The following is a 144,179-nucleotide window of genomic DNA, read 5'->3' as shown; positions in this document are numbered from 1 at the left end:
TGTCTGTGCATGGAGCATACGTAGAGGAGGATGCAGTTCAGGGGTTTGGGTCGGCTAGTGTCCAGTGGATTGGTGGTGGGGGTCCGGAGGTGGGTACAAGTGTGGCGGCAGTGTCGGCAGGAGAACTGGCCTTAGGTGATGTTCGTCGTTGACAACTGGCAGTTGTTGTTTCTCCTGGGGTTGAGTGCAGGTCCCTGGCGCTGGTTGCGGTCGGGTCACGGATGGGCGCATATGGGCTTGCTGATGGGGCACAAGCGGTGCACCCGCTGCGACCGCCATTAAGTAGGGGTCGGGGTCGGGAGAGCCGCTGGGAGGCAGGAGCAAGAACAGGCAGGGGGAGGGGCCACGGGGCAGCAGTTGAAGGTAAGGAAATACAAAAGGGCAACAGGAAGGTGGAAAAGGGCACAAAAACGAGACAAGTATACAAAAAAAGGTAAAAAGAGAACAAATAGACAAAAAGGCACAACAAAGGCCAAAATGTATGAACGGGGCACAGAAACAGGGGACAGACAGAAAAAGGCAGAGCTCAGAGAAAACTACAGAAGGCTGGCAGAGTGGACCAGCAGATTAGCAAGGCTCTCCCATTGGACCACCAGGGATGAGGCACAGGCCGGAGCCTGCGGGTGGATGAGGCCCCTGAACACCTACCTGCAAGAAGAGAGGTGTAGGGTCAGCGGCGCAAGGATGGAGCTGTGCGAGGGAAGAGCAGTTTCTCTGAGCAGGAGGTCAGAGGTCTTGCTCTGAAGACAAACAATCTTCTATGGGAAGACCTGGGCAATCTAACGGAATTAGGTACCTTATTAGGGGATTTAAATGAGCAGTTTTGGTCAAAGACTTCACTACAACCTCAATTTGTAGTTTATTGTTCAGAAACAGGAAGCTCAATGATGAACACCACTGATAGATAGATTCAGGGTTGACTGGGTCTCGGCATACATTAAACTAGATCACTGGGTTTACTGTGAGGTGTTTTTGGTCTGGCACAGGTGACACAATGATTTATGTGTTCCTTCAAGTCTTGATCCACTCTTTCCTACCAAAAATGTCATTTAAGAAGTGCTGCTGCCTTTCTACATACTGAAAACCCTGCTTTTGGAGTGTCAGACAATAGGAATTAAGATGTGGTTGAAGGTTTTTTCCAGGTATGTACAGACAATTTGCATGCCATTACAGAACATTCAACCTTTCCTATTTAAAGATCCTTCTTTATCCACTCCTGTTTATTGAGAACAGCATGTTGATCTCTAAGTGATGTCAGGAATGAATGAGTTTTCTTTTCTTCCATGGAATGAAGAGCCAAGGGCCATATTAGCAACAAACTACGATAAATGTTGCAGTGCGAGCTTAGAACAAATTTTCTTATCGCCAGCTATCGCAGGAATATAGCGCCACGCTGTATTAGCAACAATTAGCGCTATGGCTATAAATATTCCAGCAATAGCGGGAGGGAAGGGCCAACATCGCAACAAAACCAGCGATGTTGCATGGGGAAGGGGAAAAACCTTGTTGATACAACCCTGTGGTCGTATCAGCATAATCCACCTCCCATGTTAAGTAGTGCAGTTGCAGCCTCCATCATAGAGGTTAACAGAATTCAACCTTGATGGGTCACTGATCAAGAAGTCATTGCATTTGATAAGGATGCTTTCCCCGTGGACCAACCAGCATATGCTTCTGACACCTTCATACTGTAATGCCTTAACATGGTAGTACAATAATACTAACATGAATACCTTTGATGTGGTGAAAAATGGAAACTGCACAGTAAAACAGGTGTTGATGGAGTGTCCTCATAAGTGAACAATCAAAATACTAGTATGCTGGTCTGTCAGAGTACCACAGTGCTGACAATCAGGTGAAATAAATAGTGCTGGTTTATTGATGAACTGCAAAAATGCTTATGTTGGTGTTTTACCAGAGTACATACCAGTCAAAAAAATTGACCAAAAGATTTCTTTCACTAATAAGACGTGGTGTACCCGTCATCAGTAAGTGCAGACAATATGGGGCACATGTAATTGCTATCACTCACACAAGAAAATATACTCAAATATTATGCATAGATTTCTTGGTTGACATTTTATTTGACCTTTATATAGCCTGTTTCATGTATTTTATAAATTTCTGTTTTATGTCAATTGGGTATGCCTCACATATGTTGGACACTTAGATTTCCTTTCTGTGGCTCTTGTTGTTTAGCAATATAGATGTGTTTAATGTGACTTCTTCCATTACTTGCAAATAATTATTATTTTTGAGGTTATGTTGCTTATAAGAATCTAGGGCAATGCTGAGATGCTATTAGCTATGTTTGAGGTTTGCATTTGGCTGTTATGGCCTACTTGCTTTGGAATATGCTGTTGGGAAGTATTGTTTTGAGACAAGAAAAATATTTTGAAGATATGAAATCCCATGCACTGGAATTTGAAAGATCTGAATAGCATGGTTAAGAGAAGCAAAATATTACCAAGAATAGTAAAAACATGTATATATTGTTTTTAATTTTATGGATGAAGATAAGATACATTTTGAATAAAAAATATATGTGGTACTAATTCAAAATCAGGTCGAGAGTCTATATTAGTTGCTACATATCGTAAATACAATGCTGGATGTACTGTTAAGCACAAGACTGGACTACAGCAACGCATTCTACGCAGGAATCCCAGCCAAACACCTACGACGATTACAACGCATCCAAAACGCCTCCGCCCGACTGATCGTCAACATCCCCCGCCCTAGCCACATCAACCCCCACCTGAGAGACCTACACTGGCTCCCCGTCGACAAGAGGATCACCTTCAAGCTCCTCACCCACGCACACAAAGCACTCCACAACGCCAGCCTACCTGAACAGCAGACTCAGCTTCTACACCCCCACCAGCCAGCTCCGCTCCGCCAGCCTCGCCCTCGCCGCTGTCCCCCGCATCCAATGAACGACCTCCGGTGGCAGTTCCTTCTCCTACCTCACCGCCAAGACCTGGAACACCCTCCCTACCCACCTATCGGCAGACCCAAGACCTACTCGCCTTCAGAAGACTCCTCAAGACCTGGCACTTCTAGCAGTAGCAGCACCCCACTCCCCATAGCGCCTTGAGACTCTCATGGGTAAGTAGCGCGCTTTACAAGTACTCTGATTGATTGATTAATGATAAATAAGTGAAAATAATAGTGGAGGAAGGTGTGAAGTAGAATGTTCTGCTAGAGCCTTCTAAGTTTATCCTCCTTGCTTTGGCTCAATACATTTCTTCATTAGATTGATATTACAAATGTTATTTTAATTCCTAGATTAATCTAGCCTTGTAAGCATGGATTTAATATGATATGTGAGGGACAAGTAGACAGATCTACCACTTGTTGGAAATAGTTGCACTTCACACCTTCGTAGATAAGAATTAGTTAGCAGCTATGTGGTGTAAATAACATGCAAGAGTTAGATTACGTTTTTTTTCTCCCAAGTACATAATAACAATTCCTCAATTAAATTCTTCTTGGATTCTAAAAAGTGCTGGATTGAATTGCTGATTTTAGAATTGGTAAAATAGTCACCTCACATCATAATAACGTTATCTTGATGGTTTCCACAGTTGATTATTAACCCATGTGGAAGCTATAGCGAGTTTACTCTAGATGATCACATAAGCAATTGTTTAAGGATAAAACTAGAACAGAAATTTGGGATTACCTGTCTGCAAAGGTAGATTCTGTTGTAGATACTTTTGCATTATGGGTGGCCTAAATAACAAATATGAGAGTATCAGCAATCATCCAAAATGCTGCAGCACGACTATAATGAAGGCTCCGGTGCACCTATCGGTTTCTACCTACCTGCATCATCTTCAATGGCTGCCCATCACCAGCCTTAGCAAATTTGAAGCATTCATTTACGCCTACAGAGCCTTTCACCTGAAAGGTCCTCTGTATCTAAGGAGAAGGCTGAAAGTGTACTGCTAGGGGGGAGCCTTGCGATCCAATGCATTGATGATTTTGCGAGTTCCGAGGGTGTGCATGGCGAGAAGAGGACGGAGATCCTTTGCGTTCTTGACAGCTGAACTATGGAATTCCCTTCTTATTGCTTTGCATTCTGCCCCTCTGAATCGATTTTCCAACAAACATTTGAAGACTTTCCTCTTTGCTGCTTAGGCTTCAGGCTCCGAGGTTCTGGAGGGTTCTGGTTGTTCTGGCACTCTGCCTCTAGCGCCGGGAGGCTTCCTTGGAAGTAGCTGGCACTTAATACATTTTATTGTATTGTATTGCATTGTATCAGTTCTTTATCTCATAACAATAAATGTCAACAAACAGATACAAATACATTGGAGAAATTGTTGGAGCTAATCTAACCATAACAGACTTGAATCATTCCTTGGAGAAACGGGTAGTGAGCCTATATTTTCTTCTGGGAACAAGTAGAAAAAGTAGAAAAACTTTAGCATTCAGGTTAAAGAAACTGGAAACTCTGAAAAAGGTTTTTTAAATTGTTTTCAAGTTTATGGAATTTGATGGCAAAAGAAAAGTTGTGAAATATGTGTAAATTATCATTGGCAAATGTATTCTGAGAGAGTGGCATTACCAAATTAGGTGGGTACTTCTTTTGGCAATTGTGACTTTCCTAAGTTTAGTTAAAAAGGGAAATACTTATTTTGAGAAATTTTACTTTTCTAAACCAAGGATCTGTTGCATGCTCTGTTTCTCCTTTCCAAGAGTTAAAGTCCAATAGTGATGCATCTGATTCCCTTTTCAAGGGAACGAAGTACAATAGCTATTTTAGAGCTAGAAATTGGAAAGTCATGAAAATTACACCTCAGAATGTTAACAAATATTTCTTTAGATGTATTATAATCATTGTAATTCTCTATATTTAATTACATCTTTTAATTCAATTTGTATTTATCAATAATGGTTTGATTACACTGATTAATTAACTTGGCAAGGATTTGATTAATTGTGTGAAATATAGGCTGATAACTTTATTGATTAAAGATTTGGCGGTTTTAGTGCTTTATATTGTACAAAACTCTTAATATCAAACAACGTTATCATTCTATACAGTTTCAGGAAAATTCAATGCATCATTTCCAGCCTCTGTTCCAAATATGAGGAGGGAGCCGAGATTTGTTTTTTCACAAAATAACATCTTTTGTTCATTACCATCAATACTGTAAGCTTCAAACAGTCCAATAGATGTATCTCATCCTGTCAAGGACTTTATCAGGGTTGTAAATTAAAAAAAATGCATAAAATACCTAGAATAGAATGATAAATGTGTTAATGATCAAGTGGTTTGATATTAAGGGGCCGATTAGGATCAAGGGCGGATCGCCACCGCCCGCATGGCGGTGGCGATCCGCCCGTGATCCGACCCCGCCCGCCACCCATTTCCCCCGCCATATTACTATGGCGGGGGGACCGTGGTGGACGGAAAGACCGCCCACCGCTTTTCCGCCCGGTCAACTCGTTGACCGGGCGGAAAAGGGTTTAATATGGTGGCGGTGTCTGTTAGACACCGCCAGCCATATTACCATGGGTGGGGTAACATGCCTTTCCATGGCGGCATTTCCGCCACGGAAAGGCATGTGGGAAAAGACTGCGGTGCCCGTTGCAGGCCCCCCGCCCTTATGGTGGGGGGGTCCCATTTCCCAATAGGATGGCGGGCCGATAAAGTCCGCACACCATCCTAATGACCCCCTGAGTGTTCACTCTTAAAATAAGGTTTTGTTGGACTTCTGACAGTTTCCACGCAGTGAACTGTAGGAGGTTAAGCACTACTGAGTAATACTATTGAAATAGACAGTAGTGCGGTTGTTCTTAGGCCAACACTGCTCCCTTGTTGGTTTGGGTTGCTCTGACTTGTACCTTGTATGAAAGGTATAATGAATAAGTCATAATGTTCACTCTTTCATGGTTGGTATGGTAGAATTAGAGTTGGAGATTTTTTTTAATATTGTGCAGTTCAATAAGAAATTGAATGGCAGCCATAAATACTGATGCAGAAAAAGCCTTCAGGTAGGTTAGTTGATTATATTTGTATTTCTAACTTGTGAATCTTGGTTTTGCAGAAAATTGAAGAGGACTAGTTAAATATTTTTTGGTCAAGCCAGAATGATGGCAGAATTGAATTGAGTAAAGTCAAGGTTGAGATATAAGGCATATTACTTGTTCGTCACTGCCAATGAATATCTACTTTTGGATGGAGGAATTATTTTATTATTATCATATAGCTATGATGTCCTGTTACTGTTTAAGGATCCAAAAATACTTGTCACTCAATGGTTATTTTATTTTGAACAATTGCCACAATTCAGGTCATAACGTTAATTGAGGCATTACTGAATACTTCAACTTACAGGATCTTGTGCCCCAAGAAAGACTCCAAATTAGTGTTTCACAAAAGTGACGCAACTCCAGCAATGCGTCCTTTCACATGGGGCAAGCCCCATGTGAAAGGGCCTGCGTCAGTCTTACGCCTGCTGTGAGGCAGGCGCAAGATTTTGACGCAACGGTGTCCTAAAAGTGACGCAGTGAAATCTCATAGATTTCACTGCGTCACTTCTATGACCCTTCCTTGCGTCAATACGCCCTCCTTGCATACATTATACCTGGCGCAGGTATAATGTGGCTCAGGGGTTTACAAAGTGACGCATCTACCTAGATGTGACGCACGGCCTCATAAATGAGGCCCCATGTATTTTTAAGTTAGGACAGATGTATAAGAATAATAAAGTGATGGATTTAAATGTAAATTTATGCTAACAAGCAACCAGATATGCAAATATAGACAATTATCTGACCTGTCCCCAAGATTTTTAACTATTAATTTCTGGTGTTGGTCTGCAAATCATGTGTAGCATAATTATGATAATTAGAATACATTTCTTGGAGGATAATATAGAGATCAAGGTGATTGTTAGATGATGGTGGTGAAGTGTAACCCCCCCTGTGATCTTTGGCCTAATGGATGTCCCTTGGCCATGTGGGTAGCCACTAATAAAAGGAGCCACGGCCAGAAGTGACGCAGAGGAATTCCAGAGGCCGGGGCTGTGTAAACCAGTGTTGGTCTCATTATTTGTTAGCTGCGCACTAAAGGCTTTCAGTGCAGTAGCCTGAGCATGTTAGCTCCAAAAGCAGCATCACGACGCAACATGACCTACGGTGTGCCCAGAGGTTGATCCCTTGGCATCTGTGCCATGGGACTTACACTTTACTTCAGTGATGAGACCCAACAAATCTAGACCTGCATGGGGTTGCTTGTGTTCCAATTCAATGGGGATGGGGGCCAACAGTTGCATCTGGCCTGGCTGTACATACTGGAGCAGGACCAATGGTTATTTCCGTGTGGTTGATCCCAATCTGTAATGCCGCAGAAAGCTAAACATTGTTGGTCTGGACTGTGTTGCAGCATATTTTAAAGTGGCTAAGATGAATTCAAGCATGCCACCCAATACATGTTTAATAATTATGTCTATTTTTAGCAGATATAATCATCAACCAGCCCCTCTACTCAATATAAAATGTAAGTTTGAATATTGTGAACAGGCTCTACTTTTGATTGTCTGGAAATGATAAAACTGGACAGACTATATAGAGAGTTGAATGATAATAGTTCACCAGCCTCACCAGCATTGAAATTATGTTAACATTAGAGATGGTAAAGTATATATTAGCACACTGGCTTTACAAATGTCATCCTTCTAAACCATAAAAAGCTCCAAAGTAAGAAACTCATATTTTTCAAGATAATTATACAACCTGTTCTCTGTTAATATCTGTGACACCATTGTCACATGTTGTTTATGTACTTTGTATATTTTGGGGGGTGAGTTGAGGGGGGGTTAAGTTAGGTTGGATCTGGTGGACCCACAAAAAATAAAAAAAGAGTTTTAAGAAAACAACATATCCAGAGCTACAGTGGGCTCCCCACACTGCCATTTAAAACAAAAAAGTAGAATAGGGTGGCAGGAGTGAGTTTGGGGCCCAAATATATAGATAAATAAATCAGCCTGGCTACTTCACTATTGAAGCGGCCTAGTCGCTCATAAAATATTTACTGCTCTCTCCAGGGGGAGCCCCATAATGCCTTGCATATTCGTTATTTTTACACGTAATAGTTGTTATGGGGCTACATGGAGAAGCAGGGGCATCACCAACAATTTTTTTAATATCTGGCTTGCCAGTTCCAAGGAAGCCTCCAGATCCGTACCCTCCCATGCTAACGTCCTATCCCATCCAGTATTCTGGGAGGCTAAGTGATCAGGGAGTATTGACAAAATGTTTGATACATTTTCCCTATCCTAGACCTAGCTGCTATCATACCACCCAATGGTATCTTTACGAAGTTTCCCCTGCCCTGCGCAATAGCTTCAGTCAGATAGCGTCTAATCTGCAAATACTTAAAAAAATGTCTAGTAGGGAGCCTATATTTAAGTTATAATTCGGAAAATGACATGATTTGACCATCACTGAAGAAATCCCCCAAAACATTTATTCCAAGAGCCCCCCAATTTGTAGTTATCTGATCATAAAAAAATGGTGGTAGCAACCCAACTGAGAACACAGCAGTATAAGCATTAATTTTCGCAAACCCAAACCGTTGCTGCATTTTTTTCCAAATAGAAAATGCGGACTGAATAACCTTGAACTTGTCTTTCTTGTAATAACTGGGCTTTATTACTCTAGTAAGGCAGTGTGACGCTTCCTCCCCTAACAAGAGTTCATAGATTGTAGGTCTGACAGGTACTGGGATTACAGACTTACTCCCAACCAACAGTATTCCCATTTGTTGTAGTAAGGTTACCCAATGATACAACCTTAAAGAGGATATACCCAAGCCGCCCCTTAATCTTGGAAGGATTAGCCATTTAGCTGCCCTTCTGGCTTTATGGTAACCCCATAAAAATCTATTACTGACACCTTCTTCTCTAGTGATACAAAAAGCAGGAAATTCTATGGGTATTGTCCTGAACAGATATAGGAACTTGGGGAAGATTAGCATTTTAATTATATTGCACCGACCATACAAAGAGAAATGAAAATGATCAAGTCTTGTAAGAGTCTGATCAATGCTGTTTATGATCGGCATAATGTTCATCTCAGGGATCTGCTCACCCGCAGCTGTGATTTTGATACCCAGATATGTTGCTGATGATACTATCGGAATATCAAGCGGTCTTAATGTATCTGAGTGTATGACCTGGGTTTTATCGACATTCAATTTATAGCCTGAAAAAGAACCAAATTTTGTCGCCAGGTCATATACTGCCGGAAAGAGCAAATCTTACATTAGATGTAAAAATTGCGTCATCGTCAGCATATGCCAGTGTTTTGTAAGTAACACCATTTACTTTCACAGCTGTGATCTGTGAGTTGGCGTCGATCTTACTAAGTAGAGGATCGATATAGATTGAAAATAATAGCGGCGAGCAGGGACACCCCCGCCGGGTTCCTCTGCCAATAGACAGTGAGTTGGGTTCTTGCCCTGAGATCCGGACACTGGCCTCCGGTGAAATATACAGGGCCTGTATAGCTGTTATAAATTCATGCGAGAAATCCTTAGTCTTCAACATCAGCCAAAGAAACCCAAAGGAGACCCTGTAAATTGCTTTTTTGGCATCCAACAGGATCAGTCCCAGGGGTGACTTGGAGACCTGAGCTTAGTCTAGCAGGGCTATTGCCTACCTAACATGGTCAGGTGTTTCACGACCAGGAATATACCCATGCTGGCGAATAGACACTAAGGCCTAAATGTAGGTAATTTTATTTTACCACTTCTTAAATACCGAATTTTACCGATTCGGTATTTAAGAAGTGGTAAAATAGAGGGGGGGAATGTAGGTATTACAGAATCGTTAAATACCGAATCGTTGAGATTCGGTATTTACCGATTCTGTAAATACCGATTCGGTAATGCCCATTGATTCCTATGGGCATTGAAGCCCATAGGAATCAATGGACATTACCGAATCCGAATTTACCGAATCGGTAAATACCGATTCCGGCAAGGGTGCAGGGGGTGTCACTTTGAAACCCTCTAGCACCCCAAATACAGGCATGTGTGCCATGTGGCACACAGATATGCCCTAAGGGCATGTCTGTCTGTCACATGGCATAGGTGTGCATGCACACATGTGCATGCACACCTGGATTCGGTATTTTACCACCCAATTGGATTGGGTGGTAAAATACAGATTCTGAAAGGCCTTTGGGACTCAGAAGAGTCCCACCTACATCTAGAAGTTACCGAAATGGTAAAAATACTGATTCGGTATTTTACCGAATCGGTAAATTTACCCATTCGGTAAATTTACAGATTCGGTAAAATTGGCCCCCTACATCCCAAAAACCCATTTACCGGTCGATAACGGCCGAAATCGGCCGTTACCGGCCGGTAAATGGCCTTCTACATCTGGCCCTAAGGGAGCAATAACCTTTCCCAGCCTCATTTCTATTGTTTTGGTGTAGATCTTACTGTCCGCACAAATTGAGGAAATAGGACGGAAAGATGAAGGATTAAACTCTGGTTTATCCTTTATTTTGATTACTACAATTGTTGTTTTGTTCCAGGAGTCAGGAGTTGGCCTTTCTGTGCACTTAAAAGTAGGGATTGAAGTTCACCTTTAAGAGTTTGTCTGAAAGTGCGAAAAAATTCCAACGGAATTGCATCAGGGCCTGCAGCCTTGCCAGCTGCCAACGAAGTGATTTCCGATTCAATTTCTACTATTGAGATCGGGGCAAGAAGCATATCCTTCTGTGCTGCAGTAATCTGAGAATTTACATAATCAGAAATAAAGTTCTCTCCTGATATTACTGGACCATCTTTCTCAGTAGAATATAGCCCCTGATAAAACTCCTGAAATACTTCCAGGACCTTGACCGGGATATCCTGAATCTGTCCCCTTTGATCTTTTATTCAACAAACTCTGTTTTTAGCCGCTTTTTGCTGAATACGCTTGGCTAATAATCTGCCCGTGTTCTCTCCAAATTCATCGGTGTCTGCCCGATGTTGCTGATATTTGGTAGCCAAGTCCTCCCCATAATATTGAGGTATCTTGGTTCGCATGACTGCAATCTTTTTCTGACATACCTCACTTTTCTGCTGATCAAAAATTACCCATATAAGTTCTTCCTCAGCCTTCCACAGCTGGCTTACCCAATCACTGATCTTGCCTTTTATATTCCTTTGTTGATGTAAATAGAAACTAAGGGTCTCTCCCCTCACTGCAGCCTTAAACATATGGCAGACTATTAGCTCAGATGCAGAATCCTTATTCCTCTCAAAAAACTTGACCATCCACTTCACCATATATGTATAATATTCCAGATCTAATAATAGCTTCCTATCAAATGACGAAGTCGGCACTAAGTGAGACAGGTTCCCAGGTGGCAGTTGAATTACTAACGGATTATGATCAGATATTAATCTGGGAAAGAGCTCACAGTTAGTCTTCCCAGTTATTAAATTAGACAAGAAAAAATAATCTAAACATACACATTTTCTATGGGTTGTGGAAAAATGCGTATATTCGGGCTCTGTCTGGTGTTGAATTTGCCAGATATCAACCAGCCCATGCTCCTGATACAACCCCCGCAAAGCCTTGAAAGTCTGAACCTTTCTGCCAAAGTAATTAGTATTACTATGAAGATTAAAGTTGGCGTTTAAATGAATGTTAAAATCTCCACAGAACACTATCATGGAAGGCCATAAGGCCAGCTCAATATTTAGAAACTCAAGGCTGTCGGGATCATCTAGGTTTGGCCCATAAAGAGAATATATGGTTTATATAGTACCATTAATGCCTGCTTCTAAAATTACTCATCTCCCTAATTTGTCCTCCTTAACACGATTACAGGTTAGGATACCTTGCCTTGCCATTATTGCTACGCCTCAAGTATTTGTACCTTGCCAAGTGCATGCCAAGAGGTCAAGACCCAGATCTTTTAACCAACTACGATTATTCCAACAGATGTGGGTTTCCTGAAGGCAGAGTACATCTATCCACATATATCTGATAAGTTTAGCAAGCACTCCCCTTTTTTCCTCTCATTCAGGCCACAGCAATTTAGTGAGCAAACTCTGATATATTTATTCTGCCATACCACTCAATTCCTATTGACAGCCCAGAGTAACCCAATGACTTTGCCCCCAACTTCCATAGAAGGATTACAGAAAAAACATACCAGACTATTAAATAGTATTGAGTTTGCTGCATTTGTCGTAACTGAAAAAATAAATGACTGGTTGAGTCCCCCCCAACTCTGTCCCCCCTCCCTGGACCCCCCTCTGCGGAAGGCCCACCTTCCATCAACCCCACCCCCCCTGAGGTTCCGTGACAATCGTAAGTGGTGTTTTCGACTCGCACGAACATGGTCGAGTCTGGTATCTATGAACCGCAAATGACGAGTTTAGTAAGTGTGCGCAGTTTCGCTGTGCTAACTTAAACCGTTCGTTTGTTATGTGGGTTTTTCATCTATACCCACGGGTTCCATCTTAGATACGGCATCCATTTTGTCTCTTGCCCTCAAGTAGCCAGCGAACGGACGTTGTCCGCTTCGCGACCCTGGGACTCCCAAGATATTTGCGGAAGACACATGTTCTTTGTAAGTGTCTTTATGACGAGGGGGTTGCTACTGTAAGGCAGATGGCGCCGCTCGAGGCTCATCTTGCCGCACGGACTTATTGTCTCAGCCGTGCATCTCATTAGGCACGTCCCTTTGATGCCTGTATCTCGTGTTTCCCGATACCTCCCCTTTTACACCCTTTCCGATCTCCCCACTGTCTCCGTCTTCCTCTACACCTGTCCTTGTTCCTATTTCGATCTGTTTTACTGCCGATTGGAATTTGCTAATGGTGGGAAGATGGGTTTTTACAGTTGGGAACCGCCAAATGTTTCCGCACTTATGTTCCAGACCTCATGTGTTTCAAAGTGACCAAAACGACCCCTCTGGGGGATAATGGTGAGAACCAGGTTGTAAACTTTTGTGTATCATGTTGTCTTATGGGTAAAAACTGTATAAAAGGAGCGATCCACAGAAGCAATTTGAAGCAGTCTCCCCAAGTGGCACGTGGTGTACTTGTCGTGACTTCTGTGTTCCCTGCAGTAAATAAACCTTGAATCTTTGACGTCGAAGGAAGTGTCCCGTGTCTCTGTGATTCGTACGCCGGAGCAGGTTACCCACGAAGGTTTCAGGTGTTGTGCCCTGGCACCGCTGGGTCTTAAAGAACCCAGTCCTTCAGTTGGCACCCAACGTGGGGCTGCATCAGTGGTACCGGTCCAAGCCCGACGATCGTGAGGAACTTCGTGTGAAATCTCCGAGGGAAGGTGCACTCCGCTTCATCGATCCTGTTGTCGAAACAAGTGGCCCGAAGACTTTTCCCGCGAAGATTCCCGCCTCCGGACGGCTGCGACGGACTGCTGCCCTGACTGTAGACCTGTTTTGGCGCCTGGCGTAGACCTTGGTAGAGCGAGACGATTGACGGGCCTTCCTGGTAACGCCATCGATTTTTGAGTTAAGTATTTGTGGGTCGCTCCCAGAATTCTTGGTTGTTGACACTTTAGCGAGTGTTTTTTGTTGTTAACGCTGTGTGAGTGTTTTTGTCGGTGACACTTTGCTAGCGTACTTTGTTGTGTTGTTTGACGACTGCAGCCGCCAAAAACCGAGGGTTTTGTTCCTTGCTGGGACTTGGTAAATCCCGTAACCCTTGAAGTTTGTGAAACTCGGCTAGTGTGCAAGATGCCTGGTCGCAGTACTTTGTTTAGTTGTTTCAGACCTTGTGGTACGGATTCCCGACTGGAGGACTCGTGTCCGATACCTCCGGTTGGAACTCCCACTTATGAGCTCTATAGTAAACATGGGCTAGGCCCAATTACCTTTAACGATTACTGGATTAAATACACGAAAAAGGACGGCGACCTTCGTTGGCCACCTCATGGTAGCTTCGAGGCCCCGATCTTAGATAATCTAGAGATTAAATTGTTCGAAAGAAAGTCAAGGCCGGCCATGTTTGATGCCTTTCGGTTGTGGCGCAAAGAAGCCCGACAGAAAGAAATCAGACAGACTAAACGTAATCAGCGAGATAATGTTGCTACCATAGTGAAGAAAGCAGAGCAATTTCAGCGAGATAAGGAGGTTAAGGATAAGGAAGTGTTTGATAGACTACAGCGTATGACCGTAGATAAATGTTATCCCGCTTTGCCTACGGAGTCGGAAAAGAAGGAAGAGCCAGTTGAGGATCCCTTAATGTCTTATCTTATGAAGTCGCCACCTCCGTACGTACAGGGTACCGCAGTTCCTGTAGTCCCTGCCGTACCTATTCTTCCGCCTATTTTTCCTCCGCCTGTTCCTCAACCTGCACCCGTTCTTCCGACTGTTCCTGCTCCTTTGCCTGTTTCTATCCCTACTGCTCCTCCGCTTCCTCATACTCCTGCTCCCGCTGCTGCTCCCGCTACTGCTCCTGTTTTGTTAACCCCTGCTGTTGCTACTGTTCCTACCCCTTCTCTTGTCAGTCCTGTGTCTTATGCTTCTCCCTCTACTCGTAGTCGCAATTCTCCTCTTGCGGCTAGCTTCTTTCATTCGCTCGGACCTGTTCATGGGTCCGCTGGTTCCGATGGTCCTCAGAGACGTAGCCAGCTTCCTGGAAACAGAGAGCGCGTTGCGCTATATAATATGGCGATGGGTTGGATGGTAAATCCTCTTAGAAGTCCACCCCGTGTTGTCCTCGAAACATTTTGTCAATTCAATATACCAACCCAGAGATATGTGTTTAATGAAATGTGCAAGTTCCTTTATGATCAAATAGCGGCCGATGCGCCTGACGAGGTGCTGACCGCCCTGTCTGATCTTCAGCTTCAGTTCGCAAATGGACTGATAGTGGATACCAACGTTCGTCGTGCTGTTGAACGATTGCTATCTTTTCGTCCCGCTCCGATACCTCATGCATTGTTTGTTGAAGATATTGAAAAACAGCCAGATGAGTCTGGCCAATACCCCATGCGTGAAGTTCCACCAGTGTGGATGCCAGGCGATGCTACTGCTATTCCTATTATTCCGCCGCACTTCCAGAGAGTATGGATACATCTCCCATGGAAAAGATCAGAAGTGTTGCAGGTGAAGCAATCTTTGCCTGACCCTCGCAAAAATCCTGCAGGGTATTACAAAGAATTATCACAGCTCGTAGATGCTACAATCATGAATCTTGCCGATATCGACATGTTGTTTGGCAATGTCGTACCGCAACCTGTATGGGCTAAGATTCGTCAGGAAAATCACGCAAACGAACTAGGTGGTGATTGGGCGGCCATTGTAGCGGCGGATGGGTTGCAAGTTGGTGGTGCTAAGCCTGAACAGTTGATTGCTGCTCTCCCTCAAAGAATAATAACATTAATGAAAACTCTTATGCCTGCTATGAGGGTAAACTGGGACAAATTGTCAGCTTGCAAGCAGAAGAAAGATGAGAGTGTTTCCGACTTCTTTACGAGGTTTGAGGAAGCGTTCATTGACCATAGTGGACAGGATATGGGTACTGAGGGTGGTCAGAGATTGTTTGTGGATAAATTTGTTTCGAATTTATTGCCCGATTTGAGCAATAAGTTAAAGAATTCGGAAAGTGCATGGGCCGTTTCTACTTCGGCTCAGATATTGGCTACGGCACAATACTATGAGAATAGGGAGAAAGAAGAGAATGACCGTGCTGATAAAAAGACGAAAGAGTTAAAAACTAAAGTGTTGCTTCAGCAAGCGTATCCTCCGCGTTCAAATCAGAATGCGTCCCAACAGAATAGATCGCAGTCGCAATCGAACAGATCCCAAATTCGTAATGACTCCTCCTCCCAAAGATCCTCGTTAGGGTACAATCAATGTGCTTATTGTAGACAGGAGGGACACATTAAATTCAATTGCCCTGTTTTGAATGAACGTAACAATGGTAACTCATCGAGGGGAGGTCGCGGTGGTTCGCAGCAAACATCACGTGGTAGAGGTCGTGGTGCTCAGAATGATCGCTCGGATAACTCATCCAATTCTAATAATTGTTTCGATCAACGTGGATCATCGCAAGGACGATCTGCGCAGTACAATGTAGACGATTATTACGTCGATCAGGGAACTGACGACAGTAATTACTAGGACAGCCAAAGACAAGGAGAGGGAGTGGTATCAGTTCCGGTTGATCAGAGAGGGCCTTACGTCGCAGTTGCTACATCGGGCGTCGTTGAGCCTTTTCTGTTGGACACTGGTGCAGCGAAAAGTTCTATCATGCATTCGAAACTCCCTGGCGCACCTTTGTCTGGCTTAACAAATGTTTCCATTGGATTCTCTGGCGCCCCTGTTAGCAATCCAGTTTCACGCCCTTTGCCCCTATAAATTGGGCCACGTGAGCTAGAAGCTCAGTTGATTTTGACTACGGGTTGTGGTGAAAATCTTTTGGGCCTGGATTTGCTTAAACGTTTGTACGCGACTTTGTATTGTTCTCCTGCGGGTGTAAAGCTTACGTTAGGAGAGAGGGTTGTCTCTCCTATGTATTTGTCCCTCGATAAGCTTCCACCGGAATTGAGTTCTCTTCCTGCGTCTTTGTGGGCAACGGGTCCAAATGACGTGGGCCTACTTGATATCTCCCCTTATGTTGTTCAGTTGAAATCTAATGTGCGACTGCCACGTATTCCCCAATATCGTATCTCCCTTGATGGTGAGCGAGCACTGTTAGCGATCATCTATGATCTGATTGAGAAAGATGTTATTGAAGAGACTCGGGGAAACGTGTGCAACAGCCCTGTGCTGCCCATTCTTAAACGTACTGATCCTTCTAAACCGCCTGTTTATCGCTTTGTTATCGATTTACGGGAGGTGAATAAAATTGTGGTTCCTCAATTTCCCGTTGTGCCTGACATCACGGCGCTACTGACTCTGATTCCAGCTTCTGCATCGTGGTTTTCGGTGATTGACTTGAAAAATGCGTTTTTCAGCATCCCGATTGCCGAGGAGAGCAGGGACCTTTTCGGTTTCTCTCTCGGTGGACGCAGTTTCCGGTTCAAACGCGCTCCTCAGGGCTACTGTGAAAGTCCATCGATTTACAGTCAAGCCTTGAAGGGTCAACTGGATGTGTTTAGGTTGCCGGTCGGTGCGGCCTTGATCCAATACGTCGACGACTTATTGGTGGCTGCTGATACTCAGGACATTTGCAAAATTGCTACGGTGTCGTTGCTGCAACATCTCTGTGAGTTGAATCATAAGGTGTCCCCTTCTAAACTCCAATATTGTTGTCAAGAAGTAACCTATCTAGGTCACTTATTGTCAAAGGAGGGAAGGAAGTTGACCCCAGAGAGAATTGCAGCAATTGCGCGAATGGCTGTGCCACAAACCCAAAGAGATGTGCGTGCCTTTCTAGGTATCACGTCGTACTGCAGGCAATGGATTCCTAATTTTTCATTGCTAGCGAAACCATTGGTGGCTCTTACGTGCAAGGATGTTTCAACTCCTTTACCATGGACGGAAGAATGTCAGAAAAGTTTTTCTGAATTGCGTGATTCATTGTGTTCGGCTCCTGTGTTAGGTACTCCTGACTACAGTAAGCCGTTTACGTTATATGTTCACGAGAGGGAAGGTTGTGCTTTGAGTGTCTTAACGCAACCTTTTGGTGGTAAGCAACGTCCATGTGCATATTTTTCCTCGACCTTGGACCCAGTAGCTAGAGCATTGCCGAGTTGTTTACGAGCAACAGCGGCAGCTGCGGTCTCCATCCGACAATCAGCAGGATTGGTCATGGATAATATGCTTACGGTGATGGTTCCGCATGCAGTCGATACTCTTTTGAATCGAACGAAAACTCAGCACTTGACGAGTGCGAGGTTGTCTGGGTACGAGTTGACGTTATTGGCAAGCCACATTCAAATAAAACGTTGTAATGTTTTGAACCCGGCAACTTTGTTACCAATTAGCACAGAGTCAGATGAAGTAGCAGAACATGATTGCTACTTGAGGACTGAAGAGGAAACAAAAGGTCGAGTGGACCTTAAAAACACCCCATTGGAAGATCCGGATGGCACATTGTATGTGGATGGGTCATGTTTTAAATTGCCGAATGGCGATGTGACTACTGCTTATGCTGTTGTAACATTGAATACTGTTGTAGAGACTGCAAGGTTGAATCAGAATTCTGCCCAAGCTGCAGAATTGATTGCTCTTACTAGAGCATGTGTGAATGTGTTTACCGACAGCCAATATGCGTTTGGTGTCGCTCACAGTTTTGGACGATTGTGGAGAGAGAGAGGTTTCTTGACGTCGCACGGTACGAAGATTCAGCATGGCCAGCTTGTGAATGATCTTTTGGATGCATTGACTTTGCCTACGCAAGTTGCGATTGTTAAATGTAGTGCGCATCGTAAGGTAACGGATGATGTTGGTCGTGGTAATGCGTTTGCGGATGAGACTGCTAAGGAGACTGCCCGGAACCTTAGCACTCGAATGTATGTGACGAGTTCGGTTAGGTGGCCTACAGAATCGAGTATGTGTGAAGACACTATCGAGAGTGTGAAAGCAATTCAGAATGAGGCCACCGAGACTGAAAAGATGAAGTGGAAAGAAAGTACGGGAAAGTTGGATGCGAGTGGTTGTTGGATTGATTTGACTGATCAGAAAAGATGGATGTTGCCGGATGCGTATGTGCTGGCCGTTGTGACAATGGCGCATGGGTTAGCACATATTAGCGCGAAAGGTATTTGCAAGTTGCTGTCTCCGGTGTGGAAGAATGATGGTATTACGAAATGTGCTGAACGTCTGGTGAAGAATTGTATGGTGTGTATGACGTATAATCCTGGCAAAGGAACCCCAACTCCTCCTGGCAGTTTTGCTCCCCCTTCATGTCCCTTTGAGGTGATTCAATTGGACTTCATCCATATGGAGCGATGCAATAACCTGAAATATGTTTTAGTTGTGGTTTGCGCATTCTCCCGATGGATCGAGGCTTATCCCCTCAAAGACAATACTGCTTTGTCTACTGCGAAAATCCTACTGAAGGAATATTTTCCTCGGTATGGAATGCCTAGAGTCGTGTGGTCAGATAACGGAAGTGAGTTTGTTGGAAGTGTGATGAAGAGTGTGTGTAAGGGCCTTGGAATTAATCAGAAATTCCACAGCGCCAATCATCCCCAGTCAGCTGGATTGGTTGAAGGGTACAACGGCACCCTTAAACTAAAGTTAGCGAAGATTCAGGCTACGACTGGTCTTTCGTGGCCTGACGCTTTACCATTGGCATTACTGTCAACTAGGGCGACTGTACACTCCCGAGTAGGGCTTAGTCCCTATGAAATAGTTTTCGGCCGTCCTGCGAATGTGTGGGGGGTTCCTAGGCCAGGAATGTTTTCTGATCTTGAGTACCCAATGTTGATCGATTATTTACATGACTTGACTGCTAAACTGAGGTTAATTCACCAACAGGTTTACGACGCATTGCCGACGCAGACGGAGGGTCCAGGCCACCAGCTCCAGCCCGGAGACTGGGTGGTGACAAGAAATTTTTCACGCAAGAATAACCTGGACCCGAGGTTTACCGGACCCTATCAAGTGCTCCTGGCCACGAGGACTGCCGTTCGTCTTGAGGGACGTAAGAATTGGGTGCATGCCACCCACACCAAAAGAGTCCCCATCCCTTTGCCGGCAGACCCGTGGGTAAGGAGAGGCATTGCGTCATCTGAAACAGAAACATTGCCGGCGTTTGTGCCTTTTAGCGACGCACAGCCTGTTGGAGAATCCTCAGCGCAGCAGAAAGACACTGTTGAACAATTAGCATCAAAAGACTCAAGACCAGAACACTCAACTGATCAGCAGGACGCCGTCTCTTCAACGGATCCTTTGTTTGACGAGCAGACACGTCCTGGGAAAACCCGATACTCTTTGCGATCTCACACTAAGGACAAATAAAAGATCTTGCTTTGCTGTATTGACAACTGCATTATCCCGTTTTCCGTGATCAGTTTTGAACCTTCGTATTACTGTAATTATTCATTGTATATATATTGAGCTTTATTCCTTGTACCTTTTTGCCTCCACAGCTGAGAGACTTTGTTTTTGCATACATACATATTGTCCATTAAAGGCCGTAGGGCCGCGCGCGTACTTCCTTCTGGATAGTAGGTCTTGACGCTAGGTTAAAGGCCGTCGGTTCCTGGGAACTCCTAGGGATTGACTATTGCTACACAGAACGAAGTGCGTCAAGAAACGTTGCGGACGGTCGTAGGGAATGGCATTCTCGAAGCTGAATGATTTGGAGGGAGCTCAGGTTCACAGATTCAAGTTGCAGCAACTCAGTCGTACCAAATGTTTTATGTTCCAACTGTTTGTATTATTCTTGACTGCTTCTGCATTGTTGGCGGGTGGGGTGTATTACACGATGTCTTATTTCTTACCTTCTGCTACACCTACACCTACTCCTACTCCTGACCCTAAACTTACCTCTACTGTTTCTCCCCATTCCTTTCATATGTTACCGGAACACGAACAGGCTAGACGTGTAGAATTCCGCAACAATTCCTTTATTCAGCTCCTTCATCAGCATCAGTTAGTGGTTAACACTACTAATTGTTGGGTGTGTGGGTTGATGCCACATACTACGGATAAGGGAATTCCATATCTGGTGTTACCGTATAGCTCCCAAGGGTCAGCTCGAGCATTTCAAACAATATTTCGAAGCGCACTGGGTTTCCACCCCATTCGAGAACCACGTTCCCCCTACTCTGGTCCTACCTCGTATCAAAAACCTTTGTCGATAGCAATAGAGGATTTAGATAGCGATATCTATGATCCCTCGCTTATTCCCGAAGAAGAGATACAAGCCTATAGGGTCCTAAGTAGAGGTGAATATAGTGTGTTCACTAGCGAAAAGCAGCTTAAAAGCTCGCCTCCGATATGGGTCGTACCCCACACTGGTAATTTCTGTCTCATGGGTCGTGGCCGAAGATCGCAAGCCCGACTTGGAGCAAGTGCTTGCACTGAAAATTACATTCTGCCGATGTTCTCGTCCCCTGTGTTTCTGGCTGCCAAGGGTACATACTTTATCTGTTATGATCGTGCATACACATGGTTGCCCGCTGACTTCATGGGCTCATGTTTCATTGCAAATTTGTTGCCTCCGACGTTTACTGTAGATGCCGATTATCATAAGACTAGAGTTGTACGAGGCGTAGTTAGCGAAGAGGATACTGCCGGTCAAGAGGCAGGAGACTTTTTCAAGGGTTTCCTCCCGTTTTGGGGACCTATGGTCAATAGTAGGAACCTGAGACAGTTGACTCGAGTGGTAGAATCGACAGCTAATATTACTGCCAGTGCCCTTGGTAATATCACCACAGAACTTCAGGCGGAGAGACTTATGACGTTACAAAACCGTATGGTTTTAGATGTCATCTTAGCAGATCGAGGTGGGGTATGTAAGGTGATCCATTCGAGCTGCTGCATTTTCATTCCAGATAATGCTCCTACTGTCTATCAAGCCATCTCGAGGTTGCATAAGATCTCCGAATCCATACACGTGGATGTAGGGGATTGGACGCTACTTGGATGGTTTTGGGGCCTGATGTCGACTTGGGGTTGGAAGATTCTGATGATCATCGGAGTCGTTGTAGTGTTCCTGTTCACGTGTTGCCTTTGTGTGCAGTGTGGTCCTGCCTTATGTGGCCTCTGTGCTACAACGTGTATAAGACAACCACCTGTTACCAAGGGGACTCGGTTGGACAGAGCTATGCTACAGCAACATCTCGATGGTCTGATGAATATCGAATATGATTCCGACTAGTGCTTGCCTACATGAGGGCAAAAGGAGCGTCTGAGGTTCCGTGACAATCGTAAGTGGTGTTTTCGACTCGCACGAACATGGTCGAGTCTGGTATCTATGAACCGCAAATGACGAGTTTAGTAAGTGTGCGCAGTTTCGCTGTGCTAACTTAAACCGTTCGTTTGTTATGTGGGTTTTTCATCTATACCCACGGGTTCCATCTTAGATACGGCATCCATTTTGTCTCTTGCCCTCAAGTAGCCAGCGAACGGACGTTGTCCGCTTCGCGACCCTGGGACTCCCAAGATATTTGCGGAAGACACATGTTCTTTGTAAGTGTCTTTATGACGAGGGGGTTGCTACTGTAAGGCAGATGGCGCCGCTCGAGGCTCATCTTGCCGCACGGACTTATTGTCTCAGCCGTGCATCTCATTAGGCACGTCCCTTTGATGCCTGTATCTCGTGTTTCCCGATACCTCCCCTTTTACACCCTTTCCGATCTCCCCACTGTCTCCGTCTTCCTCTACACCTGTCCTTGTTCCTATTTCGATCTGTTTTACTGCCGATTGGAATTTGCTAATGGTGGGAAGATGGGTTTTTACAGTTGGGAACCGCCAAATGTTTCCGCACTTATGTTCCAGACCTCATGTGTTTCAAAGTGACCAAAACGACCCCTCTGGGGGATAATGGTGAGAACCAGGTTGTAAACTTTTGTGTATCATGTTGTCTTATGGGTAAAAACTGTATAAAAGGAGCGATCCACAGAAGCAATTTGAAGCAGTCTCCCCAAGTGGCACGTGGTGTACTTGTCGTGACTTCTGTGTTCCCTGCAGTAAATAAACCTTGAATCTTTGACGTCGAAGGAAGTGTCCCGTGTCTCTGTGATTCGTACGCCGGAGCAGGTTACCCACGAAGGTTTCAGGTGTTGTGCCCTGGCACCGCTGGGTCTTAAAGAACCCAGTCCTTCACCCCATATCCCTTACCCCCAACACATGAGGCATGAGGACCTACTGTCCCAGGTGATGTCGAGCTTGCACACCAACCCATACGCCCTGCTAGGACTTTTCCCAAAACACTTCATGACAGTAAAGAAACAGCAATCATGAACACCCTACAGAAGAGAAAAAGCTAACTTGGGGCGGAAAAAAAGAGAAAAGAAAAAAAAGGGGTAGTCAATCCTAACATGAAAAGGCTATAAAGTCCTTGAGAATCAAGATACAAAGAGATCCATTATCCAGTGGAATCAACCCCATTGTTCAGACCCAACAAGTTTATGATAAATTCAGTGATAGTAGGAGCTCCTTGGCATGGATTTCTGATTGAAAATACTGTGTACGGCCTTGAGAGATCACCTTCAGTTTTGCAGGATTTAAAAGAAAGGCCTGAGTCCCCTTGGCCTGGAATTCCGGAATCAATTAGCCGAGAAGCCAGTGATTTTCAACGGTTTTTTGACAGAAATCGGGGCGGACAGAAAAATCACAGCCCTTGAGAACCGTTTTGCGATCTGGTCTGGCAAGGTCATATAAAGATTTCCTAGCCAAGAAATTATTCAATGAAATCAGTATAGCCCGTGGGTGAGAATCAGACTGACCTTCTGATCTCCACTAAGTAAAAGGAAAGCGATGAGCTCGTTGGATTTGAATTTTCCAGTCCCATTGGGGTAGGTCGGGGAAAGCTTCACAAAAAAGATCAATGACAAACTGACAAATATCGGACCCTTCCTTCCCCTCAAGAATTCACAGGACTCACAAATTGTTGTATCTGCCGCGATTTTCAAAATCAGTCAGTTTTGTAAGAGTGTCATCTCTCAAGGACTACAGTGCTTCAGTTTTTTCCTTCTGTGTGCTCGAGTTGAGAAATCCGTGTCTCAGCCTCTCCAATTCTGGTTGAAAAATCCGCACAGGTCTTAGCGATTCTTCTAAATGAATTTTGGATTTTTCAACATGCGCCTTGTGTGCGAGAGCTCTCTGCCCTGGTTTCTGCTCGATGTGCCTTGACCCCCTGATAATTGTTGACAATGTAATTTCTTCAGTGCTGGTGGACACGGTACCAGACTCTGCCAGCAACTCTCCCTTTCATTATTTGCTGCTTTTCCCAGAACATGCTGCCCATAGCTGCTAGCAGAGGAAGAGCAGAGATTTTTTTAACCGTAGCAAGATTGAGCAGCGATCGATCACTCTACTCCTCCCATTGGAGACTACTCGTATCACTCACTTCTTCGGCCCAATCTTTGTCCGGACCCTCATCTCCAGAGGAGTTTGAGTGATCTGAAAGTGAAAAGAACCTATCAGTGGCATCGTCCTCTCTACAGACAAGATCATCCCCCTTTATTAAAACAGCCACATTACTATGCTGCGTAACATCCACTGCACTGTCTGCCAGGTCACCAGTATGGTCTTCATTTCCCACAATGCACTGGGACTGCTGCCGTTGAGTCAGAGGAGCAATTGTACCCAGTTGAGAAGGACTCACAGTGACATCAGCATGAGCCAAATTAGCTAACACTGCATTAGAAGAAGCAGGGAAAGTTGGCAAGATAAATTCAGGAGTCTTTACTACCTTCGGCTCTTCCTTCTCCTGGCCCCTCCTGTATTTGCCCCCTCTCACACAATCAGGGCCGACAATGCAGCCGTTCCCCCCCTGCACCAGGATACCGGAAGATCTTGTTTTCCCCGTGGGAGATATTCCAGCATTGCCAGAAGAATAGCTAGTGCCTTTAGCTTTCACCGCTTGGGCTTTAAACATCGCTGGCACGGATTGCTTGCTGCGTGTAACAGCCCTGTTTTTTGCAGGCTTCTGTTGTTCACCTGTTTCTTGCATCTACACTCCGGAACGGCGGTTTACTACTGCAGCACTTCCTCCACCTTCCGCAGGGCCAGCAGGGGCAGGTCTACCAGCGCTATCCAAGCCAGTCTGTGCGTTGTGTCCCCTGACTCCCTTACTGACAGTCTTCGGAGCCATCACTTCAGCCACCTCAACGGCCGCAAACGAGGGAGATATAGGAGCCACCAGATGAAAGAGTCTTCTTGACGCCAATCGGCAGGGTAACGGGACCCCTCACAGCCACAGCCAGGACCTCCAGAGCATCAAAACTGTCCGACACCAAGATCCAAAGCGTGAGTAAAGTTTTGACCTTCGACTAGTCCATCAAACATACCAACTTCGTTAGAAGCAGTGTCCAGGATCGCTGCTTATACAGGTCGGAGCAGGAGAGGAATGGGTGGTTAGCTCACTTGACCGGTATGCCGGCTGCCATCTTGCCAAAGCCTCAGACATTCACTGAAAAAAACAAAGTTTAAAGTGACATTACAGTTAGGTCTGATAATAACATCTTACTTTACAAAAAAAACATAAATTCATAAAAACAAAAAAAACAAAGGTTCAAGTGATATTATAATTAGGTCATAATGTCAGTTAAACTGCATTCTACTGCCATGTTTTTTCAGTAAAATATATATATATATAGTTACTTAACACAATAAAAATAAAAATAAACTAATCTTAAGGTAATTTTAGTTGATAAAATATATATAGTGAATAAGTAAACAAAGTATTTGCTTAAATATAGGAATTTAATATTCTTACACGTGATATATTTGCATATTTTCCAAATTAAGTTTAATTTATGGGTATATGATTTTTAGTACTTTTTAAGTTTTATAAGTTTTGCAAGGAATGTAGTGGAGTTTTAGAGCTCAGAGATGGAATGTGTATAGGTGTAGTAAAGGGTTTTTAGGGTTCCGTGATGAAGAGTGTTTAGAAGTAGTAAAGTATTGTAAGTGTTTAGGAATAGATAGTGTATAGTGGTAGCAAGGGTATTTTAGGGTTGAGGGTTGTGTAGTGTATTTGGGTAGTAAGGGTCTTTAGGGTTAAGGAATGGGTAGGAACTCACACCCAAAACTATAACTCGGCCCCCCACCATGCACAGTTTTTTCATCAATAATCTTATAGCAAATGTTGCAGTGATATTATCAATGATGTTAAAGTGATGTAATATGAGTGGAAATTAGCATTGCATGGCAAGGGCACGAGTTATAGTTACCTTAGGGCACAAGTTATAGTTACTTGAGATAACTCTAACTTTAACTGCTAAATTTCTATGATTTTCTGTGTGTAAAATCTAAATCTAACTATAACGCCCCTGTAACTTACAGTATTTTAGTGAATTGCTAAGGTTTTTTAAATTTTATTTCCTAGCTATAACGCCCCTGTAACCTTTGTTTTTTTTTCAGTGATTTTGTCTTTTTTATGCTATTTCCTAACTATAAGCTCCCGTAAAATTTGTTTTTTTCTGTCATTTTCTAGGTTTTTTAAACGTAAAGTAATATTTCATTACCATATACTAATCCAACTGCTACCACACACGGCGAGGGGTGGTTGGCCACAAGGCCTGGCTATGGCCTAGCCCCTAAAGGCAGTCACTCAATGAGCCCCTTCCAGGCCACTTTTGGTCCTGGGGCATTTATATGGGGAAGGGGGCATGGGGAACCCTCCCCGAGCCACTTTTGGCCAGAGAGACTGCAACATATTTCAGGGTAAGTTGGGTATAAGGCTCTCCTCCCAAGCCAGATTTTTCCCAGGGACCCCATTCCCTGGGGCCCAGCACAATATTTAATGGGGAGGGGAACATGCAGCCCCCCTACAAAGGCCGATTTTGGCTCCAGGGACCCCATTGCCGGGGGCCCGTTGCATTTTTTTAGGGAAGTAGTACATGGCCCCCCAGGCTGTGTCTGGCCCCAGGGACCCCATCCCCTGGGACCCACTACTTCGTTTATGAGGGAGGAGGGGCTACAGCCCTGGGGACCCCAGGGCCCAGCACCTTTCTAAATGTGAAGGGCACACACAATCCCACCTCCCTGGTCTGATATGAACCCCTGGGACTCCATCCTTCAGGACCCGGGCAATTACTAAAGGGGAAGGGAGGCTGTGTGGCCCCACTCCCTGGTCCAATTTCAGCTTCTAGGAGCCTATACTCTGGGTCCCAGCCAGCAAAGTATGAGTGCCCTGGTGCCCGCCCAGCGCACCCACCATATCCTCATTGGTGGCTCCGGGGAGAGCCCCAATGCTGCTCCCTGTGGCCAGGAGCAATATTTACTTCTGTCTCCCTGCCTGCATCTCTGCAGGCAAGGAAACAGATCTGAAGGTGGCTCACATATGGTAGGAGCATGTTTGAAGCTCCCACCAACAGAGAGTGGACTTTGTATTTGCTCTTGCTTGCCAGGAGCTTTGAAATTGCTCCTGCCAAATGTCAGAATTCACGGGTCTCCCTGCCCACGCCAGTGTGGGCAGGGAAAACACTATGTCTCGGGGTGGGCACCCCGGGACATAGCAGGAGCTGGCCTTGGGGATGGGTCCCCAGGGCTATTAATGACTCTAGAAGGGGGGCCACGTGGTCCACACCCCATTACTATAACAGCCAGGCCATGGGGGATGGTGTCCCTGGGGCCAAAATTGGCCTACAGAGGGGTTGTTGCGAGCTCCCCTCCCTCTTTTAACTTCAGCCAGGCCATGGGGCTTTGGGACCGAATTTGTCCTGGGCGGGAGCGTGCCCCCTCCTAGTTTTAATAAGGTTGGGCCTCGGTGATGGGGTCCCATGGGCCAAAATAAGCCCAGGAAGGGTAACCCAGAGGCGCCCTCCCCTTCCTAAAATTGGCCTGGTCCCAGGGGATGGTGTCTACAGGTCCAGAATCGGCTGGAGGAGGAAGGCTTGTGCACCTCCCTTCCATATATTACATTTAATAATTTCCCTCATGACCTGGCCCATCCTGGGGGTATAAAAATGCATCTTGGCTCTTGCAAGTGTCTTGTGAGAGTCAGCAAGAAGAAAAAAAGGGTAACATAGTACAAGCAACATACATAATGAAAGTATAGGGTAGCTCTGTGAAGAGCTTAAGTTACATTTTCGAACAACTGTATTTTTCTGATTTTTAAAATGTTGTACTTTTTGTGTATTTTTTTAAAAAAAGGATACAACAAAAACTAAAATCTGGGAGTAAAAAACAACATCTTCAAAAGAAGGTGGAGTGAAAACCAGAAAAATACGTTTTTTAAAAACTGTTTGCATAAGCAGCAACAATTGGCTTTGTTATCTGTTTTAGTGTTGAGTACCTGAGCAGGCACAGTATCACCAGGTTGAAAAGATGTGAAGAGCTATCAAGTTCTGCAGCATGGGCTAACACAGCCCGAGCATGGCATTGAGGGCGAATAACCCTCAAATGTCATTACATCCCAGTGGTACGTATGCTGTATTGCTTGTTCCTGCTGTCCCTACTGAACTCCTGTTTGCATATTTTACAAATGACACGTTTCCCAGATACGTTATTCCCCCTAGGCCCCATTTCAAAAAATTGCCACACCATGGACTCCTTGGGTGGCTGAGATGGCTGAGTTGTAAGAACAGCAGCATGCTTTTCATTTGAGGATAACTTTCTGATGTCAGAAAACTAGCAATGCCAGTGAGCTAGCCATAAAGGTCAAACCATAGCAAAACCCAACAGATAAATGAAGCAACAAGGAAGGAATATTTCTTTGCTAAATAAAGACATCCATATGAACCAATCACAATCCTTCCTTGTGATGGTTTTCCTTTCCCAGGTGCCTCACAGGTATCTCGCGAGAGGCTTGCGAAATTGTAAGAAGAGAGAACTTTAATTATATCTGAAATGCAGCAATAGATCTACTGTCTTTCTACTTTAAACAACACTTCTCATGTTTTACTTTCTCCAAAATTGCAAAAATTCTCGGGTATGAACTTAAATCTAAATGTATGAGTTGTGAGCAAATTGTTAGAGCTGTACAGGAAGTACAATCCCCTTTCAGTTAAGCATGGGCTGAAAATCTGTTCCTCTCGCGGAATTTGCGAATTTTTGACAATTTGCCGGTCCGTGAATCGCGCGAAATTGTCAAAGAATTCGCAATTCGCGAGTTTGCAGATTTTTTTTGCTTAGTCGCGCTTCAAAAATACAGTCTCGCGCGTGCGGTGTTGACTTACCGTGATTCTGAGTTCGCTGAGTTGTTTTCCTCCCGGTTTGCGTGCGTTGCGCCATTTTCGATCTTGCTGCGTGATCGCGCTAGACTTTTCGACCGCGACTACGTCATAGCGTCCTGCCATCTTGCACTGAGAGACTTGTTGAACGCAAATACGTCATAAGGGCCCGCGATCACGCACCGCAAGAGAAAACAATTGTGAAGACAAAGATGAGACGCGCAGCTGACATCCGGCAGGAGATTTGAACAGCTCGCTTTCCCGAAATTGCACAAATTGCAACTCTGCACAAGAAATCTATCGCTGGCAGCATAAACTTCCTAAAAATGATGATTTGGATCAGAATAACTCCTCAGATTGACATTTGGCTGCATTTTTTGTGCAAGGAGTTCATTTTTGTGGGGGTGGGAGGGAGGAAGTGCCCAACAGTCTCCAACTTCCTGTTCCTGTCCTGCAGGCTCCTCCCAGTGCTTTGTCCATGTCGTGGTCACTTTTCATTTGGATCTGGAGCTGGAAGGATTACTCTTTGTGGCTGCTGTGCTGGATATTTGTATTTGAGGTCTTTTTTTGGGATCACTTTTGTATTTGAGATGTTACAAGTAAGTTGGTGTTGTTTGTTTGGGGCATTGCAGTTGCTGCAACTACAATTTATAAACGTTATCACAACTTTAAAAAAGATATATTGTGGGTACCCACAGTATCCATTAGGCCCAGGGTTAGTCATGGGTGCATGACAAACTGTTTCTGTGAGTTTTGTTGAACTTAAATATAATTTATGGCATGTTATTGAGTAGCTCACTGTTATATGTGGAAGTTTTTTTTAAATTTGGGGTGCGTGTTAAAGCTACACTCGCCAGTAGGCCCATGGGTAGTCAGTGGTGCATGGGCCATGTCTTTCTGTGGGGTCTCTTGAATTTAAACATCATTTAGGGCATGGATGGCATTGGATTGGGGTGATTTTTTGGGGGTATTTCTATTTTTTGGGTGTTGTTGGGGCCTGGTCCGGGCATGGCCATATGGGTGGGGGCCATTTTGAGGCCTGGTCTAGGGCCTTGCCATGTGGGAGGGGATCCAGGGGCCATTTTGAAGCCAGGCAGTGTGCTTTGTGCCATAGGCCAGCACCCAGTCTGCCATGCTTTCATCCATTATGCCCAGGGGTACTCAGTGGTGCATGGGCCATGTCCTTCTGTGGGGTCTCTTGAATTTAAACATCATTTAGGGCATGGATGGCATTGGATTGGGGGGATTTTTGTGTGTATTTCGATTTTTTGGGTGTTGTTGGGGCCTGGTCCAGGGCCTGGCCATGTGGGTGGGGACCATTTTGAGGCCTGGTCCAGGGCCTGGCCATGTGGGTGGGGGTCTAGGGGCCATTTTGATGCCAGGTAGTGTGTTTTGTGCCATAGGCCTGCACCCAGTCTGCCTTGCTTCCATCCATTATGCCTAGGGGTACTCAGTGGTGCATGGGCCATGTCTTTCTGTGGGGTCTCTTGAATTTAAACATCATTTAGGGCATGGATGGCATTGGATTGGGGTGATTTTTTTGTGCATTTCGATTTTGTGGGTGTTGTTGGGGCCTGGTCCAGGGCCTGGCCATGTGGGTAGGGGCCATTTTGCGGCCTGGTCCAGGGCCTGGCCATGTGAATGGGGGTCTAGGGGCCATTTTGAAGCCAGGCAGTGTGCTTTGTACCATAGGCCTGCTCCCAGTCTGCCTTGCTTTCATCCATTATGCCCAGGGGTACTCAGTGGTGCATGAAACAACTCTCTCTGTGTGGTCTCTCTTCTATTAATTTAAACATCCATTTTGAATAGAATTGCAACTTTCCATTTTTGGGTGTGTTGTGTTAATAAAAATAAATACCTAGTTGCAAATATTAATTGAAGCACGACATATGCAACATTTATTTAACTGATGTTCCTCTGGCTTCCTTTGCTTTTAGGTGCACAAAGACTGAGAAGAACCAGGAATCATCCTCTTCATCATCAATTGTTGTAGTGCCAGGAAGAAGTCCTTCTGCGGTGTGTGCACAACGTCACGTGTGGCCACAGACAACTCTGCAACTCGTGCAACTGCGTCCTGCTGTTCTAACATCTGAAGAAGGTGGGCCCAAAGAAAGGTGGCTGTAGCTCTTTTACCAAGAAAGTTGCCAGTGCCACTGCCAGTAAGAAGGAGCAGAAAAAGCAAGTGGCGCTACTTACCACAGAGACTGGTGTGCCGACAGACACTTTTTTGGAGAAAAAAAACTACGCCTGCAGCAGCGGTGTCCGCCGGGGACCAAGCTGGGAGCAGCACCTCCGCTTCATTGGTCTCAGTGACACCACGCCAAGTTAGTCCCAAGCCGATGAGGCAGCCACAACAATTGCTCTTTCACTATCGACCAGGGATATTGACGTTGACTCATCGCAAAGTAGCATCCAATCAATGCAGGGTGTAACTCATCTGACGAGTGTTCAACCACAGCTGCAATGACAACCACAGGTGCAACAAGGAGAGGCGCAAGGAGAGGCGCAAGCAGAAGCCCAAGTAGAGGCGCAAATAGAGGCACAAGTAGAGGCGCAAGTAGAGGAGCACGTAGAGGTGCATGGAGAGGCGCATGGAGAGGTGCATGGAGAGGCGCATGGAGAGGCACAACTGCCCACAATGCTTGTTCCTCCAGAAGGAGCGGCACATGAGGAAATCGAGATTCATGCGTAGGTATCAGCCGAGCAAGCCACTCTGAGTCCTGATGATCCATTGTCTTCCAGATCGGCAGAAAGGAAAAGGAGGGCTAGTACAACTTCTTCTTCAAGCCCCCGTCCTTCTGATGATCTAGATCTTGATTGGCAGCCACCAATTCAGTCTGAGAGGGAAGCACGCCATGAGCCGACAAAGCTAGGTAAAAGGAAGATTCCAGCAAGGCTTCCACTTATGGGTGATGACGAAGAAGCAGTAGAAGTAGTGTATTCTGCTGCTGATGAAGAGTCTGATGATGATGACCCAGTCATCACAGTCATATTTTCAGCCCCAGTGGGCATGCAGCAGACAGACATTTTTACCCTATCCTGAAATGCTGCTGTGCGGGATGTGGGCGACGTGGCACTGGTACCACCACCAACACAGATAACTACTACACCAACACGACCTACAGCTGCCATATTTTCTCTTCAGAAGGGCCGGCAGGGACCTCCATCCAGCTGGACCTCCGTTACCTCAAGTAGTGGTGCTGTAACTGTAAGTGCACAACAGAGTCAAATTCGGCCACGCCCATTCTCCACTTCATCTGGCATTGAAAGTAGCACCTCCACCACCAGAAATCTCAACTCCCCAGCTTGGGACTTCTTTAGTATTAGCAAAAAGGCAGAAAACCTAGTTATTTGTTCAATTTATAAGCAAGTAGTTGATCAGGGTAAGCTTGGTACCAACTATGGTGCCGGAGGCCAGAGAGGTCATCTCAAAAAACACCACATTATCCAGTGGGAGGCACACCTAAGTAAGATCCGGGAAGCCAAAAGTACAACACATCCAAAAGTATCCATTGATATTGCATCTGATGATGACGAGGGGCTGATCGTGCAGGGGGAGGTGAAGAAGCAACAGACATTTTTTCTGGTACACACAGTAGCCTTGGCAGCAGCACTGCAGTGGTAGCGCCCACACCCTCTACCCCAGCAACATCTATGAGGCACAGTAAGAGTCTGGTAGAGACACCAATGCGAAAAAATACTTGAATGAGCCTAACTTGGTTGAAGAAGTCTGGATCATCATCATAACATATGAAAACGGTCCAGACCACCATTAAAAGCATGTTTTGGTCCGAGGCGCCATTTGAGCGCAACAACCTAACGGCACGTCTGTATAATGCAATGCTGGCTAAAATGCTAGCGCTGGACCTTCTCCCTTTTTCTTTCCTGGAAGGGGTGGGTTTTCTAGAATTTGTGGCAACAGCCAGCCCTAAATGGAAGGTTCCTAGCCGGTCCTATTTTTCCAGAGTTGCGGTTCCAGCACTACATGAAGATGTGCTGGAAGTGATTGGGGCAGCTTTGCAAAAGAGTGCTGTTCACACTATCCACCTGACAACAGACATGTGGACCAGTTGCCAAGCCGTTGATTACATGTACATCACTGCTCACTGGGTCTCTTTTGCAGGGGTTAGAGATAAGATAGCTGCAGGTGTTGACAGTGTCACAATTTTTCAAGCTACTCGATAACATGCAACAGTAGCCATGTTTACCATGGAGAAATCTCATACTGCAGTAAACATTTTGGAGGAGTTTAACAGTAAGGTCTTTAAATGGCTGCTGCCAAGAAGGCATGTGATTGGTTATGTTTCCACGGATAATGGCAGTAATATAGTTAAGGCCATAAATGATGGTGGCTATTTCAGAGTGCCGTGTTTGGTGCACAGCATTAACATTATTGTTCAAGATTTCTTGAAAAAAGAAAACACAGTCAGCAACTTACTGACCACCTGCCGAAGAATCTGCACACATTTCAGCCATTCTTTTAAGGCCCGGAAGCAGCTGAGGATCATTCAATGTAACCGTAGAGTGCCAGTCAGAGGACTCATCCAGGAGGTAGCAACACGTTGGAACTCAACCTTCTACATGCTTGAGCGTCTGTTTGAGCTGAGTATGTCTTTAACGCACGGGCTGCTGCTATGAAAGACATGAGGCTAGAGTTGGAGGAATGGGACCTAGTTAAAAGCCTGACAGACATGCTTTGTCCTTTTGAGGTCTTTATCCATGAAGTCAGCAGGGAGGACTGTAGTTTGGGCAAAGCTATCCCATTGTTGCGCATGCTAGAGCACCAACTGATAGGCGTGTCTTCAACGTTCCGAGTTGATGCTGAAATACAAGGCGCATATCTGTTGGCGGAGAGCTTAATAAGCTGCCTAGTTGACAATGTAAGGCTTAAAGGCATACCTTCACAACAACATTACATTAGTGCACATATTCTGGATCCACGGTACAAAAAGGCACTGGCCAGCAATGCATTCATTCCTTTTTCTGAAGAAGAGGTTTCAAAGTACAAACATTGGCTAGCTCTGTCAGCCTCTCAGTTCGAAAAAGAGCGGCAGGAAATTGAAGGAACCACCACAAGTACTACTGAAGCAGCAGACCATCCGGCAACAAGATCCACTTCTGTGGCCGAAGACAGTCACTTTCCCTCAGAGCCGTTAAAGACACCAGCAACCGGATCATCACTTGCACCAGGACCAGCCATAATATTGTCGGAAGCGGATGGGATAACTCATCAAGGGTTTGCTCGTCCCCGTGTTGATGCAAAAGCAACAGATGGTACGCAAATTGGAGCACCATTGGAGGACCTTGAGCGGATGGTGCAGGCCTATCTGGATGACCCAACAGAGTTTTTCATTGATCATAACCCATTGGGGTATTGTATGGGAAAAGGCCTCAATGTCCACGGATCACCAGGCTGGCTATAAATTATTTGGCTTGCCCACTCGCAAGTGTGTCTTCTGAACATGTTTTCAGTGCTGCTGGTGCCATTGTCACTTCAAAAAGTTCCCGCCTCTCGCCCAAAAATGTGAAGAGGTTAACAATGATCAAGATGAATCAGCACTTCATACCACCAGATTACAAAATACGTGAATCAACGCAGGAAGAAGAGGACACCAACTTAGGTGACGGAAGTTCTTTTCTGTTAGCTGACCTACTCAATGTTCAAATCACAGAGTTTGAGGACGAGCTCTACTTCCCTGACAATTAGGCTTGAAATACTTACTTTTTTTTTCCTTCCGTCCTTATTGACTTTTATTTCTGTGTGTCTTTCTTTGATTTGCAACTTTTAGCACAACAAAACTTTAATCATAACAAATCTATCAGCAGCACTGTCTTCGTCTTATTTCCATATTGAAGGTGCAGCTGTCTGCATTCCTGAAGTTCACAAGTTCACAACTCAGTCATGCTCCTCTATCCTCCTCCTCCAGACTCCCCCTATCCATTTCCCTCAAGGCAGATGGCCGGATTACGCAGAATCAAGAAACTGTTGCTTCGTGGATGAGTCCCCTCAAAAGGAGTGGGACTGGAATTACTGACTATGCTGACTGTTACTTCCGAAATTGACGCGGGAGGCTGCCCTGTGGCCCTTCACTTAAGAATAAGATGCTGACAAAAAGTGGAACAGGTAATGTATGAATGAATGGTGAGATGGCATGCACTGGACAACACTGGCTGTATGGCTCTGATGAAAGCAATTGCTGTATGTTGTGCATGAAATGAATCCTATGTGTTCTGTTATTATTTAAACTTTTACACACTAAATGTAACTCAAGTTTACTCTGTTTTTACCTTGTTCAATGCAAATTGTGCTTCTACTGAAGTGGCCCCTACGTTGTATTTTTTAATATGGAAAATGTCCTTGGACTCACTGTGTGTAGACAGTGACTGCATGAACAACATTGAGTTTGCCAATACCACGATGATGATGATGAGTCTTGATGATCAAAGTAACATAATATCTTTATAGTCACTCACTGGGATGGAATGATCATCATCGTCGGTTTATAGAAGAACTATGGCCATTTTGTGAGTGGCAAACAGGTAAACAAGTCAACAACATCCACAGCATCGTAGATTTGTTTTTCTTCATTTGTTGTTTCTCCATGCTGTGTTTTCTTTTTCTCTCTCCAAAAAACGTTCCCAAAATCCCCCATTTCCCATCCATTTTTCAAACCCTAACCCTCTTTCCCCGGGCTGTGTGGTTTTCATTGAGGTGTGTGAGTAAATGACACCAATAATTCCACACGGTTGCTGGGGAGGATAAGGTCAAAACAACAGAAAATCAATTTAAAGGCAGGTGAAGGAATCCGAGGATATATTCCTATTCTGCTTGACACACACCCATGAGTATTTGCAAATCATTTCAGAATTTCATGTCCGCCATCGAGTGGATTTATCAACAAAAACATCCTCCTACAAGTGACAAAAGCTTACACTGCTGTGTCCTTCAGGACTAGTTCTTGTAGTAGCCATAATCCATGCAACTACTAGTTAACTTTTGATTGAATACTTTAGCATTGCTTAGGCTACAATTTAATTTATGGTACTGTTCTTGTGTACTGTTCTATCATACTGTTCTAATGCACCTCTCAGGCCACTCAATGTCTCATTTCCTTTTTTTTCACATGCTGCTACTGCCAGTATGTACTACTACTACCACCACAACAATGCTATTTCATCCGTCCAGGATTCCATAGCCAACCTTAATCGCCATTTGCCATGCAGCCAGCCCTGTGCCTAGCCCTATTCTCAAACACTAATGACAGGTAAGATAAGCATTTTGTGGGAGGAAGAATAATGGAGTAGGAGGAGAGGAGAGACTGACGGTAGTACCAGTAATGTAGTAGGACAATTGAATGAATGTTGGATTTATAGAGCGCGTGGTTACCCTGGGGCGTCCCAGTGCTGTACCACTGGGGAACCCGTCCTGGCTTTCCCTGTGAGATGGTCCCTTTACTGGGCATCCCCTAGGTGCAGCCAGGCATCCCCGGCGGTGATGGGGCCAGAGTGGAGATTAAGCAAGCTATTGCCCAGAGTTACAGCGTGGGACCCATGGTTGGAGTGGCACCGAGGCAAGATTTATCGGGCCCGCTGACATTGGTCCTGCACCCGGCCGCGTCGGGAATTGAACCCTGGTCCCGGTCCGACCTCTGCCTCTAGGTCTGCCGCCTCTAACCGTTGAGCCACACTTTTCCACTGAATTGAATTCACTAACTCTGTCAGTGGCACTTTTGTAGAAATGTGGGCAATTACTTAGACAATTAGAATCAAGCAGCCAGTTAAGTTTCAGGAAAACAAACGTACAGTTAACCCCACCCTGCCTCCCCCGGAAAAAACATAAAATGTGTATGCTATGTTTAAGTAGAAAATAAATATTTATTTTGTGCCTAACAAAAATAAACTATCCCGCAAACCCCAAAACACCAACCAATGTCCATGAAATCAAAATGTCCAAAAGTCCAAAAACCCCAACGCCCAATTCCCACCCCCCAAAAGTCTTTAAAAAAGGGGCAAGGTACAGTCTCTCTCCATCTACTTCCGCCGGCGGTGTTCTGTGGCCAGGTGGTCACGCAGCTCTCTACGGAGGGCCTTGAGCAGGAGGATGCAACTGTTGTTGATGTTGACTGCGATTCCTCCTCCTCCTGGGCCACCAGCCGCCGATATTCGTGACAATTGCCTCCAGCTTCCGGCGCCTGGCCCGGGTGGCCAACTCTTTCCGAGATAGTTTAGAAGGAGTATCTAGGTGAAGAAAAAGAAAAATACTGTAACCAAGTCCAATACTCTTTAAGATGAACACAAAATAATTCAACAGAAAGTTGTGTCACAGTAGCACTAGCAACTTGCAAGCACAGTACATAACATTTGTGTGGCATGTATCTATCGAACCTCCAACTTCGTCCGCTTCTGCTCTAACATTAGTGGGAGTTTCAGGAATTCTACTAGCGCTATATGGACTCACTACATTAGACTCAGACAGTACACCAGTCTTCTTCTCTCTTATTTAGCGAAATTAGTACGTAAACTTGTGGAAGCTGGCATAATGCCAGCGCAGTCAGCTTGCACCCAAGAAAAACAGACGCAAGCCATGACGACGCAGACTTGCGTTACTGTTACCAGTCCAGTACATGCAGGTGGTGAAGCTCTTACTTTTCTATTACGGGTGGCACTGGCCATACTCTGTTACAAGGGCTACTGCTCAATTAATTTAACTTTTACCCTGCCCTGCCCCTGACTACTACAAAAGGAAAATGAAGAAGAGAAATATTATGATCATCTATCCCTTCACAGGATATTTGCTTATATAAGGGATGACTTTAAGTGCTTTGTTTTTATTGATTGAGTGAACACCGATAGGCCACACATGAATGACAGTTGAAGAAAAATTATTAACGGAGGTAGTGAGTGGTCCCCGTAATCGCTGGAGGAAGGCACTTGTGAGTTGTGACTTGACTTGATAATGTGAACTATACAATAGATACACAATATATTCTGTGCTTGAAAACTACTGTTAGTCAAGGGAGTATTCTGAAGAATTACAACTTCTACTTTCCTCGGCTTGGCTACTCTGGCACGGACGTGCGGTGTTACATGCTCTTCAAAGTAACCCTCTTAGTCTTCATCCAGTGACCGTCTACTCTGTCTACTCAATTATTATTATTATTATAATTGTATTTATTGAGCGCACAGCTACCCGGAGGTTTCCCGGCGCCTGCCTTGGGAACCCATCCTGGCTTTTTCCCTGTGAGATAGCCCCTACAGGGCATCCCCAAGGTGAAAGCCAGGCATCCCGCCGCAGGGGGGCCGTTGTGGAGATTAAGCAAGCTTAATGCCCAGAGTTGCAGAGTGAGAACCCATGATTAGAGCAGGCACCGAAGCGAGAATTATCGAGTCCATGGACATTTGAGCTCAAGGCCCTGCCACGTCGGGAATTGAGCCCTGGTCCCGGGTCTGACCTCAGCTTCCGGGTCTGCCTGCTCTACACCGTGAGCCACACTTCTCTCACTCAATATACACCTATGCTATCGTTGAGGAAGATACCATCCAGGCATCCATCCATTCAAAGTAAATGTCAATCATTGTTCTTAATGTCTCAACTGGACAACTCTTACTTTTTCTCAGATTCCCAGCCAACTGTGCCTGCATTCAAAAACACGTATCATTCTTTGACAGTCATTAATTTAACTCGCTTGTCCTTCCTTACACCCTTCTTTCCCTTTTCGTTCACCCCATCCATCAAGTTCATCTTTGATCTGACTTGGCTTCTCGATAAAACTTTCACAGCTGAGTTGAAGTCAAATTTAGAGGACGCCATTGGTTACTCGTCAAATCCTGCCGCTAATGCTATTGCTAAAGCTAAGTCAAGGGTGACTGTCTTCTACCTGGTTGACAAAAACTTAGAGCTAAATTTGTAAATCTTCTTAACAGTAAACTGTACTTACTGTTACTGTACAACATATACTACCCCCCCTGCAGCAAGCCTACTCTGCAATCTCAATAAGGAAGGAATAATATATTAGCTTACCACTGCCCGCCACCTGCTGGCACCGCATCTGCCCCTGTAGTGACTGCCTCCGCACTGGCCCCGGCACTCGTTGTGGGCCTTGCCGATGGTGTTACGCCTAGAAAATAAAATTGATATTTTTAGATGCCATACACCACTCCCTATTTTGTCTAGGAATGAAAAAATATGTTACTACATAAACAAATTTAATTATTTGTGACTCTCTAGTCTCAACTAAAAATTCCCCTTGCGGAAGGAGAGGGTGTATTTTATTTATGCTTAGCCATGAAAACAAGCTACACTTTTTGTCACAACTGATGAACGTTTGCTTTTTAACACGCACCATTTTTCTCGTTACAGCAGAAGCTTCCCTTCTACGAACAAGAGCTATATGTTATGTTAATCATCATCATCACCACCAGTACTTTAAGTTCCAACCAGATGAGGGGTCTCCCACAATTAATGTGTAAAATCAGCCACTGTTCAGTTTTAAAGACTTCACTGTTTACCTTATCTGAATGAATTTGATTTTAATACATGTTTTAAATAACTACAGAGTACACACAGAGCTAGTTGTTTAACTTTTAATAAAGCTTTAAAACTTACATAGACTCTGTTGTTTTTTGGTCATGAGTGAGTGAGCGAAAGGGTTTGCAATTTGCAAGCATGATTCTGTGAATCTGAGAGGTCGGGAGTGGACTCTGACTCCGTAGTCTTATGTTCTGGGTTGTATAATCATTGGGGATCATCGCTGCATTCGGGAGCTAAATAATGACTCTGACACACTAACTAGTCTCAGTATAAGGAGATTTGGGGTTCAACTTCTGTTATGACTGAGGTATGTGGAAACTGGAAAGTCTAACTGCGCCTATTATCACCAATGCCCTATTTCTTGTCCATAGTTCTGTATGTGCAGAATAGGCCCTGCAACAGAAGTAGTGTGTCCTCATATCAAATCAAAAAGTAAATTCTTGTTGGCCACTGACATTTTATTGTTGGGAATTGTCAAAGCATAAACATTAAGAAGACTTCAATAGACATTATGGACAACCCAGAGGACTGCACTAAGCATGAGCGAAAAATCTGTTCCGCTCGCGGATTTCGCAGATTTTCGGTAAGTTCGCAATCCGCAAGATTCGCGAATTTCCCGCAAAATCCGCGAACGAAAATCCGCAAATGGAACGGATTGGGTCAAAAGTTCAAGCTGACTTTTGTAACTCTTTTAGAATGGCGCCAGCAAGCTGCCAGAGCATTCTAAAATAGTTACAAAAGTCAGCTTCAACAGGAAGCTCTAATAGATAAAGTAAAGCAGGTGCTGCTCAAATTCAGTTACACAATCATTAATCACCCCAAACTTGGGGTGATTAATGATTGTGTAACTTAATTTGACCTTCAACTTGAGCACCTGCTTTACTTTATCTATTAGTGCTTCCTGTTGAAGCTATTTCTAGCTATTTTAGAATGGCGCTGGCAGCTTGCCGGCGCCATTCTAAGTGGGGCTGAGGGCTGAAGGGCACAAAAGTGGGACAGAGGGCAGAAGGGGACAAAAAATGAGTGAGGCAGAGGGCAGAAGGGCACAGAAACAAGTGGTACAGAGGGCAGATGGGCATAAAAAACAAGAGGGTGGCAGTGATTAAGCAGGCAAAAAACCCCCCCGCGAAATTGCAAAGCGCTTCGCGAACACGCAAAGCGCCTGGCGAACACCCGCGAAAACTCAAAAAAAATCCGCAAAATCGCACGAATTCGCAAATTTTGCGGATTGCCAATTCACAAATCCGCAAATTCGCGAATTGCCAATTCGCAAAATTCGCCCATGCTTAGACTGCACTCAGTGCCTGGAGCTCTTGCTGAATAGGAGTTTTGTTTAACACCTTTTGCCAATGTGCAAGCTTAGCTAGCTACACAATTATTTACAACAAGGGGTGGTGAGGGACAGAGTCTCTGAATTAAGCAAAAAGCTCTCACCCAGTCAAGAGATCAGGGCTAGATCCAACACCGTTTTTTAGCTCACTGCACCATCCCAGTTTCAGAACCTGGCTGTATGCAAATTAGTCTGTTCCTGTCCCAGTGCATGATGGGAACAGGGCAAACCAAACTACAAAAGCCAATTCTTACACTGGGAAGGAAACAAGCTCCCGGGGACCGGTTTCTGGCATTACAGTCGTCTTCGGCCCGGTTTGCTTGAATCCTGATGGTGCAATGAGCAAGGGTCTCACATCTGAGAATACCCTTCCACGCTTAGGGTGGACAAAATTATTTACAACAAGGGGTGGTGAGGGACAGAGTCTCTGAATTAAGCAGAAAACTCTCACCCAGTCAAGAGATCAGGGCTAGATCCAACACCGTTTTTTAGCTCACTGCACCATCCCAGTTTCAGAACCTGGCTGTATGCAAATTAGTCTGTTCCTGTCCCAGTGCATGATGGGAACAGGGCAAACCAAACTACAAAAGCCAATTCTTACACTGGGAAGGAAACAAGCTCCCGGGGACCGGTTTCTGGCATTACAGCCGTCTTCGGCCCGGTTTGCTTGAATCCTGATGGTGCAATGAGCAAGGGTCTCACATCTGAGAATACCCTTCCACGCTTAGGGTGGACAAAATTATTTACAACAAGGGGTGGTGAGGGACAGAGTCTCTGAATTAAGCAGAAAGTTCTCACCCAGTCAAGAGATCAGGGCTAGATCCAACACCGTTTTTTATCTCACTGCACCATCCCAGTTTCAGAACCTGGCTGTATGCAAATTAGTCTGTTCTTGTCCCAGTGCATGATGGGAACAGGGCAAACCAAACTACAAAAGCCAATTCTTACACTGGGAAGGAAACAAGCTCCCGGGGACCGGTTTCTGGCATTACAGCCGTCTTCGGCTGGTTTGCTTGAATCCTGATGGTGCAATGAGCAAGGGTCTCACATCTGAGAATACCCTTCCACGCTTAGGGTGGACAAAATTATTTACAACAAGGGGTGGTGAGGGACAGAGTCTCTGAATTAAGCAGAAAGCTCTCACCCAGTCAAGAGATCAGGGCTAGATCCAACACCGTTTTTTAGCTCACTGCACCATCCCAGTTTCAGAACCTGGCTGTATGCAAATTAGTCTGTTCCTGTCCCAGTGCATGATGGGAACAGGGCAAACCAAACTACAAAAGCCAATTCTTACACTGGGAAGGAAACAAGCTCCCGGGGACCGGTTTCTGGCATTACAGCCGTCTTCCGCCCGGTTTGCTTGAATCCTGATGGTGCAATGAGCAAGGGTCTCACATCTGAGAATACCCTTTCACGCTTAGGGTGGACAAAATTATTTACAACAAGGGGTGGTGAGGGACAGAGTCTCTGAATTAAGCAGAAAGCTCTCACCCAGTCAAGAGATCAGGGCTAGATCCAACACCGTTTTTTAGCTCACTGCACCATCCCAGTTTCAGAACCTGGCTGTATGCAAATTAGTCTGTTCATGTCCCAGTGCATGATGGGAACAGGGCAAACCAAACTACAAAAGCCAATTCTTACACTGGGAAGGAAACAAGCTCCCGGGGACCGGTTTCTGGCATTACAGCCGTCTTCGGCCCGGTTTGCTTGAATCCTGATGGTGCAATGAACAAGGGTCTCACATCTGAGAATACCCTTCCACGCTTAGGGTGGACAAAATTATTTACAACAAGGGGTGGTGAGGGACAGAGTCTCTGAATTAAGCAGAAAGCTCTCACCCAGTCAAGAGATCAGGGCTAGATCCAACACCGTTTTTTAGCTCACTGCACCATCCCAGTTTCAGAACCTGGCTGTATGCAAATTAGTCTGTTCCTGTCCCAGTGCATGATGGGAACAGGGCAAACCAAACTACAAAAGCCAATTCTTACACTGGGAAGGAAACAAGCTCCCGGGGACCGGTTTCTGGCATTACAGCCGTCTTCGGCCCGGTTTGCTTGAATCCTGATGGTGCAATGAGCAAGGGTCTCACATCTGAGAATACCCTTCCACGCTTAGGGTGGACAAAATTATTTACAACAAGGGGTGGTGAGGGACAGAGTCTCTGAATTAAGCATAAAGCTCTCACCCAGTCAAGAGATCAGGGCTAGATCCAACACCGTTTTTTAGCTCACTGCACCATCCCAGTTTCAGAACCTGGCTGTATGCAAATTAGTCTGTTCCTGTCCCAGTGCATGATGGGAACAGGGCAAACCAAACTACAAAAGCCAATTCTTACACTGGGAAGGAAACAAGCTCCCGGGGACCGGTTTCTGGCATTACAGCCGTCTTCGGCCCGGTTTGCTTGAATCCTGATGGTGCAATGAGCAAGGGTCTCACATCTGAGAATACCCTTCCACGCTTAGGGTGGACAAAATTATTTACAACAAGGGGTGGTGAGGGACAGAGTCTCTGAATTAAGCAGAAAGCTCTCACCCAGTCAAGAGATCAGGGCTAGATCCAACACCGTTTTTTAGCTCACTGCACCATCCCAGTTTCAGAACCTGGCTGTATGCAAATTAGTCTGTTCCTGTCCCAGTGCATGATGGGAACAGGGCAAACCAAACTACAAAAGCCAATTCTTACACTGGGAAGGAAACAAGCTCCCGGGGACTGGTTTCTGGCATTACAGCCGTCTTCGGCCCGGTTTGCTTGAATCCTGATGGTGCAATGAGCATGGGTCTCACATCTGAGAATACCCTTCCACGCTTAGGGTGGACAAAATTATTTACAACAAGGGGTGGTGAGGAACAGGAAGCACTAGACCCCAGCCTGACAGACCAAGAGAATAATAGAAAAGATCTGTTAACATGTAAATCACAGTTGGAGCAGCTATTAGACGAAAGGTTGAGGAAACGTTGGCAGGCTAGCTCATTAGCACACTTTGAATATGGTGAGGCCAGCGGAAAACTTTTAGCCTGGAAAACAAAAAAGGATATCAAGAAAAACTCTATTAAGGAAGTACAGATCCCAAATATGGATGTGACCTCAGACAAAAGTACAGATATTGACCAGGCCTTTCACCATCATTTTGTCGAAGTATATAGAGAAGATCTCCTGCCACAACATCAACTAATACAGTCATGGCTAGATCAATATCAGGTTAAAGCTTTAGATGATCAGGCTTCCAACAACCTTAACAGAGAAATTAGCTCCACTGAAATAGCTTCGTCAATTGATTCTGCCAAAAAAAGTAAGGCTCCAGGTCCTGATGGGCTACTCTCTGAGATATATAAAGTGTTAGCATCTGTAATAATACCAGTCCTGAAATTGCTTTTTACCTCTATATATGAGGAAGGAGGCAAAATTCCTGTTTCCTGGAATGATGCCATAGTGGTTCTTATTCTAAAACCAATGAAGAAACCATCCCAGTGTGACTCATATAGGCCTATTTCCCTCCTTAATACGGACTATAAGCTTATGGCAAAGATTTTAGCAGAGAGACTAAACGGGGTAGCAGGCCAGCTATTGCATCTAGACCAAAAGGGTTTTGTCAGAGGCCGTTCAATACAAGATCTTACACAAGCCTTGGTGGGTGCAATAGATGTTGCCTCTCAATATAAAGTCCCACTAGCGGTTATCACATTGGATGCCGCTAAGGCTTTTGACCGTGTCAATTGGGAATTTTTGGCTAAAGTATTAGAAAAAGTCAATTTAGGTAGTAACTTTTGTGGGGCAATAGCAGCATTTTACCAGGCTCCGGTAGCTAGATTGCTAATAAATGGAAGCTTATCCTCTCCTATAAAAATTCAGAGAGGAACAAGACAGGGGTGTCCGCTTTCCCCCCTACTTTTTGATTTATATATGGAATCGTTTGCAGAAAAAAATAGACAAGATCAAGACATTTTACCCTTTCAATATAACAACTGGATCAAAAAAGTCGCTTTATATGCGGACGATCTCATGGTGTACACTACGGACCCTATTAAATCAATTCCTCCCATATATAAAGCAGCAGAGCAGTTTGGCCAACTCTCCGGTTATCTGATCAATCAATCCAAATCAGAATGCATGTGCTGGAATATAACCCATGCTTACTCCATTTCAATATTGAAACATCAAATCAGATATCTGGGAATCCAAATTACGCAGGACATAAATCAACTTGCTGAAACAAATCTTTAAAAAATTGAGAAAGAAATCGCGGAATCCTTGAAAAGCTGGTCATTTCTCCCTCTGACCCTAATCGGAAGAATCAATATAGTAAAAATGATGCTGTTGCCTAAATTAATATACATATTCCAGAATATTCCACTTACCTTTAAAGAAGCCAGACTGACCAAAATTCAAGCTAAATGGAATTCCTTTATTTGGGCCTCTAAAGGCATAAGGATCTCATGGAAAAAGCTTCGTAGGAAGAAAAGCAAAGGTGGATTATGCGCACCGGATTTGAGAGTATATGCCTGGACATTATTATTGAAAGCAGGAGTAAGGTTATTTGACACCCTAGGGGAGACAGAAACAGACTTTATGTTTCAAAATATGTTATCTGAGATCCAGGGAGGATCTAATGCATTTTTGTTCAAGTTTGGAGATATGCGTTACTTCAAAAAAGTGCGATTAAAGGTTTTTAGAGACATGGCATATGTGTGGGCCAGAACCAGAAGAGCGTTGAACATTTCATATTACTCCGCCCTTGCCCCAATATGGGACTCTCCTGGCTCTCCTGAATGGACTAAAGATATACTATCTATCGCTTTGCAGAATGCAAATATCAGAACATGGGGCCAGCTATTACCTGGAGGGAACCTTTTGAGTTGGGAAGACATTTCTCTCCTTACAGATAACAATCTATCCAAATTCAAGTATTTACAAATTAAAAGCTGGACCCAAGCTGTTACAGGGGTTAAAGGTGCCAAGACTGTTTTGGATGAGCTTTTAATGAAGAAACCTAGAACACTTAAAACATCAGTCCTTTATTGGATAATACTCGAGGAAGAAGATGGAGAGTTTGCCCTTCCAGATCAGCTTTGGAGGGATCAAGTACAGGACGTCGACTTGCAGAATTTATGGCAAGTATCCTTTGACTTATTACATCTTACGGTCTCACCTGCCAATTTAAAGCGCAATCACTTGTTTTCTCTCCATAGAGTATATTGGTCTCCAGCTAGACTTGCCAAATTTTCGAAGGGGCCTACTCCCTGTTGTCCAAAGTGCAATTTGGAAAAAGCAGATGACCTGCATATGTTTATGACCTGTCCCGCACTTAGAGAATTTTGGTTTGAAATACAAGAAGGTATGGAAGCCCTTTTTGGGTATGAAATACAGGTTAGTACACAACAAGTTTTTTTTGGAATACCTTCTAATTATGAGAATGTATCACGAGATAATAATAAGTTATTTTTTATTTAATTGTCTTAGCCCGTAGGGAAATATGTAAATTGTGGGTGAGCACCACTGTTCCGTCATATATAAATTGGATTAGGGCAATTAGGCATACTCTCAGTTTGGATAGTAGGGCGTGGAAGAAAAGGAAGCATTTTTGGACTCCCTGTATTATTTGGCTTGATGGTTTATAACAACTTTGTCCAATGATTAGCCCTTTTTGCAGAATGATTCACCCGTAGATCAGTCTAAGGGTCTGGTAAATTGAGAGACTGAGCTGACTATTCACATGGTGGTACCGTGAGATTTATACCGGGTGTCTGCGGAAAGAGCTCCCATAAAGATCTCGGTATAATCAATACTGAAAATATCTTTATTGGCGTATGAGGACTTAAAAAAAAAAAAAAAAAAAAAAAAATGAGATCAGGGCTAGATCCAACACCGTTTTTTAGCTCACTGCACCATCCCAGTTTCAGAACCTGGCTGTATGCAAATTAGTCTGTTCCTGTCCCTGTCCCAGTGCATGATGGGAACAGGGCAAACCAAACTACAAAAGCCAATTCTTACACTGGGAAAGAAACAAGCTCCCGGGGACCGGTTTCTGGCATTACAGCCGTCTTCGGCCCGGTTTGCTTGAATCCTGATGGTGCAATGAGCAAGGGTCTCACATCTGAGAATACCCTTCCACGCTTAGGGTGGACAAAATTATTTACAACAAGGGGTGGTGAGGGACAGAGTCTCTGAATTAAGCAGAAAGCTCTCACCCAGTCAAGAGATCAGGGCTAGATCCAACACCGTTTTTTAGCTCACTGCACCATCCCAGTTTCAGAACCTGGCTGTATGCAAATTAGTCTGTTCCTGTCCCAGTGCATGATGGGAACAGGGCAAACCAAACTACAAAAGCCAATTCTTACACTGGGAAGGAAACAAGCTCCCGGGGACCAGTTTCTGGCATTACAGCCGTCTTCGGCCCGGTTTGCTTGAATCCTGATGGTGCAATGAGCAAGGGTCTCACATCTGAGAATACCCTTCCACGCTTAGGGTGGACAAAATTATTTACAACAAGGGGTGGTGAGGGACAGAGTCTCTGAATTAAGCAGAAAGCTCTCACCCAGTCAAGAGATCAGGGCTAGATCCAACACCGTTTTTTAGCTCACTGCACCATCCCAGTTTCAGAACCTGGCTGTATGCAAATTAGTCTGTTCCTGTCCCAGTGCATGATGGGAACAGGGCAAACCAAACTACAAAAGCCAATTCTTACACTGGGAAGGAAACAAGCTCCCGGGGACCGGTTTCTGGCATTACAGCCGTCTTCGGCCCGGTTTGCTTGAATCCTGATGGTGCAATGAGCAAGGGTCTCACATCTGAGAATACCCTTCCACGCTTAGGGTGGACAAAATTATTAACAACAAGGGGTGGTGAGGGACAGAGTCTCTGAATTAAGCAGAAAGCTCTCACCCAGTCAAGAGATCAGGGCTAGATCCAACACCGTTTTTTAGCTCACTGCACCATCCCAGTTTCAGAACCTGGCTGTATGCAAATTAGTCTGTTCCTGTCCCAGTGCATGATGGGAACAGGGCAAACCAAACTACAAAAGCCAATTCTTACACTGGGAAGGAAACAAGCTCCCGGGGACCGGTTTCTGGCATTACAGCCGTCTTCGGCCCGGTTTGCTTGAATCCTGATGGTGCAATGAGCAAGGGTCTCACATCTGAGAATACCCTTCCACGCTTAGGGTGGACAAAATTATTAACAACAAGGGGTGGTGAGGGACAGAGTCTCTGAATTAAGCAGAAAGCTCTCACCCAGTCAAGAGATCAGGGCTAGATCCAACACCGTTTTTTAGCTCACTGCACCATCCCAGTTTCAGAACCTGGCTGTATGCAAATTAGTCTGTTCCTGTCCCAGTGCATGATGGGAACAGGGCAAACCAAACTACAAAAGCCAATTCTTACACTGGGAAGGAAACAAGCTCCCGGGGACCGGTTTCTGGCATTACAGCCGTCTTCGGCCCGGTTTGCTTGAATCCTGATGGTGCAATGAGCAAGGGTCTCACATCTGAGAATACCCTTCCACGCTTAGGGTGGACAAAATTATTAACAACAAGGGGTGGTGAGGGACAGAGTCTCTGAATTAAGCAGAAAGCTCTCACCCAGTCAAGAGATCAGGGCTAGATCCAACACCGTTTTTTTAGCTCACTGCACCATCCCAGTTTCAGAACCTGGCTGTATGCAAATTAGTCTGTTCCTGTCCCAGTGCATGATGGGAACAGGGCAAACCAAACTACAAAAGCCAATTCTTACACTGGGAAGGAAACAAGCTCCCGGGGACCGGTTTCTGGCATTACAGCCGTCTTCGGCCCGGTTTGCTTGAATCCTGATGGTGCAATGAGCAAGGGTCTCACATCTGAGAATACCCTTCCACGCTTAGGGTGGACAAAATTATTTACAACAAGGGGTGGTGAGGGACAGAGTCTCTGAATTAAGCAGAAAGATCTCACCCAGTCAAGAGATCAGGGCTAGATCCAACACCGTTTTTTAGCTCACTGCACCATCCCAGTTTCAGAACCTGGCTGTATGCAAATTAGTCTGTTCCTGTCCCAGTGCATGATGGGAACAGGGCAAACCAAACTACAAAAGCCAATTCTTACACTGGGAAGGAAACAAGCTCCCGGGGACCAGTTTCTGGCATTACATCCGTCTTCGGCCCGGTTTGCTTGAATCCTGATGGTGCAATGAGCAAGGGTCTCACATCTGAGAATACCCTTCCACGCTTAGGGTGGACAAAATTATTTACAACAAGGGGTGGTGAGGGACAGAGTCTCTGAATTAAGCAGAAAGCTCTCACCCAGTCAAGAGATCAGGGCTAGATCCAACACCGTTTTTTAGCTCACTGCACCATCCCAGTTTCAGAACCTGGCTGTATGCAAATTAGTCTGTTCCTGTCCCAGTGCATGATGGGAACAGGGCAAACCAAACTACAAAAGCCAATTCTTACACTGGGAAGGAAACAAGCTCCCGGGGACCGGTTTCTGGCATTACAGCCGTCTTCGGCCCGGTTTGCTTGAATCCTGATGGTGCAATGAGCAAGGGTCTCACATCTGAGAATACCCTTCCACGCTTAGGGTGGACAAAATTATTAACAACAAGGGGTGGTGAGGGACAGAGTCTCTGAATTAAGCAGAAAGCTCTCACCCAGTCAAGAGATCAGGGCTAGATCCAACACCGTTTTTTAGCTCACTGCACCATCCCAGTTTCAGAACCTGGCTGTATGCAAATTAGTCTGTTCCTGTCCCAGTGCATGATGGGAACAGGGCAAACCAAACTACAAAAGCCAATTCTTACACTGGGAAGGAAACAAGCTCCCGGGGACCGGTTTCTGGCATTACAGCCGTCTTCGGCCCGGTTTGCTTGAATCCTGATGGTGCAATGAGCAAGGGTCTCACATCTGAGAATACCCTTCCACGCTTTGGGTGGACAAAATTATTAACAACAAGGGGTGGTGAGGGGCAGAGTCTCTGAATTAAGCAGAAAGCTCTCACCCAGTCAAGAGATCAGGGCTAGATCCAACACCGTTTTTTAGCTCACTGCACCATCCCAGTTTCAGAACCTGGCTGTATGCAAATTAGTCTGTTCCTGTCCCAGTGCATGATGGGAACAGGGCAAACCAAACTACAAAAGCCAATTCTTACACTAGGAAGGAAACAAGCTCCCGGGGACCGGTTTCTGGCATTACAGCCGTCTTCGGCCCGGTTTGCTTGAATCCTGATGGTGCAATGAGCAAGGGTCTCACATCTGAGAATACCCTTCCACGCTTAGGGTGGACAAAATTATTAACAACAAGGGGTGGTGAGGGACAGAGTCTCTGAATTAAGCAGAAAGCTCTCACCCAGTCAAGAGATCAGGGCTAGATCCAACACCGTTTTTTAGCTCACTGCACCATCCCAGTTTCAGAACCTGGCTGTATGCAAATTAGTCTGTTCCTGTCCCAGTGCATGATGGGAACAGGGCAAACCAAACTACAAAAGCCAATTCTTACACTGGGAAGGAAACAAGCTCCCGGGGACCGGTTTCTGGCATTACAGCCGTCTTTGGCCACTATAGGTGTGGCAGGGTATACTCAGACATGAGTCCCTTTCTCGCTGCTCCATCAGGATTCAAGCAAGCCGGGCCGAAGAAGGCTGAAATGCCAGAAACCGGTCCCCGGTAGCTTGTCTCCTTTCTGGTGAAGAATTGGCTTGGTAGTTTAGTCTGCCCTGTTCCCATGATGCACTGGGCCAGGGACAGACTGATTTGCATATAGCCAGGTTCTGAGCTGGGATGGGGCAGTGAGATAAATAACGGTGATGGATCAAGCCCTGATCTTTGGACTGGGTAAGAGTGGTCTGCTTAACTCAGACACTCTGTTCATCACCACCCCCCTTTTCTAAATCGTTTTTGGCCACTATAGGTGTGGCAGGGTATACTCAGACATGAGTCCCTTTCTCACTGCTCCATCAGGATTCAAGCAAGCCGGGCCGAAGAAGGCTGAAATGCCAGAAACCGGTCCCCGGTAGCTTGTCTCCTTTCTGGTGAAGAATTGGCTTGGTAGTTTAGTCTGCCCTGTTCCCATGATGCACTGGGCCAGGGACAGACTGATTTGCATATAGCCAGGTTCTGAGCTGGGATGGGGCAGTGAGATAAATAACGGTGATGGATCAAGCCCTGATCTTTGGACTGGGTAAGAGTGGTCTGCTTAACTCAGACACTCTGTTCATCACCACCCCCCTTTTCTAAATCGTTTTTGGCCACTATAGGTGTGGCAGGGTATACTCAGACATGAGTCCCTTTCTCACTGCTCCATCAGGATTCAAGCAAGCCGGGCCGAAGAAGGCTGAAATGCCAGAAACCGGTCCCCGGTAGCTTGTCTCCTTTCTGGTGAAGAATTGGCTTGGTAGTTTAGTCTGCCCTGTTCCCATGATGCACTGGGCCAGGGACAGACTGATTTGCATTTAGCCAGGTTCTGAGCTGGGATGGGGCAGTGAGATAAATAACGGTGATGGATCAAGCCCTGATCTTTGGACTGGGTAAGAGTGGTCTGCTTAACTCAGACACTCTGTTCATCACCACCCCCCTTTTCTAAATCGTTTTTGGCCACTATAGGTGTGGCAGGGTATACTCAGACATGAGTCCCTTTCTCACTGCTACATCAGGATTCAAGCAAGCCGGGCCGAAGAAGGCTGAAATGCCAGAAACCGGTCCCCGGTAGCTTGTCTCCTTTCTGGTGAAGAATTGGCTTGGTAGTTTAGTCTGCCCTGTTCCCATGATGCACTGGGCCAGGGACAGACTGATTTGCATATAGCCAGGTTCTGAGCTGGGATGGGGCAGTGAGATAAATAACGGTGATGGATCAAGCCCTGATCTTTGGACTGGGTAAGAGTGGTCTGCTTAACTCAGACACTCTGTTCATCACCACCCCCCTTTTTTAAATCGTAGCTAGCTACACAGGCAAACTAATAAAATAGTAGTAGTTAGGTTCCGTGAGAATCGTAACGATGTTTTGGGCATGTTCGGATATGGACGAGTTTGGTATCTATGAACCGCAAATGACGAGTTTAGTAGGTGTACGTGTTTTGGCTACACTACTTGGAACGGTTCGTCTTATTCGTGGGTTTCTCCATCTGAACCCACGGGTTCCATTTTAGATACGGCATCCATTTTGTTTCTTGCCCTCACGTAGCTGGCGAACGGACAATGTCCGCTTCATGACCCTGGGTTTCCCAAGCTCTTGCGGAAGATGCATGTTCCTTTGAGTGTGTCTTTATGACTAGGGGGATGACACGGCAAAGGCAGATGGCTCCGCTCGAGGCTCATCTTGCCGTGCCGGTCTATTGTTTCAGCCTTGCATGCGTTAGGCTCGAATCCTTTGATCCTGTGATCACGCTTCTGATATTGCCCCCACACTCTTTTCAATCTGTTGTCTGTCTTTGTCTTCCTTGCACCTGTTTCTGTCTCTTCTCTTAGCTCGTTTACAACTAGAGTGGAATGTGCCTAATGGTGGGATAACGTGCTTTTACAGTTGGGAACCGGCAATGTTACTGTAATTATGTTCCGGGCTTCCGAAAACATGAATGAAATCCTTTTGAAGTTTACTGTGGGAACCGAGTTGTAACCTTTTGTTCGTTATGTTGTGCAATGACGAAAATGTGTATAAAAGGAGCAATCCACTTTTGCAATTCGAAGCAGACTCTCAGAACCTACACTCTGTTGTACTTCTAGCGATCTCTGTATCCCTGCAGTAAATAAACGCTGATCTTTGACGCCGAAGGAAGTGTCCCGTGTCTCTGTGATTTGTACGCCGGAACAGGTAACCCACGAAGGTTTCAGGTGTTGTCCCCTGGCACCGCTGGGCCTTAGAATAGCCCAGTCCTTCAGTTGGCGCCCAACGTGGGGCGACATCATGCGGTACCGGTCCAAAGCCTGACGATCGTGAGGAACTTCGTGTGAAGTCTCCGAGGGAAGGTGCACCCCGCTTCATCGATCCTGTTGTCGAAATAAGTGGTCCGAAGATTTTTCCCGCGAAGATTTCCGCCTCCTGACGGCTGCGACGGACTGATGCCCTGACTGTCGACCTGTTTTGGCGCCTGGCGTAGTCCTTTGTACGGAGAGACGATAGACGGGCCTTCCTGGTGACGCCATTGTTCTTTCTGTTAAGTATTTGTGGGTCGCTCCCAGAAACCTTGGTTGGTGTTGTTGAAACTTGGTTGTTTGCATGGTTCCATTGCATTTGTGGTTCTTAGTTGTTGATTCTTAGTTGTTGGGTTTTTCTTTGACGATTGCAATTGCCAAAAACCGAGGGTCTCGTATTTTTGCGAGGATATCGTAATTCGATAACCCTTGAAGTTTGAAGCTCGGTTAGTGTGCACGATGCCTGGCCGTAGTATTTCGTTTGGTTTCTTTAAATGTTTCAGCACGGATTCCCAGTTGGAGGACTCGTGTCCGATACCTCCAGTTGGAACTCCGATTTATGAGCTCTATAGTCGACACGGAGTGGGCCCTTTTGTATATAATGAATGGTGGATCCGTTATACGAAAAATTATGGTGTCCTTAGTTGGCCACCCCATGGTAGCTTCGAAACTGAGATTTTAGATAATCTCGAGGCAAAATTGTTTAAAAAGAAAGCTAGGCCAGCAATGTTTGATTCTTTTCGGGTATGGCACAAAGAGGCCAAACAGAAAGAAATCAAACAGATTAAGAAAAATAAGAGAGAGGGTATCATTACGATGATGCAAGGTTCAGAACAGTATCAGCGAGATAAAGCAGAGAAGGAAAAGGAAGTTTTTACCAGCCTGCATCGCATGGCGGTGGATAAATGCTATCCGGTTTTACCGTCAAGCTCTGATAAGAAGGGAGAAGAATCGACAGAGGATCCTTTGTTATCCTATCTATTAAAATCACCACCTCCTTATGTACAGGGTACTACAGCCCCTGTAGTTCCTCCTGTTCCTCCAGCTGTTGTTCCGGCGGCTGCTGGTCAGCCTGTCGTTGGTCCTGTTCCTCCGAATCCTCTTGTTCCTCAAGTGGGCACTGCTCCTTTACCTGCTCTTCTTCCTACTGCTCCTTTGCCTGTACCTTCTCAGTCTATTGTTACTACTACTCCTGCTATCTTGGCTACTCCTACTGCTCCTACGTTTAGTCCTCATGTTGTTGCTCCTGTACTTCTCTCCTCTTCTCCTTCTGTTCGTAGTCGTATACCTAATACTGTTGCTAATCTCTATTCTCCACTTTTCGGATCGATACTTGGGTCCGATGTCTCTGACATCTCTCAGAGATGGAGTCAAATTCCTGGTGGACGAGAGAGTACGACGTTAGTAACTATGGCGCGCAGGTGGATTAGACACCCTGCTAGATACACTTCGCGCATAGTTTTCGATACGTTCTCTCAGTTTAATGAGCCCACACAGAGATTCGTGTTCGATGAAATGTGCAAATCCTTGAGAGAAGAGTGGGATAATGATGAACTAGACAACGTACCGGCCGATATGACTGTACTTCAGAATCAGTTCTCAAGCGGCATGATTGTCGGTGGTAATGTACGACGTGCCTTAGAGCGATTATTAGCTTTTCGATCTACAGTGCCTCCTCGAGTGTCCTTTGACGACGACTCCGATGATCCGAAAGCAGAATCTGGACAGTATCCTATGCGAGAAGTTGCCCCAGTGTGGATGCCAGTTGATGCTACTGTCAATCCTGCAATTTTGCCACACTTCCAGAGAGTTTGGATACATCTCCCATGGAAGCGATCAGAAGTTTTGCAGGTGAAACAATCTTTGCCTGACCCGCGGAAGAATCCCGCAGGTTATTACAAGGAGTTATCCCAACTCGTGGATGCTTCTATTATGAACCTTGCTGACATCGACATGTTGTTTGGTAATGTCGTACCGCAACCGATTTGGGTGAAAATTCGTCAAGAGAATCATGCAGCTGAGTTAGGTGGTGATTGGGCTGCTCTTGTAGCGGCTGATGGACGGCAAGTTGGTGAGGCAAAGCCTGAACAGTTAATCACGGATCTGCCCCAAAGAATCAGTACGCTCATGAAGACACTTATGCCAGCAATGAGGGTGAACTGGGATAAATTGTCTGCTTGCAAGCAAAAGAAAGACGAGAGTGTCTCCGATTTCTTTACTAGATTTGAGGAGACATTTATCGATCATAGTGGTCAGGATATGAGCACTGAGGGAGGACAGCGGTTGTTTGTTGATAAGTTTGTGTTAAATCTGTTGCCTGAGCTGTGCAACAAATTGAAAAATTCTGAAAGTGCATAGGCGGTTTCAACCACTGCTCAAATATTAGCAACAGCTCAATATTATAGGGAAAAAGAAGAGAATGATCGTGCAGACAAGAAAACGAAGGAGCTTAAAACTAAGGTCTTGTTGCAGCAAGCATATCCTCCGCGCTCGAATCAAAATGATTCGCAACAGCAATATCGACCACAGGCGCAGTCTTCTAGGATGCAGTCACGCTCTGACTCTTCTGCATCCAGGTCTATGCTTGGGTATAATCAGTGTGCATATTGTAGGGGTGAGGGCCATTTAAAGTTTAATTGTCCTGTTTTACGTGACTGAAATAATGGTGTTTTGGCCCGAGGAGGTCGTAGCGGTCCTCAGCAGGCGTCTCGAGGTAGAGGTCGTGGCACCTCTCAAAATCAGAATGAGCGTTCTACTTCTTCATCGGACGCGGACAATTGTTTTGATCAGCGCAATACATCGTCTGGTAGATCTGCACAGTATCATGTGGATGATTATTATGTTGAACATGAGATTGGTGCAGACGGCAATTACTAGGACAGCCATAGACAAAGAGAGGGAGTAGTATCAGTTCCGGTTGATCAGATAGGGCCTTACGTCGCAGTTACCACATCGGGCGTAGTTGAGCCTTTTCTGTTGGACACTGGTGCAGCGAAAAGTTCCATCATGCATTCGAAACTCCCTGGCGCACCTTTGTCTGGCTTAACGAATGTTTCCGTTGGATTCTCTGGCGCCCCGGTTAGTAATCCAGTCTCTAGCCCTTTCTCCCTTACGATCGGGCCACGTGAGCTAGAGGCTCCATTGATTTTAACTACTGGTTGTGGTGAGAATCTCTTGGGTCTGGATTTGCTGAAGAGGTTATATGCAACTCCTTACTGCTCTCCTACGGGAGTGGAGCTTACATTAGGTCAGAAAGTGATCTCTCCTATGTACTTGTCAACCGATAAGCTCCCACCGGAATTGAGTTCCCTTCCTGCGTCTTTATGGGCAACAGGTCCCAATGATGTGGGCCTACTGGACATACCACCTTATGTAGTCCAATTGAAATCAAATGTGCGATTACCACGTATTCCCCAGTATCGTATCTCTCTTGATGGCAAGCGAGTGCTATTAGCGATCATTTATGACTTAATCGATAAGGATGTTATCTAAGAAACTCGGGGAAATGTGTGTAACAGTCCTGTGTTACCTATTCTGAAACGAACTGACCCATCCAAGCCTCCTGTGTACCGTTTTGTAATTGATTTGAGAGAAGTGAATAAAATCGTGATCCCACAGTTTCCCGTGGTGCCTGACATTACGGCTTTGTTGACCCTGATTCCAGCCTCTGCCTCCTGGTTCTCGGTGATCGACCTAAAGAATGCTTTCTTTAGCATTCCGATTGCTGAGGAAAGCAGAGATCTATTCGGCTTCTCATTAGGTGGTCGCAGCTTTAGGTTTAAACGCGCACCACAGGGCTACTGTGAGAGTCCATCGATCTACAGTCAAGCCCTTAAGAGTCAACTAGATGCATTTGTGTTACCAGCTGGTGCGGCCTTGATTCAATACGTTGATGACCTGTTAGTGGCTGCTGACACTGAGCAAATTTGCAAAACTGCTACAGTATCGTTGTTACAGCATTTATGTGACTTACATCACAAGGTGTCACCTTCTAAGCTACAGTATTGTTGTCAAGAAGTAACCTATTTAGGTCACTTATTGTCAAAGGAGGGAAGAAGGTTGACCCCTGAAAGAATTGCACCGATTGCTCGAATGACTGTGCCAACAACTCAGAGAGATGTACGTGCCTTTCTAGGTATCACATCATACTGCAGACAATGGATTCCAATCTTTTCATTGTTAGCGAAGCCATTATTGGCTCTTACGTGCAAGGATGTTCCGACTCCTTTGCCATGGACTGAAGAATGTCAGAAAAGTTTTTCTGAACTGCGTGATGCGTTGTGTTCGGCTCCTGTGTTGGGTACTCCTGATTACAGCAAGCTGTTTACACTATACGTTCACGAGAGAGAAGGCTGTGCATTGAGTGTCTTGACGCAACAATTTGGCGGCAAACAGCGTCCATGGGCATATTTTTCTTTGACCTTAGACCCAGTAGCTAGAGCGTTGCCGAGTTGTCTAAGAGCGACAGCGGCAGCTTCGGTGTCCCTTCGACAGTCCGCAGGTTTGGTCATGGATAATATGCTTACAGTGATGGTTCCGCATGCAGTTGACACTCTCTTGAATCGAACAAAGACTCAGCACCTGACGAGCGCAAGGTTGTCTGGTTATGAGTTGACACTTTTGGCAAGTCATATACAGATAAAACGTTGTAATGTGCTGAATCCAGCGACATTGTTGCCGATTAATGTGGAATCAGGTGATGTAGCACCACATGACTGTTACTTAAGAACTGAAGAAGAAACGAAGGGTCGTATTGACCTGAAAAACACTCCATTGGTAGATCCCGATGGTACTTTGTATGTTGATGGTTCATGCTTCAAGTTGCCGAATGGTGATGTGACGACTGCGTATGCTGTAGTGACGTTGAGTACGGTTGTGGAAACTGCGAGCTTGAGTCAGAATTCAGCGCAAGCGGCAGAGTTGATTGCGTTAACAAGAGCGTGTGTTTTGTCTAAAGGGAAGCGAGTGAATGTGTTTACAGACAGTCAGTATGCATTTGGCGTAGCGCATAGCTTTGGTCGATTGTGGAGAGAAAGAAGATTTATGACGTCGCATGGCACGAAGATCCAACACGGACAGCTCGTGAACGATCTTTTGGATGCACTTACATTGCCTAAGCAGGTGGCAATCGTTAAATGCAGCGCGCATAGAAAGGTTACGGATGATGTGGGTCGTGGTAACGTGTTTGCAGACGAGATTGCTAAGGAAACGGCCAAGAATTTGATGAGTCGAATGTATGTTACGAGTTCAGTGAGATGGCCGGCGGAGACTGGTATGTGTGAGGACACAGTTGAGAGTGTGAAAGCGATTCAGAATGAGGCTACCGAGACTGAAAAGACTAAGTGGAAAGAAAGCACGGGGAAGTTAGACGTGCATGGATGTTGGGTTGATTTGTCAGAATATCAGAGGTGGATGTTACCGGATGCATATGTGCTTGCCGTTGTCACTATGGCCAACGGCATGTCACATATTAGCGCGAAAGGAATATGTAAGTTGTTGTCTCCTGTATGGAAGAATGATGGGATTGCTAAGTGTGCTGAGAGAGTGGTTAAAAACTGTATGTAAGGCACCCCCACTCCACCTGGTCATTTTGCTCCTCCTACATGTCCCTTTGAAGTTATCCAGTTGGACTTCATCCATATGGAGAGATGAAATAACCTGAAATATGTCTTGGTTGTGGTTTGCGCGTTCTCCAGATGGATTGAGGCCTACCCTCTTAAGGATAATACTGCCCTGTCCACAGCAAAAGTTCTACTCAAGGAATATTTTCCCAGGTACGGCATGCCACGGATCGTATGGTCGGATAACGGAAGTGAGTTTGTGGGAAGTGTGATGAAGAGTGTGTGTAAGGGCCTGGGAATACGTCAAAAATTTCATAGTGCTAACCATCCCCAGTCGGCGGGTTTAGTGGAAGGGTACAATGGTACTCTGAAACTGAAACTTGCCAAGATCCAAGCGACGACTGGTTTGTCATGGCCTGATGCATTGCCTCTAGCTCTCTTATCGACCAGGGCGACTGTGCACTCTCGAGTAGGGCTTAGCCCATATGAGATTGTGTTCGGCCGTCCTGCGAACGTTTGAGGAGTTCCGAGGCCTAAAGAATTTGACAGTCTTGAATATCCAATGTTGATTGACTATCTTTACGATCTGACTGCTAAATTGAGTTTGATTCATCAACAGGTTTTTGAAGCTCTACCGGCACAAACAGAGGGTCCTGGACATCGGCTCCAACCTGGTGACTGGGTGGTCACCCGCAACTTTGGGAGAAAACGTAATCTTGAGCCAAGGTTTGTGGGACCCTACCAGGTCTTGCTGGCAACGAGGACTGCAGATCGGCTGGATGGCAGGAAGCATTGGGTGCATGCCACCCATACGAAAAAAGTCCCGCTTCCTTTGCCAGCAGATAACTGGATAAAGACAGGATTTGCCCCAACGGAGACCGACACCCTTCCACGCTACGTGCCATTCAGTGATTCCCAACTTGTAGAGAACGATTTATTTCAGTCAGATACACCTGTTGAATCATCTGGAACTGTACCTTTGTCTTCAGCATTGGAGAATTGAAGCTCTGAATTGTCACCTGAACAATCGAACACTGTTTTGCCATCTGAACCATTGTTTGAAGAGCAAACTCGACCTGGAAAAAGTCGATATTTTCTTCGATCGCGTGACAAAGACTAATAAAAATCCCCTTTTTGTTTCTAAATTCATATTACCCCCTCACTGTTGCTATGAACATTGTGAACATTTGCATTTTTTCTGATTTATGAGTTCTTTTATATATCACGTGTGTTCCTTTTCTGTGCAGCTAGGAGACTTATATTAAACTGAATGTTCAATTGATTAAAACCTACCATCTGGGTTGGCCGTAGGGCCGTGCGGGTACCTACTTCTGTTTAGCAGGTTTCTGACACTAGGTCGGTTACTTTTGTCGATTTCTGGGAACTCCTGGGAATTGATAATCGCTACTCAGAACGAGGTGCGTCAAGAACGTTACGGACGGTCTTTAGAGGATGGAGTTTTCTAAGTTGTCGGAAATAGAGAGGATGTCGGCGCAAAGATCCAAATTGCATAAGATTTTGCGAACAAAATGTTTTTTGTTTCAGGTTTTCATCTTGTTCCTAACTGTTTCTATGTTACTGGTGGGTGGAGTGTATTTTGGGACTAGGTCGTTATTGCCTTCCACTTCACCTACTTCTCCTTCTCATGATCTGAATTCTGTTCCCACTATTTCTCCACATTCCTTTCATCTTCTGCCCCAACATGAACAGGTTAGACGTGCGGAATTTATGAACAATTCCTTTGTCCAACTTCTGCATCAACATCAGTTGGTGATGAATACTACCAACTGTTGGGTGTGTGGGTTAATGCCACATACCATGGATAAGGGTATTCCGTATTTGGTTCTTCCTTACAGCTCCCAGGGGTCAGCTCAAGCATTCCAAACCATGTTCCGTAGTGCACTAGATTCCTACCCCCGTCGAGAGCCACGCTCCACAGACCTTGGTCCCGGCCCGTATCACAAGTCCTTGGCGATAGCGATTGCTGATTTAGATAGAGATATTTTTGATGCATCGCTTATTCCAGAGGAAGAGGTGCGAGCATACAAGGATCTGAGTGAGGCTGAGTATAGTATGTCAGTGGGTGATAGACAGCTTAAGAGCTCGTCTCCGATCTGGATCGTACCCCACCTTGGTAATTTCTGCCTGCAAGGTCTTGGTCGTAATCCGAGAGCTCAGCTTGGGAAGAGTGCTTGTACTGAGACGTACGTTTTACCGATGCTCTCTTCCCCTGTCTTCCTGACTGCCAAGGGTCCATATTTTGTGTGTTATGATCGTGCTTATACGTGGTTGCCCCGTGACTTCTCGGGCACCTGTTAAATCGCGAATCTTTTGCCACCGACTTTTACAGTTGCTTCAGACTATCACAAGACCAGAGTTGTGAGAGGCGTTATTAGCAAAGAGGACACTGCCGGTCAAGAAGCAGGAGACTTCTTTAAGGGTTTCCTGCCGTTTTGGGGACCTATGGTTAATAGTAGGAACCTGAGACAGTTGACTCGTGTGGTAGAATCGACTGCTAACATAACTGCAAGTGCTCTTGGTAACCTGACAGCAGAGCTTCAAGCGGATAGACTTATGACGTTGCAGAACCGTATGGTTCTAGACGTTGTACTCGCAGATAGAGGTGGTGTGTGCAAGGTGATCCATTCGAGCTGCTGTATTTTCATACCTGATAACGCTCCAACTTTTTATCAAGCCATCTCGAAGTTGCATAAAATCTCTGAGTCCATACACGTGGACGAAGGTGATTGGACGCTTCTAGGATGGTTTTGGGGTCTGATGTCGACTTGGGGTTGGAAGATTCTGATGATTGTAGGGGTTGTTGTGACGTTTCTGTTCACGTGTTGTCTTTGTATGCAGTGTGGTCCAGCCTTATGTGGCCTTTGTGCTACAACGTGTATAAGAAGGCCATCTGTTACCAGAGAGACATTGATGGATAGAATAATGTTCCAGCAACATCTAAACGATCTGATGAATATCGAAATCGATTCTGATATCGACTAGTGCTTGCCTACATGAGGGCAAAAGGAGCGTCTGAGGTTCCGTGAGAATCGTAACGATGTTTTGGGCATGTTCGGATATGGACGAGTTTGGTACCTACGAACCGCAAATGACGAGTTTAGTAGGTGTACGTGTTTTCGCTACACTACTTGGAACGGTTCGTCTTATTCGTGGGTTTCTCCATCTGAACCCACGGGTTCCATTTTAGATACGGCATCCATTTTGTTTCTTGCCCTCACGTAGCCGGCGAACGGACAATGTCCGCTTCATGACCCTGGGTTTCCCAAGCTCTTGCGGAAGATGCATGTTCCTTTGAGTGTGTCTTTATGACTAGGGGGATGACACGGCAAAGGCAGATGGCTCCGCTCGAGGCTCATCTTGCCGTGCCGGTCTATTGTTTCAGCCTTGCATGCGTTAGGCTCGAATCCTTTGATCCTGTGATCATGCTTCCGATATTGCCCCCACACTCTTTTCAATCTGTTGTCTGTCTTTGTCTTCCTTGCACCTGTTTCTGTCTCTTCTCTTAGCTCGTTTACAACTAGAGTGGAATGTGCCTAATGGTGGGATAACGTGCTTTTACAGTTGGGAACCGGCAATGTTACTGTAATTATGTTTCGGGCTTCTGAAAACATGAATGAAATCCTGTTGAAGTTTACTGTGGGAACCGAGTTGTAACCTTTTGTTTGTTATGTTGTGCAATGACGAAAATGTGTATAAAAGGAGCAATCCACTTTTGCAATTCGAAGCAGACTCTCAGAACCTACACTCTGTTGTACTTCTAGCGATCTCTGTATCCCTGCAGTAAATAAACGCTGATCTTTGACGCCGAAGGAAGTGTCCCGTGTCTCTGTGATTTGTACGCCGGAACAGGTAACCCACGAAGTTTTCAGGTGTTGTCCCCTGGCACCGCTGGGCCTTAGAATAGCCCAGTCCTTCAGTAGCACAGAGAGAGTCATAGCAGAGGCAGGATAAGAATTTAGAAACAGTCTACAAGAAGATCAAAGACGATTTAGGAAAAAATAGTATTATGATGAACGTTTGGATTAAATAGGTGCTGTAAAGGTTAGGGAAGTATAATTATTAATATTAACATGGAAACTTGCTGCGGCCAGCAGAAGAGCCCTCGGCGGACCGATCCTGGCCTTCCTGCTCCGCCGGCGCCGCCACTGCCACCTCTGTCCTCTTGCCCCTGGGGAGAGCTGATGCACATGAAAGAAAAACACAAACATGGATGATTGTTGTCAACAAAATCAAACATTTCAAAAAAACAATAACAAATTATTTTGGGGAAATAAACAACAATTGCACTACATTTATTGACCTATCTGATGTGGTCTACTAGGATATTAGTATTGCTGGATTCACGGACCGTCTACTTGGAAAGTTATGTAACTCACTAAACTAACTACAAAAAGGTTCTACTAGGACTGGCAGCAGTAGCACACAGAAGCACATGAAGTGACAGACACAGTCCACCATGATTGCAGACCACTAAAAAGTTTCCTACTAATAACCAGTCATAATATACTCAAACTATCACTCCATCACCACTATCTCTTCTTAGTGGCAGGAGTACAAAGGAAGGACGGACTTGAGTCTCCAGTGTCTAGCATTAACCAGTTCTGTAAAGTACACTCATACATAATCACTCAGGCCAAATGAGCACAAAATTGAAACCAAGTAAGCATAGTAGCACCGCCAGTAAGCAGGCGAGCACCTGCACTCACAGAAGCTTTTGAAACATAATTTACCTGCAATGTAATCTCTAGTGTCTAGCATTATGCAGTTCTGTAAAGTACACTCATACTTTACACTCAGGCCAAATGAGCACAACATTGAAAACAAATAAGCATAGTAGTATCGCCAGTGAGCAGGCGAGCACCTGCAATCACAGAAGCTTTTCAAACATAATTTACCTGCAATGTAATCTGCAGCATTCTTGCTCTTCTGAAAAAACATATATTTGCAATATATAACACAGAGCAGAAGAAAACAAAGTAGTTATTAAATAGCTACTAGTACTCACCAAGACCAGGGAACTTGACGCCAAGCAGGTTGAGCAGGTCTTGTTCCTATTCCGGGATGTCGGACCACTGGTGCGTCGTCTGTTGGTAGGTGTGCCGGACCCCAGAATCCCGATACATGGCCTGGCACACCTTACCCCATAGCTGGCGGTGCTCCCGGAGGCCGTACCCGGCACCGGGCCTGCACCTGCTGCGACAGTCTTGGGGAGGTGGCGCTGTACAAAGAAGACCAATGCGGCCACCTCCACTGTGCTAAAGATCTCCCTAGGATTTACTGCTTCCCATCTTAACCTCCGCAAGGGAGCCGGCTACGGTGTGCGGGAGTCTTCCCCTTCGACTTGCCGGATCCCTTTGCCATGGTCCTGGGTCACAGAAAGGAAAAATAGGAACAAATAGGGGAAAAAAAGTAAATAAAAGAAAAGAGAGAGCTAAACAAAAAACTGAAAAAAGTAGTTATTAAAGTAACAAAAAGATGAAAAAAACACAAAATATAGATGTAGAAAAATAAAGAGATAGATAATGAGTAAAAAAGATTAAAAAAATTCAAACAAACAAAGGATTACAAAGATTGAAGGAGGATAGAAAAAGCATGCCCAGAACCATAGCAATGAATGAAAAACAAGATGGCCGCGCCCATTGCGACCACGTAGGTAAGTTTGCGTGATATTTCCCCCGCAGGCACGCAAAAACGGACGCGAACACACAATTGCGCCCCACACGTAGGAAATGCACAAAGCGAGCATGCAACTAGCATCCGGAAACGGAAATACGCAACGCGAACACTGAAAACAAGATGGCCGCCCCCATGAACGACCGCATGGGTAACTTTGCAGTAGCCCTGCTGAAAAAAAATCCTGCGAACACACAAAAATAAAAAAATCTGCAAGTTCACAAAAGTTCGCAAATTTTGCGAACCGCGAGTACGCTTTCGCGCGAATTCGCGTACCTCGAATTCGCAAAATTCGCCTATACTTACTTTCAGTGCACGCATGGGATTTTGTGTCGGCTCTCATGATCATCTCATAATTAATACAATATACATACTGTAATGACTGAAATATTTAATATTAGTTTTCAATAATAACTGACCACATGAAAAAGAACTCTGTACAATAGATTATAACAAAAAACGTACGCTAGCCACCCACGAGCATCGTGCAAGACCTACCACACACCTTAAAAATGGAAATGCATAATGAAAGCAAATAGTTTGCAGTATAGGAAAAACTGATCAGTGTCTTTTGGAAACATAATTATGAAGTTTATTTAAAAATAGATACAACGACTATGAAAATGATGCTGAGAACATTACTCAATATGTAACGGACACAGACTCAGAGGTAAGTGCAGCGTGCGGGAAGTCGAATGACCTCCCCCGCGCGGCCTTTTTTCCCTGAAATATAGTGTAATAAAAGGATAGCAAAAGTCAGAAATAGCCACAGTGCGTTCACCGAGAATAGTGACGTGCGGGGCAGTGTTAACTGAACCAATTTACAGTAATTGCTATGAGTGAGGAAGAATGCTTAGAAAGGGAACAGGCAGCATTGGAATTGTTCAGTGAGGAAGGTGGGGGACCTGAACCCGCCACAAGTTCAAGTGCAGCGGGAGGCATTCCATTCCAAACAGTTTATGGCAAAACTTGCAACTACTGGAAAAATTGAAAAAAAGAGAAATATTTCGCTGGTGAGTGCCTTCTTAAGAGTGCCTTCTTAAGGAGAATTTGTGAAAGTAGGACAAGTACCACATGGATTACGGATTATGACAGTCCCAAAATAGGAAAACCCCACCTGGATTTACTAAAAGAATGGGAGAGTTCCCAAGGAATGCTAAAAATCTTGATAAAATATGCAAAATTGGAAAGAACAGAGATTTTGAAGAAAATAAATTACTAGAATTCAATAACTGATAAAGGTCATGACCAGGAGAAAGTATCCAAATTCAAAACAGGATTAAAAGAAAGATTGGCAAAATATGAACAAAGGCAATCAAATTTCAACGTGATCGTCTAGATTACGAAAAGGGACAGATTTATACATTTTCTAAAATATTCAAGTCCTTGAGATGACAACGAGTACAAGATGCGAATAAAAGGCAGCAAGATTCGAACCCAAGTGACCTTAGTTTGGCCCTGGATCAGAAATATATTAAACAGGGGTTGAAGACAAAAGAAAATAACAGTACAACCTTAGCAGAGGAAATTAGTTTTTTACGCACAGATCTGTGAACAGATTTCAAGCCCAAAAGGGGTCGGGGAAAAGCAAAAGGAGAAGGATGCAACAGAGAAGGGGAGGCCAAGGAAAAGAGAAGAAAAGGAAGGAACGTCTGAGAGGAATACCAGAAGCAGCAGCTAATAGGCACAATGGCCCCCAACATAGATTTGAACACAGTGGTGAACCTTACTAATATGTCCCTCACTAATCAATTCTGTAAATAGGGATCGTGAGGAGCACTCCGCTGATGTGCCCAAATTTATTAGATATTCTATTGGTGCTGCGATTATGTAGGATAGTCACTCCTAGGATCAATGTTGAGTTATGATGGGTTTTGGTGCCCACCTAATCGCGCACCAGGTGAACAGTGCGCGATTAGGTGGGCACCAAAACCCATCATAACTCCTCACTAATCAAGACATGCATAATTTATCCCTAGGACTGTCCTTTTGTCAAGAAGAGAACTTCAGCTACTCGCAAACGAGAATAGACATGTACAAATTTGTACAAATTTGTAAGGAACTTAAAACTACTAACATACATAATAACAAAGAAAGTAAAAAAAGCTGAATGTAATAAAAGATCCAAGAGGGGAGAACTTACTTGCATCAGATTACGAATTGTCACAGGATCTCCTGGGAATGCATTAAGAATCCGAAAAAACCTGTGAAAATTTGGAGGACAGAATGGAAGAAGAATTATCTAACATTAACACCCAGGAAGCAGGTCTGGCTACATTTAGAAAGAAGTACATTTATATTCCCCAAGCAGCGAAGGACAATATTAAAATCTTTTCAGACAATATGATCAAGGAAATATGCAATATACATGTCAAAGTAAATAGAAAAAAATGGAAGATCGGATGCAAAGAATATGGAAATACAAAAAACTACAACGAAAATTAAGGCTATGCCCAATGTAATAGTGAAACCCCCAGACAAGGATGGAAAAGTAGTGCTATGGGACAATAACTTGTATCTAAATGAAACCTATACACATGTGAAAGATACTCATTGCTACCGTACAATTTTCATTCAGGAATATCAAAAGATGAACGATGACTATTCGAAGTTACTGATGCAATGGCATGAGAAAGAATTGCTGAGTTGGTTTGAATTGAACTTTCTAAAACAGGGACATCAAAAATTGCCCAATTTCTATTTGCTTCCCAAAAGTTCACAAAGACGCCAAGAACCCACCATGCCATCCTACTATATCAGCCCATGGAAGCATTTTTGAAAATACATCTACACATATTGACTTTTTTCTCAATCCAATTGTAAAGACACTCCCGTCCCATATACAGGATAGTGCAGATTTTTTACGCAGAATGGTTGAAGTGAGGCGGGAGGGGGATAGGTTCCTTTTGACTTTGGATGTTACTATGCTTTATATGAGCATAAAGCACTGTGATGGATTAAGAGCGACAAAACATTTCTTGAGGATGGGGCCCATGAAATTCATAGAACATAACAAGATGATATTAACAATGATGGAATTATGTCTTTTCAAGAATATGTTCATTTTTAGTAATGTGTTGTACCATCAATTTCAGGGAACTGCTAATGGCACCTGCTTCGCCCCCAGTTATGCTAATATGCATATGGACTAGTGGGAGGAGCAGGTGCTCAGCAACATGAAAGAATGGATGGATCATGTGGTTTTGGAACTGAGATTTATAGATGACCGTTCCTCTAGTCGAGAGGAAAAGAATCAGACGCAGAAGCCTTTGTAAATAGGAATAATCAAAACAGCTTAAAACTGAAGTTTACCAGTAAGATAAGTAAAAAGGAGATTGAATTCCATTATGTGCTGGTAAAAGTGGATGGAGAATCTTTGATGACAACAGTACACAGCAAACCAACGGCTGGGAATGCAATCTTACATGCCCAGAGTAGCCACCCAATATCTTTGATTAAAAGTATTCCCTTTGGATAATTTTACAGGGCCCGGAAACTCTGTATTACAGAGGAAGAATATTTTAAAATTGAGGCAGACATGATGACACGCTTTAGAATGAGGGGGTACTCCAATAACATCATTAAGAAAAGACAGCCGCTACAAAAGCCAGATCATATAAGAGGGAGACAGCATTATTTGCACCACCCAAAAAGAAGAAAGAACAAGGAAAGGTGAGTAAACATAGATTCATTGCCACATATAATACAGAACATTTACAATTAATAGGAGCATTACAAAAACACTGGCACTTACTTAAAGATGACCCAATTATTGGTTGGGATCTGTTGAGCCACCCTCAAATGAGCTTTAGACGTGCCAGATCCCCTGGGGACCAGCTGGATAAGAGTGAATTGATACATGCTGTACCAAGACCCACATGGCTTACTCAGAAAGAGGGTTTTATAAAATGCACACAATGTAAGGCATGCTGGCATGGATAAAATGTATCACTAATCAAGACACCATTTAACACAACAATAAGAGTGAGAGGTAAAATTACATGCAAAAGTGAATATGTAGTGCACATGCTGAAGTGCCTGTGTCCGAAAGTTTACATAGGCAGTACCAAACTTCCTGCTCACAGGATAATTTTACAGCATTTGAGAGCAATATCGAATGGAGATAGGACATATCCAGTGACGAGACATTTTGAACAACAATATAATAGTGATATAACTCTATTGAAATATAGTTGCATTGCCTAGATCCGTATAAATCCCGAGAGGAGGAGATAGGAAAACCAAACTAAGGAAACTGGAAACAAGGTTTATATTAGACATGGACAGCAAAGAGCCATTTGGCTTTAACATGGACAAAGAATTATACACCAGTTTGAGATGTAAACCCTGCACCCCAGGTAGCATTTAACACTTCAGTTTTTAACACAGATCTAGTACAAGATGCTAGGATTAGTGGGGGATAATATTATCTCACTTGAAGAAAACGTATAAGCATAAAGATGAATTAATCATGGAGTTGAACTTTACAGGTAGGAATTGAGACAAAGGGTATTATTTAATAAAGGAAGTACTGACAAGAATTTAGTTGAGATCTATAGAAGGCCCACTTGGGGAAAATAATCGGTCATTGCGGGCAGTGCTGTGGAAATCAGCCCGAGAGAAATTATGCAAATATGTAATACCTTCTATAATGATAACTATGAAAGATAATACCTCAGAGTGTGAAATATGAAAGTGGATCTTTCCATGGCCCTCTGGGGCGTTATTGAGTATTATTTATTATAGTATTATTTAATACAATATATTGCATGAATAACTTATCTCGATTTATGTAAATTTCAATTAAATTTCTGAAATATTATCCACATTGAGCATGGTGAGAATATGATTTATACAAAGAGGTAACTTATGAAATTGGTAATATGTAACAAACCTTTTTAAATTAATTATTTTTTGTTCTACATAAGACACAGAAAAATATTTTGAACAGTGTTATGAGTTTAATACGTTAAAAAATAAGTTGAACAGGACTGTATGAGCCTAATTTGCACATTATAAAATGGCGCCCATGTAGCTCAACTGAATTGAGGAAATCAATGAAGAACCCTACACAATGCACTATGGTTATGACATTGTAAGACGTTATTTAAGTTATGGAAATAACATGACGCATTATCATGAACAAGGTTGAGTTGGGTGACCAAAACACGTAAATTGTTCCTGGTGACTAAAAATGAATTGTAATACTGAAAACTCATCCTGGAGTGCCGCCTTTCGTGTTCTGATGGGGAACAAAAACTGAATGCACATTTGCATTGTAGCGGAAATGATACATAATGGCACCCCTGACGATTTGGCGAGCCTGCACTTCTGAAGCAATATATATGTGTGTATGTATATGTATATATATATATATATATATATATATATATATATATATATATATATATATATATATTTTCATTGAAAAAAACAAGTGTTAAAGTAACTTTATAGTTAGGTGAAATTCTAAATGACAATGTGAACATTTTTAACTAAAGAAAACACCAGTTAGAGTTAGCAGCACTAACTATAACGTGCCCCAGCAATGAACTGCTTATGACCTCACATATAGACCCAAAAATAGAATGATGTCTGGGGATTGATACACATCAGTTATTTCAACTAGGGAAGAAATATATTATTCCCTCGTTTGGGAGCCTAGTCCCCAAGTGTAAATCGTAAACAATTTGCCTATTCACTGAGTCTTTCTCAATGCTTTCACATGTCTTTTTAATCTATTTTTAGTTAAGAATATATATACATTTTTGCCACACAAAAAACGCTATACATACAAAACTCAAAGTTGCAACAAAAAAACTCCTAAACCTTTCCGTACCCTTCCATTTTAACCCGGTTGCAATAAAATACATATATGTAAGCAATATGAGGGGAGGTAATCCTTTACACACACAGAAACAGAGGGATACTCCTCCTCGGTTTAGTCCATGTATTGTGTGTGTTGTCAGGTTCCTATATACGCATTTTAATTCAATGGACTCCTCCTCTTCTTCTGGTCGACGCGTGTCGGACGACTGAGTCGGGCCTCATCAGGACATGGGTAACAAAACACAACCAAAACCCACCTACAAAACAATTATACATACATTAAAACATTGGAGCCTCTGCCTTTGAAACAGTCAATGCTTTGTTCTTGCCATGCATGAGCCCATGCATGTCCATTAAGAAATCCCAATTGTAATTGTGCCCACCACAATAAACCGTTGGATGGATAATATATCCAATGTGTGCGTCATGCTTCCTCATGCTGTGGTTTACAGGGAACCAGAACCACCTTTGTAAAGCACTCCACTCTTGTGTGCATCTAAGCATGCATTCAAACACCTCATTATTGTCATTAGTCTTGCTATACTTCCCCAGTGCTCATAACATACACTGTGTGATCTTCGAGAAGAAATAACCTTATCCGCAGAATGAAAATAATGACAAGCAACCTACTCACGAGTGAGCTTGCCACAACCCTGGGCATGCAGACTTAAACTCAATAACTCAACTGCACCTGGAGGGCTCCAATCATACCTCCTCTTCAATTGTTGCCCTCTACCAGGTACATATCTACATATACACACCCTGTGCCACACCGACGGTACGTCTCTGAAGTACCTTCAATCTATCCCCTGCAATCTGTCGCCAATTCCACACATCATTGTGCGAGCTGCAGTAAACTTCAGGTTGCAGAAATAAGCACCTTTTGTTCAATGGGCAAAAAAACACCAACATATGTACCAACTACCAGCACACACACAAGACCCGAGACGGAGTCACCGTCACACTAAACGGGCAGTTGCTAACTCACACAAGCAGCAGCACCCTACTTGCAGATCTCACCTTACTCGTCTCACCGAAGCATTCTACTTTCCTCTACTTCACTCCTGCTGCTGCACCGCGGACGGAATCCTACTCGCAGCTGCCTCCTGGCAGGTCCTCTCTCCTTTACTCGTGAAGGAGCACCTTCATGTTGTGTAAGTGACGTGCCCATGACGTGCCGTGCTTATTGTCACATGCCCACCTCCAGGGGGTGTCAACTAACAACGCCTCATTCCGCGTATCTAGGCACCATCGCCACAGTGGGGCCGATTCCAATCACTCCGACCGATCCGGACTCCTGCAGTCCGACCGAGCGAGTACGATGCAGCCGTATGCTGTCGGACTCAGTTCGGTCGGACTCCCATAGAAGTCAATGAGAGCCGGTCGTATGGCGCGTACATGGGCTCCCATTGACTGAATGGGTACGTTGCAGACAAGTGTACCCCCTACAGTGGGTACCCACCAGTGTCATATGCACCGTACATGCCTGTTTTGGGGAGACCCATGGGTCTCCCCCTGTGTCCGAGTCATACGGCTGCGGTTAACAGGGGGTCCTATGCGGACCCCCAAAGTCCATCTCCGGGACCTATTGCGAGCCGGAAGCTCCAACACGATCAGGCTGTCAGAATCGAGCATCGTACTAGCTCGGTCGTGAAACGTCTCCATTGCGCGCCACGGTTAGCTTACAGCCGAGTCGTACCGAGCGGTTCGGACCCAGAAACGATTCAGACGGAGATTTCACGCTTGTTCGTATCGTACTTCGACGTCCGGACCCGTGTACGAAGCGGACAGAAATTCAGCCCCCAAATCGGATCCGCTAATGCCGAACCCGATTCGGTGTCCTTCCGACCGAGATCAGAATCGGCCCCTTAGTGTTTCAAAACGCCAAAACTTTATTGCCCTTTTAGTTCCACTTTATTGAACATATCAAGGGGCCATCGCCCCAATGAGTTTTTGTACTCCTAACTGGGTTACACATGCACTATGTCCAGCAGCTACCCGGACCTCGTGCTCACTTATGGTGTAGCCAAAAAAAACGAGGTGATCTGCAAAATAACTGCTGATTACCAGGCTCCCTCCTTATCAGGACTATTCTTATGTTCAGCGCCTCGCCTCTTGTAGAATCAGTGGTTCTCACTCATTCTTCCCACACACTCTGGGGTGACATAAGATAAATATTATTGAACCAACGGTTTAAATAAATTGGAAGTGACAATCCAGAATCACGGATCTATAATTATTCTTATAGTCCCAGAAACACAGACAAGAGTACACAACATAGAACCCCCCCTGTGTACAACAATTGCGGTTTCCCCTTAAGCTTAACCCCTTCGATGCTCATGACGAGCTCAGCTCGTCATGCAGTACAGGTCGTGTGCTTATGACGAGCTGAGCTCGTCATGAACAATGGATTTCAAGCACTTTCAGCACAGAGGGGGAAATGCTGCAGCAGTGATAGTGTTAATAACGCCCTGCACCATCTTGGTGCTGATACCCAGCACCATTACTGCCCTGATTAGTTCAAGTGGTTACACAGCTCAGATACCGACAACATCGACCTTAGTGGGAGAATGATCTATTCATGAATTCATCATAATGCAAATACAGTTACAACCTTCATGGTTTATGACATTACTCATGAAATCTCAAATGAAATTGATGAAATTGTCTATATCCCACTGTGGAAAATCAACAGAACTGACAAATCTACTGCTGAGATCTGATTGCCTGCCACCACATGTATATATATTTTATTGTTTGATTAATTAAATCATTACAATCCACATATAAAAAGTCAAAATGTAGAAAAACATTCAAATCATTTTTTCACTAGGGTCCAGCCATCATTCTCAATAGAAATAAAGCAATACAATTGTTGATATAAAGTTTCTTCTAATACAAGGTAACCATCACGTATGTAAAACCATGTGTCAGCATAGTATTGTTAAAAACAATTAATAATAATAAAAAAGGAAAATAGAGGTTACTTCTAAAAACTACAGATAAAGCACCAAGTTGTAAAAAGTGTCCCAAAGTTAATGTACAGTTCAGAGTGACAACAGTCAATAATCAATAATCGATGACAGGGCATTGAGTTTGCGTTCCGTATTGTGGCAGGGGCAGAGTACACAGATTTTGCTAGGATGCTGCTTCGTAGATATACCATTATTTTAGTCACCTGTCCACGTTCCTTGGTTTTAGTACAGGGCCTGGAGTTTGATGGTTAAGCTTGCAATATGCAAGGTGGATAAAGATTGTGAAGATTATGTTTAACGCAGTGTTCTCTGAGTTTTATGCCGGAATGATAGCCTGCCTGCAGGACCAGACTCCCAATCTATTCCACTCTGGCCTCGGTTTTAGTCTGCGCAAAGCCAGCTGGGCAGAGGCATACAACATGCTCCAAAGACTCCACCAATTCCCAGCAGGCCCTGCACAGAAGCTCATATGATGGGAGGCGCCAAAGTGGTAAATGTTTCAGGAAGTGCCATTCCCCCAATCTGAGTGCCATAAACTGCAGTTTTAAGTACAGGAGGTATGTGCAGGGCAGATATGGTGGAAGAGAGGCCAGCTGATAAGAGTTAATTACTGTCCGTGCCTGCTTGCACTCCGCGAGGAACACTTTATCAGTAGAATGGGACCACATACGGATGCGCTTCTTAATACTTGTTTAAAAACTGTATTGCTAGGGTTAAGGTTCCAGAGGTTGCTTGCTGATAATTGCTGTACACATTCATGAAAGAACCGACTGTATGACCCACCAGGGTTACTAGAGCTGATTTCTGACCTTACCAGTGACTCGAGGGAACCAGCTCTGGCCTGCCTTAGCTTGTGGCACAGTTTTAAATAAGCACCGGTACTTAGCATTTTGTAATTTAGAAGGCCTAGTCATAATTGGATCAGTGCAGCGGATGTTGATTTTGGCAGCTGAAAGACCCTTTTTATAAATCTTAGTCACATGTTTGTTTAATGTTGTACTGAGTTTGCCCAGGGAACTTTTGAAACCATACGACAACATGGGGCCTATTTTGGCTCTCATAACGTCCAACATTGGGGTTAAACTCTGGCTTGTCAATTTTTAAAAAAGTTTTGAGAGATTCACTTGAAGAGCCACAGCTTTCATTGTGATGCCGCTGCAATTTTTGGCAGAAGTGCCCCTTGAGTCGAAGTTAATCCCCAGGTATTTATAAGATTTTCCTACCACGAGTCCAGATTTGTTATATGACCAGCCACCGCCTCCATAGTGCTTTCTGCCAAATATGACCACATGAGTTTTCTTTAGGTTTACCTCTAGGTTGTTTGTGGCGGTATAACTATGTAATTTGTTTAACAGTTCTTGCAGCCCTACACGAGTGAGTCTGAAGAGGGCGAGGTCATCGGCATACAGAAGATTGCTTACTGAACACAACCAATCTTAGGGGGATGGCTGTTTATCGCATCTAGTTTGACTCTCCTTGTCATCTTGATTTTTCGAGACAGGTGTGAGCCGGTGCCAACCTTGACTTGTATCCATGTGTTGGTATGTAGTTGGACTATTGCCTCCAAGAGTTTGACCGGGATTCCGACTTCGTTAGCTTGGCCCAAAGTGCTGCCCTTGGGAAACAGTCAAAGGCAGCTTTTTTTTTTTTTTTAATTTTTTTTTATTTCAAATCATTTTTATTTCAAATCAGGAACAAAACAAGTACAAGACAATACAGTACAATAAGGATCAAAGAGGTAAAAAGGATATTACAATGATTCAACATATTCGAGGCCTGATTAGGCAAAGTATAAAAAAAGGAAAATGGTGGGTGAATCATTTACTCATAAGTGACGTGGACAAACCTAAATAAACAAAAAGAGACATCAGCAGTGGTCATGTTGTGACATACAAATCATACATACATGAATACAATCTCAGTTGCGAGACCATCAGATTGCGCGTTTTCGGGACAAGCATTAACTCGGGGGATTGCTGGTTAGGACAGGATGACTAGAGGCTAGTTCATTACTCTAAGGAGGATCAAACGAAAAGGAGGAAGCATCCAGGGCCTTCCAGAGCTTTTTATGGGAGACGCGGCTCGTTGAAGAGTGTAACACAGGGTTATCTGCACCTCTTAGGAAGGACAGCCAATCTTGCCACATTTTGAATGTCACCTCTGAAGGGTTCTTCCACTTACACAGAACAACCTTGCATGCCAAGGTGAGGAGGAGATCAAGGAGTTGACGATCCACCGGATTTACCAGATGTGACTCTTGAACCCCCAGTAGAACATACGCAAACTCTCTCGGTGGATTGAAACCAAAGATGTGCGTAATACAGTCAAATATTCTGTTCCAGTAGTCCTTCAGTAAGGTGCAATTAAATAACATGTGAGCCAAGTCCCCCACCCCTGCATCACAGTTCCAGCAAGTTGGCGATTCCCTTAGGTTTGTCTTAAAGAGTCTTTCAGGAGTCCAATACGCTCTGTTAATTAACATGAATTTAGTCTGTGACAGGATAGGGGAAATCTTGTTTCTAAATGCAGTAGTGTGTATTATCTCCCAATCAAAGCTCATACCCGTCGTGTTCGATTCTGTTTCCCATTTCGTCTCATTCTTCCTGTTAGCTTTCTGCGGAAGTGGGAGGAGCATTTTATAGACCTTTGAAACGAAATGCCCAGTTTTATAGATGCGTGGAACAGAGTCCCACAACCATGGCACAGATGAGGACAAGGAGCGTGCAGAGAGTATTGCCTTTAGCTTCAGGAAGTCATAAAAATCTAATGGTGTAAGGGCATGTTTGGCCTGTAGGGACGAGAATGGGAGGGGGTCAGATCCCTTAAAAAGATCACTTGCTAAGTTAATACCCTTCGTGGACCAGTGAGCCCACTGCAGCGGTGTTCTGTTGATTTTCAGTAGAGGGTTGTACCAGAGAGCAATTGATGTGGATTTTTTGAACTTTAGGCCTTTGTGGTTTACTTGGTCAAGTTTCAGGAGAGCCCTTCTTGTATTCAAAAGAATATATTTGGAGTGGGGTATATGTGTAAGGTCCATGGTGAGTAGGGCCACGAGAGGGATGCTGTCCAATATTGCTTTTTCAATGTCTATCCACAGCGGAGTTTATTCTGAATCTTTGAATAACCATAAAGCTCCTTGTTTACATAAGAACGCTGTTTGGTAGTGTCTGAAGTTCGGGAGACCCAGGCCGCCTTTATCTTTAGCTAATTGTAGCTTTTTCATTGATATCCTTGGTTTCTTCCCTTGCCACAGAAACGTGCCAAACAGCTTCTCCACCTTGTGGATAAAGTCATCAGAGAAAGTCATTGGGAGCATGCATGCTATATAATTAACTAAGGGGGTTACCATCATCTTCAGGGTTTCAGCCCTGCCCCACCAGGATAAATATTTAGGGGACCATCCATCTAGAAGCTTGTGTATTTTGTTTAACACTGATTTCTCATTAGTGCGGACTGTAGAGATTAGATCGCTATCAAAATCTAACCCCAAGTATTTAAAGCAGCCCGGCTGCCATGTGAGTCCCGAATCTCCTATCATGTCCTTAGTTCCCAGATTATTGAGCGACTTGACTTCTGTCTTGTCTTTGTTTAGTTTGTAGCCGGATACTTTAGAGAATTCATCAATCGTCTTGAGTAGGGCCGGTATTGCTTCATTCGCTTTCTCTGAGACTACCAATACATCATCGGCATATGCTGTTAACTTTATGACACAGTCGTTGAAGGGGATCCCAGCTATATTGTTGTTATGTCTAATCTGATATAGGAATGGCTCGATCGCCAACACGAATAGTGACGGGGAGAGGGGACAACCTTGTCTTGTGCATTGGTGTAGTCGAAAAGGTGACGAGAGCGACCCACCCGCCCTGACCTTCGCTACAGGACAGAAGTAAAGGGACATGATCATCTTTATGAGTGATGGGCCTAGATTAAATCTATGGAGCACAGCCTCCAGAAACCTCCAATCTACTTTATCGAATGCTTTTTCAGCATCTAGCGTTATTGCTGCTGTGGGAGTAGATAGTAGTTTCGCTTTCTCTAATACATGTGCTAGTGTCCTGGTGTTGTCACTAGACAACCTGTTTTTCATGAATCCCGCCTGGGAAGAATGTATGAGTTTTGGTAGTATTTTCTGGAGACGTGCCGCCAGGATGGATGCAAATAGCTTACAGTCAAGGTTTATGAGAGAAATGGGCCTATAGTTTTTAGTTAGGGTGGGGTCTTTCCCTTCTTTTGGAATAACTGCAATTGTGGCCTCTGAGAGGGTGCCCTTAGCTTCGCCTGTTTCGCTTATTTCCTCGAACATGTTGAGCAGGGGCTGCGCGACTGACATGGAAAAGCATTTATAAAATTTCGCGGAAAAGCCGTCCGGACCCGGGGCTTTACCACACTTTAGAGATTTAATGGCAGACTGAACTTCCGTTAGCGAGATCGGGCCGTTTATGTCTGTTTGTTCTTCCTCAGACAAGGAAGGGAGATTGCAGTTATTCAAATACTCATTAATCTTTTGGTTTTCCACTTCTGCATTCTTGGAGTAGAGTTTCTCGTAAAATTCTTTAAAGAGGTCTGTAATTTTGGCTGGGTCAGAATGGGAAACACCCATGTTATCAGCTATGGAGTTTATTGTGTTTTTTTGTATTTTAAATTTGAGGTATGCAGTCAGACTTTTACCTGCTTTGTTTGATTCACACAGCTTGAACCTTTTCCTCCTATCGAGCCAGACCCCTGCCCTTTCACTTACAATTTTATTATATTCGTATTTTTTATTGGCTAGCTTATTTAGTAACTCAGCTTTTCTGCTCTGCAAGTACTTAGCCTCTAGATTTGAAATTTCTTTCTCTAGCTCCTCTAATTTCCCATTATGATTCTTGTTCATGGCAGATTTAATTTTGATAATTACACCCCTCAAAGTACTTTTAAGCGCCTCCCACCTAGTTAAGTCGGAGGTATCCCCCCTAGCGTTGTGGACCAGATATTCTTTGATAGCGGATTCAATAGTTGCTCGGTGTTGTTCGTGTTCAAGAACCTCATCATTGAGTCGCCATGTTGACTGACGGGTAGACGGTTTTATGTCTGAGATGGTGAGTGTAATGCATGAGTGATCGGACACAAGCCTTGGTTCTATTGTGATTTCTATTATTCTGGGTGTAGCGTTCTGTGTGATAAACAGATAATCAATCCGTGAGAATGAGTCATGGGGCGAGGAGTAAAATGAATAGTCCCTGTCAACCCGGTTTTGTAGGCGCCAGGAATCTACCAGGTGAAATTGCTCACATAGGTTTTTGAAGGCCCTATGAGATCTATTACTATGAAAGGGACAACGCGAATCTTTGTCCAGTGTCGGGTCAAGTGGAAGATTAAAATCCCCCGCCAGGATGTGGACTGCCAAGTCCGGGATTTTTTCGATTTGTTTTGTAAGGTCCGACCAAAACTTTAAGTCGCATGTGTTCGGTGCGTATATGTTTGTAATATAGAATTCCGTCCCATCCTTTAGGAGTTTTGCTGTGACCCATCTCCCCTTCGTGTCAGATGTAGATGAAAGAAGGTCAATGTTAGATTTTTGGGAGATCAGAGTTACTACACCATTCTTCTTCCCAACCGGGTCTGAGCCTGTGACTTCCCTGAAAAATCTATTCCTAAGAGTATATAACTGTTTAGCCTCCAGTTTTGTTTCTTGGAGCAGTGCCATATCTGCCTTTTGCCTGCGTAGGTAGTCTAAGATCTTTTGGCGTTTTACTGGATTGTGAAGACCTTTGACATTAAGGGAGAGTATCTTCAGTTTCCCCATCTGATTCACCCCAAAAGGTGTGTTAATCACTGGCGAGGGTGTAGTCATTTTTAGAGTGTATTATCGTCAGAATCCCAAGTTTGTAAATTTACACTCTGCGTTTTGTTCCCATCCTCCTTTGTGTTCCTGTTCTCTATAATGGCAATTCGAGTATCAACTATACTGGCTGTAAGCATAACCTTCAGCGGAATACATGCTAGTGTACAATCCCTCTTTGTAATATTGTAAGAGAAGTGCGCATTGACTGACGACGAAATGCAACCACTGCTTAAAATTAGAACATTAATTAAAATCAAAATATACACAACCCCACATACACCCCAGCCCCAACCCCTAAGCCCCCCACCCCCCCTCCCCAAAAGCAACTTGTAGGTATGGCGACTTGAGAAAAATAACAACAGCATTATCCTCCCATGGGTAATAATGCACTTACAGAAGTTGGAACTGGATTTCTGTACCATATCAAATTATCACGAATTATCACAGCAGGTGTGACCATAACATAACATGAACAAGCTAATACTAGCCCTTCTGGCAATTACATGGCTAGTCTAACGTAATAAGAGGCTAACTTGGTTTTGCAGAACATATAATGTAACATCATGTAGCGTATTCAGATTTTTTGCATTAGACTTTGTATAATAGAAGGCAATGGTTGTCTAAACATATCCGATCTGCATGCAAAGCGTTGTTATTGACATGTCCGTGACCATGACAACAGCATTAACATAGCCGTGACCATGACAACAGCATACAAATTCGAAGTTTTTTTTTTGGAGTAAGAATAACAATATTTATCCTCTCCATCATGTAGACATCAGAGACTGTTCCCTCAGTGTAAAAGTATGTGAAGCTTGGGACCCAAGCAAATATTCAATGGGAACGTGATCAGCTTTTGAATCTGTTGATTGCAGATTCCCTTATATCGTGTATGTAGCAGATGGAAGCAACCAAAACTGACAGTCAATCGTTGGTGTACACAACTTTAGGCAATAGCATTGTCAGAGATATGCGTACATGGAGCGTGATAATAATAAAACAAAGGATACTCAACGTTGGCCCGGAGCTGAAGCAGAGGCCGAGGCAGACGCAGATGCCGTCGCGGGAGTAGTCGTTGAAGCTGTAGCTGTAGCAGAGGCAGACGCTGAAGAGGAAGGCGGAGCAATACCATCATTTGCATTCTCATCAGTTGGACCATTCGTGTCCATGTCTTGGATATCTTGGTTGCCCAGGAGTCTTTTGAGTTTTAGTGGATCTGTGAAGATCTGTGTGGATCCATGCAGTGACACTCTGTATTTGGAAGGGCCAACGAATCCATATTGGTAACCTCTCGCTTGAAGTTGTGGACGAAGGGCCAGGAACGCCTTCCGTAGTTCGACTGTCTCCTTACTATAATCCTGCGAGATGTAGACTTTTGAGTTCTTCCACAGGATATGGTTACACTTCCGGATGAATGACAGTATCAGCTCCACGTGCTGGTAAATCAACGGTTTGCAAACGATAGGTCTGGGACCCCTCTGGTTTTTCAATATCCTGCCTGGGACACGGTGGGCTCTATCAAACTCCAGCGGTTGATGGAAGGTGATGTTCGTGGCCTGTGTGAACCAGTTTTCTAAAAACTGTACGCAGGAGGTGTAAGACTCTTCTGATCCCTCCGGAATTCCGAAAATTCGGAGGTTCCCCCTCCGGTTCCTATCCTCCAACTCAGACAGTCTTCTCGTGGTTTGATCTGAGACTAAAGACAATCGTTTGAGGGCTCCGCATGTTGTAGTTTGCGCATCCTCTATTTGGCTAATCCTTGACTCGGCTTCAGCCAACCGTATGTTTGTGTCTCTTATGTCCTGTCTGATGGCTACGACCTCGTCCCTGGTTGATCTTGCTAGGTCTCTCACCTCGTCTAATCTGCTCAGTATCATATCAATTGCGTCGCCTTTTTCCTGTCTGCCTTTAAGAGGACTTGATTGTTCAGCCTTGAGTCGCTTGAGACTCTTCGAGTGTTCCTTGTCCCCCATGGTGCAGCTGAAGATGAGACCGACTGATTAGAAGATAGCACCGCCAGTTGTAGTTAGTACGTTTTCCACAGCTAGTGTATTCACAACGCCTCCCTTTTAAGCCTCACGTTTCAGTCACTGTTGGTTCAGACTCGATACCTTTCTTCGAATCAGGCTTCACTGTGCGATCAATCCCTCCTTTATCTAGACACTGCTGGCTGCACTGGTTGTATTAACGTGGTAGTAAGGAGTTTGAGGTATGTAGTTTGTATGCTTTTAGCTGCATTAGTAGTTATTCCCACTGTGCTACTTACTGCTCTTTAGTGCCAAAATGCATAATGGGGCCATTGCATAAACGTTTTCCACTGCACTCTAAGGACAGACCTGCGCTAGTTGGAAGGTGCGCCCGCCATTTTAAATGAGTGTGCCTGCCTCCTGAGCAGTGGATTGATTCTGAGCTCTCTGCAGAAGTCAGCTTGATTGAAACTTGCTTGGCTGTGAATCACATAAATACATTGCCACAATCCTGTTAAGAGACCGAGTGTTTCATTATTGTTCAGTGTCTCTTGTGCGCTGTTTACAATTTCGGAGGAGTAGCGCCCGCCATTTTGTTTTACTCTCTGTCCTGGTTCAGGCTGCCGATATGTAAAAGGGGACAGGCTGTACTCACTGAACCAGGGTCGGTCTGCGAGGCGCTGTCTGGTGTCTCTTTGCGCGAGCACTTGATCTGCTACTCCGTTTATTTCTCCGTCGGAGCTGCCAGGTCCGCCGAGAGCCGCCGAAGCTGCTGCCGTCGGTGCCGCCAAGACTCCGCCCTCACCCTGCTTCGGCCGTGGTCACGGCGCCGGATTCGTGTTAGGGCACTTCTAGAGGGTCATCACGCCCTCAAGTAGCCTCCATGTAAGCCCCTCACCTTCCGATCCACTTAATTGTTTATCTCAGGAGTTACCGATCGGTTTAAGGGGTTCCAATCCCTTGCTTGGTGTTTCCCCACGGGAGGAGATACGCACTAGGCTGCCATCTTCCTCGGCGTCCAAGCCACACCCACGTCAAAGGCAGCTTTAAAGTCAACAAAACAACAGTAAACCACCTTGGATAAAACAAGTGCTTTGTTGATGAGTATTGATAGTGCCAGTAAATTAGACATGGTGCCAGAGTTTCCCGTGAACAGGTTTGGTTTTTTGGGATCAGTCCTTTCAGGTCAACGCAAGAGCTCAGTTCTTCGAGTAAAATACTTGCATAGTACTTTGCCTTGTTGTCCAGTAAGGTTATCAACCTTTAATTATTTGGGGATGGATGGGAGCCAGACTTATAGATTGGGTAGATTATTGCACCTTGCTAGGAGTCAGGTATAGTTGAACTCCTTAGTGAAAAATTGAAGAAGGTTGCAAGTTGTTTTGACCAGAGAGGGATATTCAATTCAAACAGGACCTGAGGCAGGCCGTTTAGACCTGGCGCTCCATCTGGTCTTGCTTTTGATAGTATTTTAGCTAGCCTTGTTTGGATGAAAGGGATTTTCTTGTGTTGATGTTGCCTCAACCCTTACGAACAGTCCTGGCACTCCATAGGGGGATCTTTAATCAGTATAGATTAATTAATTGCTGTAGGATCTACTCCTCCATTAGCTCTAAATGGCCAGTCAAAAATGTTGCCCATTCTGCCTCTGCAATGTTTGCACTCCCCTGGCTGGTGGTTCCATTGGTTTGCCTATTCACTAGCACCCAGAATTTTCTTGAGTTCCGATTTTTGCTTTTCCAGAGAAGCTTGCACCAGAATTGTTCAAGGTAAAGTTGTTTATCCTTTTAATATGCCCGTCTGTCATTTTTTGTGTGATTTTAGTAGGTCTTTAGAGTCTGAGTGCTTCCTGGCTGCCCATAGGGTGGTGTTTCTGAGCTTCTCTAGCGCCCTGGTTTGATTTAAAATGGGGGGATAGGTGATGTGAAAATCAGTATGGGAGTGTGGAGGGGATGGGAAAAGGCTTAACAAATGAGAACAGAAGTTTGACCAATCAGCCATAGGATAGGCTGTCAATAGGAAACTGCCTGTTCTAAATAAGAGGCATTCCTTCATGATGATAATGCTGATGTCATCGTTCCATCTTAAACGTTTTATGTTTTCGATGTGAACTCCCTTGTAAGTAATTGGAGCAAGATCATGATGGACTGAGTTTAGGGTGACAGTGACGACTTGTGGGCGGTGGTCGCTCTCAGATCACGCTATGCTGCTATAATTTTTTTTAAGTGTTAGAACAGGGCTAAATTACAGATGGTATAGTCTAGGTAAGAGTACTTTCGATCATTTTTCCATGTCCAATTCGGTGGAATGTCCTGTGTGAACCTACCATTCATTACGATGAAACTGGTACTGTAAAGTTGCAACACGCAGTGCTCCCCTAAACCACAATATAGTTGAGATCGGGGTTTAATCTGATCCTTTAATACAGGCTGAAGAAATTGTAGGAGACCTCCCAAATCTGTCTGGTTTCCCTGGAAAAGGTTGGTGTTAAAGTCCAGGGTAAGCAAACAGTCTGCGTGAGGGGAGTCCCTGGCAAGGTCACACAGAATTTTTAGCAATCATTTTCAGTGAGCCCTTTTTGTTTGTGCACATGGGTTGATGTATACATTGAGAAGCAGCAGGGAGTGCTGTTGTCTCCACTAGTTGATTTTAACTCCAAGTAGCCCGTCCTCATCAAAGTTTAGTAACTCAGTAGGGCCTTTTAGACTGTAGAAAATGTAAATGGACCCCCTTGAGGGGTCCATAGTTACAGTCCCTTACAGCTGGTTTCCAGTATTCGATGTATCCTACTATTGGGCAGTTGTGAGTAGCCCATGTTTCTTGGAGAGCAAGTTGGTCATGTCCGAGGATAACATTTCAAGTCTCTCATGAGGCCATTTTATGATGAAGGCTGCTAATGTTCCAGGAGCACAGAGATAAGCAAGGCTGCAACTGGGGATTTACAGACTGAAGCTGGGGATCGCTAGGTTTAGCAGCCTCCCTTTGCTTTGATTTTAGTGAGTGTTGCCTGAATGGTCAAGCTGAGCTGTTACTGGACAGAGCTGCTGGCAACCACCCCTAATCTTGTACTTTATTGAAATTCGAGGGTGTGGTCCACAAACTATCTATTGTGGATGCATCGCCTACAGCATTTTTTAGGATTGAGTACACCTTGTTTTTGTCACCATTCGGGGTCCGACGAGAATGTGGCTGGGTGACTGGTAGCTTGGTTAGCAATGTGGGATAGCCTGGTTTATGATGTGGGTAGATTTTGATTCCCAATGACTGGAAAATGCCTTTTCTGGCTAGAAAGGCTTGAGCCCATGTAGAGGATTTGAATGTTATCAATTTTACTTCAGAGGGTTGTAACCCTTTTGGGGGGGAGAAATTTGATTTACTCAATGTCTTCAGATGCCAATGTGTCAAGACCTGGTACTCCTTTTAATAATTTAATGATGTTAGCTCTGTTGAGGACATCATGCTACCCTTTTGATTTGAATTCAGGTGCGAGGAGATTTTTGGAGTACTGATGATCGCTGGCGGCTCTCTGTTGGCAAGGACCCAAGTCAAATGGGTCATAGTTTTCAGGTAATGAGCTAGGGACTGTTCCTAGTTTAGGCAGGGAGTTTTCTGAAGTCTCTTGCTGACTTGTCGGGGGATCCCCAGAAGACACTGGTGCATGCTTCAAGGTTACTTTTAGGTGGTTGTCTCCAACAATTGGTCGAGCAATCTGAGGGTGAGAGTAAGGAGAAAGTTGAGTGGAGTTGGGGTAGTCAGTTCTGTTGGCGAGTTTGTTTTCTCCTTTTATAGTTGTCCAATTGCTTTTCCCATGCCAGTTGGAGACTCTTTTGCTTTTTCAACAACTGGCATATCGTGGGGATTTAATGGGGGTCTTCTTAAGCAGGAAGGGGAAACATGTTGGACCTGATGGTGTACAGAAATAGACTGTTGTGTATTTAATGTTTGAGTTAGCAGTAATGATTTGTTGATCCTGTTTTTGTGGATTAAAACTTCGAGAGTTTTAACAGTGGGTACAGCTTAAGGGACTCAGCTGTAGTTTTTGTTGTTAACTTATTTCTTTGCTTACGTTGGTATTTCCTTTCTCTCTTACTAAGGGGATAAAGTGGTTGGAGGTTTAACTTCGGGTGAAGTCGGGCCAGTGTGTCTATCTTAGAACCGGCTCTGGATGAGCAGGGTCAACTGAAGGTATTGAGTACCTCCCAATTTGAGGGCTCAGCTGCAGTGGTAATGCGGTATTGACCGGCGGCGTCATGCTTGATCATTATAGAGCGGATTTAATGCTGCAAAGGATTTAACCTCTATACTCTCTGGCATCCCCTGAACCGCGTTTTGCCAGAGTTTTATTATTTATTTTGATGGGACTTGGGCCTGCATGCTTTAAATGGTCCTGATCCTGGCACTTACTGACACTATCTCCTGACAGTTGTTTGACTTTGTCAAGGACACAGTTTAGGAAGGCTGGAAGCGCTGAGAGGTTGTCAATGATGGGTGGGCAACAACAAACTGACTGGACCAGGTTTAAAGATGATTGAGCCCTTGTTATTAAATTATTTGAATTCTCTAGCTTATTATTGATACCTGCTGTAAACAGGGCTAGGGTGTGCAAAAGATCAACTTGAATGTTCAGTTTATCTGAGTGGTAATTTAGTGCTGTGACTGTAGTTTGGAAAGTTTGCAGAAGTTGTGGCCATACGGTTGATGTAGGTATGGGAGTAGGGCCTCGTGTGTCAGGTTCAGTTTTCTAGTTGAATGGTTTATCTGCATCTTTCAGAAAGAAAGATAGCTCCAATAATGATTGATCATTTGGGTCGGTTCCTGTTTGATGCTTTATTGGGGCTGTTGCTGTGGCTGGATTCGAAGGGATTTGCGGCAGGGGTGGTTTAATATTTCCCTTCGGTGATCAGTCCCATTGGGCTGCAAAAGGGCTAAATATGTCGAAGATCGTTGATTGATTTTTTTGTTTAGGTGAGGAACTTGGAGGCGAATGTTGTTGTAGCGTAGTAATAGAGGTGTCTGGTTGTTGTGGCAAAACATTAGGGGTGAGATGGGTAACAAGGTGGAGAACGCTGAGAGACTAAGAGAGACCCCGAAGGGTAGACCAAGGGCATTTTCTGAATGTCCATGATTGTTCTTACACTGGGGACATCCAACGGTGATAAAGTTTTGTTAATTGGCGGCGTGTGAACAATTGCCTCTGTTGTTGTTTGTTGTGATATTCTGGCCTTGGGAACCTCCAAAACTTGAGAAGGGGGAGAGCTTGCTTAGAGCCGGATGGATAAGGGCGATCCTTGTTACTGTCAAGGTCTGATCTGTGGAGAAGAGGGCTTGATAAATGCAGCGGGGCCATGACCATAGATTGTTTATAATGGTCGCTGCGGCTCCTTCTGTCACTACTGCCAACCGTTTTAGTTTTTTTGGCTTAGGAGATGGGAATGCCCTTCATGTTTTCCCAGATCTCATCACTCTGCTTTGTTGGGCTGTCTTGCTGGTGGGGCGCCAGGTACGGCAGACCACCACACCACCGCCTCTTGGCCACTGCTCAGTGACCCAAGCAGTGGTAGACGGGTCTCCGAGTTATCAGTTTCTGCGGGGGGGGGGTGGGGGGGAAGCCCAAGCAGGAACACACCAGGCCCCTTCAAGCCACACCCAGACCTAGCTTGCCCGCTTCTGCTGGGCCCTGGGTTCCCACTCAGCTGCTGGTAGATGCTACTGCTGCAGCTTGGACAGCTTGGACACCCCCCCCTGTTTCTCCCTCCTCTTCACTGCCCACAATAACCTGCCTTGTGACCCTCGTGACCCTGCAAACCTCAGCCAAGTTTGGAATAGAACTGGTACAGAGTATGGTATGTGGAGTGGGGTATGTGCAAGGGCCACAAAAAGCGGTCAGTGCGAGAAGTGTCGACAGGGTAACAGAGAAGAGAGGGTGATGGTTAAGTATGGGCGAAATTTGCGAATTTGCAGTTCGCGAATTCGTGCGAAAGCGAACTTGCGGTCCGTATAATCCGCGAATTCATGCGAATTTGCGGATTATTTCTTTTTGCGTGTTCGCGGGGCTTTTTGCGTGTTCATGGGCCTCTTGCAGCGCACTGACCACAAAGTTACCCATGCGGTCATACATGGGCGCGTCCATCTTGTCCCCGTTGCGTATTTGCGTTTCCAGGCGCTATTTGCAAGCTCGCGTTGTGCGCGGGGCTCAATTACGTGTTCGTGTGTGTTTTTGCGTGTGCGCGGGTGAAATATCGCGCAAACTTACCCACACGTTCCTCGATGGGCGCGGCCATCTTGTTTTTCATTCATTGCTATGTTTCTGGGCATGGTTTTGGAATCCTTCCCTAATCTTTGTAATCCTTTGTTTCTTTAATCTTTTTTTAAATCTTTTTTGCTTATTATCTATCTCTCTATTTTTCTACCTCTATATTTTGTGTTTTTTTTCTACTTTTTCTTACTTTATAGCTACTTTTTTTTAACTCTTTTCTTTTCTTTACTTTTTCCCTATTCTTTCCTATTTTTTTTTCCAGATGTCCAGAACCATGGCAAAGGGAGCTGGGAAGAGCAAGGTAAAGGGTCCCGCACCCCGAACCCGGCTCCCATGCGGGCGATTGAGGGGGGAGGATGTAGTGGCCAGGGAGATTTTCACCGCGGTGGAGGTGGCCGCTCTTATATTTTTTGTTCTGTGCCACCTCCCTAAGACCGTGGCAGCAAGGGGCAGGCCCGGTCAAGGGTATGGCCTCCGGGAGCTTCGCCAGCGGTGGGATAAGGTGTGCCAGGCCATGTGGAGGGAGTCAACGGTCCGGCGCACCTACGACCAAGTGACGCACCGGTGGGCCGACGTCCTCGACCGGTAGCAGGACCTGCTCCACCTGCTAGGCGTGGTGAGTAGCTTTTTAATACCTACTTTGTTTTCTTCTGCTCTGTGTTATATTGCTAAATATATGTTTTTCCCGAAGATCAAGAATGCTGCCGATTCGATTACTTTGCAGGTAAATTAATGTTTAAATAGCTTCTGTGTGTGCTCGCCTTCTCAATGGCGTTACTAATATGCTTACTTGTTTGCAACTTTGTGCTCATTTGGCCTGAATATGTATGAGTGTAGTTCTTTACAGAACTGTGTAATGCTAGAGAGACTAGAGACTCAAGTCTAGTCCTTCCTTTGTACTCCTGCTGCCACTAAGAAGAAGAGATAGTGGTGGATTGATATGTTGAGTATAGTATGACTTTTTATTAGTAGTAGGAAATTTTTTTAGTGGTCGGCAATCATGATGACGGACTGTGTCTGTCACGCCGCGTGCTGCTGAGTGCTGGCAGTCGTCGTAGAACCTTTTTGTTGTTGGTTTAGTTAGTGATTGACATAACTTTCCAAGTAGACGGTCTGCGAATCCAGCAATACTGTACTGGTATTCTCCTAGTTGACCAGATCAGATAGGTCAATACATGTAGTGCAATGGTTGCTAATTTGTTTCCCCAAGATAATTTTAGATTGTGGTCAAAGAAATCAAATATTTCAAAAAAACAATCATCCATGTTTGTGTTTATTTCATGATCATCAGCACCTCCCAGGGGCAAGAAGACAGCAACACCCCAGACTCCGGTGGAACAGAGTGGGCAGGAACGATCCTCTGCAGGCTCTTCTGCTGGCCCCAGTAAGTTGTTCTGTTGTTAATATAATTATACTTCCCTAAATTTTACAGTTTCTATTCATTCCAAACTGTTTTCTAATTCTATTTTTACAAAATAGCCATTGATCTTCTTGTAGACTGTTTCTACATTCTTATCCTGCCTCTCTACCAGCAGTCTCTGTGCTACTACTATTTACTATTATTATGAGTCAGTCTGTGTAGGTAGCTAAGCTTGCCCAGTCGGCAAACAGTGTTAAACAAAACTCTGATCCAGCAATAGCTCTAGAGGCACTGAGTGCAGTCCTCTGGGTTGCCCTTGTTGCCTATTCAGGTCTTCCTAATGTTAGTGCTTTGACAATTTCCAACAACAAAATGTCAATGTCCACCAAGAATAAGCTAGTAGTTTGCTTTTTGATTTGATAGTAGCACATACCATACCGCTAGTGTGTCAGGGACTATTCTGCACATACACAAGTATGAAGAAGAGAAATAAAAGAGCAAGCATTCATCAGGTGTGCCAAAAAGAGTTGCATGTTATGGCTAAGCATATAAGTTAACACTCTCCACAAAACCGTGATTTCTTTTCAGTCCCAATAATTAAAAATTGCTTAACGTTTTCTCTTCCATTAAGAGACGAAATAGGGGGTGGTGTATGGCATCTAAAAATATGACTTGTATTTTTTAGGCGTCACAACATTGGATGCGGCACTTCCCACCACCAGTGCTGGGGCCAGCAGCGTGGAGGAGTCCACTCCAGGGGCGGATGCGGCGGCACCACAAGTGCCACCAGGAGGAGCTGAGGGGGATGGCTCAGCCTCGACGGACGATGGTACGTTATTATTATACTCCTTACTTATTGACATTTTAGAATAGGCTCGCAAAGGAGTGTATGATGTACTGTACAGTAGACAGTACACTACTACAAGTACACTGTACTGTTAAGAACAGTTACTGATTTAGAACTACATTTTAGCCAATCACGGAGAAGACAGTCACCCTTGACTTAGCAATAGCAATAGCGGCGATAGTTCTCGAGTAAGCAATGGCCCCCTCTATTTGACTTCAAATCAGCCGGGAAACTTTTATCGTGAAGCCAAGTCATATCAGATGAACTTGAGGGATGTGATGAACGAAAAGGGAAAGAACTTAGGGTCAATGGAAGGACGAGCGAGTCGTAACATTTATGACTGTAAAGAATGATACATATTTTTGAATGCAGGCAGAGGTGGCTGATAGGAAGGAATCAGATGCATGGCTGCTTGAAGCAAGGATGGTTGGAGGAGAAAGAAAAAATGATTCCCTGTGTGGGTGAATCAGAAAATTCATGTGTGGTGTGCATTGCAATATATCATTTGGGTGAAACTCAAATGCAAGTCAAGACGGTGGTTTACCAAATAAAATGAAAAGGGTGTTATTTGGTTGTTGAGAAAAAGTAAAGTTGCTATGAATAGTATCTTCTTCCTCATACATAGCAGAGGTGTATGTAGAGCAGACGCTCAGTGCATGAAGAGTGTTACTTTGTTCGAACAGCATGTCCGTGCAAGAGTAGCAAAGCAGAGGAAATCCAAGTACTACAAGTTGTGATTGTTCAGAAACTCTCCCTTGCCTAAAGTAACAGTACAGTAGTTTAGTTTGCAAGCACAGCATATATTGTGTATATATAGTATAGTTTACAATTATATTAAGTCAAGTCCCTTCCTCCGGCAATTATGGTTACCACACTCACTCCCTATGTTCATAATTTTCTTTCTGCTGTGTTAATCATGGGTGGAATATCGCTGTTGTTCACTCAATCTATAACAACAAAGCACCTAAAGTCATCCATCATATAAACAAAGAGATCATGTGATCGGTTGGATACATGATCAGAAATGAATAATCTTTATTTTCCTTTTGTAGTACTGAAGGCTCAGGGGGGCAGTGCGAAATATAAATTACATTGAGCAGTACCCCTTGATGTAACCGAGTATGGCCAGTGCCACCCCTATACAAAAGTAAGAGCTTCCCTATCCCCACCTGGATGTAGTTGTTAAAGTAATGCATGCAAGTCTGCGTCATCATGGCTTGTGTCTCTTTTTCTTGAGTGCAAGCTGACTGAGCTGGCATTATGCTGGCTACCACAAGTTCAAGTACAAGTAATTTATTTCGCAAAACTAGAGAAAAAAAGAAGAATACTGGTGTACTCTCTGACTATGTATTGAGTCCATAGTGCTGCCTGATAGTAGAATTTCTGAAACTCCCACTGTGACAGGCCTACAAAGACGGTGGAAAGATACATGCCAAAATGTTATACTGTGCTTGCAAATTGCTAATGTTACTGTGAGACAACTTTCTGTTGAATTATTTTGTGTTATTGTTAAAGAGTATAGGTTACATTATTTTTCTTTCTTCCTTCATATAGATGCTCCAAAAAAGCTCACCAGACAGGAGATGGCTGTCCGGGCCAGGGCCCAGAAGCTGGAGGCCATTTTTGTGGAATATCGTCGGCTGTGGGCTTGGGAACAGGAGGAGGGGGCATCAACAACCTCCTCCAGTGCCCCAGTGTCCACCAGCCGCCAGCTCCCAGCACGGCGCGGTGCTCCGACAGCCTCCCGCCGCTGCTCAGCTGCAACAACACCAGCAGCTGGCCCCCCAGAGCCTGGATGGCACGCCTGCGCCGCCTACGCCTCAGAGTGGAATACCTGGAGGGCAAGGTGGACAATCTTGAGCGACAGCTCCGGGTCCTCCGCAAGGAGTGGCAGGGCCACCTGTCCACACACCGCCGGAAGTGACTGTGTCCCTTGCCCCTTTTTTAAAGACTGTTGGGGGGGGGGAATCAGGAGTTGGGGATTATTTGGGACTTTTCAGAGGACTATTTGAAATGGACAATTGTTTGGGTTAGGGAGAGATGGGAATAGTTTATTTTTGTTAGTGTAAATATATAATTGTTTATTTTACATACTTCAACATAGTGTACCCATTGATGTTATTTTGTTGGGTGGTGGGCGGGGGTTACGGCATGTTTGGTTTCCTCAAACTTACCAGCATGAATGATCTAAAACGTCCAAAAATGTTCAAAAGTACCACTAACAGAGTTAGTGTATTCAATTGGCCTACTACTACTTTACTAGTACAACTGTCAGTCTCTCCTCCGAGTCCTAGCCCATTATTCTACCTCCCTAAAATGATTATCTTACCTGTGATTCGTGTTTGAGAATAGAGCTAGGCACAGCGCTGGCTGCATGGCAAATGGCGATTACGCCATCCAGGACCGAAATTCCGTTGTTGTGGTGTTAGTAGGAGTGGTACCACACTAGCAGTAGCAGCATATGGAAAACAAAGTTAAAAAATGAGACATTGAGTGGCCTGAGAGGAGTATTAGAAGGAACAGTAGCCTAAACAATGCTGAAGATAAGTATGGGGAAAAAAGAATTGCATGGATGATTATGCCTACAACAAGAACAGTGACACAGCAGCGTAACAAGTCTTCTTGACATGAGGGAGGATGATGTTGATAATGGATCCAATCGATGGTGGGTATGAAATTAAGAATTTATTTTAAAATACTCATTGTTGTTTTTTTAACCAGAATAACAATATCCTAGGATTCATCTAGCTGCCTTAAAATTGATTTGAGGGGGTTGCTTATCCTCCCCAGCTAGTGTGTGGAATTATTGTTGTAATTTACTCACAGCCCGGGGGAAGAGGGTTAGGGTTTGAAACTTGGATGGGAATGGGGTTTGTGGAGAGAGGAAAAAAAACACAGCATGGACAAACAACAAATGAAGATAAACAAATCTTTGGATACGAAGCTATCCATAAATCTTTTAAGGGACATAAAGGAAGTGGATGCACTACTGCATGCATGAAGTTGTTTGCTAAATGGATAGGTTGCTGTAAAGTAAATAGTACTTTCTACAATGTACTAACTATGAAGAAACAATGTGACAGTACAGGGCTGCAGTAATTGCGCAATTTCACTTGCCTATCTGCCCTCAGAGAGAAGAACCACTTAGTACATTAAATTAGTTTAAAAAATAGCAAAGAAAAAAGTATACAATGGCTGGAGGGATGAATTGAAGCAGAGAGCAAACAAATGCACAGTAGTCACACTCATAGACGTTCACAGCAATAACATTACTTAAAAGATAAGTAGACACGAAGATGGATACTATAACTCTATGTTGTTGTAGTTGTCCTGTTGAATTTGGGAAGTTGCATGCATCCAGCCATTCCTCTTTTTCGCGGTACTCCTCCATTCCATCTGACGCTCCGTCGCTCAATGTTGGGGACCAGAAGACACCTTGTCCACTGCCTGCCTGGCGGATGCTGAGTTGCAGCTCACTAATGGTAAGCCTGAGTTCATCCTTTTTCCCATTGCACAGGGTAAAAGCCAGCCTGTAACTGTTGATGGAAAAACAGGAAGTGATATTAAAACACCACGGAGAGAAAAATATAAGGTGCGCTTTGTAGTGCAAAAATAACACTTTCAGTTTCAGAGTCGACAGTATCAATACATACAAGCATCATTCTGAAAGTGCGTACTCTGAGTCTCCTTTCAAGGATAAATAAGTGTAGGCAAATTTTGCGGATATTTCCCCTCAAGCTAGTTGTAAACTGCGATTTTAGAACAAAATTAGACCTTCCCAGCAGTGCTCCCAGACAACCCACCCCCAAAAATCTAGAACACCCCCAAAAAGCCCCCCAAAAACAAGCAATACTGCTACCTGGCACAAGCCCTAACTTAAAATCGTGCTCAAACGCTCTCTGCAACTAGACCCAAACCCCCCTTTTCCACCATGGATTTTCTCCAAACCACTTGCATTCATTATTAGACCTTCCCAGCAGTGCTCCCAGACCCCTCGACCTAGACCCAAAAATGTAGAACCTCCCCAAACAGGCCATCACAGAAATGCAACACTTAGAATCTCCAGTGGCCCCCAAACAGCACCCCCAAAAACATGCAGGAGTGCTATCCTCAGCGAGGCCTACCTTTAAATCGTGCCAAACGCGCTCTGCAGCTAGGCCCAAACCCCCCTTTTCCATCATGGATTTTCTCAAAACCACTTGCATTCAATATTAGACCTTCCCATCAGTGCTCCCAGACCCCTTGACCCAGCCCCAAAAATGTAGAACCCCGCAAACAGGCCATCACAGAAATGCAACACTTAGAATCTCCAGAGGCCGAAGTTTAAATCGCTCCAAAACGCACTATGCAGCTAGGCCCAAACTCCCCTTTTCCACCATGGATTTTCTTCAAACCACTTGCAATCAAAATTTGACCTTCCCAGCAGTGCCCCCAGACCACTCGACCCACCCCCAGAAATGGAGAACACCCCCAAACAGCCCCCCAAAAACACGCAGGAGTGCTATCCTTAGCGAGGCCTACCTTTAAATAGTGCCAAACCACCCCCAAGCAGCCCCCCAAAAACATGCAGGAGTGCAAAAAAAACCCTTTTACACCATGGATTTTCTTCAAACCACTTGCATTCAATATTAAACCTTCCCAGCAGTGCTCCCAGACCCCTCGACCCAGCCCCAAAAAGGCAGAACCCCCCCAAATAGGCCATCACAGAAATGCAACACTCCAGAGTCCTAAGTTTAAATCGCTCCAAAACACACTCTGCAGCTAGGCCCAAACCCCCCTTTTCCACCATGGATTTTCTTCAAACCACTTGCAATCAAAATTAGACCTTCCCAGCAGTGCCCCCAGACCACTCGACCCACCCCCAGAAATGGAGAACACCCCCAAACAGCCCCCCAAAAACACGCAGGAGTGCTATCCTTAGCAAAGCCTACCTTTAAATCGTGCCAAACCCGCTCTGCGGCTAGGCCCAAACCCCCCTTTTCCACCATGGATTTTCTCCAAACCACTTGCAGTCAAAATTATATCTTCCCTGCAGTGCCCCCAGACCCCTCGACCCACCCCCAGAAATGGAGAACATCCCCAAACAGCCCCCCAAAAACATGCAGGAGTGCAAAAAAAAAACATTTTCACCATGGATTTTCTCCAAACCACTTGCATTCAATATTAGACCTTCCCAGCAGTGCTACCAGACCCCTCGACCCAGCCCCAAAAATGTAGAACCCCCCCCCCCCCAAACAGGCCATCACAGAAATGCAACACTTAGAATCTCCAAAGGCCTAAGTTTAAATCGCTCCAAAACGCACTCTGCAGCTAGGCCCAAGCTCCCCTTTTCCCCCATGGATTTTCTCAAACCACTTGCAAACAAAATTAGACATTCCCAGCAGTGCCCCCAGACCCCTCAACCCACCCCCAGAAATGGAGAATACCCCCAAACAGACCCCCCAAAACACGCAGGAGTGCTATCCTCAGCTAGGACTACCTTTAAATCGTGCCAAACGCGCTCTGCAGCTAGGCCCAAACCCCCCTTTTCCACCATGGATTTTCTTCAAACCACTTGCAGTCAAAATTAGACCTTGCCAGCAGTGCCCCAGACCCCTCAACCCACCCCATAACACCTAGAACCCCCGAAGCAGCCCCTGAAAAACATGCAATACTGCTAGGCCTCAGTTTAAATTGTGCCAAAACGCTGTCTGCAACTAGACCCAAACCCCCCTTTTCCACTATGGATTTTCTTCAAACCACTTGCAATCAAAATTAGACCTTCCCAGCAGTGCTCCCAGACCCCTTAACCCACCCCCAAACATCTAGAACCACCACAAGCAGCCCCCCAAAAACATGCTATACTGCTTCCCCCAAAACAAGGGAAATCGCAAATCTCTTGAAACTTACCAGGACACTTGTTCCAGTGATTCCGAAGAATATCAGCAGGGCAGAACAAGATCGATCCACTGTAAGGTGTACGACTAGTTCACCCAAACACACGCGCCCGCAAAACACCAAAAAAGGCCACAATTCGGCCAATTCTGAAAAAACGGCAACCCCCCCTAAAACCTTGCCAACATCATTATGAACGAGCCTGCATCGGGCCCTGAGCCCTAGACTCCGGGAACCCTACCAAATTATTAATTAAACCCAAAAACCCTAGTAAACCGCACTGAACCCTAAACTCTAGATATGCTTTGTCTGTCATGCTTGCGGCAGGGCCATGCAGACGGTCAAGGCAGGCACCACGGAGTGAAGCAACCTGATGTAGCATACCTAGGCTCTTTGACACAGATAGACAAAGCATATCTAAATGTATGCAGCAAGCCACATAGCCCCAATTTTACATGAAATGCTGTACTCTGTAATATGCCTGGCATAACAACACTACACTGCCTCGACCACTCCATACCACGACTAGACAGACATGTAGTTCTGCTGTAGTAGTTGTTGTAGACTGGTTTACCTGTTTGACACTCACAAATTGGCCATAGTTCTTCCCTAAACCGACACTGATGATCCATCCATCCCAGTGAGTGACTGTAAAGAAAAAAGATATAATATTTAATCAATCATCATGGTATATTGGCAAACAGTAAGTCCAAGGACATTTTGCATATTGGAAAATGTAACGTAGTGGCCCCTGCAGTTGAAGTACAATTTGAATTAAACAAGGTAAAAAAAGCAGAGTAGACTTGAGTTGCATTTAGTGTGTAAAAGATTAAATAATAACAGAAGACATACGATTCATTTCATGCACAACAAACAAACAGCAATTGCTTTCATCAGAGCCAGACAGCCATTGATGTCCAATGCATGCCATCTTCTTCTCATTATTCATTACCTGTTCCACTTTTTGTCTGCATCGTCTTCTGAAAGTGCAGGACCACAGGGCAGCCTCTCCTGTCAATCAATTTCATAAGTAACTGTAAGCAATCAGCAAGCATGTAGTCAGCAATTCCAGTCCCACTTGAGGGGACTCGTCTACGAGTACGAAGACAAAGTTTCTTTATTCTGCGTAATCCAGTCATCTGCCTTGAGGGAAATGGATAGGGGGAGTCTGGAGGAGGAGGATAGAGGAGCATGATTGAGTTGCGAACTTGTGAACCACAGGAATGCAGACTGCGGCACCTTCAAATCAATAAGGAAACAAGATGAAGACAGTGCTGCTGATAGACTTGTTGTGATTAGGTGATTAGAGTTTTGTTGTGGTAAAGGTTGCAAAACAAAGTAAGACACACAGGAATAAAAGTGAATAAGTATGAAAAAAGGGAGTCATTTTCTTTTTTAAAAAAAATATTTTATTGAACAAAGCAGAGTAAGTGGTCAGTTGGCAGCAGTCATTGAGTACAAAAATGACATAGAAAGCATACATTACAACGGTGCATTACAAGTGCGACTGTGGGGAGGATCATTCCTAGTCATCGCCATTTCAATTGTAGGGGCACTACAAATTTCGCCTCTATAGATATTCCTTTTACCCCATTTCTTATCCCAAGTTCCAGGACACCCCCTGACCGTGTATACAGTTTTTTCAGATAACATGCATGTGTCCATTGCAGCGACCCATCTGATCAAGAGGGATTTATTTGGCGAGCCTCATTGCATTGCTATCTCACGCTTCAATAAGAGAAAGCCCAGAGCCGCCCATTGTTGTTCCAGCGCAGTGAGATCCGTAGGGTCCCACACATTGAGGAGTCCACTTATGGGAGACAGAGGGACAGGTTTTTCTAATGCGTCAGACATCTTACAGGTTGCTCGCTCCCACAGGTCTTGGATCACCGGGCAGTCCCAGATAGTATGGTAGAAAGTGCCAACAAGCCCACAGTTACGGAGACAGAGATCAGTTGCGCGCCTACCAATTTTGGCTAGGAGGGGAGCAGACATGTATGTTCTCTGTAGTATCTTCAATTGTATAAGCCTGAATCTGTGATTGATAGCTGACTCACGCGGGGACATCAGTGCCGCCTGCCATTCAGCATCCTCATGGCCCCGATGTCGCCCTGCCATTTGTCTTGCAGGAGTTTGAAGGTGTTAGGCATGTTATTGCATAGTTTGCGGTAGATGTAGGATATCGCCTTGGCCTGAAGGGGTTCCGATAATAGTCTATCCTCAAGAGGCAAGGATTGTGGAAGAGAAGAGAGATAAGGGACATTCGTGAGTATGGCATGTTTGATCTGGAGATAGCGGAAGGCCTCAGAGTGGGCTAGATCATATTTCTTCTGGAGCTCTGTGTTTGTCAGCAGTTTCCCTTATGAATCATGTCTCCTAGGGTAGAGATGCCGATCATGTCCCACTTGTCAAAGCCCTGATAATGGCAAAGGGAGCCTAGTGTATGTGAGGCCCAGAGCGGAGTGGATAACGTGAGAGTGTCGGGCCAACCGAGACGTTTATTCGCTCGGAGCCAGACCGCTAGCGTTTGTGACATCGGGCCTGTATAGCGAGTGCTGGAAGGCTTACCATATAAGGCTCCAAGGTAGCCCTCTCTGCCCGTCTGATACCGTTCAAGGTGGAAAGCAGGGTTTGTTGGTGGACCATATAACCAAGAGTTAGTGGCTATCAATTGATATGCCCAATAATAGAGTCGGATATTTGGCAGGGCAATACCACCATCGTACCACCCCTGCGTAAGCGAGTGAAGAGCAATGCGGGGAGAGCCGCCGTCCCATAGGAGGAGGCGGAAGTCCCCCTCGAGTGCATTAAAATATGAGTCGGCAATGGGAAATGGACAATTTTGCAAGGCATACAAAAAGCGAGGAAGTGCAAGCATTTTAAAGAGGGCTGCCCTGCCTGGGAGAGACAGAGGCAGCGATCTCCAATGCGATATGTCAGTATGGAGTCTTTGTAGCTGGCCCTTTAGGTTACGGTCATAGAAGATTTTGGTATCTGGGGTAGCAAAGATGCAGAGGTACTTGAATCCGTCCTGGGCCACATCAATCGAATATCCCCTCGGGAGAGGAAGGAGTGGGCCATGTAGCGCGTATATCACCGATTTGGACCAATTGATGGAAAAAGCTGAGTAAGTTGGTGATGACATGCAGTAGACTATTAATAGAGGATTTGGGGTAAGAGATGTAGACGAGAATGTCGTCTGTGTATAGTGAGATCTTATCAATTGTGTCGTCATTCCACCGGAGGCCTCGGATAGAGTTATCCGTTCTGACCCAATGGGCCAAAGGCTCTAGAGGGAGCGCGAACAATAATAGGGATAGGGGACATCCCTGCCTAGTTCCCTATGTAGAGGAAAACATCTGGATATGTGACCGTTGACAAAAACTTGACCCCAGAGATCAGTGTAGAGCAGACGGACCCACTAAATAAATTTGGGACCAAAGCCAAAACGGATTAAGACCTCGAAGAGGTAGGACCATTCTATGGAGTCAAAGGGGAGTGTGGCGTCGAGGGAAAGGATAGCTGTGTCTTCTTGGAGATATGGTATTCTACTCATAACGTTGTGGACCCTACGGAAATTATGCGCCGTGTTACGGCCTGGGAGGAATCCCGACTGGTCCTCGTGAATTAAGGAGGGGAGGACTGTCATGAGGCTGGTGGCGAGGAGTTTCACCAAAATTTTCACCTCAGAGTTAATGAGGGAAATCGGCCTGTAAGAACCGAAATCTGTAGCTGGTTTAGAAGGTATATGAATCACAACTATTGATGCCAACCGTTGGTCGAGCGGCAGACATCCGATGTCACGGCTCTCCTCGAACATTGCCTTCAGGTGTGGAAGGATCTCCCCCGCCATTCCCTTCAGAAATTCTATAGGGAGGGACACCATTGGGGCCCATAGCTTTACCTGACTTTATGGCGAACAAGGCATTGCCAATCTCCTCCGTTGTAAGGTTTGCCTCTAATTCCTTCGCGTCAGTCTCAGAAAGAGTGGGTAAGCGCATTTCATTTAAGAGTAGTCTAAACTCCTCTGCATTATAGTGCGCCCTGGCTGTATAAACTCCCTCCAGATGAGTAGCAAAGACCTCCGCTATTTCCCCGGGGTCTGTAACAGGAGAATTGTCTGGTCCGGACAGTTCCGGGATCCATCTGGAGCCATGCTCACGTTTTTCGAGCCATGCCAGCAGTTTACCTGCTCTATCGCCCAATTCGTATATTCGGTGGCAAGTCTTTAAAAGTTTGGCCTGCGCTTTCTCCTAGGCTAGTGCTTTATATTCTAGTTGTTGCGTTCGGAGACGGGTTGCCGTCTCCTCTGAGGGGTTCGCGTTGTGGGTCGATTCTAAGTGGACTAGGTCCGTCTCGGCCTGGATTAGGTATTCACTTTGTTTGTGTATATAGCCAGTTTTGAGAGCTAACGCCTTCCCTTTGAGTACAGCCTTGTAGGCCTCTCAAATGGTTATAGCCGACTTCACAGACCCGGCATTTTCGGTGAAGTAATATTCCGTATGTTGTAGCAGGCAGTCTTTGATGTCAGGGATTTTTAGAAGCCACAGGATTATTATTATGGGACCTCGGGATCTCTGGCGATGGTATGTAAATTCTACAAGAAGTGGGGAGTGGTCTGAGATTCCTCTGGGGAGTCCCTTAGGGTGGCGGAAAAGCTCTATATCAGTGGTGGGGGAGAAGAGTTAATCTATACAAGAGCTACTATTATGGGCATTAGAGTAGTGTGTTAAGTATGAAGTAGTCGGGTGAAACGAACGCCATATAGCTTCGAGTCCCATCGCCTGTGCAAAATCTAAGAGATCAGAGCCCTGCCTATGTGACGTACGTTGGGGGTGTCAATGAAGTCACCCCCAATAAGCAGGGGTCTTTGTGGGAGATCTAGTATAAGTAGCTGCAGGGTCTGCAATGCATCCGTTCCCAAGGTTGGAGGAATGTAGACTGAGATAACATTTTACGGTTTTCCCTCCCAGATGACCTCTAGCACAGCTAAGCGACAAGTGGGTCAGCCCACGTCTTCGTACACGTTAGTGCAACATTTTTACGAACAAGGATACCGGTTCCTCTGGACCCGGAGGTAAATCCTGCGTGTACAAGCAATTTGTACCCCCCCTCGGTGTAGGGCTAGACATGAATTTCCCATCAAGTCTGTTTCCTGGAGGAGAACCAGGTTTGGAGCGTGACGTTTGAGGTATTGCATGACTATCCCTCTTTTTACTCTACTACCCAGGCCATTGACATTCCATGTCATGAGGGAGAGAGATTTAGTCAGAGGGGTGCCATGGTGGTGTAAAGAACGGAAGATATTCACGGAGTATAGGCCCTGGAGTCTCAGAGTGTTTCCCAGAGCTGATAGCGGACCTGTACCGGTCAAGGGTGGAGTCCAAGGGAGACCAGGCATGCCCTAATGATGAGTATGGACTGTCTTGCGATGGCACACGCCGCTGTGTAGTAAGCTCCATGTCCAAAAAACCTCTGCATTGTGTAAACAAAAACAATAACAAAAACGATTCCTTAATCACAACCAATAAATCCAGAACAGAACAGTTCAAAACCCTCCACCCTCCCGTTCCAACCCCCCACCCAGCCCCCCTGCCCGCGAACCTGAAACTATCCACTCCCCAATAGGCAGAGTGCTTGTTGCCCTCCCAAACATGTGCGGGTGTGTGGAGAGCCATGGCTGCCCTCGCCCAAAATTGACAAATAGTTGAGTCTAGTGCAGCTTCAATAAACCTATATCAGCAATAATATTCACATAGTACATTAGCCAGGACATAACCTGGACGCTCCCTGGCATCTGGACCGCAGGCAATAGTAATCAAGTCAGCAGGGTTGAAAACAAAGCCAAATTGTCCTTAGCCATTCAGGGTCAGAAGACTCCAGTCATATAGTTAAAGTCTCAGGACAGCATTCCAAATTGGTGGCGGAAATGAGCAGGCCGCCGGTAAGTTCACAAGTCTTCTCGATTGCCTTCGGAGAACAGATCTTGACATTCCGGAGGCAAACCATGATCAGCATGCTCGGTCGATCGCGGCGATGACACTGAGTGGCCCCCGATTGACGCCATCCCTCGAGCCAGTCCCACGTTTCTTCAGGTGACAAAAAGAACCAAGTTTTCCCCTCCGACTCTACACGTAGTTTGGCCGGGAATAGCATAGCGTACTTAATATCTTTGGCACAGAGTGCCTTTTTGACTTCGAGGAAGATGCGCCTACGAGCCTGAACCTTCATCGTGAAGTCGGGGAAGAAGGTTATCTGGGCGTTCTCCAACCGTAGAGGCGGACCGGCTCGCGCCGTTTGTAGGATCACATCTCGGTCACGGAAGTTAAACACCCGGGCAATTATGGGTCGGGGGGGAGCGCCCACCTTCGGCTTACCTCCAGGAACTCTGTGTGCTCGTTCGATAGAGAAGTAATTGGACAGTTGTTTTGGCTGAAGGTGCTTTTGGATTAGGCTTTCGACAAAAAGGTCTGATGCAGGCCCCTCCATTCGCTCCGGGACACCTAGGATGCGGAGTTTGTTGCGCCTAGAGCGTCCTTCATAATCGTCCAGGAGCTCCTCCATTTGCGCTTGTTGTTTTTGTAGTTGGGTCACCTGTTGTTGGAGAGTGGATGTGTCATCTACGAGCACCGTGGTTTTGACCTCTATGTCCCATACTTTGGAATCCATTTTACGGAGGTCCGCTCGTAGGAGGGTAACTTCTATGTTGACTGAGTCTATTTGGGTCTCCAGTGATGAACACACCCCGGCTATCGCTTCCATCACTCTTGGGTTCCTTTGGAACCCAACAAGAGTTTGTTGATTTGCCTCTGGTTAGTTGGTCGGTTGCTTTTACTGGAGGCCATGTTGGGGCGGTGATATGCCCAGCGCAGTCCAGCGATGCGGGTCTGGGGATAGTCGGCGGATGCAGACCCTCACACCCCTGATTCAGGCAGGCCGTCGCTCTCCCCATCAGGCCAAGAGCGCTGAGGTAGTTATGGCCCAGGTGAGGGCAGAGGAAAAGGAGCAAGATATCACCTGAGGGTCGGGGAGTATAGAGGCGTCGCTTATTCAGCAGCAGATCCCAGATCTCGTTGGAGAATGCCCCACGTACTTAGGGGCACAGGCAGGCAGTTCATATGAGTCGGGGGAGTGGGTGCCCTCAGAGTCTAGTCACTTTAGGGGACTGTGTTATCCCCGGTAAGCCCACAGCCGCGATATCGTCGTGAAAAGAAATGGGAAAGCGGTTCGTTTCCGTGACACAGGGCCAAGTGTGAGGCAGCAACCATTCGTGTCAAACCCGTCTCCTGTAGCTGGTCTCCTCAGGACAGTTGGGGCGATGCGATGCCCTCCACGAAGGGAGAAACCCCAGTCACGGCATTGTCAGGAGGCTAAGTGTTCAAGGCCCGGAAAGCCAAGCCGCCGGAATCCCCTCGATGGGTCACAGGTAGGCGGTAGGTCGCCCCGGTTCGTTGCAGGCGGAGCGGCCTGACGGGGTAGCACACCGTCTTGCAAGGGTCTCCTCTCACCTCACAAGGATTGGTGGTGGGCCCGGACCATCAGGGCAGTAGTCGATGGCCAGTGAGAGCGTCCGGTTGAGGTGTGGGCAATGCGGAGGTTGTCACTCCGGGTTCCGGGGAGGGCCCGCCGTCCGCAGCAGTTCTTTGGCTCCGGTCATCCCAGCAAGGTAGAGGCGCCATTCAGGGGGAGACAGTCGGGTTCGCCAGTCCCGACACTGGTGTGGTCCGTTCGCGGATGTTCCCCGCTTCCATAGTCTGTGCCGGAATCAAGGCTATTGACAGTCGGCAGCCCCAGTCGCCATTTTGAGGCCGATGAGGGAGCCGAGCCCCAAGAGTCCGCTGCAGCCGCAGGGGCACGGAGGTGGTCAGGAAGTGGGAGGAAGTGCCCAGACAGGTCAGCAGTAGATGTCCCTTTATGGATGGGGCATCGCTGGCACTAGCTGTGATTAGGAGTCTTTGTTATGGGCGAGGGCCGAGGAGCCGGTTCAGAACGCGGTCATTTCTCTCGGCTGCTAGCCATGCCCCAGGAAGTCATTTTCAGGCCTCGGTGTCAGGGAAGTAGAGCTCATCCTCAAACTCTATGAATTGAGACGGGAGTAGGTCAGTTAACAGAGAAGAACTTTTGTCACCTAAGTCGGTGTCCTCTTCTTCCTGCGTGAATTTACGTATTTTGTAATCTGGTGGTATGAAGTGCTGATTCATCTTGATCAGTGTTAACCTCTCCACATTTTTGGGTGAGAGGCGAGTCCTTTTTGAAGTTACAATGGCACCAGCAGCACTGAAAACACGTTCAGAAGACACGCCTGCGAGTGGGCAAGACAAATAATTTAGAGCCAGGTTGGTGATCAGTCGCAAATGAGGCCTTTTCCAATACCAATACAGAAATGGGTTCTGATTAACAAAGACCTCTGTTGGAACATCCAGATAGGCCTGCACCATCGACTCAAGGTTCTCCAGGGTTTCTCCACTTTGCGTACCAGCTGTGGCCTTTGCATCACTGGAACGAGCAAAACCTTGATGAGTTAGCCCATCCGATTCCGACAATATTATGGGAGGGCCTGGTGCATGTGAGGATGATGATACGGTTGCTGGTGTCGTTATCAGCTGGGAGGGAAAGTGACTCGCTTCGGCCACAGATTCAGAAGTGGAACTTGACGCCGGATGGCCTGCTGATTCAGTTGTACTTCTGCCGGCTCATTCAATTTTCTGCTGCTCTTTTTCGAACCGAGTGGCTGACACAGCTAGACAATGTTTGTACTTTGAAACATCTTCTTCATCAAAATGAATGAATGCTTTGCTGGCTACTGCCTTTTTGTACCATGGATCCAGAATAGAGACACAAATGTAATGTTGTTCTGTATTTATGTTTTTAAGCCTTTCATTGGCAACTAGGCGGCTTAATAACCTCTCCGCCAACTGATATGCGTCTTGCTTTTCAGCATCATCTCGGAACGTTGAAGACACCGCCTTCAGTTGGTGCTCTAGCATGTGCAACAATGGGATAGCTTTGCCCAAAGAAGAGTCCTCTCTGCTGACTTCACACGTGAAGACCTCAAAAGGACGAAGCATGTCTGTCAGGCTTGCAACTAGCTTCCATTCCTCCAAGTCTAGCCTCATGTCTTTCGTAGTAGAACCCAGTTTATAGACATACTCATTTATTACCACCCACTGCTCAGACAGACGCTCAAGCATGTAAAAGGTTGAGTTCCAACGTGTTGCCACCTCCTAGATGAGTCCTTTGACTGGCAGTCTACGTTCATGTTGAATGCTCCTCAGCTGCTTCCGGGCCTTATAAGAATGGCTGAAATGTGTGCAGATTCTTCGGCAGGTGGTCAGTAACTTGCTGACTGTGTTTTCTTTTTTCAAGAAATCTTGCACCACGACGTTAATACTGTGCACCAAACACGGCACTCTGAAGTAGTTACCATCATGCATGGCCTTAACGATATTACTGCCATTATCCGTGAAAACATAACCAATTATGCAATTTCTTGGATGAAGCCATTCATTGACATTCGTATCAAACTCCTCCAAAAGGTTAGGTGCAGTATGAGTTTTCTCCATGGCAAACATGGCTAGTATTGCACGTTTCTGAGTAGCTTGAAAAACTGTGTCCATGTCAACACCTACTTTTAAATTGTCTTTAACACCTGCAAAAGGGACCCAGTGTGCAGTGATGCACATGTGATCAAGGGCTTGGCAACTAGTCCACATGTCTGTTGTCAGGTGGATAGTGTGAACAGCACTCTTCTGAATAGCTGCGCCAATCACCTCCAGCACATCTTGATGTAGTGCTGGAACAGCAACCCTGGCAAAATAGGACCGGCTAGGAACCTTCCATTTAGGGCAGACTATTGCCACAAATTCTAGAAAACCCACCCTTCCACGAAAGAAAAAGGGAGAAGGTCCAGCGCTAGCATTTTAGCCAGCTTTGCGTTATACAGACCTGCCGTTAGGTGGTTGCTTTCAAATGGCGCATCCGACCAAAACATTCTGCTAATGGTGGTCTGGACCGTTTTATGTGATGATGATGATGCAGACTTCTTCAAACCAGTTAGGCTCATTGATATACTTTTTCGCATTGGTGTCTCTCATAGACTTGTGCCTCATACATTTTGCAGGGGTAGAGGGTGTGGGCACTACCACTGCAGTGCTGCTGCCAGGGGTACTGGGTGTACCAGAAAAAATGTCTGTCGCTTCTTCACTTCCCCCCTGCATGATCAGCCCCTCGTCATCATCAGATGCAATATGAATGGATACATTTGGATTTGTTGTACTTTTGGCTCCCTAGATATTCCTTAGGTGCGCCTCCCAAATGAGAGTGTGGTGTTTTTGGAGATGACCTCTCTGGCCTCCGGTACCAAGCTTACCCAGACTAACTACAGTTCTACAAATCGAACAAACAATCATGTTTTCCGCCTTTTGGCTAACACTAAAGAAGTCCCAAACTGGGGACTGGAAATGTATGCTGGTGGTGGAGGTGCTACTTTCAATTTCAATGCCAGCTGAAGTGGAGGATGGGCGTGGCTGAATTCGACTCTGTTGTTCACTTACAGCACCACTACTTGAGGTAATGGAGGTCGAGCAGGATGGAGGTCCCTGCCGGCCCTTCTGAAGAGAAAATATGGAAGCTGTAGGTTGTGTTGGTGTAGTAGTTAAATACGTTGGTGGTGGTACCAGGCCACACCGCCCACATCCCGCTCAGCAGCAATTCGGGATAGGGTAAAAATGTCTGTCTGCTGCATGCCCGCTGGAGCTGGAGTGACGTCTGTGATGACTGAGTCGTCGTCAGACTGTTCATCAGCAGTATACACCACTTCTTGCTCGTCGTCATCATCAGCCTTAAGTGAATGCCTTGCGGGAACCTTCCTTTTAGGCTTAGCTACCTTTGTCGGCTCATGGCGTGCCTCCCTCTCAGATTGCATTGCTTGGTTCCAATCAATATCAAGGTCATCAGAAGGAACGGGGCTTCAAGAAGAACTTGTAGTGGACCTTCTTGACCTTTTTCTTGCTAGGTATCTGGAAGACAATGGATCATCCTCAGGAGGAGTGGCTTCCTCTGATGATACCTCCGCTTGAATCTTGATTTCCTGATGTGCCCCTACTTCTGGAGGAACAAGCATTGTAGGCAGTTGTGCCGCTCCATGCGCCTCTAGTTGCGCCTCTCCTTTCGCCTCTCCTTGTGCCTCTACTTGCGCCACTACCTGTGCATGTACTTGCAGCTTTCCTTGCGCATGTACTTGCGCCTCCCCTTGCGCATGTAGTTGCGCTTGTACTAGTTGCACCTGTGGTTGTCATTGCGGCTGTGGTTGTTGAACACTCGTTATTTGAGTTACACCCTGCTTTGATTGGGTGCTACTTTCTTGCGATGAGCCAACATCACTGGTCGATGGTGATTGAACAACCAAAGTGGCTGCTTCTGCAGCACTCATGGACTTGGACCTAACTTGGTGTGGTGGCACTGAGCCCAATGAAGCGGAGGTGCTGCTCCCAGCTTGGTCCCCGGCGGACCCCGCTGCTGCAGGCATTGTTTTTTTCCCCGAAAAAAGTGTCTGTGGGAACACCAGTCTCCTTGGTAAGTGGCACCACTTGCTTCTTCTGCTCCTTCTAACTGGTAGTGGCAACTTTCTTTGTAGAGGAGCTACGGCCACCTTTCTTTGGGCCCATCTTCTTCAGATGTCAAAACAGCAGGCCGCAGTTGCACGAGTTGCAGAGTTGTCTGTGGCCACACGTGACGATGTGCTGCACACACTGCTGAAGGACTTCTTCCTGGCACTGGTGGTTCTCTCGTGCACCTAAAAGCAAAGGACCAGGCCTCAAAATGACCCCCACCCACAAGGTCAGGCCCCAGCAGCATCCACAAAAAGTCAAAAAACACACAAAAAACACCACAATCCAATGCCATCCATGCCCTCAATGATGTTTAAATTCAAGAGGCCCCACACAAAAGCCTTAGTCCATGCACCACTCACTACCCCTGGACATAATGGATGAAAGCAGGGCAGGCTGGGTGCAGGTCTATGGCTCAAAGCACACTGCCTGGCTTCAAAATGCCCCCTTGTCCCCCAGCCACATGGCCAGGACCTGCCTGGACCAGGCCTCAAAATGGCCACCATCCACAAGGTCAGGCCCCAAGAACACCCACAAAAAGTCAAAAAACACACAAAAACACCACAATCCAAGGCCATCCATGCCCTCAATGATGTTTAAATTCAAGAGGCCCCACACAAAGTCTTGGTCCATGCACCACTCACTAGCCCTGGGCCTACTGGCTAGTGAGGCTATACAGGCACCCCAAAATTGAAAAAAAATCCACATATAACAGTGAGCTAAAATTCCACGACATAAATGAGATTTACGTTTAAAAAAACTCACCTAAACAGTGTATCATGCACCCATGACTAACCCTGGGCCTTCTTGATACTGCGGCTACCCACAATATATTTTTGTTAAAGTTGTGAAAAAGTTTTAACATTTTAGTTGCAGCAACTGCAATGCCCCAAACAAACAACACCAACTTACTTGTAAAATCTCAAATCCAAAAGTGATCTAAACTCCAAAGTGCAAAAAGTCCTCAAATATAAATATCCAGCAGCAGCCACAAAAAGTAATCCCTCCAGATCCAAATCAAAAGTGGCCAGCACATGAACAAAGCACTGGGAGGAGCCTGCTGGACAGGAACAGGAAGTTGGAGACTCTGGGGCACTTCCTTCCTCCCAACCCCCCCCCCAAAAAAATTAACTCCTTGCACAAAAAAGTGCAGCTAAATGTCAATCTGAGGATTTATTCTGATCAAAATCATGATTTTCAGAAGGTTTATGCTGCCTGCGGTGGATTTCTTGTGCAGAATTGCAATTTTTGCAAGTTTGGGAACGCAGGATGTTCAAATCTCCCGCCGGAAGTCAACTGTGCGCCGCATCTACGTACTCGTGTTGTCAAACTCTCGCTGTGCAAGATGGCGGGCTGCGATGACGTAATCGCGGTCGAAAAACTCTCGCGCGATCACGCAGCAAGATCCAAAATGGCGCAGCACACGCAAACCGGAAGAAAAACAACTCGGCGAACACAGAATCACGGTAAGTCAACGCTGCGCGCGCGATATTGTATTTTTCAAGCGCGACCAAGCAAAACAATTCACCAGCTTGCGAATTTGCGGATTTTGGGGCAAATTTGCACGATTCGCGGACAGCAAATTTGCCAAAAATCTGCAAATTCCGCTAACGGAATGAATTTTGCGTCCACACTTAGTGCTGGTAGGGCGGGACTGGCAAGACCGGGCAAAGCAGGGCAGGACAGCACTAGAGCAGAACCTGCAGGGAAGGACAGGCCACTGAGTATGACAGCTGCAAGCCAATATGAGCTAATGAAAGCTAATACTGGCCTCGGTGCGGTACAAGTGGCACAGCCGGGGGGAAACAAGAACAACTGGGTGTGTGGAGGAGGAGGGTATAGCACTGTTGGTTTGGGAGCCTCAACAGCCTGTAGCAAGAAATACCTGTGTGGAAAATCTTACAGGGCTCCTCATGCGGAGGGAGGGGGTTTGTGAGGGTCAGGACTCACCTCAGCTCAGCTGGAGGCCTCACTGGCCCGCTGCCCCCCTACAGGAGTCCACAGGTGTCCCCACCACGTCTCTGCTCCTCATGGCACAGAGCACACCACACCTTGTCACCGCTGCAAACTGTGACCACAACCGTGACCGCCGCCAGACTGCTGCTACCTGAAACTCTGCCCCCACACTCTAAGCACTACGCTCTGTGCGCTGCAATCACTGCTCTCTGCTCTCGCATCGGCAAACCTCCGATCCGCTTCATAAACCAGGAAGTGGTGGCAGCCCTCTAATGACTTGGAACTCAGTCCTGAGTCCTAAGAAAAAAGGCCAAAAAAAAGACATAGGGGGCACTGTAGGGATACCCTGATCCACTACACCCCAAAGGGACCCTGCTTAGGGCCAAAAATGTTTTTTTATTTCGGCGTGATTGTGCATCAATTTTTTTTTTAAAACAGGGGTTCCACACTAGTTTTGTTAAATTCCCCAGGGTGGGCCAGGGACTCCCATCCCTTGGGGCTGAGAAAACAAATAAGGATGGGGGCACACAGCCCCCTATCGGAGCCTAACTAGGCCCAAGGGGCTAACATCTATAACAAAAGGAGATGTGGGGCCTCATGGTCCCCCTCTCTCCGAGGCTGTCACATTAAATAAAAGGGAGGGCCCTCCTCCCTGAGTCAATAAATGTCTAGGAGACCGCAACCCTAGGGGGAGGCTCAGTAACGGTGTCCTGTGTAGCCACTCCCAGGACACAATAGTTTCCCTGCCAGCATTGGTGAGGGAAGGGAAACATGTTTGTTCCTGTTTGGCGGGACAGTTTTACTTCTCCCACCAAATGGGAGCAAAGACCAAACAAATCTGTTTCCAGTCTGAGAGAGATTTAAAAATGCTCCTGCAGGCTGGGAGCAGACTTGGGGTCTGTTTCCCTGCCTGCACTGATGTGGGCAGGGAAATAAAGCACACATTGCTCCTGCCCGGAGGGAACATACAAAAAGCAACTGCTCTGTCCAGGCAGGAACAATATTGCTTCCACACTATGCGGAGAGCCAACTGGGGCTGCAGGGGTGCAGGAGCTCACCCTTGGCCCCCAACTTGTTGGTTGGTGGGTGCATCAGGTGGGCTCCAACCCCGGGGGCACCCACCTATAATTAATACAGGCCACAGGGGATGGTGTCCCTGGGCCCAAATAGGCTTGTGGAGGGGAGATGCCCTGGCTCCCATCCCTTTTATTTACATTTCATTCTCAGAATTTTGCCCTAGGTGATGGGGTTCCTGGGGCCTATTAAGTAATGGGGAGAGTGAGGCACGTAGTCCCCTCCCTGCCTTTGCTGAATTTAACCTTAGAGGATCAGGTCTCTGGGGCCTATTAAATCTTGGGGACGTGATTGTCTGTCCACTGCCCTATATTTTGACCCCAGGGTGAAGTTCCCGGGCCCAAATGCCAACCCTACTCTGCTTCACCAAAAACTGCCTGATGTAGGATTGGCTGCCTTTTGGGGGCTGGCTGCGGGTCCTGATTGCAGGCCGAAGGTCATGTGCAGCATGTGGTTGGCTGTAGGGCTTGACCCCTAACCCCTGGGGCCAAAATGAAGCTTAAAGGGGTGGGTCAGTGCCCCCTCCCTGACCCTAAAAAGGCCCTGGGGCAGCACAAGTACCTTACCTCTAGACAGAGTAGATTTCCTGCCAGCATTGTGTTTGCTTCCACCTGGAGAGAGCATTTTAAATGTACTGGCAGGCAGGAGCAAATATACCTTCCTTGCCTACATCAGCACAGGCAGGAAAGGCAAGTCTGCTCCCAACCAGTGGGATATTTCAACATGCTCCTGCCGAGCAGGAGCAGACTTCTTTTTCCCAGCCCGCTCTTCTGTAGGCAGGGAAACATAACAGATATGGCTCCAAGCCTGAGGGGACCAGCATAAACAGTGACTCCCTCTGGGTGAGAGCGATGCTGTCTCTCTCAACATGTGGAGAGCCGGCTAGGGCCATGAGGCACTAAATCTCCACCATGGCCCCCAGCATGGTAATTGGTGGGTACCCCGGGTAGGAAACGAGGCACCCACCTCTGGCCCAAGGGATGGACTCCCTGGGCCAAAAAGGGCCCAGGGAAGGGGGTTACAAGGCCCCTCCCCTAATAAATGTATTTGGCCCCAGGGTTTGGCTCCCTGGGGCTTTTTGTGGCTTTAGGAGAAGGTGGCAACCCCTCCCCTATAACCATTGCATTTGGCCCTGGAGGTTGGAGACCCGGGAAAGATGTCATGGGGACATATTTAAATTAAATGAGGGAGTGCGGTCACCCTCCCCAAGCCTTATCAAGACCCCATTCCTTGGGCCTATTGAGGCTCAGGGAGGTTGCTGCACTGCTGCTCTCCCCTTTTTAATTTCATTTGGCCCTTGAGATGGGGTCCCATGAGCCTAATGAGGCTTGCTCAGGGGGACTGCAAGCTGCCTTCCCTTTAATTAAAATATGGTCCTGGGGATGGGTTCTTTTGGGTCCATTTGGGCTAGGCCAGGGCAGGGGGGACGTGCCCCTCTCCACAAATAATAGGGTATTTGATTGTGAGGAATAGGATCCCCAGGACCTCTTAAGGCTCTGGAAAGGGGTCCACATGCCACCCTCCTACAATTTAATTATGGCCCCAGGATAAGCTCCCCGAGGCTTCTTAAGGCTTGGGGACGGGAAGCCACATGCCATTCTACCCTACGATTAAAATATGGTCCCTGTTGCTGGGGTCATCTGTGCCCCTTTGGGGTTGGGGCCACGCAATGTGCCCTTCTTCCATATAATCAGAGTAATGGCCAAGGATGGGATCCCCGGAGCCCCATTTTGGCTGGGAAAGGGGGGCTAGAAAAGTCCCTCCCCTAATGTTTATGTATTTGGCCCTAGAAGATGTTTTCTTTAGGGCCTCTTAAGGCTCGGGTAGGAACACCACCATCAGCCTCCCCATAACAATAACGTTTTTGGCTCTGGGGATGGGGTCCCAGAGGCCAATAGTGGTTTGGTAAGGGGGGCTGCGTGCACTCCTTCCCCGTTTGAAAAGCAAAGGCCCTGGCAGGGCCAGTAGTGGTTTGGGGAGGGGGCTTCATGAATCCCTCCTCCGGTGGGAGAGTTGGATGCTTGCAGAGGGATGGGTGCAGTTCCTGGCCACAGATCTGGCCCAGAAGCCAACCTGACGCCATGCATTGCCTAAGGCAGTGCTTGTCGTTGCTTGACTGCGAGGGGTGGACAGCGGGGTCTGACAGCAGGCCATGCCATGCTACGAACCCGGTGCTGTGCATGGTCAAAGACAGTGCGTCCAGGGTTGGCTTTGCATTTCATCATAAAATGTTACTTCATGTTAAGAAAACTGTTATAATTTACTAAGGAGTACTGCTAATGCAGAATCCTATGATATCATAGAATGTAAGCATTGTAGTTGGGCTGAGATGTGCTTGAAGCTTAAAGAGAGAGACTGAAGGATCGTTGATGCTGTCCTCACTAAAGCTGAATGGGGACAAAACGGAGCTCATGCTGCTAGGCCCGGCTGATCCGACCCTCTTCAAGTCATTATGGCCCACCTGTCTAGCCCCCCCCCCCCCCCCCCGGTCCCGAAAAATAACATCAAAAGCCTGGGGGTATGGCTGGACAGGAATCTTACCTTTAACACCCAGGCCACAAAGCTCTCCGCCACCTGCTTTGGACTTCTCCGGACATTGAAGAAGGTCCTCCCCTTGCTCCCAATGGAGGCTAAACAAACAGCTATTCAGGGCATAATTCAATCACGCCTGGACTCAAATAACGTCCTTTATCTGGGAGCCCCAGAGTACACATTAAATAGATTGCAACTGGTGCAGAACTGTGCGGCCCGCACCCTACTGCAAATTCCACGAAGAACCCCAGTCAGAGAGGCACTGACCAGCCTTCACTGGCTACCAGTACGAAAAAGAGTCACCTTTAAAGCAATGTGCATCGCCCATCAGGCCTTCTGGGACTCGGGCCCAAAAATCATGCGTAGCCTAGTCAGCCAATACCACCCAGGCCGTGAACTACGTTCTAGTCAGGCTTTTATGGCAACAGTCCCCAGAATCAAAAGGTCTAGAGCAGGTGGAAGAATGTTCACCTTCAACGCCTCAAAAATCTGGAACTCTCTCCCCCTTCACCTGAGATCTAATCCCAACCTTGCCTCCTTCCGCAAGCAACTTAAAACCCATCTATTCAAATCTCCGTAACCATGCCAGCCCCTTCCCCCTCCTCCTAGTCTCTGTCAGCCTCATTACATCCCCCTCTGGTTCCCTAGCGCTTGGACGCCCCAGGGCAGCAATCGCGCTGTAGAAATGTATTTTCATTCATTCATTCATTCATGCTGTTGGATTTCACTTGTGAATAAACCTTATTCACCAAATCATCTTTTGTATTAAATCTTCTTTTTAAATCTGGCGACGAGGGCCTGGCTTGATTGGGGACAACTTCAAAAAACAGGAGGGAGGGTAGAGGTAGGAGTGATAGAATCAGCCTCCTTGATTAGATACTCAAACAATGGGATTCTATCAATGGGTGTTGTGGATTACTATTTTTTTTAAAGTGTAAATAAGGTGTGTATGGCCGGTCTTTGTAAATGACGAAGACAAGCACTATGTGTTTTTAAATACCCCTCACACACTATGATTGCCCATAGTGTCATGCTTCATCATTTGAGGTCTTTCCATCCCTCTATGGGCCGGGACATGCTACGACCTACGGACTACGCAGGAGCACTTTTTATTTTTGAAATCAGACTATGTGTGGTGTAACAAATGTGTAAGTGATAAATAGTGTAGGGATTTAAGTGAAAGCAAGTTAAAATTTAAAAAAAAAATTATATTCCTATGAAGGGGGATGTGTTATAATTTACTAAGGAGTACTGTTAATGCAGAATCCTATGATGTCATAGAATGTAAGCATTGTAGTTGGGCTCAGATGGGCTTGGAGCTTGGAGAGGGAGAGACTGAAGGATCGTTGATGTTGTTGGATTTCACTTGTGAATAAACCTTATTCACCAAATTATCTTTTGCATGAAATCTTCTTTTTAACAAAAACCTCCGAAATTCATTGAAAAAAACAAAGGTTAAAGTGACATTATAGTTAGGTATGATAAAAAGATCAGATTTTTTTTTATAAAACTTGGAAATTCACTGAAAAAGCAAAGGTTAAAGTTTTGTTATAGTTAAGTGACTATGGGGCCCATTAGTATGTTGAGCAGATCACCACCGCCCGCATGGCAGGGACGATCCGCCCGACATTTCCTCCCGCCCGCATGCAAATTCTCCCGCCATATTACTATGGCGGGGGGACCCGGCAGACGGAAAGACCATCAACCGGTATTCCGCCCGGTCGATGACTCGACCGGGCGGAAAAGCTGTTAATATGGAGGCGGTGTCTGGTAGACACCGCCATCCATATTAAGATGCATGCAGGTTTTGCCTTCGTCATGGAAAGGCATGCGGTTTTCAAAACTGGGGGCCTGTAGCGGGCCCCCAGGCATTCTGGGGTGTGGGAGGTGCACATTGGGGGTACCTATGGTACCCCCCTGCATTTCAATGTACAACATGGCAGCACCGCCCGCCGTAATGTTAAAAATGCGGGATGCGCCCGCCAGTGTGGCAAGCTCATCCTAATTGTAGTTGCGGGACCGACACCTGCATTGCGGGCAGTCCCATTTCCCTGTCCGCCTGCCATACTAATGAGCCCCTATGTCTGTGCCAACATAACGTTTTTAACATGTCATTTGAGATGTCATCAGTGATATCATAATGATGTAAGAGAACATGTGAGAGTGATTTAATACGTGAGGTCATAAGCAATGGATGGTGGGGCGCAAGTTATAGTTATCTCAGCTACCTGTAACCTGTGAATTTCAGTTTTTTTTTTTGTTCAAAACATTATGCTAGCTCTGACATATTCCCCTAACTATAACGTCACTTTGGGCAGAAGTATCAAGATACACTTTTGCTATTCTCAAATAGTGATTTTTTAAGGAATCGCTATTTGAGAATTGCAAAATGGTATTAGGTATGTAGAAATTCGCTATTTTTTAGCGATTTCTTAAAATTCCTTAATTGCGATTAGCAAATTGCTAATCGCAATTAAGGAATAATTTCCCATTTATTTCTATGGGCCAGGAGGCCCATAGGAATGAATGTGAAATTATTCTAAATTTGCAATTCGCAATTTGCTAATTGCAAATTGAGAATAATTTCAAGGGTGCAAGGGTGTCCATTGGACACCCTGTTGCACCCCTGAAATAAGCATGGGTGCACATGTGGTGCACATACATGCCCTAAGGGCATGTATATGCATCACATGGCACTTGAAAAAAGCAAAAATGGGCATTTTTCAAGAAATTCGCAAATTACCACCAACTTGAAGTTGGTGGTAATTTGCGATTCCTTAGGAACAATTAGCAATTTTTTTTTGCATCATACATTGCATGTAAGGAATCGCAAATTTTGCGATTCCTTAAATGCAATCGCAAAATAAGGAATTGCAAATTTGCAATTCCTTATTTTGCACAGAAATTTGCTCCATACATACCATTTTGCTCAAATGAGTTCGCAAACGCTCAAATTCTGCGAATTTCGGCGTTTGCGAACCCATTTGAGCTTCATACATCTGGCCCTTTAACCTTTGATTTTTAAGCTGAAAAGTCATGAGGTGAAGGACTGCAATGTAAAGGTACTCCTGATGTACTGTTTGCGACTAAATGAATCTTGATTTAACTGTATGTGAAGTAATGAGTAACATTCAACTTCATCAGGTGTGCTGATCACTGCACTGTCCAACTCACACAGCAATCTGTGCAAACATAGAATGGCCTCTCTGATCTCCAAACTCATGGTATCCTCATGAGACTGACATGAAAATGAACCATGATATAATAATAGCATTTTTTTATATAGTGCTTCACACTACAACTCTGTCATTTCTAAGCAATGCGCATAACAGGTGTTACCTGTACACACAGTGACGTAGCTGTACCTTTTGCCAGCTGTGGCGATCCCTGTGTTTGCCATCCCACATCGGCCGCAGGTAAGAACGGGGGTGCTGTCAATCCCTGTGTTTACCACTTTGCGACAGCTGCAGGTAAGAGTGGGCGTTGCAGGCGGTCCCTGTGCTTTCCGCACCCCGACGGCTGCAGGTAAGAGCAGGGTGGCGGCCCGCTGCCCCCAAAACGCGTGCCGCCTGGGGCAGACTGCCCCCCCCAACACCTCCTCGCTAGACCACTGTGTACCCAATTTATTGTTACTCAATGTAACAACCGTGAAAGGATGGAATGCTGAGTTAGCCTGCCTAGAATTTGAACTTATGACCTGAATATCAAGTTAGATCTCAGTGAAAAATATTAACTCGCAGAGTTATCTTACTGCCTTATTAGTGCCACATGCACCATATTTGAAATACAGCAATTAATGTGGCACTGATACACTGACTGCTAACTTTATAAAACCCGAAGCAAATTCTATGGACTGCTGCTGCCTTTTTTGAGTCTCTCCTTGTGAATTATATTACCTATGCAAAAAGGGGAATACAATATGCAACTATTTATTAGCTCACCACAACTTATGAAACAAATACACATTTATGAAACGCATACTTTGGAGTCGTTTTGTGCATGCACTTTGCTACTGTGGTGCAAATTTGCACTGTACAACAACTGGTTCACTCAGGATGAGCCAAACTTTTCAGTAATATAGGCCATTAGGGGTTAAATAAGTTATCTTTTCGGAGTAACAATAAAGTAAAGAAATCCGGACTGCCTTTGACAGCAGCCTTACTTAACCCAGACTGATTTATTACTCGAATCTTATATGCAGCTGGGCACTGAAAGCACAATAGGCGTGCACATGTTCAGCAAGGAAGACACATGAATTACGCCTAAACAGTAGGTCAGAGGCAGTTCATGAGAGTGTGGGAATGGTTCACTCCACTGCAGATGGCTCGTAACCTTTCAGTTCCCCAGCCATGGCCTTCTGTGGCTTCCTTCGCTTCCATAACACCAACCTGGGTTTGTGCGTTAGGGCTATTTCGAGAAAATGGTGGCTCACTCCACAAACGCATTTTATGCTGAGAGGTTTAAAGGCCCTATCATTACCAAAAGTGCGAATTTAGTGCCCCCGTCTCTGCCCTCGGTGCCGCCTTTGATGTCTGGGTTTGCAAGCAGTTTGTTAATGCCTAACGAGAGAGTGACCTCGGCTGCCATTTTGACGCACAACCGGCTGAAAATTCCAACACATAAGAATAACTAGTCTCGTTCCTACAATTAAGCTTACCAACCCTCTTTATTTAAAAACAAAAACAGCGCGATTCAAGGTGCTTACGGTCATCATGTTTTCCTTATAAAAGGTTATCGTGCTTTTGCGACGCATTACAGCACTACTCACAAAGCAGGATATAGTTACAAGGCACTCAAAATATGGCAGACTAAGCCTGCTTGAAAGGTCATTCCAAGTTTTATCTTCACTGTGTTTACAAAAGTCAGAATCCAGGCGGGAAAGTGGGGAGGGGGCGAGGAAGGAATGATTATTCTTCAGAAAGTGAATAATGCCACCGTTGATTTAATTAGCAATTCCTGGATGTGCTGACAAAGGAAATTTCCATGGGAGATGCACTGTATTGTGACACTGGTCTAAATGAAGAGGCTGAGCTAGTTCCTGGTAATAACAGACGAACATCACAATTCGCCAAACCTCAAACAGTGCATAAATCAATCTACAGGCAATTAACTACTCGGTTGAAAATTAGAGGTTACTTGACAGAGTTTCAGTGATTGGGTTGTCAGAGACCTGCATTTCCCGTAGGGATTCATCTGTCATTGATATAAGTGAATCTCCTTACAGTCAACCACAAGAACTATGGAGGAAAGGAGCCCGTCCAGAGGCGAAATGAGTTAGGGGGAATTAGGGTTACATTTGTGCACCAGAACTGGGTAGAAGCGAGTAAGCTATTTTTAAAAGCACAAATTACGCAGTCTGTGATGTAAGAGGGTCTCCCTGGCCCTGATTACGAGCTGGTCAGAATATTGCGATTTAACAGGTATTTAACACATTCGATAATTATGCATTAAATCCCACAACTATCATTACATTTGGGCAGGTCAAGCCTGCCGAATTTTAACTGGGGAAAATCATACTATATTTGGCGTACCATGCAGATTTTGGTGAGTTAAACACCAACGGGCAGATTTACATTTGCGTCATTTTTAACATGGGAAAAGTGGTGCAAAAGTGATGCAAGGGGCTTGTAAATCTGCCCCCAAATCTGCATGTGATTGGCACACAAGCTCCTAAAAGATGTTTTCAATCAAACCAGTATTTTTATTTATCAGGCACGATAAATAATGCCTAAAACCCTAATCAGGGCCTTTGTGCTTTATTGTAGCATTTTCCAGGGCATTATACCAGTAACAGGCCGCACATTGCTTTCTAGGTGGCAGAGTAAGCCCTTTCTTGTTTAGTGTCCATGGTTGTTAGGCCCAGCTTTCGTAATATGGTATATGTGAAAAGGATTTGAGTGTTCTATGTGAAGTTCTTGATGTGCTCCAAGCATGTTGTGGTTAACTTGAAGCTGTGCATAAACATGGAGCGACAACAAATGTATGGGAGAGAGTGTGTCACATTTAGACAGACTTACAGTACAGCAATTTGTTACTAGCACACAAAAGTAACCCTATCTTTAAGATTACGCATGTAAAGTTCCCTTTGTGCATCACTGAGACTTGTCATATTGTCTTAAAAATACCCGAAAAATAAACTAGAAGGCAGCGCTTTGGCTTTAACAATTTCTTTAGTACCCTCCCACCTGTAAAGAAAGTTAGAGGCTCATAACTTTCTTATTTTAAAAACCAGTGAAAGTAATCAACAGTATAAAGAGTTGACAACGTGCATGTTTACTATTATTATTATTTATTCACAAGGCATTCATACGTGCACACCAAATTAGTGTTGAGAAGGTGCAGCAGCTGCTACCCCTAGGTTACACCTTCATACTATTGACCTTGCATTGTGTTGTGACTTAACTGTTGCCATTCCTTTTTCTTAACTAGGTCTTCCTTACTGCTCAGCCAGGATGAGTGGTGGAGAGCTTGGTGATGAATGGAATGCTGAATGCTTGGTGATGCCATATAATGCATGGGTGCCTGGTGAAGTGCTGAGTGTCAGTTGGAGTGTGCAGGCTGAGCAGCAGGAAGGCTGCTCCTGGTGGGGATATCTGTTATCATCTACCTACTTACCTGGAACTTACCTTGTAACTAAGCTTAAACCATCTATAGAATATACACCTGAACTAATGGACTTCTGGTTGCAGCACACTACTTCCCTTTGTTTTGCTCCATTCCAACCTTCACAGTAATCCTACATCTGTAATTTATTACCCTAATGTAATACCTATTCCGAGTTGGAACTGGTTATCCTTTAGCAATGTTAATTACTAAGGGAATCAGATTACTACTCCCAATTCCTATGGCTAATGTCCATTTACCAACTAAGAGATGTTGCCAGTTTTTAATCAGGCAAATAATCTGCGGGAAAATATCAAAGGGGCTATAATCTCATGTCTTGTAATTCACAATTCTGTCATACATCCAATAAATTGGAAATAGCACAGCATTTGGAATGTGACATTAAGAGCCTTTTTATTAGGTCAATGTGGACTTACCAAGAATTCACAGTGAGCTTGAAGCCCACCCACTACTTACTCTTTGTTGACTTTATTGTCACTTTCGTTTCTTTGCTTCTTATTCAATGGATTGCCTTTTCCATCTCGGTATATTTGGACCATGGTCTCTTTACCATACTCTTGATTTGACTGACTTGTGTCCTTTCACTGATCACATGTAAGGTTTTTGATCAAGCACTTCATGGGTGTGTATATTTTTTCCAGCTCTGCCCCTCATGTGCTTCGCCCTCAAGTGCCCACCATGTTTCCCTCGCTTGTACTTCATTCCTGTCCACATGCTTCATTTTTCTGGCCTGCATATGCTTCTCCACCATCTCCCTGTGCTGCTGTCACCCTTATCTGCTGCTCACTCTTTCAAGGGCTTCTCCCCAGCACCTGAACTCAGTGTTCTTCTCACCCACCCCACATCATCATACGCTTCTCCCCTGTGTTGCACTCTCTCCCACACCTGTGATGGTCTCTCCTATATGAGCTGCTTTCCCCTCTCCATCACACGCTCCCCCACACGCTCCTCCTTTGATTGTGATCAATATTTTTTTAGAATTTACAGATCCAAGCGGTGTCAGAAATATTGGGCCGATAATTGAAAAAAAATAGAAAATGGCACCCATATCATTCTGCTGCCTTGTGCTTGTGTTTATTTTAACTACATTATATATGACCTTCAAATAAATTTGTAGGGCATAGAATTCATATCAGTAATCTTCCTTCATATAGGTTTCAGTTATAATCTTGAGGAACTGGTCTCAATGTGACTTATCCTGATGAACTATCACAGTACTAAGATTCTTTATTCGAAGAGCCTAAACACGCAAGTGTACATCTGGTAGACCCAATCCAATCCACCTCTTTTGGTCAATCTTCTTAGTTTTTTCCAGGATAGTCTGATGCCTGTAGACACTCATTCAAAGCTTTGATAATCCCTTACATTTTATTTGCTTGTTTTTCTTCCACTTCATATGGGATAGGATCAAATATTACATTTTCAGGGTGATTGATCCTGCCTATGAACATTGCAAAGTAATTGGGTTCACTTGATCAAATTACATATGATTCATAAAAGTACATCTACAGACTATATACATTCTCTGCACTTTAAAAGAACATAAATACAAAGCGAAATGGATCAACAGTAATTTTGAGTTTATCTTACATCGTGTCCAGCCTCCATTCACCTTATGGCTGATTGTGTGTCTGTGCCTAGCCAGAATCCTGAAACATCCATTTGCTTTCTAACATCTACATTTGACAGGGCCTTTTTTCTTTTCAGATTCTGTTGTGGCTTAAACAGTTCGCCCATTTTAAACCATGATAGGTAGGGATTTTGTAAGTAATATGCTCACTGCCTACTTGACATTCTACCATTTTATATTACTATGTAGGAGTTATATCAGTAGAGGCAGGCTGTATACATTGAGGTTCCGTGACGGTTCCGTGACAATTTGAACCCGTGTTTTCAAATTTGTCGGAAATACATAATATTGGTATCAGCGAACCGCAAATGATCCATTTAGTATATCCTGGTGTTTTCGCTACGCTACAAGCAAGAGCACTCCTTCTATTGACATATTTCTGATCTACCCACGGCATCCATCTTAGATCATGGCCGCCATTTTGTGATTCTTGCCCTCACATACGCAATAACCTCTGATCACTCCACTTTGATTAAGGACACGTAGCCTTAGCCGGAGATTCACCTCTTACATGACACGTACACCTTAAACCAGATCACGCTGTAGCTGCATGACTCGACAAAGGCTGCCTCCTCTGCCCGAGGCCAGCCCTGCCAAACTGGTCTTCGTGTCCATTGTACCTGATCATGATTAGGCGGCCGAAGCCGGTAGCCTTGCCCATTTACAACCCACAAACATCCCTTATCCCACTTTTCTATCTTCCACACCTGGCTCTGTTTCTTTCTTTCTGAATCTTTATTAGGGGGAGGTAACGAACTTTACGATGAGGCGGTCCGAGTCCTGAATGCAATATTGACAGGGAATTGTGACAAACTAGTGGGAACCCCTCTTTTCGCAATGTTTGGCCTCAGATATTATCGACGGTTCCTGTGTAACGCCAAATATTTATTGTTTTAGACACAAAGGTTTTGGGAATGTATTACATGTAAAGAATTTGCCCCTAGCATAAAAAACAGTATATAAGGAGCAGCCCTCTTTGTACAAATCGAACAGGCTCCTGGTTACTGCCCGTGTGTAGTATCTGTGACTTCTGTGTCCCTGCAGTAATAAACCTTTGGTCTTTGACGCCACCATCGAGAAGCCCGTGTTTCTGTTCATTTGCGCACCAAGGCAGGTGGGAACTCCGGGGTCTTTGGGTGTTGTTCCCTGACACCTCTGGACGGAACCAAAAAGTCCAGAACTCCAATTGGCGCCCAACGTGGGGCGACGTCATTCGGTACCGGTCCAAAAGCCTGAAGAGTTCGAGAAGCTTCGTGTGAAGATTCCTGAGGGAGGCGCCCCACTTCATCGATCCCGGCATATCGCAAAAGTGGCCCGAAGTTCTCTTCCACGAGGGTTTCCCGTTCAGGACGGCTGCAGTGGGCCGTTGCCTTGACCGTCGCCCTGTCTTGGACCCGTGGTGCAGTCCTTAGTACGGCGAAACATGACGGGTTTCTCCTTGGTGACGTCTTCAGTGACTCAGTTAAGTATTTAGTGATAGCTAGCTGGTTACTTTTGTGAGGATTGTTAAAATCCTTGATCGGTTCTTGGTTTGGTTTAGTCTTATAAGATTATCACTGGTTGTTCTAGTTACGATAATTTTTTTGGTTTAGTTTGGGTATCGATACATCAGTTCGTTTTGGTAGGCCTAAGTTCTTGGTTCGAGTGCACATATTTGTTCCGTGTTTGTTTGTTTTGTGTTCCGGACTGAAAATGGTAAGTCGGAAAATGTTGTCTTGTTTTAGTTGCAACAGTGACTCACGATTGGAGGACTCTTGTCTGGTTCCTCCGATTGGGACTCCCCTATATGATTTATATTGTAAGCATGGCGTGGGTCCTATATCTTATAATGAGGTATGGGTCCGTTACTGTAAGAAGGATGGTGTCCTTAGTTGGCCACTGCATGGTAGTTTTGAACCAGAGATTCTCGACAACTTAGAAGCGAAATTGTTTAAGAAGAAAGCCCGGCCGGCAATGTTTGATTCTTTCCGTTATTGGCGAAAAGAATCCAAACAAAGAGAAATGAAAAGGTTGAAGAAAGAACAGAAAGAACAAGAAGAGTTAACTCTAGAGCAAGCGGCTAAACAGTTGCAGGCTAACGAGTGTGAGAAGGCCATAGATGTAGCAATTAGAGAGCATAACTTAGCGATCGACAAGTGCTATCCTGCCTTGCCATCGAAAATGGCTAAGATACTGGAGGATTCTGAAAACGATCCTCTGTTATCTTATCTGTTACGGTCACCTCCACCGTATGCACAAGGTGCTGCGGCTCCACTCGTCCCGAATGTTCAATTACCGGTTGCTGGACAACCTGGTGTTCTTGCTCCTGTCCCCCAGAATCAAGTTCCCGTACCTCCTGTGATGAATGTGAATGTTCCTACAGCTCCTCCTCTTCCTACACTGCCAGCCTCTATACCTACATCCGTACCTACTGTTCCTCAAACTATTTTTCTCGATACTCCTACTGTTCCGTTATCTATTCCTACCTCTACTGCATTCTCTACGTCTGCGAGTGTGCTAACTCCACTTTCTGTTCGTCGAAGAATCACTGATTCTGTTACTAATATGCTGTCTCCTATATATAAAACTTTGATTAAGACTCCTACTCCTGATTCAGTTCAGAGACGTAGTCAGCTACCAAGTACTGAGGAACGGGGAATTTTAGATTCCACGGCTCTCAGATGGATTTCGAAGAGTAGAAGGTATAGTACGAGAGATGTGTTAGACACATTTATGCAGTGGAAGGAACCAACGCAACGGTACGTCTTTGATGAGATGTGCTCGTTGTTACGTGAAGAAATAGAAGAAGACGATGTCGAATCAGATTTGGAAGATTTAATTAGAGTTCAAAAAGAGTTTGCTGCTGGAATGATAGTGGGTGAGAATATAAAGGAAGCGATGGAACTTATTTTAAGTTTTAGGAATGATCCATCTCTTCGTTCACCGAGAGATTTAGAAAAAGGTAAAGTGAAGCTAAGTCGCCAATATCCTATGAGGGAGGTTCCTCCAATTTGGCGCGAAGCAATACAACGTGATGATAATGCAGGTATTGCAGCTGCTCCAGCACAGTTCCAACGAGTGTGGATACACATTCCATGGAAGCGAGCAGAAGTGCTAGCGGTGAAACAGGCCTTGCCAGACCCACGTAAAAATCCAGCTGGATATTACAAGGAATTAACACAGACAGTTGAGGCTTGTATAATGAACTTAGCCGACATCGATATGTTGTTTGGTAACGTAGTTCCGCAACCAGTGTGGGCTAAAATTCGTAGAGAGGATCATCAAGCTGCTTTAGGTGGTGATTGGGCAGCTATCACTGCAGCAGATGGTCAGCAAATAGGTGGTGCGAAACCCGAACCTCTAATTGCTAATCTGCCAGGTAGAATAATTGATCTAATGAAGACTCTGATGCCAGCATTGCGTGTTAATTGGGACAAGCTGTCAGCATGCAGGCAGAAGAAAGACGAAAGTGTCTCCGACTTCTTCACGAGGTTTGAAGAGACTTTTGTAGATCATAGTGGTCAGGACATGAGTACAGAAGGAGGACAGAGATTGTTTGTTGATAAATTTGTGCATAATTTGTTACCTGAATTATGCAATAAATTAAAAGACTCAGAAAGTGCGTGGGCTGTATCTACGACAGCGCAAATACTTGCGACTGCACAGTACTACGAAAATAGGGATAAAGAGGAAAAGGAAAAATCAGAAAAGAAAACAAAAGATTTAAAAACTAAAGTTCTTTTGCAACAGGCGTATCCGCCTCGCACGAATCAGACTAATACGCAGCAAGGTTCGTACCAAAGGACAGATTATGGTTCATCAAGACCTCAATATCAGTGGAATCAGTGTGCGTACTGTAAGAAAGAGGGTCACTATAAAAATGAATGTCCGATCTTAGCGCAAAATAATGCAGCAGCAGCTCAGAGAGGTCGTGGCGGTTTTGCGCAGAATTCTAGAGGTCGAGGACGAGGTGCTATGCCTCCACAAACGAATGATCGTCCCTCCAATCACTTTGATCAACGAAATGGACAATCTACTCAGCAAAATAGATCTCAACAATATCTTGTCGAGGACTATAATGAAGTAGATGAGGGTTATCAACAAAATGGGTACTAGGACAGCCATGGACAGAGAGAGGGAGTAGTATCAGTTCCAGTGGATCAGAGTGGGCCTTATGTCGCAGTAGCAACATCAGGTGTAGTCGAACCGTTTCTGTTGGATACTGGTGCCGCAAAAAGTTCTATCATTCATGCGAAACTCCCTGGCGCACCTTTGTCTGGCTCAACAAATGTTTCCGTAGGTTTTTCAGGCGCCCCTGTTTACAACCCGATATCTGGTCCTTTGTCTATTTCTGTTGGACCGTGCCAATTGAAAGCACCCCTGATTTTGACGACAGGTTGTAATGAAAACCTGCTTGGTTTAGATTTGTTAAAACGACTATATGCGACATTGTACTGTTCTCCGGAAGGAGTACAGCTTACATTGGGTAAAAATATCACCTCTCCGATGTACTTGTCAATGGACGCACTCCCGCCGGAGCTACGTTCACTCCCTGATTCTCTTTGGGCGACTGGTCCTAATGATGTAGGTCTCCTAGAAATTCCACCGTATGTGGTAACTTTGAAAGCGAATGTAAAATTTCCAAGAATTCCCCAATATAAAATATCTAGTGAAGGAGAGCGTGCACTTTTATTGATTGTGCAAGATTTGATTAAGAAAGGTGTGGTTGAAGAAACTAGAGGAAATGTCTGTAACAGTCCTGTATTGCCGATCCTGAAACGAACTGATCCTACAAAACCTCCAGTTTATAGGTTTGTCATAGACCTTAGAGAAGTTAATAAGATTGTAGTCCCGCAGTTTCCTGTAGTGCCAGACATTACTGCCTTGTTAACATTGATTCCTGCCACAGCCACATGGTTCTCAGTTATTGACCTAAAGAATGCCTTTTTCAGCATTCCGATAGCTGAAGAAAGTAGGGATATTTTCGGCTTCTGTCTAGAAGGTCGCAGTTTCAGATTTAAACGCGCTCCACAAGGCTATTGTGAGAGTCCATCAATTTATAGTCAAGCATTAAAAAGCCAGTTAGATTCTTTTGTCCTTCCTCCAGGTTCTGCCCTAGTACAGTACGTAGACGATCTTTTAGTGGCTGCCGATGACAAGGAAACTTGCAAAGCAGCTACAATTTCCCTATTGCATCATTTGTCTAATTTGAATCACAAGGTGTCTCCTTCGAAAATGCAATACTGCTGCCAAGAAGTGACCTACCTAGGTCATCTCTTGTCAAAGGAGGGAAGGAAGTTTACCCCAGAAAGAATAAAAGCAATTACACAGATGAGTGTTCCACGCACACAGAGAGAAGTACGTGCCTTCCTAGGCATTACCTCTTACTGTAGGCAGCGGATTCCAAATTTTTCTCTGTTAGCGAAACCATTGGTAGCTTTGACTGGGAAAAATGTTCCGAGTCCGGTGCCATGGTCTGATGAATGTCAAGAGAGTTTTATTGAATTACGAAAAGCATTGTGTTCAGCTCCTGTATTGGGTACACCTGATTACAGTAAGCCATTCACGCTCTACGTTCACGAAAGGGAAGGTTGCGCGTTGAGTGTTCTGACACAGAAGTTTGGTGATAAACAACGCCCTTGTGCGTATTTCTCATCAACATTAGATCCGGTAGCCAGAGCGTTGCCTAGTTGTTTGAGAGCTACAGCGGCAGCTGCAGCTTCCATTCGACAATCTGCTGGTTTGGTGATGAACAATATGCTAGTGGTCATGGTTCCTCATGCAGTGGATACACTCATGAACCGAACGAAGACACAACACCTTACTAGTGCGAGATTATCTGGTTACGAGCTGACATTACTAGCGAGTCATATTCAGATCAAAAGATGCAATGTATTAAATCCAGCAACACTGTTGCCGACTGATCAAGAGTCGAGTGATTCCGAGCCACATGATTGCTGTTTCAAAACGGAGGAAGAGACAAAAGGACGCATTGATTTAAAAGATACTCCGCTATCAGATCCGGATGGTACGCTGTATGTGGACGGGTCATGTTTTAAATTGGAGAATGGTGATGTGACTGCTGCTTACGCGGTAACGACTTTGAAGACGATTGTGGAGACTGCAAGAGTGAGTCAGAATTCTGCCCAAGCTGCAGAATTAATAGCTCTAACGAGAGCGTGTGTTTTAGCTGAGGGAAAGAGAGTGAATGTGTTTACAGATAGTCAGTACGCATTTGGCGTGGCCCATAGTTTTGGCCGGTTGTGGAGAGAAAGAGGTTTCATTACGTCCCATGGGACTAAGATCCGACATGCTCAGCTAGTTAACGACTTGTTGGAATCTCTAACCTTGCCGACTGAAGTTGCGATTGTGAAGTGCAGTGCTCATAAAGCAATCACGGATGATGTTGGTCGTGGGAATGCTTTTGCTGATGAAATTGCTAAACAGACAGCTAGAGACACGATGAGCAGAATGTATGTTGCTACGTCTGCAAGATGGATTGCTGAGTCCGGAATGTGTGAAGACACTATGGAAAGTGTGAAAGAGATTCAGAAAGAAGCAACTGAGGAAGAGAAACGTGTATGGAGAGAAAGTACGGGCAAGTTGGACTCGAATGGATGTTGGATTGATTTGACAGAACAGCAGCGTTGGATGTTGCCCGATGCATATGTGCTTGCAGTAGTGACGATGGCGCATGGAGTAGCGCATATAAGTTCTAAAGGGATATGTAAGATGTTGGCTCCGGTCTGGAAGAATGAGGGAATCAGTAAGTGTGCAGAGAGAGTGGTGAAAAATTGTATGGTGTGCTTGATGCATAATCCTGGCAAGGGAACTCCAACTCCAGCTGGTCATTTCGCTCCTCCTTCCTGCCCCTTTGAAGTAATTCAGTTAGACTTCATTCACATGGAACGCTGCAATAATTTGAAGTATGTCCTGGTGGTAGTTTGTGCTTTTTCCAGGTGGATAGAAGCATACCCACTAAAGGACAACACTGCCCTATCTACTGCCAAAATTCTTCTCAAGGAATTTTTCCCTAGATATGGAATGCCACGGATTGTATGGTCAGATAACGGAAGTGAGTTTATAGGGAAAGTTATGCAGAGTGTGTGTGCCGGCCTAGGATTGAAACAGAAATTTCACAGTGCAAACCATTCCCAGTCTGCTGGTCTAGTCGAGGGTTACAATGGCACCCTCAAGCTGAAAATAGCCAAAATACAAGCATCCACAGGTTTAGCCTGGCCAGACGCACTTCCTTTGGCCTTGTTATCAACGAGAGCAACAGTACATTCTAGAATAGGGCTTAGTCCTTACGAGATAGTCTTTGGTCGCCCGGCAAATGTCTGGGGTGTGCCAAGGCTTAAAGAATTTTGCTCCATTGAATATCCTATGTTGATAGACTACCTTTACGACTTGACTGCTAAATTGAGTCTTATTCATCAACAGGTTTTCGATGCTTTGCCAAAACCTCCGGAGAGTCCAGGGCATCAGCTGAAACCAGGAGATCTGGTTGTCATCAAGAACTTCGCGAGGACGAAGAACCTTCAGCCGAGATTTGTGGGGCCTTTTCAGATCTTACTGGCAACGAGGACAGCAGTTCGTGTAGCTGGCCGTAAGCACTGGATACACGCTTCTCATGTTAAGCGTGTTCCTTTGCCGCTCCCTTATGACGACTGGGTGAAAAAGGGAATTGGTGCCTCCGAATCTGAAAGCACACCGAAGTTCATCTCTTTCAGCGATGCCGAATTGATTACTGACACTTCAAAACCTGACTCTCCTCCTGAAAAGACTCCTTTGAACACTGAACACTTGTCTCCAGCATCAGAAGAAACTTTGCTATCTGCGAACTTGAACTCTGCAACAGCTGCTAGTGATACGCTATTTTCCGATCAGACAGTACCAGCGAAGCAGAGATACAACCTAAGAAGCCGTAAAATGGACAAATAAAGCAGGCAACTGCATATTGTGATTTTGATATATATATTGAACTTTTGCCTTCAGCCAGGAAGTTTGCTATTGTTTATTGTTTTTAAAATTGCCTTGCCGTCTGGGTAGCCGTAGGGTCGTGGCTGTGTGCCTAGTTTGAATTTGCAGGGGTCTGACACAAGGTCGATCTTTCTGTTGGTTCTGGGAACTCCCAGGGCTGATAGAGGCATTTTCATCTACGTACACATCATCAGTGGTCACGAGCGGATTGTAGAAGATGGAGCTTCCTGCGCTGCAACGAGAAAATTTGATTTATGTTCGCAGAAACAGACTTAATAAAATTCTTCATAGCAAATGCTTTCTGATGCAATGTGCCATTACATTTTTGATTGTTTTAGCAACATTGGTGGGTGGAATCGTCTTTAGTATAAATTTGATTTTTGTGCCAGTTACTACAGTACCTCCCCTTGATCCTGCTATTTCTACTGTTTCTTCTATACACTCTTTTCACTCGTTTCCAGAACATGAGCAAGCCCGACGCTCAGAATTCACCAACAACACTTTTGTACAGCTCTTGCACCAACACCAACTGGTAGTTAACACTACAAACTGCTGGGTGTGTGGCTTGATACCTCACACTATGGATAAAGGTATTCCCTATCTGGTTTTGCCTTACAGCTATAATGGATCATTTCAGGCCTTCCAAACCATCTTTGCTTATGCCCTTGAAACTTATCCTCCACGTCCACCGCGTTCCGCTAAATATAACTCTGCCAACAAAGCTTTAGTCCAGGGAATTATTGACATGGTCAAGGACGTCAATAATACTCCATCTTACCCTAGAGACGAATTGCGAGTATATTTAAGTTGGAATACTTCAGAGTATCGCCTTAGTTTAGGAGAAAGCAAGCGTAAAAGCTCAACTCCAATCTGGGTCGTACCTCACCGAGGTCAGGTCTGTTTGCAAGGTAACGGGAGAAATCCGAGAGCTCAGCTAGGGAGGAGTGAGTGCGTAGAGACTTACGTGTTTCCGGCTAACTCTTCCCCTGCCTTTCTCACTGCTAGGGGTACCTACTTCATTTGTCGAGACAGAGCTTATACATGGTTGCCTGCCGATTTTTCAGGATCATGTTATATTGCTCGATTACTGCCTCCGACATACACTGCTTCACCTGATTACCACAGAACCAGAGTAGCGAGAGGTGTCTTCAGCAAGGAAGATACCGCTGGTCAGGAAGCTGGAGACTTCTTCAAAGGCTTCCTTCCGTTCTGGGGGCCTATGGCCAATAGTAGAAACATACGTCAGCTAACACGGGTAGTTGAATCTACTATTACCGAAACTGCTGGTGCCCTTAGCAATCTGACAGCTGAGCTTCAGGCGGATAGGCTCATGACGTTGCAGAATCGTATGGTTCTAGACGTTATACTTGCAGATCGAGGTGGGGTATGCAGAATGATCCAATCGAGCTGCTGTGTCTTTATTCCTAATAATGCTCCAACAGTCTATGAGGCGATCTCTAAGTTGCACAAGATTTCAGACTCCATACATGTAGACAAGGGAAACTGGTCCTTCATGGAGTGGTTTTGGACTCTGATATCAGCGTGGGGATGGAAGGTTCTAATGGTCATTGGTGTCATCTTAGTATTCCTATTCTCATGCTGCCTGATTATCCAGTGTGGTCCTGCTCTGTGTAGTCTTTGTGCTGCAACTTGCCTCAGAAAACCACCTGTGTTTGGAGAAAAGGTACGAGAAAGGATGATGATACAACAGCATGTCACTGACCTGATGAGCATAGAACTAGATTCAGACATAGACTGAGTAATTGCCTATGTAAGGGCAAAAGGAGGGTCTGAGGTTCCGTGACGGTTCCGTGACAATTTGAACCCGTGTTTTCAAATTTGTCGGAAATACATAATATTGGTATCAGCGAACCGCAAATGATCCATTTAGTATATCCTGGTGTTTTCGCTACGCTACAAGCAAGAGCACTCCTTCTATTGACATATTTCTGATCTACCCACGGCATCCATCTTAGATCATGGCCGCCATTTTGTGATTCTTGCCCTCACATACGCAATAACCTCTGATCACTCCACTTTGATTAAGGACACGTAGCCTTAGCCGTAGATTCACCTCTTACATGACACGTACACCTTAAACCAGATCACGCTGTAGCTGCATGACTCGACAAAGGCTGCCTCCTCTGCCCGAGGCCAGCCCTGCCAAACTGGTCTTCGTGTCCATTGTACCTGATCATGATTAGGCGGCCGAAGCCGGTAGCCTTGCCCATTTACAACCCACAAACATCCCTTATCCCACTTTTCTATCTTCCACACCTGGCTCTGTTTCTTTCTTTCTGAATCTTTATTAGGGGGAGGTAACGAACTTTACGATGAGGCGGTCCGAGTCCTGAATGCAATATTGACAGGGAATTGTGACAAACTAGTGGGAACCCCTCTTTTCGCAATGTTTGGCCTCAGATATTATCGACGGTTCCTGTGTAACGCCAAATATTTATTGTTTTAGACACAAAGGTTTTGGGAATGTATTACATGTAAAGAATTTGCCCCTAGCATAAAAAACAGTATATAAGGAGCAGCCCTCTTTGTACAAATCGAACAGGCTCCTGGTTACTGCCCGTGTGTAGTATCTGTGACTTCTGTGTCCCTGCAGTAATAAACCTTTGGTCTTTGACGCCACCATCGAGAAGCCCGTGTTTCTGTTCATTTGCGCACCAAGGCAGGTGGGAACTCCGGGGTCTTTGGGTGTTGTTCCCTGACACCTCTGGACGAAACCAAAAAGTCCAGAACTCCATCATTCCCATCCTATTAAATTTTGATCATGTCAGTTTCCTATTGGCACTGTAGAATGGTGACTCACATTAAAAATATGTAATAAAGTTGCACTGTCTGCAACATTCGATACTATTCCCACATTCTGTTCTGTCAAAGGAAACAAACTTTTAATTTCTACAAATTTTCCATCACTTTTCAGAAATGATTTTGCAAATAATGTTGGGTTTGCATTCAAGCAGATTATTAACCTTCTTGCAAAAAGATCTGCTTTGCTGCATGAGCAAAGTCGACCCAACCCTTCCAGGTGTGGGATTTTTTCACCTTTATAATTATGGCATTTAAGATCCTCTAAATTTGTTGTGCACCAATCTGTCAATCTGCAGTATCTCCTTAGGAATCAGGTTAGTGACAGAAGATATTACTATTTTTAGTGACAATCTGCTTTATCAAGAGAAGAAGAGGTTATGCCTTCCCTGGTTTTCTGATTCTCTATCAGACTCTGTTTCCTTTAACATCTTGTACCTACATCAAGTTTAGGAAACTAGTGAAAGCAAATGTGAAACCATTATGTTTATTGTGTGTATTTAAAGTATAGAGACAGAAAGTTACGAGCTCAGTGACATAAGTAACATACATAGACATAACATAGAGTAACTTTTTCTTTTTATTTCAGAAAGTTTTTATTAGGAATTTGTATAAACAGTAAGATACACCTGAGAAAATACAGAGAAAGCAAACCATAGGGTGGATGGTTCCAGCAATCTGTAGGGAAACAACTGAACATTCCATAATAAGTGGGTTTTATGTAGAGGTAGAGAGGAGGTTTAGGTGTATCTGTTTATAAAGATGAGCTAGGGTTGTCTAATGTTTGCATGTTGATAGAGCGAATTTGTTTACTGAGGGAGGTGTGTGAGGTACCTTGCTTGTGTGCATATAGGTGAAGAGCGAGAAGGAGATCAAAAGAGAGAGGAGCAAAGAACATGAGATATGAGTTGGAGCTATAGTGGAGGGGGAGAGTGGAGAACTAGAAGATTGGTAGGGGATGGAATGGGATGCAGAGGTGGGCTTAAGTTAAGGTGGGAGGAATTGACTGGATTGGTAATTAGTGCTGCTGTAGGAGCATGTTTGACATAAAGCTGCCTAATTTCAACCACCAGGTTCTACCACTTCATAGAGTAACAACACAAGATAATATTACACAGTAAAAATTAAAGCAACACGCATTCTAAATCCTTTTTGCTTCATGAATTGTTTAATGAATATTACATATTGCTCATGATGGTCTATGGAGCATCCTGAGACCTTTTTATAAAGCTGTTGTTTAAAATAAACTAATATAAATACCATAACATAATGGATCTCCTACAGGCATAACATGTTATGACATGACACAACATAAAATGTGGCATGACAGGGCAACATAATATAACAGCATGAATTGGTGAGGGAACAATCAATATATGCTCAGGGATTCCGCATGGAATGATCTCTTTACTCTGAACTTTGCCTGTTACAACCATTCAAAAGAATGATGTTGTCTGTGGTTTGTTTTAGTTTGAGTGGCATATTCAAGTTGACACTACTACCACCACTGACCTTCAAATCACAGGTTTGAATTCCGCAATTGCCAGCTGAGCTTTCCATCCCTCTGAAATCTGTAATGTCAGAACCATTTAATTGGGTATCTTTAACCATTCTTATATATGGCTTTCAGAGACTTCAAAATGTGTTATATTAAAGACTATAAAAGGCTATCATTATTATTATTAAAACTTATCAATATTTCAAATCTTCTTTTTTCAGGATTATATATTTATTCTTAGCCTAAAGGTAGCTCTTTTATTCGGACATCAAGATCCCTAAACAGAACCAACCATATTTTGTTCAAATGACAGTTTACAAAATCAAAGCAATTTATTTACAATGTATAAAGCTTTAGTAATTTAGGTCACTGTGCAATTGCAATTGATCTTGTAATATTTTGACATTTTAAAATCTTGATTGAATTCTATGGGAGATGTTTTCATGTGGTTGTCAGACTACAATGTTTTAGAAAATGCAGTTTCTAGTGTTTCATAAATGATTAAGGTGGAATTATTGCTCTCTAATCTAATAGCTATAAAACTGTTATACATATATGGTAAGCTTCTGCGTTAACAGAGGTGTAATCAGTTATAGTCACATATTTGGCTGCCAATCTTGTGTAGTTCACCTAATAGGGTAAACACTATGTACCACGTTTCATATTGATTACACATTCCATATGTGGTTTTGGGTTCATGCCTTGTCAAAGAGAAAAATGTCCAGGATGGAGAGGATCTGTAATATGTTTTGCAAAATTCAAAATCTAAACATTATTGTAGTAGGATCCCTGGTTGTATTCTCTTAATTATATCCCTTTAAGGTAAGCATCTTTTTAGAGGTTGTGGTCCAAGGCACAGTTGAGTCAATAATAATATCTTCAGATCAGATGTGATAGAGGTCTCTACCAAGAACTCTTGGAAAAGCTGAATATTTTTTACCAGATCAAGAATGTGGTATAGACTGGGTCAAAGTGCCACAATGTTTTTGAATTTGGTCAGTGGCACTTATTTCTTTTTTTGGGCAATCACACCAAAGAATAGGTTTTAGCAAAGGACCGATCCTAGTACCTATGAGCCATGTGGAATATACATGTTCATACAGTATATTGGGTCGAGTTACAAGAACATGGGTTCTGGGTCCTGAGGAGTGCTGCTTCCTTCTACCTTAAGTAGACATTCTGGACACCACAGATATTGCACACATCTATGAAGGTATTTCAGCCATTTTGGATGTGTATGCAGGGTCCTAGAATACTCTCCAAGGTACAACATGTTCAAGTGATCCTGTTGGATGGTTCAGGGGTCATGTAGTGCAGCTCTCTAAACAGTTTTCAGTTCTGCATCATTTCAAGTAAGTGAGTAGTTGTTCTGCTGTTTGGGGGTCTCACTGTACTCAAAAACACCTTGGTACAGTGGATCATGTGTTAAGAAAACCTCTAACATTGATTGGTCAGATTGAAGGCATCTACGTCACAAGATACATCATACTGTAATGCAGAGCAGAAAGACATCTGTCAGGAATTTAATTACAATGGTTTCAAATCTGATGCCTCATTTTCTGCCTGAAAATAGCTGCCTGAGAGACAGGGTGGGAAATTGTCTCTTCAAATTCAAAATGCATTTATATTGGGCCAAGCAACCAGGGGGCTACGTTTGAGCCAGGCACCATTTCTGTATTGTCTCCAGTCCTTGATGATTTAGTTGGAGGAACTGTTGTATATAGAAACAGTTCTCATTCACACTGTTTGCCAAACTGGTTAACTATCATCTGGGAAGCAAACAAAAATGTTAATTGGGTATCTTTAACCGTTCCAAAGAGTGAGTCTTTATTAGCAAACTAATACAGCTGTTTTAAAAATCCCAAAACGATTCTCTGAGTCTTGGAGAACTGGGCCTTATGGGCCTGGCGGCGCAGGGCACGCCTTAAATCCCCGGGTTCACCTGCCTTGTCGAACAGAGACACGAGACACTCTGTTGAGCGTGGAAACCAGGTTTATTAGCTGCAGCCAAGCACAGTTATCCCAGAAGTTACACACAAGGTGGGTTCTGAGGAAACTGCCACTTCAATCCGTGGCGCACAATCTTTTATAGGAAACACATTTACAGAATTCACTCCTTACACATACAAAACGGACCAATGAGAAAAGTTGGAAAACAAGCTATCAAGTATTCCAAATACGCCCCTTTCTCAGACCCCTGTGTTACCCCTCCCAACAATTTATTCAGTAATGGTTACAACAATCCAATTTGCAGGTGGCAGGAAGTATTTGTGTGCCTCAAAGGATAGCTGTGTAACAAGAGAATACAAGGAAAGAATAGTGAAGGCCAGTCGGATGAGATAATGTGAGGAAAGAATAGGAGAAGGCAAATAGTCAGTCGAGACGGGGATCAGTCAACCCAGACATGGATGACCGAACTCGGCCAGACCGTGAAATCAGTTTGATAAACAAGGGTAATAGAGTTATTCTTTAACTGAAAAGGACACGCAGCAGCTGGGAAAAGCAAAAACACTTTGTTCGCTGTGCGGCCTGAGTGAGGGCAACACAAAATGGCGACGAGACACAAAATGGCGGCTAGATACGGGAGGAAGTCAGAAATCAAAGAACCTCAGACCCTCCTTTTGCCATTACTCAGGCAAAACACCAAAGACTCAAGTTAGTCTGAGTCGATGTCAATGGCCATGAGGTTATCGAGCTGTTGCTGTAACATTATTCTAATATTCTCTGTTTTCTGTGACACAGGCTTTGGGACACACATAGTAGCACAAAGACTACAGATGGCAGGTCCACACTGTACACAAAGGCAACAAGAGAAAATGATGGCCAAAACCATTCCAAGGAAAGTTAATATCTTCCTTCCCCATGTGGAGACCAGTCCCCAAAACCATCCCATCGCAGACCAATCTCCCGTGTCCTGATGTATAGACTCAGAGATGATATGTAACTTGGAGATAGCTTGGTATACCGTAGGGGCATTATCAGGAATATAAACACAGCAACTAGACCCAATCAATTTACAGACTCCTCCACGATCTGCAAGGACAATGTCTAGAACCTTTTTGGTTCTGCAAAGTCATAAGGCGATCCGCCTGATGTTCAGCTGTCAGATTACTCAAGGCTCCAGAAGTTACGTTTATGGTAGCCTCAACAACACAAACTAGTTGTCTAATGTCTCTGCTATTGGCCATTGGGCCCCAGAAAGGAAGCAACCCTTTAATAAAGTCACCTCCTTCTTGTCCTGCTGTGTCTTTCGAATCAATAACTCCTCTGCCATACCTTCTCCTATGATGACCTGAAGGAGCAGTATATGTTAGAGGAAGAAGAAAAGCCACATAGCAAGTTCCTGAAAAATAAGTAGGAAGCCATGTATAAGCTCTGTCATGGCAGATAAAATATGTGCCTTGCGATGGCACTAATGGTGAGGGAATCTGAGGTGTATAGACATAAGTATGAGAACAAACACTCCTTTCCTGTTGATTCTTAACATTCTGACCATTAATTTGTAGATAGAAATTACCTCGATGAGGCACAGTCCAAATTGGTGGGGTACTTCTTCGCCTAGCCTTATCCGTGAGGCTAGCAACATAACGAGTTATATTCCAGCCATCATATGCTCTTTTCTCATCCACGGGAATCTTACTTATCTCAGCAATTCTAGCCATAGCCACTATTCCTTTTATCAAAGAACTATGACTAAAATCTGCTCCACCACCATATGGACTACCAGGAGGATACCGTAGTTGATTCTGATAGACATTAGAAAACATAGCCAAATAGGCCCAAGCGAAGCCTTCATAGGAAAACGGAAGGACCAAATATGGCATCCCTCTCTCTGTATTATGAGGCATGAACCCACAGACCCAACAATCAGTGGTATTCATTACCAGTTGATGCTGATGCAGTAACTGAATAAATGAATTATTGAAATATTTGGTTCTCCTAATCTGTTCGTGTTCTGGAAATGTATGGAACTGATGTGGAGAGGCAGTAGTAAAGAGAGATAAAGAGACAGAGGTTGGAACAGGTGATGGCTACAGTAAGTAAGTAAGTAAATGCTTTATTGTACAGTTAATAAAAACCATTACAAATAGCTATTAGTAGTAAAAGAAACTGATCAATTAAAGGAAAACGGTTAAAAAGGTCGGTCTAATACCATTTAAAATGGGACAATGATCATCCAGCATTAAGTACAGGTAAATTTCTGTTTTAGATAAAAAATTGTGTATATGTCCGAGCGCTTGCTTTCGACAAGTGGCTTATTCTATATCCTCCGCTCCCCTTCTGACCGGCTTCTCCCAGAGTGTTCGTGCTTCTTGGGGAAGGTACTTTAATGTTCTTGGTCAGTATGGGTCTCTTGCCCGGTCTGAGGGCTGGAGGCGGATGATGTTATATAGGTGATGTCAATGTCTGCTTGTGCTCTCGTCGTTTTGAGCCTGGTGTCTGCCAATCCTAGATATTTTACCAGTCGGCAGGCCATTTGCACGTCGTCTCCTCTAAAGCAGCTCAAAACTGCTTCTCTGCAGGACCTGATTCCTTTGTTTATAAATAAGGGTCTCAGTAGGTTCTTCCGGTCTTGCTGCAGCTCTTTGCAGATGGTTATGAGGTGTGTGATATTTTCCTTGTGCATTCCGCACAGGTGATGGCTGCAGAGTATAAACAACCCAACTTACACACGCTAATGAAACACAAGAAATTATTAAAATACATAATATTATACAACATGGACTAATCAAGTGTTTCTTAATTTTACTCTTCATTTTTAATTCTTGGCCATTAATTTCCACTTTCGTATCCATTCTCTAAGGCGTTGCTCACGGCAATCTTCCTAGATCACTTAGCTGTGGTTGTTAGCCGTCCTATGACACTGCAAGTCCTGCAGACCTATGTCACTACTCAGGTCACAGCTTAAGACTCCTACCGTGACCCTGCAACTTGATGGATAGTGGAAGAAAAAATAAAATGTCTCTCAAAAAAGGAAAGGAAAGAAAAACGTAATCAGAAAAAGAAAAATTCAACTGTCCTTTGTTGTTCTTGGTCGCAAATTATACCAAGTCTTATTAGGGAACGTTTGCTCCTTGAACAAAGTTTCTGGGTGGGCCGTGTTCAATCGCATGTGTGATGGCACAGCTTCTTGCAACACGTCGTCGTCTTCTTTCTCAGAGTTCGTTTGGTCCAGGCGTGCTGAAAGATACAAATCGAGGAACTCTTTCGCCTTCACTGTCACTCATGCCCCTACGAACCCATTGGTCAAAAGGTAGAGGCAAAGGTACCCTCTTACAGTGCACTCCGTGGACCAAGTTCTTTTTTCCGACGACCTTAACTGCTGTACGTGGGCCCCAATGAGCTTCCAGACTCTTATTCCGCTGAAAATTCTTCACGCAGACCCAGTCACCGGGTTGGATGGAGTGACCTGGGTCCACAGAGGCCTCTGGCAAACCGCTTTGAACCTGTTGATGAACACGTAATTTAGTGGTAAGGTCATGTAAGTAGTCAATCAGCATTGGGTATGGGATATCAGAGTACTTTTTAGGTCGAGGGACTCCCCAAACATTAGCTGGGTGCCCAAAGACGACCTCATACGGACTAAGATCTAAACGAGAATGCACAGTAGTTCTCGTGGACAGAAGGGCCAATGGTAAGGCATCAGGCCAAGCAAGGCCCGTGCTGGCCTGAATCTTTACCAATTTGAGCTTGAGAGTGCCGTTATAGCACTCTACCAAACCTAGTGACTGAAGGTGGTTTGCCGCATGGAATTTCTGCCTAATACCAAGACCTGTACATACTTTCTGCATGATTTGGCCTACAAATTCACTCCCATTGTCAGACCAGACAATGAGCGGCCAACCAAACCTCTGGAAAAACTCCTTCAAAAGGACTTTGGCAGTAGACAAAGCAGCATTGTCCTTGAGGGGGTAGGCCTCTATCCAACTGGAAAAGGCACACACCACCACCAGAACATACTTGAGGTTATTACAACAATCCATATGAATGTAATCGATTTGTAATACCTCGAAAGGATAAGTAGGAGGAGCAAAATGACCTGCTGGAGTTGGAGTTCCCTTTCCTGGATTATGCATTAAACAAACAATGCAATGCTTCACCACATTTTCTGCATATTTAGGACTTCCTTCATTCTGCCATACTGGAGCCAAAAGCTTACATATTCCTTTTGCACTGATGTGGGCTGGACCAGGCGCCATAGTAACTACAGGTAGTACATAGGCGTCTGGTAACAGCCAACGCTGATGTTCTGACAATTCCGTCCAACACCCAGTCGAGTCCAACATTCCCGTACTTTCTCTCCACTTACTCAATTCTTTCTCATTAGCCTCTTCTTGAATCATTCTCACACTTTATATCGTGTCCTCACACATTCCTACTTCTCTGACCCATCTTGCAGGGCCCACAACACACATGCGACTTGTAACATCTCTTGCTGTTTCCTTCGCTACTTCATCTGCAAAAGCATTCCCACGACCCACATCGTCAGTAATCTTCTTATGGGCACTACACTTGATTATTGCTATCTGTGTAGGCAAAGCAAGTGATTCAAGAAGGTCAGTCACCAACTGACCATGCTGAATTTTAGTCCCATGGGAAGTAAAGAATCCTCTTTCCTTCCACAAGCGACCGAAACTATGAGCCACACCAAAGGCATATTGACTATCAGTGTAAACATTCACTCTCTTTCCCTTAGCCAACACACACGCTCTCGTCAGGGCAATTAATTCAGCTGCTTGGACTGAATTCTGTGCAATACGTGCTGCCTCCACTACCGTATACACAAGGTGGTGACGGCATAAGCTGCAGTCGTCTCACCATTTGGAAGCTTGAAACAAGACCCATCCACCCAGAGGATCCCATCCGGATCCACAAGTGGTGTGTCTTTTAGATCTATTCTGCCTTTCGTCTCCTCCTCTGTTCGGAGAAAACAGTCATGCTGTTCTTGAATGCCTTACTCGTCCAAAATGGGCAACAATGTTGCTGAATTCAAAGTATTACACCGCTTGATGTGTATATGGCTGGCCAAAAGCGTCAGCTCATATCTAGACAAGCGAGCACTCGTAAGTTGTTGTGTCTTCGTCCTATTCAAAAGAGTATCTACTGCATGTGGCACCATGAAAACAAGAGTGTTATCTAATACCAATCCAGCAGATTGACGGATAGAGATTGCTGTTGCTGCTGTAGCTCTGAGACAACTACACAATGCCTTGGCTACTGGATCCAACGTAGCCGTAAAATAGGCACATGGCCGTTGTTTGTCTCCAAATTGCTGCGTTAAAACCGACAACGTGCAACCTTCTCTTTCGTGAATGTAGAGTGTGAAAGGCTTACTGTAATCTGGAGTACCTAACACAGGGCCAGAACATAAAAGCAGTACGTACGTCAGAAAAACTTTTCTGACATTCATCAGTCCAAGGAAGAGGTTTTGGTGTATCTTTCAACGTGAGTGCCAATAGAGGTTTAGCCAGCAAAGAAGAATTCGGGATCCCTTGTCTACAATAGGAGGTAATGCCCAAAAAAGGCACGCACCTCCCTTTGTGTGGATGGCATAGACATTTGTGCAATTGTTTGAATTCATTCTGGGGTCAACCGCCTTCCCTCCTTCGACAAGAGATGGCCTAAATAGGTAACCTCTTGGCGGCAATATTGCAACTTAGAGGGGGACACCTTATGATGCAAGTCAGATAAATGACGCAACAAAGAAACTGTTGCATCCTTACAGATATCCTCCGAATCAGCAGCAACCATCAAATCGTCGACATACTGAATCAGAGTGGCACCTGGGGGCAAAATGAAAGCATAAAGCTGGGATTTCAAAGCCTGACTGTAAATAGAGGGACTTTCACAATAGCCTTGAGGTGCACGCTTGAACCGGAAACTTCGACCTCCGAAAGAGAAACCAAAAATATCCCTACTTTCCTCAGCAATAGGAATGCTAAAGAAAGCATTCTTGAGGTCATTAACCGAAAACCATGACGCTGAAGCTGGAATCATAGTCAGCAAAGCAGTGATCTCTGGAACAACAGGAAACTGGGGGACAACAATCTTGTAGACCTCCCGAAGATCGATCACAAAACAATATACAGGAGGCTGAGAAGGATCAGTGCGTTTAAGAACAGGTAGAACAGGACTATTGCAAACATAAACTCTCGTTTCTTCCACCACACCCTTCTGAACCAAATCATAGATAATAGCCAACAGAGCTCGCTCGCCATCATTAGAAATCTTATACTGAGGAATACGTGGCAATTTAACATCACTTTTAATAGTAACCACATAAGGTGGAATCTGTAGCAGACCAACATCATTCGGACCTGTAGCCCAAAGCGTAGCAGGGAGAGATTGCAATTCAGGCGGAAACCGATCTTTGCATAGATATGTAGGGGAGACCAATTTCTCACCCAAAGTAAGATGCACACCAGAGGGGGAACAATACAACGTTGCATGCAGACGTTTCAATAAGTCCAAACCCAACAAGTTTTCTCCGCAACCAGTTGTTAGAATAAGCGGAGCTTCCAATTCGTAAGGACCAATCGAAAGAGGCAAGGGACAAGAAACCGGGTTAGCAACTGGGGCGCCAGAAAATCCCACAGAAACATTCGTTAAGCCAGACAAAGGTGCCCCAGGGAGTTTGGAATGCATGATAGAACTTCTCATTGCACCAGTATCTATGAGAAATGGCTCTGCAACACCCAATGCAACTACTTCGACATAAGGTCCATTCTGATCCACTGGAACTGATACGACTCCCTTACTTTGTCCATGGCTGTCCTAACTAGAATGAAAATCCTGAACCTCACTCTCAATACAATAATCACCATTGTAATATTGTGCAGACTGAGTATGCTGCTGATCAAAATAATTCAAAGAATTCTGAGGGGGAAAGGAACGCTGTCCCTGGGGCAACCCACCTCGCCCTCTACCTCTAGGTGCTGATTGAAAACCACCACGGCCTCACGGCCCTGGAAATCCATTATTACGCTGCAATAAAACCGGACAGCTATTCTTAAAATTACCTTCCTCTTTACAATAGGCACATTGATTAGGACCAAGTAAATGTCGCGGAACAAAAGACTCAGATTTCTGTAACAACCTCTGAGGCTGGAGAGGCTGTTGAAACTGACGTTGGCCGGAACGAGGGGGATAAGCCTGTTGAAGAAGAATCTTCGTTTTTAATTCCTTAGGCTTCTTCTCCATCTTATCTTTCTCTTTGTTATCCCTATTCTCATAATACTGAGCAGTGGCCAATATCTGTGCAGAAGAAGAAACAGCCCAAGAACTTTCGGAGACTTTCAACTTATGTGACAATACAGGAAGTGTTGGACCCGGCCCATTAGGCAGGTTCACCCCTAGACTTTTTGCGTTTTCCTAGCCTATTTATGGAACCTGGTGTTGGTGATTTTAGGCCTCTGCGCACTTTTTCACTGTGGTACAGTGTAAAGTGCATGAGCTCTCTGTATGTGTGGTGAGTGACCTGCCCTCCCATAGGAATGAATGGGGAGTATGTATGCCCATGGTAGTTCCTGATGTGTGGGGAGTGCAGGGGCGAGTTTGGTATGTATCAACTTGTGAGAGTGAATGCTGCAAAATGATGTATGCGACATGACTGTGTCTAGTCTAGAAGTACTACTTTTGGAAGTTGGCATATTTGTGTAGGTTGTTGCTAGCGTGTGATTGGCTGGTGAGCCTGGCCCAGTGTGCATGGGCCTGCTTGTGGATTGACTGTCTGGTTTGAGGATGACAGGGGCTGGAGAGCCCAGGAGGTTGTCTGAGTCAGCCCATGGATGAAAGGCAGCATCTGCTGCCAGGGAAGTGGGAAGAGATGGCACCTGATAGTGAAGGGCTGTTCCTGTGTAACTACAAAGCTGGCTCCACCTCCCGCTGGGCGACTGACACCTCTGTCCCTGATACTGAAGGGGACTTCCCTCTAAACCAGTCCAGCTGGTTCTCACACTGCCTGCTTCAAAGGACTTCAAAGGACTTCAAAGGTTTTGCACTGTATAAGAAGGGGTTGTATCCCCTTCCAAAATGTTCTTGTTTTCAACTTGAATCTGCCAGGGGCATGCTGCTGCTGGGGCTCAGGGGAATCCCTGGGCCCTGCCCAGCTCCTGGACATCTGATGGACTGCTGGGGGACTCTTCCTGGCTGTCCCCCTGCCTGGCTGCATCTTTGGAGAACTTTGCTGGAGGATTTCCCTTAATAGGAGCTGCTGTGCTGCCTCCTGGATGACTCAAGACTTTTGGGACCCTTCTTGATGTAGGGGTCATCTCTGGGGGCTTGTGAGGCTTTCAGTGCCCCCAGCGTGATGGAAGCGCTTTATTTCTGCCTCCTAGCGCTTGAGAGCGCTTTATTTCTCACCCGTAGCGAGCGTGTCGCTATCACGCATTTTGCGTGAGATATTGCAGGTGCCACCCTGCGTTATGCCTGTAGTTATTTAATTAATTACGAGTGCCCACCTCGATTGCGTGATTGTCCTTAGGCCGGTGCCCACCCGGCATTTGCCCCGCGGCTATGCCGCTAATCTTGATGTTTACTCGAGGTAGCCCACTCCTCGGTAAACTCAGCCCCCGCCTGCCTGCCTAAGGAGAAGGGCCGCTGCGCTGCCCGCAGCGACCCGGAAGTACCTGACCGGCCGGCCAATCTCAGCGCGGCCGGCCGGAAGTCCCGCCCCGCAGCCCGGGTGCCGAGAAGTGATCACCGCCGGGCCCGGGGAGAGGAGAAGCATGGCGGCCGTTACGGGGCTCCCGTGACCTGAGGGAGCCCCGGAGAAGGAGGAGGAGGCGCGCCTGGAGGAGCGGAGCGGAGGGGGCACGAGGCACATTGTCGGTGCCTGCCCCCACCGCGAGTGAGGGAGAGCCGCCCGCTGCAGCCGAGAGAGAGCCGGAGCCCCCGCCTGCAAGACAGCCCGGTGAGTTGAGAGGGCTGTGGGGGCTCCGTAAGGGTGCTGGCGGTGCCGGTTGTGTCCTGCAGAGCCAGGGCGGCCCCGGATGGCAGTGGGCCGCCCCACCGTAATGGGCATTTGGTATTTAGAGCCACAAGATGTTGGTGGGAGATAGGGCGGCCCCGGATGGCAGTGGGCCGCCCCAGCGTTGTGTAGAGCCGGTGGAGGCTCAGTGGGCATTGCGTTCTCGAGCCCATGAGTGGCTCAGGCAGCATTTTCAGTTTAAAGCCCAGAGAGTGATGTCGAGCCCCAGAGGGGGGGCTCCAACGACCCCGCCGTCATTTTTAAGAGCCTGCTAGGCTCAGGGGGCATTTTCTGTGGCCAGAGCCTGAGAGCTCCAACGCTGGGGGCATACGTTGCGACAGAGCCTGTGTGGCTCCAACCCTGGCGCAGTTTGTCTAGGGGCTAGTGAGAGCCCCCAGCCGCAGTGTTGATGATTTTCCCAGCTGTCCAGCAATTAGTGGGCAGCTGCACCGCTTAGGCCTTTCTGTGATGTACACAGTTGCCCAGCACCTTGTGGGCAACTGCCACGTTTAGGCTTTTTGTACTCTTGTACTGGCGCTGCATGGCAGCGCGCCCTGACATTGGACACAGGGCATCTTTGCCCCACAAGGCCAGTTGGCCTAGGGACTGCCACAGGTAGTGGCTTATGTAGTGTAGGCGCAATGTGATTTCTATGCTTTTAAATAGTAATTGCCTACTGTGTGTTTTTGCGCTATTGACTTATGTTATGTCACCTCTGAATGTTTATGCATTATGTGTCTTCCTTTCCATGCGCTGCACCTCTGAATGTTTAGTCATCATGTGTCTTCTTGCGCTGCACCCCTGAATGTGATTTTATTGCATCATGTGCTCTATTCTTAACACCTCTGAATGTG

The sequence above is a fragment of the Lissotriton vulgaris genome, chromosome 4_1, assembly GCF_964263255.1.
Source record: "Lissotriton vulgaris chromosome 4_1, aLisVul1.2, whole genome shotgun sequence".
Classification (NCBI taxonomy): Eukaryota; Metazoa; Chordata; class Amphibia; order Caudata; family Salamandridae; genus Lissotriton; species Lissotriton vulgaris.
Note: the sequence above shows the minus strand (reverse complement) of the source record.